Source organism: Brassica napus, unplaced genomic scaffold (genome assembly GCF_020379485.1).
Source record: "Brassica napus cultivar Da-Ae unplaced genomic scaffold, Da-Ae ScsIHWf_1388;HRSCAF=1968, whole genome shotgun sequence".
Taxonomy (NCBI): domain Eukaryota; kingdom Viridiplantae; phylum Streptophyta; class Magnoliopsida; order Brassicales; family Brassicaceae; genus Brassica; species Brassica napus.
In genome coordinates, this window is record NW_026014805.1 from 67,849 (window position 1) to 179,714 (window position 111,866).

Sequence of the window (111,866 nt, forward strand, 5' to 3'; positions counted from 1 at the left end):
GGGCATACAGATTAAAATTCAATAACTTACACTAATTTTCAAATTTTTGTTGGGTTCAGTGGCCCCCATCTTGATGCATGTGGCTCCGCCACTGGATGCTACGGCAAACCTCACTATGTCACGAGGTGGAAGACTAATAAAACTACTTCAAAAATTCCAAGATATAGATTAGAAAACGGTAAAAAGAAGGGATAAACAAGGTCGTCGAGACCGCGGATACTACCATCCATCTTCTTAGTGATTTCATCATTCTCTTGTTTCATTAAGCTTATGTATCATAAATCTTCTTTTTTTGTAAGCTGATGCTTGGTTGATTATGAGGTATGTGTCATCATACTTTTTCAAATTTTATGGTTAAAAAACTATACAATGTATGTTATTTTGTTTTAAATTTGAAAGCTTTTTTACAAAAAAAAAAATACCACGTATAATATTAATAAGAAACGGACCGTTCGTCATGCATGCTGTTTGCCGACGTATATATCATCAAACATGTGACAATTATGGCTTCGACTGGTGACACGTAGTATTAGAGTTGAGTTACAATAAAATATACGATTTGATGTAAATTGCAGTAAAAACTATGTGGTAGAAACTGTAGATTAATGTGGTGAGTTCGCAGTAAAAATATGAGTTATTATTTTATCAATATTATTTGATTGGTAACATTTTTGATGTATAAGTTGCAGTATATATTATTTTAAAATATAAATAATATTTTAATAATAAAATTTGAAAAAACAAAATACATAAATCAAAATTAACTAAGGATGTTGAAATTTTATGTACATTAATTTTTAATTACCAAACAATATTAAAAAAATAAAAATTAATAGAAAAATTTAATTGAATATTTAATTGGAACTTATACAAATATTTTATTTACATAACTTTTTAATCACCAAAGAAAATTAACAACTAAAATTATAGATTTTTTTAACTAATTAAAATGAAAATGTGATTTTAGAAAAGCTTTTTTGGTATAATTTAGAGAAAAACTTTGGCTAACTAGTATATAACCATAATAAATTGTTAAGTATATTGTATTAAATAATATAAACTAAACGTAAAGGCTACGTGGTTATGTATTATAATTTTTTGTTAAATTGTTAATATTCAGAAGGTAGTGGGTAGTTAATTGAAAAACCCAAATTTTTCTTTTAACTCAAATCTTAATACATGAGCTTTTTGTTGATGTAGATTTTAGATTTGAGTTATCATTTTTACAAAGGTTATAACTCAAAATTGTAACTCAATTATAGTCAATTATAACTCAAACACAACTTCAAAATCTTAAAACTAATTCATGATTGGTAACATTTTTGATTTAGATGCTTAACTCAACTTAAATCAAGTGTACTACATGTTACCAATCAAAGCCTATATCTCAACTTGCAAATATCCCTCTTTAAGCTAAATTATATAATATGATTATTGATCGATGCAACTATATCTAAACAATAATTCTTTCATATTTAACATCACATAACGAATGAATAATCAACACCGTTGGAATAGAGTCAAAATAAAATAAATGTTTTAGGATCAAGTGAGTGGGTGCACGCGATATGTTAAAAGAGAAAATGGACGAGAAATTGGGAGAGAAGATTCACGTGTTGATAACGCACTTGCTAGAGGTGTGGGACACATGAGAACTGTGCACCATTTGTGTGTGTGGCCTAAAAGCAACAACCATTTCATTGTGAATCTTTGTCCGTTTAAAAGAAAAACCCCTTTATTTAATTTAATTAATTAAATTTTAATCCGTTTCTTATCGTACCTTTTTTTTTAATCTGATATTTTCAAAGGATACAAAATTTATACCATGCCAGATTAATAATCAAACAATGTTTAAATTAGATGTTATAAAAATAACAAATATTCACTCTGTTTTAAAGCGTATAAAATTAAGTTTTTAATTTTATTAAAAAAAACTGTATAACCAATTATGTTATAAGTTTTTAATAATTAATTTTAATTTATATCTTTAATACTATTTTTTCAAAAATGTACATCTTAAACTTGTGCATTTAATCAAAACATCTTACAATTTGTAACAGAGGAAAAAATATTTAAATTCGTTGTAGTACATGGTCACACACGTGAATGTCACTTTATACATACGGGAACAGCTATCTACTTTTTAATTTATTTTTGTTTTTATTTTCTTGATGATCGATCGGTGCATGATACAAAGCTGGAGAAATAGGGTTGATGGATAACGAGCAAAATGTGTTATAATTTGGCTGTTGTCATTCCAGTAAGAAAACTTGTTTGGCGTAGATAATGAATATGCCAAAATATTCGTCAATTATCGAGATTACACAGACATAATTTATATTTTTCCAATGCAGCAGGAGAGTAACATGTGACATTCTACTCTATAAATTCCAAGAAAAAAAAAAAACTGGATAACTGTTTTTCTTGCTCAAAAAAAAAAAATCATTCCCTAACACCAACCAATTAATAAGATGTTTTCAAATTTATAAAGTCAGAGCAAAACCTTTGAAGACAGTTGTTCAAAAAAAAAAGCAAAGCCTTTGAAGACAAATTATTACATAAGCTAAAATATGCACCATCTTCTAAAGATGATATAATCAAAAAGTGATTTTGACTATGCATTTGAAACCTTACTCGCTGACGAATTAATAAATTCATTATTATTCTTCTTAGTTTTTTTAGTGATCGAATTTCTTATGCGAAGTTATCCATGACCATCTTTTTTTTCTTAGCATTCCAAATTGCACATCGCATTACAAAATATAAGGTTTTCGGGTTAACCTTTATACAGTACTATTGGTTACAAAATAATTTAACTAATGCCAGACTGTGGTTTGTTGAACATAGTTATTTATTAAAATGATAATGTGAAGTGATTACAGATGGGGCCTATACGTGTCGTCTGATTAAGGAGCACTAATTCAAGGAATGGGTCACGCTTCATTCACTACTTTGTCCTAATCTCTCCCATCTTTGAACCCTAACCTACAGACCAACTTCTCCTTTCCCTCATTTCCTTGATTATTTAAAAAAAAAAAAATTAAAGAGTAAAAGTTCATAGTGTATTATATTAAATTATTTCTTATAAATATAAATAAATTCTAACAGAAATTAAACTTATAACATGTTAATAAAAAGACAACACAACGGTTTTAGCTACTATACTTAACTCTTCAGAGGTTAAACTTAATAATTTCCATAATCATTGCTTAAAACTTGTAGGAATGCTAATTTGGATTGGATCATTGAGATTTGATTAGTCAATCAGTGACAAACGGCTCGTAGCATCTGATTGGCCGTCTCGAGCCAGGCTTCTAAGGATCAATTATAGTAACTTTTTTATACCTTTATATACATTGTATATGTTTTAATACTTGTATATGTATATTATCCTTTTCAACTAATTATGAAACTTTTTTGTTAATGACTTTTCTATCTTTCTCGCAGAAAAAGGGTGATAATCACATTTAAAGCTAGACAAAACACACAACACGAACTTTAAAACGGTCCAGCCATATAAAAGCACCTTACCTTACCTACCTTCATCTTTAATCACATCTATTACCGTCTACAGAAAATTGCAATTTGTTTAATTGTTTTGGGGAAAATATAAGGGCTTATTTGCCAAATAAAAAAATAGGAAATTAAATTTTGAGAGATAGAACAGAGAGAAATAGGAAGAGAAAGTAAGAGAGAGAGAGGAGGGGGAGGGGTTTTAGTTAGTTAATTTGTGATCTTTTGTGTACATATGACCTAATTTCCCAAGCTTGGTGTTTTATTGGTAGTGAGATTCAAACCATATATAATATAGCAACAATTTTATAAAGAAGATTTTTGGAATACAATAACAACTCTGAAAAAAAAAGACAAGCAAAACCCATTAACAATTTAATACATGCACATAACGATAGCCGCCCATGTACGTCAATTTCATTTAATATATATCATGGGATCAATTAAAACATTATCTTAAAATTTTCAAATTAATCACATGGCTCCACCATATAAGATAACTTCACCTAACAAGTCAATTAGCGATAACATACTTGATCATCTATAAGTATAATCAGTCAACATTTTTATAAAATATATCAAAACATATGCCAAGTGTAAGCCCTTTCTCAAAAAAAAAAAATGCCAAGTGTCGAGACAGCATTAAAACGTCTGTGCTGAACATTTTGGATCCTATTTGTGTCCCAATACATAATATAGACATTTTCAACGACTAGTTAATATTTTTATTTTCAAAATTCGTCAGCTTAAGAAAAACACTTATAAACTAGCAATTTGATGTATATTAAAATGTTTCTTTTTAGTTATGTTTCAAATTTTCATTTAACCGGGGTTTATCAATTTTCCCATGCATGTCTTATACTTGTCGGCTTATGCTATAAAAAAAATCGTTGCTAGAAATTTGAGTGGCAATTTTTTTTAATTTTTTTTAAATTGTGTATCCTATGGTTTCTTATAACTAGTTATAAACATAAAATCCTACTTACAAATGAAAATGTTTACAAGTTTCAAAAAAAATACGTAAATGTTTACGTGATGTAATTTTTAAAATGAAAAAAATCCTGTAACTGTAAAAGTTTATTAGTATTTCTTTTGGTTAGACAAGGTAAATAATATTTTTGCATAATCTAACTGTTTGCTAACTGAATTTAGAAAATTTCTCTTTCTCGAAGAAGGTATACTATTTCTGTCTAAACATCACTTTAAGAAGATAATTACTTTAATCGTTTTCATTGGCTGCAAAAGAACACCAATTATTGTATTTTAAATTATCAATCAACTCAATGGTTATTAAAACGGAATACACTAGTTTATCAAGCTAACTCTGGTAGATGGGTCATGCATCAACAATAAATTAATTGTATCTAATGACGCTGACTCTGTCTAGTGGTGCTTGATTAAGCGGTTTTCTTTAGTCACTGCTTCCTTGCTTCCAACACAATCATTCAATTTATTTTCTCGTGCGTATAATCAACTTGGAGAAGTGCGACATTAGTAAAAAGCAACATTTAAATAATAATGTATATATCTCTTATAATATGAATTTCCTACTCTGGCCATTATGTTTTATTTCAAACTGGTATTTGGTAATTTGGAACACTGAACTTGAATTCGCATCCAAACTATAGACCATACAACGACTATGATTACTTGTCGACGTTATCATATATTTAAGGATTTAGAACGCAAGATTCCTTGAGAGCGTATCGCTTTATCCACGGTTAATAAACACTACTTTTACTCAATCATCACAAAGTTTACCAATCATAGTTAGTAGGTTGAATGGTTAAAGAGGTTTAACGTGTTATTTGATCCAAGTTTGAGTGAAATAATGCATTTATGATTAAGAATAATTTTGAAAACACTCTGAACCATAAACACTAACATCTAAAGTTGTTAACCGTAGTTTTTTCAAAAAAAAAAAGAAGTTGTTAACCGTAGTTCATTACTTGAAAGAGTTAAATTTTTTTTTTGATTTATACATATTTTTCTAGATGTTTTTAATGAATCTTTGATCATATCAAGGTTACCCGCAATGTCTTTTTACACCTCACGTTGTGTATACCAATATCTTTTTAGCAAAAAATAAATAAATCGTCATGTATTCATGTCACAGTCGCATGTTGTGTTATTTACTAGAACACGTTCTATAATTATAAAAAAAATGATTTATTATTAGTTTATGTTTACCCACACTCGTAGACTTTTCTAATTTTTGTTTGGTTCTCATGTAAAAACAAACCAAGAAAGAAACTTGGTCAAACCATGCATTTCACGCACTACGTATTTGGGTACACATTCATGCACCATTTGAACTTTCCACTCTAGTGGAGGTGGGGATCTTCACCATATCCCTCACATAACCTCCCCATATAATTCAACATCTTGAGACCTACACAATATTATTTAATTCAATGAAATAACATAGCACTCATAAAAAGAATATTTTGAATACTTTCTAAAAAATCGTAAATCACAAAGTTCGGTCTGAGAACATAAAGCTGAACAGAAGAACACACACCAATATGGTGTCTTTGTCTTTCCATTACACCAACAACAAAAACAGATTTAAGAAACCAAAAAGACTATACCAACCAGAGTATAAACAAATCTTTACATGCTTTCTCTACGCTCTTGATGAACGAAAATATGAGTAGGAAACGAACTAAAGGACGCAAAGAGTTCAACAGAGCAACACTCTTCTAGTGCTATACCATTCTGCTTTCTGTGTGATAAGCAATTCAGATGGAAATGAAAATGTTTACAAAGTTCAAAAAATATGTAAATGCTCACGTGATATAATTTTTAAAATGAAAAAGATCCTGTAACTATAAAATTATATTAGTATTTATTTTGGTTAGACAAGGTAAATAATATTTTGCATAATCTAACTGTTTGCTAGCTGAATTTGGAAAAATTCTCTTTCTCGATGAAGGTATACTATTTCTGTCTAAACATTTTTTTTTTAATGTCTAAACATCACTCTAAGAAAATTACTTTAATCGTTTTCTTTGACCGCAAAATACTAATTATTGTAATTTAAATTATCAATCGACTCAGTGGTTATGAAAATGGAATGCACTAGTTTATCAAGTAAACTTTGGTAGATGGGTCATTAACAATAAATTAATGGTATCTAATGATGCTGACTCCGTCTAATATGATTTTAGTGGTGCTTGATTAAGCTGTTTTCTTTAGTCAGTGCTTCCTTGCTTCCAACACAATCATTTCAGTAATATTTTTATCTTATAATATGAATTTCCTACTCTGGCCATTATGTTTTACTTCAAGTTCTATTTGGTAATTGGAACATTGAACTTGAATTCGCATCCAAACTAGACCATACAACGACTATGATTACTTGTCAACGTTATCATATATTTAAATATCTTTGACAAAAAAAAAGATCTAGAACGCAAGTTTCATCGAGAGCGTTTGCTTTATCCACAGTAAATACTAATTTTACCCAATCAACACTTAGTCCCTAATCATAGTTAGTAGTTTGAAACTTTTGAATGATAAAATATGTTGTTTAACGTGTTGTTTGATCCAAGTTTGAGTGAAATAATGCATTCATGATTAACAATAAATTTGAAAACACTCGAAATCACAAAACACACATCTAAAGTTGTTAACCATAGTTCACCAATTAAAAGTTTTTTTTGTATTAAATTTATACATATTTGTCTTGATGTATTTCATGAATATGTTTAGTATAGCACATGACCACATATTGTGTAAATAACTAGAACACGTTCTATAATTATAAAACAAATGAATTATTATTAGTTTATGTTTACCCACACTCGTCGACTTTTGGCTCACACGTAAAAACAAAACAAGAAAGAAACTTGGTCAAACCATGCATTTCACACACTATGTATCTGGGTAAACATTCATGCATCATTTGAAACTTTCCACTCAGTGGAGATCTTCATCATATCTTTCCCATAACCTCTCCATATATATATATCAATTTCTTGAGAGCTACATAATACTATTTAATTCAAAGTCTCTCTATAAATAATAACATAGCACTTCATAAAAGATATACTTTAAATAATTTCTAGAAAAATTCACAAAGTTCGGTCTGAGAACATAAAGCTGAACAGAAGAACACACACAATGGTGTCTTTGTCTTTTCATTACACCAACAACAAAAAGAAAAAAAAAAGATTTGAGAAACCAAAAAAGACCATATGTACACCAGTATTATCAACCTAGCAACCACCAAAACAAATCTTTTCATGCATTCTCTACGCTCTTCATGAACAAAAATATGAGTAATGAAACGAACTAAAAGGCGCAAAGAGTTCAATAGAGCAACACTCTTCTAGTGCTATACCATTTTGCTTTCCGTGTGATAAGCAATTCAAATGGTTATCATCTTTTGGAGTCTGTTAATAAAGCAATTAGTTCACTGTCATTAAGGTCTGTCTCTGAAGCATATTTGACCGGTGTGTTATTGTCTTTATCCACAGCATTTGGATCTCCTCCCCTGTGATCAAACCATTTGCACCAGACTTATAACGTTTGTATAGTTTAATACTAGTAGTAAATGAAATCTCAAGATGGAGTTTTACCTCGTAAGCAGCAACCTTGCAATAGCGTATCTCCTGCTGATGATGCAATGATGAAGTGGAGTCCGACCTTTTGAGTCTGTTGCATTTACTTTTGCACCGTACTGAAGCAACAACTCCACCATACCGATATCCGCAGAGAGACAAGCAAGGTGAAGCAAAGAGCAGTCGTTTGAAGTTTCTTCTCTCACCATACTTTCACTGTCTCTTCTTGAAGTTCCTTCTGGTTTCTCTTGAAACTCCTTGTCAATGCTCTTGAACTTGGCTTCAAGGGTTTCCTCCTTCGCGTCCAGTTGCATCATCTTTGCTAAGGGTAAAGACACGGTGTAGGACGCTTGTCCACGTAGCGCATTCACATCTGCTTCAGAGCAGACAATGTGTTTGTAAACTGATTTCTTGTCGTTGGCTCGGACATTCTCCCAAATCTCTTGGAATACTGCCTGGAAATGCTGACTGTCCGTTGCTTTTCGGACAAATATCCTCTCTGAGTACTGCAATTAGCCATTGATATTAGCAATTGAACCTAAACAAAACGATTTTTTAAACGATTTTTAAGAAAATCAGTCTAGGCGTTAAAAAAATCAGTCTAGGGAGCCTGCCTGATCAATAACACCGTATAAAGCACCTAATTACTGCCTAACGATTTTTTTGAACATTGGACACACATGAGATCTTTAAAAACTCTGCTTAATTAAGTCAGGACTTATTTATAATAGTATAATACCTTTGCGTGGATGAACAACTCTTTCACAGAGATGGGATCACTGAAACCAGGTTTCCTTACAAGAAACTTTCTTGGTCGATCTGCCTTGGGAGTGCTAGTAAATAGAAAAAAGTTTGAATACAGTGTAAGTAGATGTAACAACAAGCTTCCTCTTTGCACAAATACAACTGATTAGAATAGGTAGTCACTTACCCTGAAGACCTACTAGCACTAGAAGATCTACTCTCTGAGTTCAACAACTCCTCCCACACTGAGTTTACATATACGTTACCTAACGACTGGAACAGCGTCAGTACCGATGGTTCCCATACTTTAACATCAAGTGTGAGCGATCTGACCTGCATGACAAGGTTGAATACTTCATACCAAATTTATAGAGCTATTTTTAAAAACGGAAAACTTCAAGACTACCTTCTTGTGAGAAGACCAATGTTCTAAAAATCGGTCCAAGTTAAAGGAACTCAAATCGGTTTACACCGTTTTAAATTGGATAAAATTGGTCAAAATCGATTAAAATTTGTTAATTAAGTAACAACATTAGAGAAAACTGACAATGTCTAGTTTATGTTTTGTATACGTAATTTTCATAATTTATCAAAATAATTTTATAATTAAACCCCAAAACTAAAAATCTAATGTAAATATAAAATATATAAGAATAAATCAATAATTTGTTATAGTCTGGATAATCTGTTTAGTGTGCACAAAAAGAAAAAAGGATAATCCGTTTAGTAACTAGTCATCTATGAAGAGCTGAGAGATTGAAATTTTTAATGGTTTACCTTTGAAATGTGAACACCAAGGTTACGATGTATACCAGAACACTCGATACATATGAGGACACCGAGATTCAAAGAGGCCCAATCAGGCTCAGGAGCACCACAATCTGCACATTTCTCATTCCCCAACACTCTTGTCAACACATCAATTGGCTTTTCAGTCTTCATCATATCATGTTGCTGCAAGCACCCTGAGAACCTCGAACGGTTCCCTCCTGTCATGGGGTTCTCCACTATGGAATCTCTACCTTCCGCCTGCTCGAAATCGTAAGGATCTGCTAAAGAACCGGAATCACTTGCAGAGAAAGTGTCTCCATCCACTGTAGAAAGATGCTGTAATAATGATATTTTTAAGTGAAAACAGATAACGTGTCACACAAGAAAGATCTAACAGTAGTAGCAAATAGAATCTTACCATGATTGCTCTTTCAGGTGTCTGGAAACTTAACAAAGAAGCAATTACTCCAGTTATTTTCTCGATCCAGTCCATCTGATCTTGTGCATTCTCTGCCTATATCAATAACAATGGTAAGCTTCCATAGGTACAGAAACATAAAGGTCATGTTCTCTCTAATATTACCTGCAATGTATAAACTTTTGTCGGCGAAATAATTCGAAAGCAGAATCTTAGATCAGTCTGATCTGCATCAACTTTAATGGTCGAGGTAAGTAGATTCACAGTGTGCCGTGCAACTGGTTTTTCTTCGTGCACGCCGCCGTGATAATGAGAAGACAGCCATCGACTTAGCAGCCCTGGACTGTTCTCTGAAGTCATGTTCCTGTGAACAACAGACCTGCTTCCATTCTGATAAAATAGAGTTTCAAAGATTCAAATAGAACACAATGTCTTAAGATATGTTTTCTTAACGAAGGAACAGAAACAAAATTGTTTTATAAGTTTTGCAACTCACCGAAGACCAATTCCAAGGCTTGCGGTAATAGTATAGCATCCCACGGCTATCAAGGATGAAGAATCTTCTTTTCCAGTCGCCTCTCAAGTTTGAGGAACGTTTAGACAGATACCCTTGTCTTATTGTCTGAACCTGTAGGAAGACAAAACAGTATATAAGGATGAGGTATGAGTAAGTCTTAGTACACAAGGTATTATTCCCTTACTTTTCCTTTTGCAGCAGATTGCATGACAGCCTCTATAACCTTTTGTGAGTTTCTTGAGTTGTGTCTCATGCCATCCCCTGTTGGAGAACCACATGAGTTTCTAGTTTCTCGATCAACTTGCCTTTGGTATTCCTGCATCTTTTCATTGAGTGACGCCATTTCGTAGTTTGCACATTCTTTGGACTGGTGTGCATAAGCCAACACCTGCAATAAGATTTCAAATTAAACACATTCCTGAGATATGTCTTAGATAAGAAAGGTAGGCTACAGAAAAATCTCAGAAATTTTAAAAGACAAAAGAATCATGCTACAAGGAGTCTTGTATTATCAAACCTGGTTAATAAAAGGCTCCATTTGATGCAGTAGCTCATATCCCTGAAAGAAAGAGTCTCTTGTGAGAAAGTGAATCATCAAGTAGTTCATGTCAAGAAACAGGAAAAGAGTAGGCATGGGAGTTTGAACCGAATCGAAATTTCGGTTAGAAGTTCGGTTCAATTCGGTAGGTTTTCTAAAATATTTTTTTTCTTTAAAAAAACAAAATTACACCCAAACCATACCAAAACCTGAACTGAACTAGCCAAATTTATCCAAAATTTTAACAAAATTAAAACGAAATCTAACCAAACTAAAAACTTCAGCAGAATTTTCAAAAACCAAATTAATTAAATATCGAACCAAAATTTACTTCGGGTTAATTCGGTAATATTTATGTTGAACCAAACTAACCGAATAACCAACTAACTGAACCCGCAGGCCTAGAAAAGAGCGTTCCAGCTAACGAAAGTTTTAGTGTTGTTACTTCCTAAAATTATTTTTTAAGAAACATCTTACCTGTTTGAAGAAACGGAGATGAGCGTCCATTGTCCCGCTCACTGCTTCCAAAAACTCAAATCGCTTCTTAGCTTCCGCATTAGAGAGTGCACTAACCTGGCCATATAGAAGTAAACAAACACTATATAAGTTTTATCATAAGAGAATACCTTTGGAAACTCTCTTAGCATTAGAATACAAAAGTGGTTACCAGATGAAACCGGGCTTGCTCGAACGTCGTTCTTGCGCTATGTAGATCCTGAAATGCCTCTCTACCAAAATTAGTCAAACTGAAGGTCGATTTGTGAAATAGTAATAATGCTTTCTACGTTACCTCCTCAATTGTTGCAGCCACATCCAATCGAGTACTCTTTCTTAAAGAAAGATACTTCTCTCGTGCCTGTCCCATTCAGATGCACATAAAATGAAGATGTAATGTTCCAAACAGACTATATTTGTGGTAACAACCATAGATTTCCAGTTAGTTGAAACATATTGAAGTCATTTAACGCACCTGATCGTATATAATGGAAGCTTTATCAAACCGTTTACGTGCTTCCTGTGTGAGAGAATTAAAGACTTGCGCAATTCAGAGAAAATGTTGAACACAGAATGCAAGAATCTGAAAGGATTATCAGAGTAATACCTTAACTTCTTGGACGTCAACATTCACGAACTGAAGCAACCGGTCATTCAGCATATGTTCTACCTGAAAAAGTGTTGAAAAGACATCATAGTTCAGTTACGCATCTCTTCAATATACATCGAAGGACGAACAAAAATAAACTTCTCTATACAACCCCCCAAGAAAGAACCTACATTCAAGGAGATAAGTTCAACCAAGTACATAGATACTTGAAGGCCATCCCCTTTTGAAGACTGCATTGGGTTTTAGTAGTACCTGAGAACGAAGAACTTCCTTGTATGTCCCGATTTCTCGTAGAGCAATAGTGAATTTCGTCATTACAGGACCTGAGATAAAATAACATATTGCCTTTAAGATAAGTGTGCACCAAAGAACAAAAGAGAAACAAGGGAGAGGTAGGTACCTCCAAAAGCAACACATAGAGGATCATTATGGCCGCCTCCAAAAGACTCAAGTGCATTTGCGAAGCCAATATCTGAATCATACCCTTCTCCAAGTCCCTCCCTAATAATAATAATAAGCGAAAGAACGAAATATCAGAATTTATAAAATTTTCATATAACAAATTTTGAGAAATGTCATAATAAAAAAAACGTACGTGTATTTTCTGCATCCTTTGTAGAACCTTAAGCATCGCATTCGCAGCAGCTCTGCACTCTCTTCCATAGATTGCATCTTGTTTACACAACAACAAAAACTTTAGTTGCAGATTCAACACAATGCCTCATGAGGGCTTACAATTACAAACATTTTTTTTTTTGTAAAAACAGTCTAAACACTCGTCTAAACGTTAATCCCCTATAAAACAACGACTAATTACCGCCTAGCTATTTACTGAATATTAGATTAAACAATAATTTGCAAATTCCTGATACATTGCTTCTTCATCCATGTTTCCACAATGTATTCAGATTTTTTTTTTAAAAATTGTTTGTTTGATCATAGAATGGCACGAGAGATTTTACATTGAATCTATCCCTAACTCTCTATCTATCTGTTGAGCAATGGAATCATATGCATAGACGATCGAAACGGATCACAGAATTAAAAAAAGAAAATTAACAAACCTGTTGACGGAACATAGGCGAATCATCGAGCTTAGCGAAATGCATTTTTCTTCACCGGGGTATACAGAACGATCCACCACCTCCTCTTCCTCCGTCGTCGTCTTCCTCCACGCGGACAGAGCTAATACCGGTGTTTTTTTTTTCTTCCCACACAAAAACCAAATGAAAAGTGTTTTGTCTTTTTTGGAAAATCGAAAAGCTTATTTTGGGATTGAGAAGTGGAGAATATGGGCGGAAAATAAGGGAAAGATCGTGCGATGGACAAAAACAAAACACAAATACAAAATACTCTTTTGATGTTGTGGTGATCGTGTTCAAACAAAACCTCTGAAACCTTCCATGGCTGTCATTTATATTTATATATAAATATAAAAACCACATCAATATAAATAATTATTACTACTATTTCTTTATTCAACAGAACTCCATAAAAATAATGTGATTATGCGTTATGAATTATGATAAAACAAAATTTAAGAAATGATGAAACACTTAAAAGACTAGTGATTGCAATAACATTAGATTGTGTGGTAACCTATTAATTAAATGAAGGAGAATGACTATTGGTAGGGATGATGATGATTAAATTAGGCAAGAGACGGAATGGTCCCAAAGAGTTGACTTCCTAGAGAGAACTTTCTAAACGTGTGAGAAACTAAAAATCTGGATCCGTATTTAACCAATCGTAATCAACCTTATAAAATTAAATTATAGAGCTATTATCCAAGTTAAATTAAGTAATACGTAGCACACACACACAAATCCTTCAAGCCTAATTTTTGTTAGACTACAAGTACAGCGTTGATAATACACTGTTTAACCGGTTAAGGGATTTAACCGAAACAGGCCAATGCTCCAGTGACGTTTTCATTATACAGCAAAGAAAACAACAAATGTCTAATATATTTCCAAAATTTTAAAGTGTCAAGGAAGAGCAAAATATAATACTCAGTCTAATTAACTGTGATAGTCTAAAAAAAATAAATAAAAAATCTGATGCATCTGGCTGTTTTTTTTTTTCGAAAGCTAAAAGAGCAAAAACAAGTAGTTTCAGGGAGTGTGGTGAAAACAAAAGGGACACTAAAAATCAGAGATTTTTTTTTTAACCTGATCTGAAAAACCGGCTCATGAAACCTCCCCGGCCTTTCTTCATCCTCTCTTCAAGAACCGGGAACTCTATGCAATTGTAGGCGAGGTCTAGCACAATTGGATTACGAGGTATCGATTGGAATGCTGGTGGGAACCGTTCAATCTTTGGGGCCATCTTTGTGTTTGCATCTCCAACCGCTGATTCATACACATCCAGTTTGTCTAACAAGTATTTCTCCGCCTGAGGTTTAACATAAGAAGGTTTAACATTATCATGAGACATTGCAAGACAAGAAAAATTACTAGTCTCACGAACACAAACCGCGGGAGTGGAAACAGGAGGTAGATAGCGAGAGGGATTGTACCTTAGTGGCTGTCTCGTTTAGTGATATAGCTGAGATTTTCTTTGACAGATTCTCTGGCGCCTTCTCTTCCTCCATTATCCCCGTCGCATGTTCTATGCAACTACTAGCTCTGCATTCTCTGCTCAGTGTCTTCAATTCCTGGATTGTTCCCTGATTATTATTATAAAACAAAAATTAGTGGATATATATAATATCTATGAGATGAATATTTCAGGCATGTAATGTGCCTATACTTGCACCATAAACATATTATCTCTATCCGGGTATAGTAATGCTATTAAGTGACCTTGTATGAGGTAATAAATAAAATGATAAGTGGATACCTCGTCTTTGTTTCCTATGTTCTGAAACTTGTTCAGGGCATCTTCAGCAAGAGACCGGGCACGGCAAAACAAGGCATATGCTTCAACCCTTTTTCCTGCTAGACTATATGACTTTCCCAAGTAGAAGCACCTGAAATGCGATTCCAGAAGATATCAGTAGCTAAATTAATCACGGACGACGAAAATTAAATGCATCATCAGTCAGTATATGAAACTAACTCTACTTATTAAGTTCTCTCAACTGGAAAGAACTGTGTGAATATCTCGAGACAGGGACTAAAGAAACTAATAAGTGGTTATAATATGTATCAAAGAGTAGTTGAAGACAATGGGTGACCACTGACCAGGAATCAGATTCCTAATTTAGTGAATAAATTTTACTAATGGAGGAGGGTCAACTCTAACCAAAGATGCTAAAATCAAGTGAAACGTAAAGGTGAAGAACTAAACCTTTCAGCACGAAAGGCTAAGTTTTTGCGTTCACACTCTTCTTCGAAGGCAATCTCTTCGGGTTTCCTGTCTCGTCCAGAGCTAACGAGATCAGAAAGATCAGCGACATTCTGAGAAAAATAAATGCAGGTGAGATGTCGACGGTTTGACGAACAAAATCCGATTTTGAAGAAAAAAAAAAACAGGTGGAACGGTGGTTAACCTGTAATAGAAGGTCATACAATCGAACAAGCTCCTCAGGCTTAGTAACCTTTTCATTCTTATCATCACGCTTCCTGTTCAGTTTACTCTTTGCTATTTTAACCAACAACTGGTTCCTTTCAATGGTTCTCTGTCCTAGCACAGCTCCAACAGCTTTGTCCAGACCATTTAGCTCATCTTTAACAGACTCAGCATTTCCTGCACTTACCTGAAATTTGTATGCTCCTTAGTAAAATCAATCAAAGAAACATCAATACACCCCCAAAACAACTCTTTAATAAACTTGTCTACCGTTTTCTAAAAATTTCAAAAGGCTATTCGGTGAACCCAATCAATAAATCAGAGGATCTCTTGTAAATTCACTCACCAAGTCACTGCGTATGGTATTCCTCGCATCATTATATGCAGTGAATAGTTTATCAAATATGGTTAGCTTTTTCTCTGCAGGGAGCGATTCTGCTGTTGGGCCCTGTAGATCCTTCTCAAGTTCCTGGGCTGAACGAACAAGAAACAAAAGAGTAAGAGTCGCAGAAGAGATGCTCAATGTTCTATAAAGGCAGGTTTATTAATAGGGTAACGCACAATAGTAACTAGAAGGTTAAGGTAAGCCTAACTTTTCCTAGATCAGACAGGTAAGCCTAACTTTTCCTAGATCAGACATAATTTTCAGCATATTAAAGTAGTTCAAAAGAGAGTATATGAGAATGTTGAACCTTTTAAAATAGAAACCCGAGATTTTGGGTTGGAAACTGGAAATCTGTAGCCAAGCCAATTGAACTCCGTGAGAGATGCAGCTTGTTGAGATCTGGCTTCTTCCATAGCAGCCTACGTGACAGTGAATAATATGCATTATATTAATCCAAAATATTAAACAGACCTGAGAAATGGTTCACCACTGAACCAGTGCAAGACACTCAAGACTCAAGAGTACCCAAGACTCAAGAGTACCCAAAATCGTATACATGTAATTAGTATTTAGGTGTGTCAAAGGTCAAATCGGACTCCAAGTTTCTAACAACAGATGAAAAAACTAACAAAACAAAAAATTTATGCTTCAGCAATTATGTGGACAAGATTCGATTGCTTTGGTGGTGAGGTGAGGCTGATAGAAACTGAAATGTTACGTACCTCTATCTTTGCTTTGAAAAGATCCAAGGCAGGGCCTTCCATCTCACCAATCTGAAGTAGGTCAGATGTCTGCAAGTTTGCTTTGCCAATTTTGTGTAGGCAGTACTGAACACTAGGCTCAAGCTCCTCAACTCGTTCCCGGCAAAGAACTTGGTTCTCTAGATCACCATATTTCCCTAGTTCCTCATAAACAGCTCTGCAAAGTGGAATAAGTTTCAGAAACAAGACCTACCAAATTACAAAAAGAGGATATTGAACAAATCAAACCTGGCGTTTTTGAAACAGGCCAACGCAGTTTCCCAATTTTGATCTTGCTCAAACAACATAGTGCCTTTCATATAGGAAGCATATGCCTATAAAAGTGTAAGATAAAGTATGAGACTCACGTCGTGCACACAAACAACTAAGCTTAAAGACTACAACAGAGGTATTCTCTTCTTCCATTAAAGGCCTTAGATAAGTTAAATACCTCAGCTTCCAGAGATGTCCTGGAATCTGTCTTAACAGAGCACAAACTTGAGAAAAGCGTAGCCCATTTAACTGCCTTCCTCAGCCTCCCAATTAAATAAATCCGCTGCCGTGCATTAGGCCCATCTGGTAGCTGTCTTTTCTCCATCGCATGGCTCCATGCTCTTTCCGCCATGTAGAAAACCACATGAAGAAACCTATTTCAAACAAAAGACACAACATCAACTCAATTAGAGGTAATGTGAGTGCAACAAAATCACTTTATGGTGGAAGCAACAACTAAGCCTTCACATCAAACCAAACCATGAATGTATGCACGCAAGTAACACATCTCAAACAAATACTTATTCCGCTTCATTTTAATTGTCATTTTAGGTTTATGCAAACAACTTAAGGACATCATTACCTATACACCTAACCATATTTCAACAAAAAGAAAAATAAACAGGATAATATTGTTAATAAATTTTGCACTCAAACTATAAAACGAGACTTAAACGGAAATTTTACTCTACAACGATAATTAAACTGAAACGGAGGGAGTACCTAACATTGGTGACAGTTGATTCAAGAATGGCTCGTCGAGTGTATTTGCCACGGCCATGAGTAAATTTCAAGGACTTGTATAGCCTCCTCAACCGTGCTGAGCAATACCTCCTACACAAACAAGATAAACATTATATAACATTACTTCTTTTTGGCCAATGAGGTTAAATTTTTGATATAAATTACCGATAACGAGCATAGTCACCACGACGCAGACCATGCTGAGCCTGAGAAGTCTTCATCAGCTGCAGAACTGTAAAGCCAAATACAATCTCACACACATTCACAAACTTATTGATATACACTTCACAGTAATGACCTAGTAAACAAAACTAACCGTTCATCGAGAACCTAGGGAGGATCTGATCGGAGCCGTCCAGTTTCGGATCGTCGATCTCCATTGCTGACATCTCGTTCTCCTTCTTCCCCATTTGATTCACCTAAACCCTAGCTAAAACCTCCCTGAACAAATAATACACCAAAACGCAAAACGGATACATCAAAACCAAATCGAAAAAGAATGAAAGACGAATTCAGCTAGTTCCCGTACTTTTGATTTGATGAGGTGATTCCACGGCGGCGAATGTGGAATATTCCGATTGCGAAATTTCAGGCTCTGATCGAATCTTAAGCGAGTGCACGAAGAGATGACGACGATGACTAGTAACGGGTGTTGAATGATAATCTCGTCTGGTGAAGTCTTGTTTATTATGGCTTTATTATGGGCCTTAAGGCGCATAACCATATAATGTCGGCCCCTTGGGCTAGTTCCTCAATTTTATTGCGCCAAATTTAATTTGGTCTATTTTTCCTTTAAATACATTACAAATTCGTAAATTGTTAGCGGTCTAGTACTATAATTTACCCGAATATATATTAACTTTTACCGAATTTGATTATTTTCGAAAAAGCTAATGAGTGATTGGTAAAACTTATATATATTTGATGTTATAACTAAAAAGTTTGTACTAATAATGATATAATATACACAATTATGTGTCATCAATTCTCATTTAAAACAATATTAACAGTGTTTTGGATTTTTTCGTTGTAAATTTGATATATTTTATTATTTGAATTTGGATATGTATTACGAATTACGACTAACAGAAATATTTTAAACCGCAAAAGCTAATATAAAATTGCTGAGAGAAAATAAAATAGCAGGGAATAATAAAATATATTATTATTGAAAATCAATAAAGAATTAATAAAGAGACCGACGGAAATCTATACAGATAACGGGATCTGGATGGAGAAGAGACCGGGTGGACCATATTAACAACCAAATAATTCAAAAATCATTATAATAATAATTAGTTTAACTATCCAATGATATCTTAAAAAGTTTATATGATGTTCCATATGTCCATTGGTTTATTGCTACTGTTTTGCTGTTCTGTCCAATCGTGTTCTTCAAGATTTAGCACGTGAAAGCCTTATATAATTTATTTCGATGGTGTATTAGTTTGATCTTTTGATTTTCAATAGAATAGTTTATCTCTAAACCAATGATCTAGTTCTCAAGTTATGAATATCTTTTGATGTTAACTTCCGTAGGCATGTGACACCTGCTAGTTCTAATCAAATCCCGATTATTAACCAAAAGTTAGAAGCCGGTTCGTTACGGTTTAGCATCTTCTTTATCGTAAGTGTGGCACACGAATTTTTATGTTGGCTTGATGAATCCAACGGCAAGTATTTGCTGGTTTAGCTTTCGATGTGTAAACTAATGAAGAATTGACACGTGGATACGCTGAGAAAGAGCATCTATTCTTAGATGCTTTTCTAATCCTTCACGCAGCGCCCAGCATTTAAAATCACGGACAGTGACCCTCTCCTTCACGCCACTTCTCAGTCTCAAGCCACTAGCTCGACTTGCTCTTATCAGCTCAGCTTAGCTTGCCATGTTGGCCCGCATATTACACTAATATTTTTATTTCGTTCGTTTCCAATAGTATTGGGGAATAGGGAGTATAGTTTAGTGATATAAAATTATAAATGTTGTGTAGATTAATCTAATTTTTTTTGGAGAATTGGTTTTAAATAATATTTTCATTTGTAGTAGAATATTTACAAAAAAAATTCTATAACTTCAAATATAGAGTTTTTCTCTCTCTAAAAAGAAAATTCAAAATTTTAAATTTTATTGTTTTAATTCATATTCGAAGTTCCAATATTTAAAACTCCAAATTTGAAGTTTCATCTTTTTATTTGTATTTTAGTCATTATAATTAATTACACATCATATTTATGTTTCTTAAATATTTTCTCATTTATTATTTTAATCTTTAAACTTTTCTATATCATAAATATTTCAATTTTATTTTTATAAATTAAAATAATACACATAAATTAAATTAAAATTTTAAAGTAAGATTTATAATATTTTTAAACTAGAATTAGACAACAAGAATATTACAAAATAAACTTAATAAAAAAGTTTATAAAGATACATGAAGACATAATTATTGCACAAATTTAAATATTACACCAACATTAATAGTCTAGTAAATTTTCTCCGGAACCTCTAAAATATTGTCTAAACAAAATTTGTGTAACCGAAGATGGAGCATTACGGAAATAATTTTACGGAATAATATGATAATTTACTTGTATTTTGATATTTAATTATGTATTTATATTTATAATTTTATATTTTATCGTAAAAATTTATTAATTTGTATTACTGTAATATTTTATATATGAGGTAGTTATTTATAATTTTTTATGAAATTATATTAATTTTGACAAATATAAACATTATAGTATAAACTACAAATATTTTTGAAGTTAAATTTAAAGTTTTACTTTTAGAGAAATACACTTTAAAACTTTAAATATAGAGTTTTCTAAACTCTAATAGATAGATTTTTTTAGATGCTCTTATTTAGACTTGACCACGTCTGATTTTCTCATTCAGTTCAGGACCTTCTGGTACTTGTTCTTGATCTTATTGGACCAACCGTCGTAAAAAACTAGGCTAGAAAAATCAACTGTAAAAGCCGGCTTGGTATATATATATTCATGTGTATGCATGTAAAAGAATAAAATAACAAATGCTTATTCACAAAATAGTGGACCATTATCTTATAAACACTCTAGTACATCTTGGGGGGGGGGGGGGGGGGGACTCTATTTTGACATTTTTAGAATGGGTATTTTGCACTCAGTGAAACAAAATAATACTGTAATAATGTTGGACGGAGATCCCAATACAAAACACTTGATGAATCTTTAAGCTAAGCAATTGTATATACAATAGAATAATACGTAAATGGAAACATTTATTAGGATATGAGGTTTCAGTATTTGAAAATAATCTCACAGGCAATATATTATCGTAGACGACACTCACCTTCGGCCACGGTTCACGGCCATTGGCTACGTGACTGCATATTAGTTCAATTCATTATTTGTAAGTTTTCAATTTACGTTTTGTAAGATAAAAAAAAAGACAAAGACATTAGTGGATGACTTTTTTCTCAAAAAAAAAAGACATTAGTGGATGACTTATTTGTCTTTTCCATTTGTAAGTTCGAACCTACACATGCTAAATTCGATAACGTGGAGGGATTTGTCCAGCAAACCAATCAAAATTCACTTGAAATCTTCACTCAATGCTGATTACGATTTAGTTTCTTGTTGCTATCCCTTACATTGTACTACGATTTTGTATAATATACTAAAGCGACATTTTACTTGAGGTATGGTGAGGAGAAAACAACAAAGCTAGAAAAATCCAAACGCTAATGATAAAGACCGTGAAACTGATAGTGAAAGAAATGATTCTCTCTTTAGAAGAAAAAAAAGAATAGTTTTTTTTTTTTGCTAAAAGTGAACCAAAATAGTTGTAAGATGTAATACTAGAACCAATCGACCAACCAAACATTATCTCAAAGGATTAAAGATAATGATTTATTGTTGGGCTTACTTAGCAACGTAAGATATATATCGTGAACTTATAACAAAAGTCACGCAAGCCTATGTTTTTAAACATTTTCTTGGTATATATAGTGTAACGATGAAAAAACATTAACTACAGTTTTTTTTTAAAAAAAAAGTTCTCCATCTTTTTCTTTTTGAGAAAGGGCATAAAAAGTTCTCCATCTTCCACAATGAACAAAAGCACAATGAGAAATATAAATGACCGTCTATATTGCCCATTGAATATTGGGTTGCATGTCTTTATAAATCATATATATTGAAACATGTTTCCAGTGCCACACTACTAGATGTTTATGTGCATGTTTTTATGCGTATTTTTTCTTTGTCTTACATAGGTATACATTTATGTACATGTTAACATAAAAAAGATAATATCTTAACAATTGTCTCAGTAATCTAATCATCGCTAAGATGCTGTAAACTCTCATTCTGTCGAATATCATCTAAAACAACTATGTTAAAAAAGAATCATCTAAAACAAGTATTGATAAATGATAATGTGTAGATTCCTAACTTGATGAGTACATATTAATAAATAGTTTGTATTTAGAAAAAAAAAAAAGTAGTTACACATCGAGAAAAAAAGTAATAGCCGGCTCCTTAAGCCGAACTCGCCGTCTGCAGTCAAGACTCTCGTGTAATAAGTCCGTAATATTTTTATTTTCCTCCTTTTTATTAAAAAAAATCAATCATTAATCCAACGGTCCAGATTAAACCGTGTACCACACACCACTAGGTCCACGGTACATACAAAAGTAGCAGAGTCCTTCTCTTCCCACCATACTCTAATTCTTTTTTTGTCCGCTCCTTTTTTTTCTAAACCAACTAACTGAAAAAAAAAAAAAAAAAAGAACAAACTCTCTCCTTCTCTCTACCGGAGATCCCCGTCGGCGGGAAGATTCTCGCCGGAATCATCATAACCACCACCGCCAGTCTCATCGTCGTGAGAGGAGGGGAAATTCTTAAAAAAATAAAAAATTCAAACACCGATTCACTTTTTTTTGTTTTTGGTTATTTTAATTTTGGGGAATTAAATAAATATGCTGACTATGGATGTGATTGGTTAGAAGAAACAAAAAGCAAAGGAGGAAGATTAAAGAGAGAAGCCGAATTATTCCTTCTTCTTCTTCTTCGTTGGATCGTGAAGGTAAAGAGTTTTAGATCCATTCTTCACAATTTATATTCAATTTAATTTTATTTTATCAAACGGAAGCGTAATTGTGTTTGTTTGTAATTAGGTAAGCTCTCTCTTTTTTTTTTTCTCTCCTGAATTTAAATTTTTATTTAGGATTAAGTTAGTTTCCGTGTGGATTAGGTAGGAGTTGGTTTCTCTATTTGAATATAATGAGCTGTACAAGGATCATGAATTAGGCGAATTCTAGTCTGATTTAAGATAGTTTTAATGTTGAGCTTCTTAAAGTTGTTACCTTTGTTTCATTCTTTGGATTTTGGGGTTTGAGTTTCTTGTCCTTGGTGTTATTTGGCTTAATCTTGTAGCTGAGACGTGAGTGATTGCTTTAGTTGAGCAATTTAAGATCATTTTCCTGTTGAGCTTATTGTTATAGTGCTTAAAGTTGCTAACTTTGCTTGCTTCGTACTTCGTACTTTGGATTTGGGGTTTGAATTTCTTCTCCTTTGTGTTATTTGGCTTAATCTTGTAGTTGTACTTGAGTGATTGAGACCTTTCTTTGTTACTCATTTTGTCTGGCAAGATCTTTTTTGCAATGAAAAGTGGATTTTGGTTCTTCTGTATAACACTGTTTTGTTCATTTTTTTTCAGGGGAAGGGCTATGGTCCGTTGAAAAAACTAAAAAGTTAAAAAGAAATTTTGGTTTTATTAGTTTGATTCTGTTGTCATCTGCACAATGCCGTCAGATGTAATGGAACAGGGAGGTGTATCAACACCTTCTCACTTTCGTGAAGATATACGTCTTACTTCAGAGGTATCTCTTATTGTTTCATGGGTTTTTTTTTAACTCTGTTGCACTAGAATTGCTTCTACTGTATTTGTCACCTATGGCATTGTCTGCCGCTGTTGTCTATGATGTCTAAAACTGTTTTCTTTTTGTTCTGCAGAGGCAATTTGGGTTTCTGAAAACAGACACGATGTCTGAAAACCAAGGTGGCCGTCTGCCAAAGAGTTCCTGGACACCTGAAAGTTACCAGCTGAAGCCACAATCTAGCTTGTCTGGGGTGCACTCTTCTCTTAGTCCTAACGCAAAAACCACTACAAGTGATAGCCAGTGGGAAAGCAGTTTGTTTTCCAGCTCACTGTCTGATATATTTACTAGGAAACGTAAGCTTCTGGTTCACTTTCGTGAATTTTGACTTAGTGTGTTCATTTTGTTGTACTTTAACGACTTGAGTGCGTCTCCAAATTGCTGTTTTTGCAGTACGACTGCAGGGAAGTGATATGCTATCACCTATGTCTGGAAACACAGCTGTTGCCCACCGTGAGGAAGAACCTTCTGAGACTTTAGAAGAAATTGAGGCGCAAACTATTGGAAATCTTCTGCCAGACGAAGATGATCTCTTTGCAGAAGTGATGGGTGAGGTTGGGCCTAAATCTCGTGCCAATGGAGATGATCTGGATGATTTTGACCTCTTCAGCAGTGTTGGTGGCATGGAACTAGATGGAGATGTTTTTTCTTCCGTAGGCCACAGGAACGGCGAGAGAGGAAGTAATAACTCTGTTGGCGAACATCGTCGAGGTGAAATTCCATCAAGAACAATTTTGGCCGGAAATATCGGCAGCAATGTCGAAGACTATGAGCTGAAGGTCCTTTTTGAGGTACCTTATTTCATCCGCGTTTATGATTCTTTATTTAGGAGTTACATGGTGTGTATACTTGTACTGAGGATACATTTACTTGTTCAGCAATTTGGAGACATCCAGGCTTTTCTGACAGCTTTCAAGAGTCGTGGCTTTATCATGGTATCGTTCTATGATATAAGGGCTGCTCAGAATGCGGCGAGGGCACTCCACAATAAGCTGTTAAGAGGAACGAAGCTTGACATTCGTTATTCTATCCCTACGGTCTGATAAAATATTCTTCTGGAAGATTTTTTTCTTTGCTATGTGACTTGTATTGGTTTCTTATCTATCTTCCATTTTTCTTGCTATCAGGAAAATCCTTCAGAAAAAGACGCGAGCAAAGGAGCCTTGTTAATTAATAATCTCGATTCTTCTATTTCGAACGAAGAGCTCAACCGAATGGTCAAATCATATGGAGAAATCAAAGAGGTTGATATATTTGGGTTCTTCTTATATTTACTTTTCTAGGTAGATGCTAATGTTGTTGTTTCTGTGATTTGCAGATTCGTAGAACCATGCATGATAACCCACAGATATACATAGAGTTCTTTGACATTCGAGCCGCAGATGCTGCTCTTGGTGGACTAAATGGACTCGAGGTTGCTGGGAAGCAGCTTAAACTTGCGCCAGCTTGTCCAGAGGCTACAAGGTGGTGATTGTTTTTGTCTTCTTCTTCTAACTTTTGTCCTATGAACTTTTGCAAATGTCAAATCAAAGATTTTCTGTTAGGTCTGTGGGATTTGCCTATAATTTTCCTTTTCCTTTTCAGATATATGCAAGATGCTGAAGGGTGTCTACCAAAATTGGCTTTTACTAATACATCATCTGGGAACATGGGTATGCTTCTGCATTAATCATTTGCAATTTTTTCTTTAATGATTTTTCATCTTGGGACTCAAACTCACTATCGTTAAACAACTCTGATTCAGGGAGACATTTCCCGGGATTAATTTCCTCAACCTCCATTGATGGTGGATCTATGCGGGTTAGTCATAGTTCTGTTGGATCACCTGTGAACTCCTTCATTGAACGTCACCGGAGTCTCAGCATTCCTATTGGATTTCAACCTCCGGCAAACGTCGTCTCAGCCAGCAAGCCTGTCGGAGTTCAGGAGCATGGCCATTCTTTTGATAATACAAATATGGGGATCCAGAGCATGCCAAATCTTCATCCTCATTCTTTTTCAGAGTATGTCGACAACTTTGCTAATGGTGGTAGTCCATATAAATCCTCGGCAGCAAATGAAGGCTTTATGTTACATAATGTCCGTGGAGTGGACGGCTTTAATGGAGGGGGTAAGCTCTTTATCTCTAAATTGCTACTGTCTTGATAAATTACTCACTTTTAGTTGTTGTGTTCTTTTGGCTGTAGGCGTAGGATCTCCCATGAATCAAAGCTCTCGCCGCCCTAACCCTAACTTATGGAGCAACTCTAACACTCAGCAGCTTAATCCGTCAAGTGGCATGATGTGGCCTAACTCGCCATCTCACATCAACAGCATTCCAACTCAGCGGCCACCTGTTACTGTATTCTCTAGAGCGCCTCCTATCATGGTGAATATGGCATCTTCTCCTGTGCACCACCACATTGGATCTGCGCCGGTGTTAAACTCGCCTTTCTGGGATAGAAGACAAGCCTATGTAGCTGAATCTCTAGAATCGCCTGGCTTCCACATAGGTTCTCATGGTAGCATGGGGTTTCCTGGCTCTTCACCCTCACGTCCAATGGAGATCGGTTCTCATAAGTCTTTTTCCCATGTTGTTGGGAATCGAATGGATGTAAATTCCCCAAATGCTGTACTGAGATCTCCCCAACAGTTGTCTCATCTCTTCCCCGGGAGGAGCCCAATGGGTTCAATGCCTGGCTCGTATGACTCGCCGAATGAACGATACAGGAATCTCTCTCACCGTAGAAGCGAGTCTAGCTCTAGTAACGCTGACAAGAAACTGTATGAGCTTGATGTTGACCGTATATTACGTGGGGATGATAACAGGACAACGTTGATGGTTAAAAACATTCCGAACAAGTAAGTAAACTCAGTCTTTCTCTTATCTTCCTTGTTTATGTCTTCTGTTAGATGTACTCTGTTTCAACTGTTAACCATTTCTTTTGATGCTATGGTTTAGGTACACTTCTAAGATGCTTCTATCTGCCATTGACGAGCACTGTAAAGGAACATATGATTTTCTCTATTTGCCAATTGACTTCAAGGTAAGTAGGCGTAAAGTCTTATGCAGAAACTGAGCTTTTTTTGTTTGCAATATTGCTTTCCTTTAACGCAATTTCACCTTCTCATATCAGAACAAGTGCAATGTGGGATATGCTTTCATCAACCTTACCGAACCTGAAAAGATTGTCCCGTTTTATAAGGTACATCCATGTGTTGCTGCTTCTTCATATACCTTTTGGCTTTTTTAAGAAGAGCTTTTATTAAAAGTTCTAAAAATACTTGCAGGCGTTTAATGGCAAAAAGTGGGAGAAGTTTAACAGCGAGAAGGTGGCAACACTAACATATGCTCGAATCCAAGGAAAAGTAGCTCTCATTGCCCATTTTCAGAATTCAAGCTTAATGAACGAAGACAAACGTTGCCGGCCTATTCTTTTCCACACCGATGGTCCAAATGCTGGTGATCAGGTGAGTGTTATTAACACATCAGATAACATCATCTTGTTAGGTTTCATCTTTTTGGTTTCTTTTTTTTTATCAATGGCTCATTTGCTCACTTGGTGGCACGTATTGAAATGGGTTCTTGTGATCTTATAGTTTCATACTCAATGTGAGATTGATTTGTTTCACCTTTGTTGTTATTATTTGCAGGAACCGTTTCCAATGGGTACCAACATACGATCAAGACCAGGAAAGCCACGAAGCAGTAGCACTGATAATTACAACAGCTTTAGCATCGCTTCCGCTTCGGAAAACCGAGAAGAACCTCCTAATGGAACAGAGAACTAACCAATGAGCAAAAGATAACAAAAGGTTAAATATATATTATATATCATATCATATATCATCTACACCCCCTAGAGTTCTGTAAATCGAGGGTGTTTTAAATGCAGTGAAGAAATTTTTGTTTGGAGAGATCATGAACTTTGCTGACTACAAACCTTCCCACCTTTGCTTCACCAGTTTTGTTGTATTATTAAAAAAATCCCCAGACAAATCTTCTGGACTTCCTTTTTTTTTTTGTGTGTGTGTTTTGTTTTGGGGTTATATTCAAGGGTTTTTGGGTTCTTGCTATCAATGTAACAAGCCTTGGATTAACACTCATCTTCTTTGCCGGCTATTTGTGGCCATATCATGTTGTTGTAACTCTTTGGGAGATTTTTTGAATGCTTCCTTTATGGATATGAAATATTAAAATTTTCCTTTTTTTCTGCTATGCTATCATTTTCTTCTCTTAGTAAAAATCCTTCAATTTGTTTATGAGATTATCGTTAATGTGGCTACAAAATGGGTTTCATCATTGACCATAATATGAAACAGAAACATAACTCCTCTGCAATTGAAACAGAAACAGAACAACTTCCGCACTTGTTAGGCCATCATGGATCAGACAGCTTCGTAAAGCAGAATCACTGGTCGAACTTTCCTTTCTCCACAGAACGTGACCACATTCTTCCAGTTGTTGCCAACGACCTATGGCATCACCAACTCACAGATATTACCACTGTCTGCTTTCTATCTTATCTAAATTCACAATTATATTCAAGGAAGCCAAATTTCAACTGTTTCTTTCTTACCTCTCCTGCTAAAGACTCACGTCTGAGATTCACCCACTGGTTCTTTTCATAAGCCATGCATATGTGTTCTTCGTCTTCGTCACCATAACCAACCTGCATTCACATCCCATAATATCAGAGACTTTTACAGAGAAACACAGAAGAACAATAGGACAAGTTTTTTTTTTTTTTACCATTGACACAAGACGGTAGTTAGTGTTTGGTTCTAAGCCTTCGTACAGCCTGCTGATATCTATCTCCCACTCCAGAGCTTTTGTTGTTTCAGAAATTTCCTTTTCAGTTTCACTCTTCTCCCATTCTAACACTACAAAACACCAACGTTATTTTATTATAACCATAACCAATGAAACGAGTATATGAGATCATAATCATGGTTCTCAAAAACTTACCGATTATGAAGATAGGCGGGCATCTACTTATAACGTGATGAACAAAGTTTGTCGTTCCACAACCTCCAGTTTTAATGTCACATAACATTTTATATTCCATGCGGGTAACCTTAAGGATATCCACAAACTTTATATCCCCAAAAGCACACTGCATATATGAAAAGCCAAATTAATACCAGTTTCTCTAGGGAAAGACAAGAAGCCAAATTAATGAAAACATACATTCACGTTTCTGATTGAATCTGAAGCCACAACAATGCCGTAAGAACTCTGCTCTGGATAATTTGGCCTCCTTCCGCATTTTCTACAACTCATTCTTTCATTTTCCTCCAACGTGAAAAGCCGATCCACCAAGCTATCTCTTTCTGAATTTTTCCAGCAATGCCAAGACTCAAGGATGGTTACAAGTACCTCAGCAGCACCACTCGACTGAAAAATACATTACCTTTAGTTAAGCTTATTAACCAGAAAAATTTATGATGAATGATTAGAAGCTTATAATATTCACACGAACCATGGAATCAACTTCTTCTAGGGACACGAGTAAGTCTCTCAAGATGAGAGTGTAGGCTCCCTCAGTTTTTATTTCCTCTGACACAACAGAGGTAAATAAACTTTGTAGCGCACATAGAACTTGTTCTCCTAGGTTGTCAGGGACTGGTTGTTTATTGTACTTTACAACTTGTTCTTTAAGAACGTTTACGTTCACGAGGGCCTGCAAATACCACATGTTTTGTGAATTTATATAAGAAGGTAGAGATATGGAATGATCTGAATCAGAAGACGACAGTTTAGGTAACTGTTTTACCTTTAGCGTCATGTCAAGAGCTGAGTTATATCTAGTTGCAGCTCCTCCAAGTGCTGACTCCAAATTTCCAGAGACTGAATCTTCTCCAGGCATGTTTTGCATATCTTAAAGATGGTGGATAAATATAATAAGAAGGATGAATCTTAAAACAAAAAAAAAGTTTAAATTATTAGTCAATTGAGAAGCTTTTTTACCACCACTGTTGACTTTATTAGCTTCCTCTTGAATGTCATTGTTGGATGAAGTTTCCAATGGACCCTTTTCGCTTCCTAGAGTATCTTTTGTTTCCATGGAATCTTCTTCCATCGTTTTTGCTGGTTGAAGATCGACAGAAGGTTTGCTGGACATGTAAGAAAACGTTTTGCTCAGAGTAAAACCCTAAAACTATTCATTAAATACGCAAAAAGGACTTTTGAGGTACCATGTAAGTAAACGTATTTCTCCTTAAATAACAAAACTATTACAGAAATATCGGGATATATATTCCCTTGGATATTGGTAACTAATCTGTTACAAGAATATCGGAATATATTCCCTTGGATAATGAATGATAACTAATCTAACAGAGTGAGAGAATATTATTGGGGTATCGACACTTACAGTTCAACGACACTTATTGTTGAAGTTATCTGTTGCCCATGAAGATCTGCTTCTGCTGCATCTGACTTGGCATTGAATTCCATATTTACAATTTCGTTCTACATGAAAACATAAGAAACCACTCAAATACCAAATCAGACGAAAAATAAAAGCTCTCTGTATATAACCAAAGTTTTTAAACCAACCAGCAAGAAAGGTTTTAGCAATTGAATATTTTCTTTTGGTTACTGCTTTACCTTTAGCGTCATGTCAAGAGCTGAATTGTATCTGGCTGCGGCTCCTTCAAGGGCTGGCTCCAACTGCATATCTTGAAGGTGGCGAATGAAGAAATAAGAATTATGAGCGCGTAACAAAACAAAACAATTGAGAAGCTCTTTTTACCGTCACAGTCAACTGCAGTAGCTTCCACTTGAATGTCAGTGTTGGATGAAGTTTCCAATCCACCTCTTTCCGGTTCCTTAGAATGTTCTTCCGGTTCAAGTTTGACAGAAGATTCACTGGAGATGTAGGAACAAGTTTTGCTCAGAGAAAACCAGGAAACAATTCATCAAACACGCAAAAAGGACTCTTGAGGTACTTACTGTTCAACAGTCTTATCAACAGGAGTAACCACGCTCGTTGAATTTATCTGTTGCGCCATGAAGCTCATTCATTCTTAGAACTGATTAGCCGAAAAGTCAAAGAAGCAAACAGAGAATTTAGAACTTCAAAAACCTTAATGTTTTTATCTTTTCTCGTCTTTTTGGCCTGTGACTTATTCTCCTCTTTGAGTGACTTCTTCCCCTCTTTGAGTAAAAGATCTGCTTCTGCTGCATCTGACTTGACTTTGGACTTCATAATTACAATTTCATTCTACATGAAAATATATAAGAAACATATCAAACACCAAATCAGCCGGCAAATGTATAAATAAAGTTTCAAACTTACCAGCAAGAAAGGTTTCAGAAAATAAAGCATATAAGAGCGGTTGTCATAAGCAGAAAGCCTTGTGAGCTTGTCCAACAATCTAATCCTTGAATTATCAGTCAGCAATATCTTTGCATCGATCCGCAGAACCTACACGTTATGTACATAACTTTAGATGGACAATTTAGTGTTATTCTATTAAGTATATATTCAAATCATGGATGAACCTTTTCGGTAACCATTGATTTCAGAAGTTCTATGGACTTCAACACTTTATCATTACTGAGACTTTTACTACGCTCGCGTATAAGATTCATGCAATCTTCTAAGTCGGCAATATCAAATGTCAGATGCAATCCTCCCTCGAAAACATCTCGTACTGCACACAAGAATAGTTTTGCAGTGAGGGGATTTTCGTGGACTCTATCTTCGAATCTATCGCAGAGAAGAGATGCATAGCTGTTCCACTGATTTTCCTGAACAGTCTTTCTTCTTTCATCACACAAGTTCTCCACGACAAGAAGAGCTGCTTCGTACTCCAAGACATGCTCTTTCTTTGCATATTTGGTTCCCAGTGTTTTACATGTGTACTGAAGAGCTCTCAGAACAGCCACCCAGATTACAAGATTGTGTTCCCTGATAGGTACAGGAAAGCTCTTATCTACTGAAGAGTGGTCACCTAACCAGGATATGATATCATCTCCCTGAGCCTGTGCCTTGGCGTAGTGAACATCGGGATCCTTGATTAGTTTAATTTTCCCTTCATAATCATCATCATCAGATAGAGCATTATTGCTTTTCAACAGTATTTTATCCAGAAGCAGCAATGAAAACTTCTCGTTAAATTCAATACTCTCTTTAATACGAATGCGATCCAAAAGACTGTCCACTGCTCTGCCAACCAGATCTGTACCATCATGCCTTTCACACTTGATCTTCTTTAGAAAACCTCGGATTTGTTTGAGCTCTTCACGTTCCAGAAAACATATGCTCTGTGGTGTTTCCACTATGCGACAATCTTTAAGACTCTCTTCTGAAACTTCGAGTTTTTTAAGATGCTTAACAGGAAAACTCATCACCCAGTCTCGAATGCTGCAGGAGAGAATCTGATGCTCACAGAGTGACACAAGGAGTAACTTGACTTCCTTGAGTAAATCACTCCGCCCTTCATCTGCAGTGGCTAAAGGCCATTGGTCTGACCATCCCTTCTTCCTAGATTTAGTTGTAAACGCTTCCACATCTTCCAGCTGAGTTTTGATCATTTCAACAGCAGCTACTGTATCCACTGGCTCCCATCTCCCATGCTGTATCTTATAAGCCCAGTTTATCCCTATCCTCATGACCACATCCTTTTCCATATTCGCAGCGTGTTTCTCTTCAAGATGAGTCCTGCATTCTTCAGCACTAAAGCACACCTTATCACATTTAGTTCGACACACCCAGACTCTCCATTTCTTGTGTTCCCTGGCAATGGCCATAACGTGTTTCAAAACATCCACTCCCTTGCTTTTATGTACTCCCTTGACAAACCTTCTAACCCTCTCAACGCTCACTTTCATAAAATCTCTCTTGACCTTAACATCTAAACCCATCCAATACGACCTCAGCTCACCACCAACCCTATCCTCACCTTTCTTTGAATCACAAACTTCCGGTGGCGGCGCGTACTTCCTTATAGACCTAATCTGTGACAACCCGTCCCGTGGGAACTATCTGCCCCATGGGCACCAGGCTCACAGCGCTGCAGCGCACCGACCCCAACCCCTCTATTATGAGTTTTCACTAACTCCATAATTAAGTTGTTGGTGAATCTCGAACCCAGGACCTCACCCTTTAACAGCATTCCCACAAGACAAGCTGTCATCAATTGGTGACAGCTTGTTCTGTGGGAAGACTGTTAAAGGGTGAGGTCCTGGGTTCGAGGCTTACCAACAACATGGAGTTAGAGAGAACTCATAATGGAGAGGTTGGGGTCGGTGCGCTGCAGCGCTGTGAGCCAGGGGCCACGGGACAGGTAGTTCCCACGGGGCGGGTTGTCACATAATCTTGGATTCAGCTATCATGAACTCTGCCTCTTTGGTTACATTCTCAAGCGAAAACTCATCACGAACTTTGTTATCATCTGGCTGAGGAACAGATGATAAAGAGAGTTCGTGTTTCGCTCTGCGGAGGGTTTTCTTGTAATACAAGGCTGACCCAAGGCTCCGAGCCAACAAGTGGAATAGACGGGCACAGAACTCTAACAAGGGCGTATACTCAGAAACGCATCCTACAGCACCCAACAAGAAGACGACCTCCATGTCGGTTTTATGGGACGCATGAACACATCTCCTTGCCCGAAATGAAGAAAGGTTTGGTTCTTGTCTTCCCTGTAGACTGAGATCAAATCGTCAAGTAACTCCAAGGCCTTGATGTAGTCTCCTTTCTCGTTGAGAAGTTTAGCCTTTTCGAAGTGTTTCATGACCTCTTCGTCTGTCATGGTGACTGTACTCTCAAGGTTTCTTGCAGCTTTTCTTGGAGAGTTTTTTTTTTTTTTTTTTTTTGCTTCTTGAGAGAAGAAGCGGGAAGATAACAGAATATTAACAGAAATGAACTCACGTGAGTGCCACGTGATGAGAAGAAAAAAAAAACAGCGGAGAACCAATATTGACCCGTTGGGGAATTGTGTCGAACACCTTGTGTGCATTGTATCCATTTGAGATTGGTAGACACACAGCCAAGCTTCGATTCTCGGAATAAACCAAATAAAAGATAACTCGAAACACGTGTGCATCTTCGAGTTTGACTTAAATGCATAATCTTCATCTTGGAGAAATGTTTTTGGACTTGAAAGACGAGAGGACGCAGAAGACTTTAAACACGGGGCAAGCAGCACGTGAGATTAACGTGACTTTTCTTAATGGGCTTTCTTTGTCGCTTCTTGGGCCCAACATAAACCATTAATTATAAGCTTGAGGGTTTAAGCCTGTCGGAAAGTTTAAAATTTTACAAATCTCTGGCTGAATTCGTTCTTCAGCTTATGTTTATGCCTTCGCAACTTTTGTCTTTGCCTCTTTTATATATAGCAATCTGATTTCCTTTCAACCTGAGTAACGCTGCTCTTATATTGGTTTCTAGGAAGCGGACAATGGACATGGTAGAAACAATTGATAAAGATGTTGAAAACAGAAACAATTGATAAAGATGTTGAAAACATGTTAATCAAGTGTTATCGATGGATATGCCATCAAGTTAACAAGCCTTAGATCTTTGAAACTCTTTGGGATATATTTTTTTGGATATGAAACAATGCAACTATGTTGTCTGGTCTACAATTTTCTATCATTTCCTTCTTTTAGTAAATAAAGTCCTACAAAATGGGTTTCATCATTGACCATAACTTCTTCTCAACTGGAACATATCATTATATACATCAATGCTTGGGTTTCACACTTGTTAGACCATCATGGATCAGGCAGTTTCATAAAACAAAATCACTGGCTGAACCTTCCTTTCTCCACAGAATCTGACCACACTCTTCCAGCTGTTGCCAACAACCTATGGCATCAGCACCACCACAGATGTTAACAATGTCTGCCTTCTATCTTATCCAACTTCACAATTCTACTCAAAGGAAACCAAAATCAACTCTCTCTGTCTTACCTCTCCTGCTAAAGACTCACGTCCGAGATTGACCCACCGGTTCTTTTCATAAGCCATGCATATGTGTTCTCTTTCTTCGTCGCCATATCCAACCTGCATTCACATCCCATATATGCTGAGCATGTAACAGAGAGATACATAAGAAAGAAACAGAACAAGCATTTGTGATTCTGTTTCAGTTTTTTTTTTGTTCTTACCATAGACACAAGCCGGTAGTTAGTGTTTGGTTCTAAGCCTTCGTACAGCCTGCTGATATCTATCTCCCACTCTAGAGCCTTAGTCGTTTCAGATATCTCCTTTTCAGTTTCACTCTTCTCCCATTCTAACACTACAAAACACCAAAGTTGTTTTATTATAAGCATAGCAAATGAAACGAGTACATGAGATCACAAACATGGTGCTCAAAACTGACCGATTATGAAGATAGGCGGGCATTTAGTGATAAGGTGATGAACAAAGTTTTCCGTTCCACAGCCTCCACTTTTAATGTCACATAACATTTTGTATTCCATGCGCAACACCTTGAGGATATCCACAAACTTCATTTTCCTAAAAGCACACTGCATATATATAAGCAGATAACATCATTTTTAGAGCACGTACCAGTTTCTCTAGATAAAGACAGAGAACAAGATGAATGAAACATACCTTAAAGTCTCGGATTGAATCTGAAGCCATAACAATTCCATAATAACATTGCTCTGGATAATTTGGCATCCTTCTGCATTTTCTACAGCTCATTCTTTCATTTTCCTCCAACGTAAAAAGCCTATCCACCAAGCTTTCTCTTTCTGAATTTTTCCAGCAATGCCAAGACTCAAGGATGGTTACAAGTACCTCAGCAGCACTACTCGACTGAAACATACAGTACCTTTAGTTAAGCTTAGTAAAAGATAAAAATAGAATGATGCTTAGAAGCTAATATTATTCACACGAACCATGGAATTAACTTGTTCTAGGGACACGAGTAAGTCTCTCAAGATGAGACAGTAGACTCCCTCAGTTTTTATTTCCTCTGACACAACAGCAGTGAATAAACTTTGTAGCGCAGGAAGAACTTGTTCTTCTTCTAGGTTGCCATGAAATGGTTGCTTATTGCGCTTTAGATCTTCTTTAAGAACGTTTATGTTCATAAGTGCCTGCAATGCCATATGTATTTGTGAATTTACATAAGAAGGTAAAGAGATATGGAATGAGAAGACGACAATTTAGGTACTGAATCTTGGTAACTGTTTTACCTTTAGAGTCATGTCAAGAGCTGAATTGTATCTTGTTGCAGCTCCTCCAAGTGCCGACTCCAAATTTCCAGAGACTGAATTTTCTCCAGGCATGTTTTGCATATCTTGAAGATGGGGAATGAATGTCAATAAGAAGGATGAATCTCAAAACAAAAGAAGTATAAATTATTCGTCAATTGAGAAGATTCGTCAAGATGGCAAATGAATATTAATAAGAAGGATGAATCTTAAAACAAAAACAAAAAAGTTCAAATTATTCGTCACTTAAGAATCTCTTTTTACCACCAGTGTTAACTTTAGTAGCTTCCTCTTGAATGTCATTGGTGGATGAAATCTCCAATGGACCCTTTTCAGTTGTAAGAGTATCTTCTGGTTCCATCGTTTTTGGTGATTGAGATGTGCCTCCCGGTTCAAGGTCGACAGAAGGTTTGCTGGACATGTAAGAAAACGTTTTGCTCAGAGTAAAACCCTAAAACTATTCATTAAATACGCAAAAAGGACTTTTGAGGTACCATGTAAGTAAACGCATTTCTCCTTAAATAACAAAACTATTACAGAAATATCGGGATATATATATTCACTTGGATATTGGTAACTAATCTGTTACAAGAATATCGGAATATCTGGTAACTAAACTATTCATCAAACACGCAAATAGGTACTTACTGTTCAAGCTTATCAACGGGAGTGGACATGCTCGTTGAAGTTTTCTTCTTTTTTCCATGTGACTTATTATCTTCTTTGAATAAATGATCTGCTTCTGCTGCATCTGGCTTTGGCATCTGTTACGCCATGAAGACCATTCATTCTTACAACCGATTTGCAGAAAAAGTTAGAGAAGCAAATAGAGAATTTAAAATTTCAAAGGACCTTAGTGCTTTTAGTTTTCGTCTTATTTTTTGTCTGTGACTTCGTCTCCTCTTTGAGTAAAAGATCTGCTTTTAGTTTGCATCCAATGTCACTCTACACGAGAAAAGACATGAAAAATATAAGAAACAATTCAAATACCAGTTCAGATGGCAATTCAAATATATAAATAAAGTTTCAAACTTACCAGCAAGAAAGGTTTCAGAAAATAAAGCATATAAGAGCGGTTGTCAAAAGCAGAGAGGCTTGTGAGGTTGTTTAGCAATCTAATCCTTGAGTTATCAATCAGTAGTATCCTTGCATCGATTAGCAGAACCTGCAAGTCATATAAATCATTTTAGATGGACAACTTTGTGTTATTTTAGATGGACAAATCATGAATGAACCTTTTCGGTGACCGCCGATTTCTGAAGTTTTATGGACTTCAACACTGTATCATTGCTGAGACTTTTACTACGCTCGCGTATAAGATTCAGGCAATCTTCTAAGTCGGGAATATCAAATGTCAGATGCAATCCTCCCTCGAAAACATCTCGTACTGCACACAAGAATAGTTTTGCAGTGAGGGGATTTTCGTGGACTCTATCTTCGAATCTATCGCAGAGAAGAGATGCATAGCTGTTCCTTTCATCCTCACTCATACACAAGTTCTCCACGGCAGTAAGAGCTGCTTCGTAATCCAAGACCTGCTTTTTCTTTGCATATTTGGTTCCCAGTGTTTTACATGTGAACTGAAGTGCTCTCAGAACAGCCACCCAGATTACAAGATTGTGTTTCCTGATAGGTCCAGGAAAGCTCCTATCTACTGAAGAACGGTCACCTAACCAGGATATGATATCATCTCCCTTAACCTGTGCCTCATCGTAGTGACTATCGGGTTTATCAATGAATTTGATTTCCCTATCATCATCAAATGGAGCATTATTGCTTTTCAACAGTCTTTTATCCAGAAGCAGCAATGAAAACTGAGCGTCAACGTCGATGTCAATGTTTTCTTTAATACGAATGCGATCCAAAAGACTGTCCACTGCTCTGCCAACATGATCTGTACCATCATGCCTTTCACACTTGATCTTCTTTAGAAACCCTCGGATTTGTTTGAGCTCATCACGTCCCAGAAAACAGATGCTCTGTGGTGATTCCACTAGGCGACAATCGTTAATACTCTCTTCTGAAACACCAAGTTTCCTAAGATGCTTAACCGGAAAACTCATCACCCAGTCTCGAATACTACATGAAAGAATTTGATGGTTACAGAGCGACACAAGGAGTAACTTGATTTCCATGAGTAAACCACTCCGCTCTTCATCCGCAGCAACAGGCCATTCACTGGACCATCCCTTCTTCCTAGATGTAGACGTAAAACCTTTCACGTATTCGAGCTCAGCTTTGATCATTTCAACCGCAGCTACTGTACGCACAGGTTCCCAAGGCCCAACCTGTATCTTTTTAGCCCAGTTTATCCCTATCCTCATGACCACATCCTCTTCCGAAGAAGGTTTAAAAACCGCAGCATGTTTCTGTTCAAGATGAGTCCTGCATTCTTCAGCACTAGAGCACACCTTATCACATTTAGTCCGGCACACCCAGACTCTCCATTTTTTGTGTTCCCTGGCAACATCGAGAACGTTTTTCAGAACATCTACTCCCACTTTTGTATGTACTCCTTTGACAAAACTCCTAAGCTTCTCAACGCTCACTTTCATAAAATCTCTCTTGATCTTAACATCTAAACCCATCCAATACGATCTCAACTCATCACCAACTCTATCCTCACACCGCGGTTCTTGACTATCCTCTGAATCAGAAAACTTCGGCCAGTAGTGTGCTATAGTCGGACTAGTCTTGGACTCATCGATCATCAACTCAGCCTCTTTGATCAAACGCTCAATCTCTGTCTTATTTTTGGCTTCAGCAGCAGCTAAACCCTGTTTACCACTGCGGATGCATTTCTTGAAATAGAACACCGAGTCAAGAGCCATACCCAATGTTCTGAGTAGACGTGTGCGAAGTAGCGTGACCCTCACGTCTTCCGAAACGCACCCTATAGCACCCAAGAAGTAGGTGATCTCCACGTCCTTGCTCAGGGCTTTGTCCACTAGAAGCAAGAATATGTTAGCTTGTTGTACACGAATATGGAATGAGTTCCTGTGCTCTTCCGGGAACACTGAGATGACATCGTCAAATATCTCAAAGGCTTTGATGTAATCTCCACTAGCTACGAGAGCTATAGCGTTGTCGTAGCGTTTCTTGGCCTTTTCACCTTCCGCGGAAGTGTACTCCATGGAAGACGATTCTCAAAGGTTCTTGCAGCTTTCTTGGGGGGTGCTCTCAAGAGTCTTTTTTGTTTTCGTCTTGAGAGAAGAAGCGGGAAGATAACAGAATATAACAGCAACGGACTCAAGATGCTGGCTTTTATCACGTGATGAGAAAAAATAAACAACGCAGACCCAATGTTGACCCATTGAGGAATTGTGTCGAACATCTTGTGTGCATTTTTTCCCCCGTTTGAGATTTGTACACACAACCCCGCTTCGATTCTCTGAATAAACCAAAATACGAGTGCATCTTCGGGTTTGAGTTAGATGCAGAATCGTCTTCATCGTAGAGAAGTATCTTTGGTCTTGAAAGAGACGACGCACAAGACTTTTACGTAAAATCGTCTTCATGCTGGGTATGAACATGATGATTAGACAAGTGTCAAGTAGCAGGAGATATAACACGTGTCTTTTAACTTTACAAATCTCAAATCTCTGTATGATTTGGAGTACGCCTGGGCATTTCACATATGGCTTGGTTCGGGTATAACGGATTTCGGATAGTTAGGATATAAGGTTTAATCTACTTTCAGTTCAGTTCAGTTCGGTTCGGATAGTTTTTTTGAGTTCGGTTCAGTTTGGATAGTAAAACTAGGAACCGGAAAATATCCGGAAAAAATCAGTTTATTTGGTTCCGGTTCGGATTCGGATAGTTTTGGTAATTCAGATAAAATATCGGTTATTTAAGGTAAAATATCAAATAATTAAGGATGATTAAAATAAGAAGTTTGGATATCTGGATATTTCGATTATTTTGGATATTTGGATATTTCAGATTACTTTGGATATTTCAGATAAAACTATCTGGATAGTTTCAGATATTTTTGGGTAGTTCAGATACTTTATAATAATTTAGATATCTTCAACTATTTTTGGATAGTTTTAACAGATTTTTAAATTATATATATAGTTATGTTATATGTATATATAATTAATATTTTTATTTATTCGGTTATCCGTTCAGTTCTCGGTTCGGTTATTTTGAATATAAAAATCTAAGAATCGTTCGGATATTTGAAGGTTTCAGTCTAGTTCCGGTTTCCGGTATTTCGGTTCGGTTCCTCGGTTCCTGTTTTTCTACCCTGGTCAAATTTCGAGCAATCTGATGGATCCGTTAGTTAAATAGGAGGCCTATATTAATCTATAAAGGCCCATTAGGTCTCGGCCCACTCATCTTCCATAATCACCCACGCGAGCTTCCTTTCTTTCAGTTATTGAACGAAAGTCATCATCTTTCATGAACAAACCTTCTACAGATTCGCACTTATCAGATCCTCGAGCATCCTGATCCCAATTCAATTTCTCCTCCCTAGGGCTTCCCAAATCCCTCATCCCTCTTCCTCCGGTACGTCAATTATCAAGATTCGATCCCACATCAATCTCTCAAATCCCTAAAGTTACACACAAACAATGGCAGAGACTATGGAGGCGGAGATGGACTTCTCAGACGGTGAACAAACCAACAGAGCTTCTCTCGTGGCTCTCTACGGCAACTCATCCGTTGTTGAACAGCACCTCCCTGGCTACATCTTCATGTGTAACGGCAGAACCAAACCGGATTGCTTCCGTTACCGAGTCTTCGGGATCCCGAGAGGTGGGAAAGGAGTTGTCGAGCGGATCAAACCGGGGATGAAGCTGTTTCTGTACGACTTTGAGAAGAGGCTACTCTATGGTGTGTATGAGGCTAGTGTTGGTGGGAAGATGGATATTGAGCCTGATGCTTTTGATAAGATGTATCCTGCTCAGGTGAGGATTTTGAATACAAAAGGTTTTGTTTTGTGTTTTTGAGATTAATCTTTTTTTAATCTTAATCTTGGCAGGTTGGGTTTAGGATTGTTGAGAATTGTTATCCTCTGCCGGAGAGTACTTTTAAGTCTGCTATCTATGAGAATTACAAAGGGGGAAAGTTTAATCAAGAGCTTGCTCCTCACCAAGTTAATACACTACTCTTCCTTGTTATTTTACCAATGTTCAAGAATTAGTTGTATGAGATTATTGATTAGACGGGCGTCTAGACCGATTTTTTTTTTAATCGTTTTGAAAAAATTGTTACATTCTTCCTTGTTATTTACCAATGATCAAGAAATCGCTAGGTGGTGGTTAGGAGCTTTATATGAGATTATTGATTAGCGCGGGAGCCTAGACCGATTTTTTTAGTGTGTTAAAGACTGATTTTTGAAGAATCGTTTTGAAAAAAATTGTTACATTCTTCCTTGTTATTTACCAATGTTCAAGAAATCGCTAGGTGCTGGTTAGGTGCTTTATATGAGATTATTGATTAGCGCGGGAGCCTATACCGATTTTTTTGATGTGTTGGACTGATTTTTTTGAAGAATCGTTCTGAAAGAATTGTTTTGTTTAGGTCTGATTTGCTGACTAGGCGAACCGAACTTATAGAAAATTGATATTTATAACACATCTTTAGAAGTGAGACTTTCGTATTGTATTGGCGTTACAATGTTGCTGAATTTAAAATGATCTTGGATTTGTAGGTGATGTCTTTGTTATCATTGTTTCGTTCATTTGCTGCTCCACAACTGGATGCATTACCTCATAGGTTCGCTTCTGGAGCCTCAGCATCATCCAGGGAGCTATCTTTCGAGGAACGGTTCATTGCCGCTACACAACTTAAGAAAGCTTCGTCAGTTTTAGATCCTTTGTCTGCTCGCTCACATCTGCTTAATCATAGTTACTCCAGACAAGATGGCGGCTACACAACCCCAGGGAGAGAAAGAGGATATCTCTCAAACTTGGATCAGCCTTATTCTCCTGCAGAAAGTCAGCAGCAACGGTTGATAGGAGACCCTTCACGCTCATCTATACAAGACCCTCAGCTCAAATACCTTACCATTTTATCTAATATCCGGAGGTAACTATGGTTGTAGTGGTTTTTGAGTAGTTCTTTAGTCCATAACTTAATGGTTTGTCTTCCTATTTCGTTCTGACTGCTAATTTGGACCTGATCAAACTGAGAACTATACTAGACTCATTTTTAATGCTATTATAAATTATGATAAATATTACGGACGATACAACTCTACTAGTCTTATTAGACTCCTTTATCTTGTTTCTGTTTTCTGGCTTTGTAGTTACCTATATGGGAATGTGTAATCATTAATGCTTTTTTTTTGCTGTGACAGATATGGAAGTGCACCAGAGCCCTTGTCCTCGGAAAATGAATATCATCCGGAAGCACCATCGGAGAAGGATCAATTTGCTGCACCTTATTCTGATAAGAAGTATTACCTTTCGACATTACCTGGGAATGAGCACTTGTCTGCGTCTGCAGCTAACGGGAGTGTTTATAGAAGCGAGCTCTATGCTTCAGCATCACAAAACGAAAGGGAAGCTAGTCAGCAGCATGAGAACCTTGCTGGGACTTATTATCACCCAGAAGCATCTACAGTTCCAAATACCACTGCGTCCATGCAGGCAGTTAATGCTGCAACAGCGGGCTATCCTACACCGGCTCATGGTGAAGTCCCACAAGTAGCAAATGATTACGCATACAAACCTCAAACGGTAACTGGTAACTATACCACCACTCATTCACAGCCTGGGAGTGTGGGAGAAAGTACAGAATCATATGCTGGAGCAGTTAGTTATCCACCACAGCAACATAGTCAACTCTATGCTGGTGGACCTGGATATACTCAACAACCCCATGAAACTGCGTACGCTCATCAACCCTATTCTGCAGCAACTGCGTACGCTCAGCAAAACCATGCTGCTTCAACTGGATACGCTCAGCAACCCCATGGTGCAACAACTGGATACGCTCAGCAACCCCAAGATGCAGCTGCTGGATACGCTCAACAACCCCATGCTGCAACAACTGGATACGCTCAGCAATCCTATGATGCAGCAACTGGATACGCTCAACAACTCCAAGATGTAGCAACTGGATACGGTCAGCAACCCCATGCTGCAGCAACTGGATACGCTCAGCAACCCTATGCTGCAACAACTGGATACGCTCAGCAACCCCAAGATGCAGCAGCTGGGTACGCTCAACAACCGTATGGTCAAGCTGTTGGATACACAACGCAATATGGTGCCCAGGCTGTTGGATACACGCCTCAATACAGTGCTCAAGCTGGTGCATACAGTCAACAAGCTGTGGCGCAAGGTTCTGTGCCAGGGGCTCCCAGGACAACTGATTGGAATGCTGCAAGCCAGGCATATGCTGCAACAGGAGACTGGAATGCGGTGAATCAGTCTTACTACCATCACACAGCGGATACAACCACAACCTATAATCAAACATCTTAAAAACTGTCTTGACAGAGAGGACTCTGTTAGCTCTCTCGTGTACGTACTAAAACATGGTTTCGATTCAGGTGAAAAACAATTTGATGTGGATGATGATGCTGAAAACCTCTTTGCGTTAGCTTTGCAGGATCTGGAAAACTTGTGAGCGTGGTGGAGAAGCATGGATGTGATCTAGTGCACTCACTGGAAAGAATGGAACAAAGACATAAAAGGTAGAGTCTCCAGCTCGTTTCCTCTTATGTTAAAAAAAAGGCTATAACAGATTAAGGTTTTTATTTTCTCTAAATCATCAAAACTTATTCAAATCCCTATTCAGAAGTGCAATTTGAAATGCAATTACGATGGGGATATGAAACGAATAAAACCATATTAGAACTCTTTTTATTACAAGCTGTCCTAAAACATTTATATTCTAGTATGTTTGTGTTTAATACTTGGGATCTGCTATTAAGTATATAACCTACAATGGTCAACTCTAAACACAATATTAAGAATGATTATTAACTCTAAAAGATGAACTGGCATAAGCCATATTGGTAGACAAAAGACTTTACTTTGGTTTTAAGTTTTCTCTGGGGTCGCAAGTCTCCCACTATGTATATGATTGAGCATTTGCATTGCAATTCACATTTTCTTTGGGTTTTATCTGTTTGTCTTCTCCTCTTTTTTAAAAAAAAAAAATTTTAAAGAAGCTTTTTCCTTTCGTCTTTATTTCTCCAATTAAAATAAAAAAACTTCACTCGAGCTCTCTTTCTTCGTCTTTTGTATTTACCTTTGTTAGCTACTGAGTTCGCTTAGGTTCTGGTCCTGCCTTTCTTACTTTTTTTTTTGTGTGGCAATGGTCCTGTCAGTTTACAACAGCTTTGTGGATGGTGGTGGTTGTGTCACGGATCATAATGTTAAATTTTGACAAACAATATTAGAAATTAAATAAAAACTGAAATTTAGTAAAATGGGTAACTCTAAATTATAATTGTAAGAATGGGGTACTTTAAATGCAAATTGGCAAAATGGGCAAATTCATATCCGCCTCTTTAAATTGTCTCGAAATAACGTGACAATTTAAAAAACAATATATCCCCTATATATTATTTGAGAAGCATTGCAACATTTTTTGTAGCCACATGTCATCACTAGAATGATTCTTAGAATCTTTAGAGAAATATGTTGGTCCATCAAAATATATAATAAGCTTTTTATTAAACTACAATAAATACATTATTAATGTGCTTTATTATTTCCTTAAATAAGATTACGAAATTGCCTAATGTGGCTAAAGTATATATGACAATTAATGATTTTGAATAATAAAGATTTGATAAAAATAAGTGTGTATTATAATTATATTTGTTTAATTTTAAGCTATTAAAATAAATTAAACAATCATAGTAACCATATAATAAAAATTAAAAAAATTATTTATATATTATATTTTGAATTCTTAAAAACGAGTATAAATTACTAAAACTGTCAAAAGTTTCACATTCAAATTTTGTGATCTATGATTTAAAACTTTTTGTATGACATGATTCAAATAATTAAAAAATAATATAAGTTGAAAGTCTCATTTAATAAGTATCAAAAATAAAAGATATATAAATATATGTATCATTTTAAATTAAACTATATGCCATATAAAAATACATAAATATCTTAATTTTGAAATTTACTTTGAACATTTTTTTGATAAAAAAAATTGAAAAAATATTGACAACTAAATTTTTTAAAATATTATAAATTACTTAAATCATTAATCCCATAGTGAAAATTTTGTTATCACTAATTTAGACTTTTTGTTATAATAGATACAAATGATAAAAAAAATATGAACAAAAAGCATCATCTAATAAATATTAATATTAAAATATACTATATATATGTTAGTATCATTTAAATTTAATTATATATCATATCAAATAGAAAAAATATTTTTTCGATTTATAAAATTTATTTATATGTTCGCACCAATTTAATTATATAAGTGGTAGATAATGACTTTTTAATTATTCAATATATATTTATTATTTCATAATATATTATAAACATATAATATATAAAATAATTTTTATATATAATGCTCATTCCGCGCAAGGCGCGGGTCTTAACCTAGTATACATATATTCTCATGGAATTGTTTCTTCAAAATTTCTGAATTGAGTATACTTTACGACCGGTAAAATCATACTAAATTATGACGGTCTCTCCAAGATAATAATGAAAATGTGTTAAATATTCTCACGTGAAAGTCCATCACTATTTCCTCATACCTTCACCTTAATGGCAGTTTGTCGTATTTTTCTAAATAGTTACACGCCACTAATAACAGCTTGTGGTCTGAATATTTCTCCAAAGGAACATCTTTACTGTAGTCTGAAATTTTCTCTAATATTTCTGTGATATTGTAATCGCTATATCCAGTTAGTAAAAAGAGAAAAATAAAGAGAAAAATTATAAAAAGTTTTTATCTATAAAATTATTGACCCAAATATTAACAACAATTTTTATTATTATATAACATATTTTAGATGGAAATCAGTTGTTCTGCTTAATATGTTTATTGACCAGCCTATGATAAGTACTCAAAAGTCTTTTACCAAAAAAAAAAGTACTCAGAAGTCATAATTAACAATTGATTCGATTGGTAAAAGACAACAATATGTTTCTTTTTGAAAAAAAAAACGAATGTTTGAAACAATATTGTATTGCCAACAGGTGAGTAAAGAAGCATCGTTATATCAACTACTACTATTTAACTATCATATTATGGAAATCAGATCTTAGCTATCAAAACCTAATAACATGGGCCATGGCATTGGCAGCTTCTAAACTAATCCATTTTAAAACAAAAACTTTACGTTTTAATTAATGTTATAAACACTCTAATAACGTTGACAGAAAAAAAAACACTCTAATAACTATATGCTCTCTCAACAAATGCAGAATTTCCACACCTATTAAATTTTAATTATTAATGATTTTTTTAATTAGCCATTTGAATTTTACGCAATTTTTAACCAATAAAATTTTAATAAAACAATTATGTTTTCTGAAGTTGCCGTTTACTATTAAATGGTGCATTAAAATGTAAAAAAAAAAGTGATTTATTGTAAAATAATTTTTTTATTCTAAATTATTTTAGATTTTTCGGAACGGAGAAAGTATTTTAATTTACCGGCTAAAAGTAGTATTTCCCATCAATATAAATTGACTAAGACGCGTAATAAAAGATTTTCTTAACAAAGAATTTTCTAAGAAAACCGATGAAAGTTTCTTGGATATTTCGTGAATAAAGTCAAAATAAAATTAAATTAAAAAAACTCGGTTTAATTTTTATTTTTTTCAAAACGCCTATAAAAAGGGGTACAGAGCCACCAGTCAATCCAATAGAAAAGTCTAGCTGGACAAGTGGGTCCCATTTATTACCACCCCCTCTGAATCTTCTTCTCCTTCTACTTCTTCCTTTGTCCTAAAAAAAAATCTTCTCTTTTTGTTCGAATCAGGTTAAGTTCTGGATCATCAATCAACACAGCCGTTTCTTTCTCCGGTAATAATTAGACTTTATCTCTCTAAATGGGTAACTGCTTCTCCGAAGATGTCTCCTCGGGACCTGGTGCTACAGCCAGCGTTAGTGGAACTGCTTCCTCCTCCTCCGCTCTCGCCACTACAAACGACGCCGTTGATTACTATCTCAAGTCTCGTGGTTACAACGGTCTCTTCTCTCAGATCGAGGTTCCCTTTTTCATCACTTTATCTCCTTTTTTTTTGTTATCTGAGGGTTTATGTTTTTGTTTGATAATTATTTTTTTTCTGGCAGTTATCTTTTTCTGCTACAAATTTGCGAGACCGTGACGTGCTCTCCAAGGTTTGTTTTCATTTCAAAATCGGATCTTTTGTTTAACTTGAAAACCTACATTCTTCTGAAAGTTGTGACCTTTTTAATTGCAGAGCGATCCAATGGTGGTTGTCTATAAGAAGGAAAAAGATGAGACACTCTCCGAAGTGTTCCGTACTGAAGTTGTTTTGAACTCTTTAGCTCCGAAATGGATTAAGAAGTTTACACTCGCTTATCATTTCGAGACTGTGCAGACATTGTTGTAAGCTTCTGATCTCATATGTAACTGAGGAAAGAGTTATTTTAAATACCTTCTTTACCTGAAAGTATATGAACTTGTTCTTGTTGGTTGTTGTATTACTCAGGTTTCGTCTGTATGATGTTGACACTCAATATCAAAACTCAAGAGAGGAGGTAACCTGCTACTCTTATTCCTATAGTTTCATTTTGATTCCCAAGTACTCTCATATCAAAAGTTAATTTAACTCTAGCATGTGTATATAAGCATGTGTTGTCTCTTTAAATGTGGGCACCAGCACCCACATGCTTGTTTCTCAACATGCACCTACTGAAGATTTTACTTTTTTTTTTCAGATGCTTAAGCTTGATGATCAGCAGTTTCTCGGTGAGGCAACATGTGCATTGTCTGAGGTATCATCAACTGCTTGAATGCAATATATGTGGACTTTGTTTGCTTTTAAGAGAGAGGAGATTAGCTTATATTTACTCTTTCAACCACGCAGATAGTCACAAAATCAACTAGGACTATAACATTAGAGCTAAAGCGTAAAGAAGGCTTTGCTGCACAGTCTCAGCCTCACCATGGAAAGCTTATCATCCATGCTGAGGAGTGCCTTGCTTCTAAGATTACAACAGAGATTGTATTCAGGTGTTCGAGTTTGGAATCTAAAGATCTTTTCTCAAAAAGTGTAAGTTTTGTGTGGATTCATTATCTCTGCTTTTTTTTTACTTTTAAAAACATAAATATAACTCTTTTTATTTCTCTTGTTGCTCATCTTTAGGATCCCTTTTTGGTGGTATCAAAGATTGTGGAGCACGGAACTCCAATCCCAGTGTCAAAAACCGAAGTCCTGAAGAACAATCTTAACCCTATTTGGAAACCACTCTTCCTAAGTGTTCAACAAGTCGGTAGTAAGGTACATGAGTCTGTAATGAACGAACATGAAAGTATGTTTCTCTATCTGAGATGCAAAAAGATGTCTTAAAATGTTCTTTTATAATCATACAGGACAGTCCACTGATAATAGAGTGCTCAGACTTCAATTCCAATGGCAAACACAGTCTGATCGGGTAACCTTAGATCTCAGTCTATCTCATGACTTATTAGAGAAGCTGTTAGCTGACATGGTTACTTGTCTACTTTGTGTGAACAGAAAAGTTCAAAAATCGCTTGCAGACTTGGAGAAACTCCATTTAGCTGGCCAAGGAATCAATTTATCTCTGCCTACAGGTGCTGGACAAAACAAGGTATTGAACTATTAGTACTTGTTATTGCCTTCTCATGTAAGTTATCTGATTTACTTTTCTCTTTACTCTAGGTATTAAAGAGCCAGCTTTTTGTGGAGAAGTTCACAGAGACTGTCCAGCACACATTCCTTGAATACTTGGCTTCCGGGTTTGAACTAAGCTTCATGGTAGCAATCGATTTCACAGGTAGATCTTTTAAAATTTTGAGTGAAATATGTAATGTTGCTGTTAGTTTTGCTAACTAAACTTTTCTATTATCCTTTCAGCTTCAAATGGCAATCCACGCCTCCCTGATTCTCTACACTACGTTGATCCTTCAGGACATTTAAATGCCTACCAGAGAGTGAGGATTCAGTGTTATTCCATTTTACTAATTAAGCAGTGACTGACTAAAAACTGATCATGTCTCTTTTTTTTTTTTTAACTTAGGCTATAGTGGAACTGGGAGAAGTGTTGCAGTTTTATGACTCGGATAAACGCTTCCCTGCCTGGGGATTTGGAGCTCGTCCAATAGATGGTCCAGTTTCACATTGCTTTAACCTCAACGGTAGCAGTTCATACTGTGAGGTAAAACAAACTCAATGTGCGTCTCTTTAGTATCAGAACTAGGCCTGAGATTTTGAACCGAATCGAACCGAACCGAACCAAAATTTCAGTTAGTTTGGTTCAATTTTGTAGTTTTTTTTAAATCGGTTTTTGGTTCGGTTCGGCATTCGGTTACTTCGGTTTTTTCTTTAGAAGAAAAGGTTTATACACCGAACTAACTAAATTTCAAACCAAAATTAACCGAATTTATCCAAAAAGTTAGCAAAATCTAAACTTCGGTAGGATTTTCAAAAACTGAAATAACCAAATATCGAACCAAAATTTATAATTCCGTAAGATTTATGTTGAACCGAACTAACTGAATAATTCAGAACCAACCAAACCCGCTTTGATGTTTTTGGATTCACATATCATTTTTTTTCTTTATCTATGTCTCTCCCAGGTGGATGGGATTCAAGGAATCCTGACTTCATACACAAGTGCGCTCTTCAACGTCTCTTTGGCAGGTCCTACCCTCTTTGGTCCGGTGATAAACTCCGCTGCTATGACAGCTAGCCAGTCTCTAGCTCAAGGCTCACGGAGATACTACGTCTTACTAATCATCACAGTGAGTATACATAATATAAAAAAAAACATCCAATAGCATAAACATAACAAAAATCAAACATTGTTTCAGGATGGTGTTATAACAGATCTTCAAGAAACAAAAGATGCCTTAGTCAGTGCATCTGATTTGCCGTTATCAATCCTCATTGTAGGAGTTGGAGGAGCTGATTTTAAAGAGATGGAGGTACAAAAAGATACTTAAAGATTCTTACAGCTATATATATGATCTTTTTGTGTAAACTTTGTGTTTGTGTGTTTGGTGGGGTGTTTTAGATACTAGATGCTGATAGAGGAGACAGGTTGGAGAGCTCGACAGGGCGATTAGCTTCACGAGATATCGTTCAGTTTGTGGCATTACGAGATGTGCAACGTGAGTTTTTATTTGATTCTTGAAATTTAACCGTGTTAGTTCTTGAAGTGGTTGGTTTTAAATGAGTGTGTTGTGTTGTGTTTTGTTGCAGATGGAGAGATCTCTGTAGTACAAGCGCTTCTTGCAGAACTACCTTCACAGTTTTTGACGTATATGAGAATCCGTAACATGAAGCCAGGTCCTCCGTGAATGATGGATCGTATGTGTAAATGTTTTGCCAAAGAAGTGTACATAGTCATATATACTTACATTGGCTTTTTTTTCTATTTCATGTTTATGTGTTTCTTTTTCTTTTCGGAATATTGGATGTAAAAAGTTTCGGATGAAGCAACTGGTAAAACATCTCATGTGTGCATCTTTCTTTGTAGTAACTAGTAAGCTTTTTCTGGTGTCTAGTTTGATTTTTTTGAATTATATCTTTCGGATTAGCTTTGAAATCATAAATATTGAGAATCAAAACCGCCTGCATGACTTTGGTTATACAGTGAATGGAGGATGAGATCATGAGATATGTAGGTTTAAGTTACTGTATATATATGTTCAGATGCTTTGTAGTGCATCGGGTTTCGGATATATCCGATCGGGTTTTTGTATCCAAATTTGTTGAATACAAAACCCGATCAAGTATTTTGTTAATTCGGTTTCCGTTTTTGGTCAGGCTCGAATTTGGGTTTAGAGTAAAATGGTCAGGTGTCTTAGTACACTGCTTTACGTTTTCACACATACGAAGACTATTGTCTAAAAGGTCATCCCTTATATATTAATTGAGGAACATTTGAAAAGATGTAACTTCAATTTTGTATTAATTAAAAGAGGCCCCAATGCATAGGTGGCAATCAATTAGGTAGTCAATTACATTCAATTGAAAAATAAGTAGGTCCACATTCGATTTTTATATGTTGTTAGATACATAAGTTGGTCAAACTATATGATATAATGATATGATATGATATTTTCTTTCCTTAAATAAAACCTACGGAATTACCATAAATGACTAATATATATATGACAATTAATGAGTTTAATAATAAGGATTTGATAACAATGTATATCTCCTCCATCATTTTTTTTTAATTTTATATTATTAAAATAAATTAAACAATCAAATTAGCTATAAAAATAAAATTTAGATTTTTTCGTATATGTTATATTTTGAATTTTTAAAAACGACAATAAATGACTAAAACTATTAAAATTATTATGTTAAAAGTTAATGATCAATGGTTTAACATTTTTATTATAAGAAGATACACATGATTTTAAAACCATATGAGTAAAAAATATCATTTAATAATAAAATAAATATATATATATATATATATATTAAACACTATATACCATAAGATTACATAAATATTTTAATATTAAAACTTTCAATGAATTTTCAAGAACATTTATAAATTATAAACTTATTAAAGATTTCAGATTGAAAATTTTGTTATCGATGATTTAAATATTTTGTTATAAAACGATATGAACGATCATAGAACCGTATGATTATAAATTCTTATTTAATAAATAACTATACAAAATATACTATTCCTAGAAAAATATGTTGGTCCATCTTAACTTATATTACACTTTTTATTAAACTAACTATCGAATTGATAAATAACGTACCAAAAAATGTTTTGCACTTTCCTTAAATAAAAGCTACGAAATTACCTAATATGATTAACGTATATCTGAAAATTAACTATAATGAATAATAAATATTTGATAACAATTTTTGTATCTTAGTTCTTTTTTAATTTTATATTATTAAAATATATTTAAAAATCACATTAAATATATAATAAAAACATTTATAATTTTTCTTATATGTTATATTTTGAATTTTTCAAAACGTCTATATATTATTAGAAATTTGAAAATCCCCACTCTGAAAATTTTGTGATCAATAGATTATTTTTTTTGTCATAATAAGTTACAAATGATCATAAAATTGTATTAATATGAACTTTTATTTAATATTATAAGAAGATACACATTATTTTAAAACCATATGAGTAAAAAATATCATTTAATAATAAAACATATATATTTATATATATATAGATTATATTATATACCATAAGATTACATAAATATTTTAATATTAAAACTTTCAATGAATTTTCAAAAACATTTTTAAATTATAAACTTATTAAAGATTTCACATTAAAAATTTTGTTATCGATGATTTAAATATTCAGTTATAAAATGATATTAATGATCATAGAACTGTATGATTATAAATTCTCATTTAATAAATGACTATATAAAATATACTATTCTTAGAAAAATAGGTTGGTCCATCTTGACTTACATTATATTTTTTATTAAACTAACTATCGAATTGATAAATAATCTACCAAAAAAATTTTTGCACTTTCCTTAATTAGAAGCTACGAAATGACATAATATGATTAACGTATATATGAAAATTAATTATTATGAATAATAAATATTTGATAACAATTTTGGTATCATTAGTTCTTTTTTTTTATTTTATATTATTGAAAGATATTAAAAAATCACATTAAATATATAATAAAAACATTTATATTTTTTCTTATATGTTATATTTGAATTTTTCAAAACGTCTATATATTATTAGAAATTTGAATATTCTCACTCTGAAAATTTTGTGATCAATAGATTATTTTTTGTTATAATAAGTTACAAATGATCATAAAATATAACGCATATAAATTTTTATTTAATAAATATTCAAACTAAATAATATATATATATATAAACACTAATGATTTAAAGCAACAAAATTGGCTGATCAATTTAGTCGTCCAGTTGAAATCTTTCAAAAGTATGTGAAAGACTAAAGTCAAAGTAAATATGGATTTAGAATAGTAGTTATATTTTACTAACCAAATACTGAAAAAATCGTACCGAACCGAAACCAACCCGATATCCGGATTGAACACCCATAATCCAAATGAAGCCAAACTATTGTTTCATTTTCCAAAATATAATAAAAATAATAACTTAATCCCGCGCAAGGCGCGGGTCTTATCCTAGTAAGTTTATTAATGGAGGTACAGTGAGACTTTGATTAAAGATATTCAACAGTAAAATGCTTTAATTGTTATAAATTTGATCATAAACATTACATTAACCGTCAGTTAGGGAAGTGGTAGTTGAACCTAACACCTACACACAGACACAATGCTCAAAGACACATCTTTGCGAGTCAAAGTGGCTGGATTGCATTTACAAGTCTTACACTATTATCCCACGTGACGCATTGCTCTTTTTACCTGTCAACTTACTTAGCTGTTGACCTTTTTTGTCAATAGTTATTCAAATATGGAACTTTTTTATACAACAATATATAGAGATAGGCAGTCTCATAACATATACAAAAATTTCCATTCGAAAGCTGAAACGTGTACACAAACCCCCACACACCATCAACTAAAAGAATGATACAATGTAACAGTGTAGCTTTTTGTTCATCATACAGCTTATTTAGAATTAAGATTTATTCGGAAATATCCTCTTATTTACGTGGTAATTTAAATATGATTAAGTATGAAAGCCTGATTTTACGATTTTTAATTACGGTTTATAGGACAAAAACTTCAGACCGGCTTGCGATTTTCTTGATTGATTTTAACGTTGTTTTCATTGTTTACTAGCAAACCATTTTAGATATTAACATATCAGGAGGGTATGACTGGTTTCCCCGCTACCATCCGCAAACGCAAATTTTGTGGTTAGTAGCGGTTGTTAACATTTTGCAACAATCACTTAAACCGCTCTAAACCGCTTCAAAACGTTCTAAACCTCAAAAATTCAAAAATTGTTCCAGCTAGAGTTTGTGGTTGCGGGATGATACATTTTTTTTTAAACAATATAAATACAAAAATAAAAATATTTAATAAAATTTTAAATATGAATTATAAAAATACTAAAATACATCTATTATATATTAATTAATATTATAAAATTTTAAAATAAAAATACTTTTTATAATTTTTAAAAATTTAAAACTATAACTTTCTAAATATAATTTTTATATTTATTATAATATTATGATTTTTGATATTTTTATAATTATATAAAATGTAAATATTGTTAATATATTATTTAGCCGTTGCAGCATTTGGTAGTTAACCAGTCATAAGTATTCTGTAAACGCACCAATTTTTAACTGCCGAACCAGTCATACAAATCTCTTAAACCCCGCTAGAAACTGCAATCATCCGCATCCGCAAACTCCCACAACCGCAGCCGCTGCGTTTGAACCAGTCATGTCTTGATATGAATTGAGAAATTTCCTAGCATAGTCTTTTTTAGTTTATCTTCACAAAAATAGCCATCAATGAAGAAAACGACCAAAATAATTTTTATTAAAAAGTAAAAATACATTTTTATCGTAGGGTTAATTAGTCTAGACTTAAGATTTAAAGTTAAGGGGTAAGGTTTTCGGGATAGGGTTTCAAATTTTAAAAGATAAAAATAAATATTAAAAATTTAAAAAAAATTAAAAAAAAACTATTTTGGTTATTTTCTTACTTGAATGTTATTTTTATGACAAAAACTTTTAAAAAACCTATTTGAGAGAATTACCCATATGAATTTGTCATAGCATTGTTTCTAAAAACATTTTAGATAGGATGGATACCAATTCATTTATCACCAATTAGTTTTAGGTTAATAATTAATTAAATTAACAATATATATTATTTTTTTGCTAAGAAAATTAACAATATATATATAAATTAATACAAGATCTTGTCAAAATGTTATTTTTTCACTAAAAAATCTGCACTGCTGCCAAACTTAAAGGTGCCATTTTGTGTATGTCGATAGGAGTGTGTACACATTTATTGGATTCGGAGTTTTTAAAACTTCTTTTGTGTTGCAAACTTATAGTCAAACCCCTAATTAAAAATTAGATTCACTTCACACGTACGCAAACTCATATTGCCATTTTTTTTGTCTTATCGCGTTCCATCCACAAAAGAAACATATAAACCTAAAAAAAACATCTTCATCTTTTTAGAGAATGTATGTCGATATTTGGCGAAAAATAAATTGTCGGTTAACATTAAACTTTCAACTATATCCTTGCGAGCACGAGTTCTTTTTTATTTTTATAGTAATATTAAAAAAATAATAATATATCTTTTCCTCAAGTCCATGAGTGTGTTAAAGCACCCCTATTGAGGGTTTATGGGGAGAGTTCACACAGAAATCAAAAAAAAAAATAATAAAATAACTCAATCACATGAACCCTTCTCTCCTAAGACCATCTCCAATGGTTCACTCTATTTTTTACTCTAAAATAGAGTAACTCTATAATAGAGTTGTGATATACTCCAATGGTACTCTATTTTAGAGTGGAAAATAGAGTGATGAACAAACAAAAAACAACTTACTCTATATATAGAGTAAACCCATTTTTTACTCTATTATAGAGTGGAAAATAGAGTATCATTGGAGCATTTTTACTCTAAACTCTATTTTAGAGTGAAAAATAGAGTGGGGTTGGAGATGCCCTAAAGCTCTATCGCCACCTATCCTATTTAAAAAAAAAAAATTAGACTAATTGTAAGTCACCACGATACATAGGATCTGCGCTACAGTGATGAACTTTAGGAGAGAAGATGAACTCAAAGAAGAATTTCATTGATGCAGATGTTCTTAACACTTTTACAAAGATAAAATAATCATACAAAACGTGAACATGCATGCATCTTCCCCTCTTCTTTATTTTATTCTCCATCTCGTGTAGTATTATCCCTTTCGTCTGATATTTAAAATACATATGCACTTTCCGTATTAGGAAATGTTTAACAAACATTCTCATATTATACATTTCGTCATTTCGAGGCCCCAATATATTGATCCGTACTAATCGTACATGCAAATGAAACATGTTTTCTATTACTAGCTATACAATAATAACACTAAGTACATTAAACATATATAATTAAAGACAAAAGAGAAAGCCAAACTTAAACGTATATTGCTGAAGGTCATATGTTCACACGTAGACAACCTTCCTCTATAAAAAAAAACTCAGAATATTGCACACTCCAAAAAGCCTTTACTCTCTCTTGATTCACTTCAACCTAATTTCTTCTCCTCATCGCCTTCTTGTTCTTGATGTCCAAAGAACAACCCTAAACTCTGAATCCTCTATCGGACTTTAAATCAAATCTAGCAAAATGGATCCTCGATACAATGGGAATATGCCCTTTGGAGGCGAGGAAAATGACGGAACCGAGGAAGATGAGAACTTATTCCCTGTCTACTCGGCTCGATCTAAACACGACATGCGTGTTATGGTCTCCGCTTTGTCTCAAGTAATCGGTCAAGGCAGCTCTCACGATAGTCCTTCTGTGTATAATCCACAAGACCCTAGTCAAACAGTTGCTCCTACTCATCAAGATCAAGGTAGATATATAGATCTCATGTCTATGTTAAATTATTTGGAATTTTTGTGAAAATTTCATAGCTAGCAGCTGTAAATCTCAAACTTTTATAGGAGAGAAAGCTTGTAACTAAAATTATGGTATTATCAAATGTAATTTGACTAATTTGGATATAGTTTGTTGGAGATGCAGTTATAGCATGACCATATTAGTAAATGTTTCAATTAGTCAGCACCAATAGGTGATTGTATACATCTAAACACATACACTATGCATATATATTTACTATGCAATATTAATATTTGTGATTGATATTAAGGGAACTTGAGGACGAGACATTATAGAGGGGTAAGGCAAAGGCCATGGGGAAAATGGGCAGCTGAGATTCGAGATCCGCAAAAGGCAGCACGTGTGTGGCTAGGGACATTTGAAACAGCTGAGTCCGCAGCCTTAGCTTATGATGAAGCAGCTCTTAAGTTCAAAGGAAGCAAAGCCAAACTCAACTTCCCTGAAAGGGTTCAGCTAGGAAGCAATATTATAAACAATCAACTATCAAACTCTACTTGTTACTCCTCAAATCAAAGTGAGACGCAAAATATACCATACTATAACCAGTATTATCAAGATGGGAGTAATAGGGATATGCTAAGTTTTAATTTGGGTGGTGGTTATGGTAGCGGTAACGGTAACGGTGTTTCAATGTCTCATGATCATAGTTTATCAACTATTACTACTGCTGCAACGACTTCTTCGTCTTCTGGTGGCTCTTCTAGGCAACAAGAAGAGCAAGATTATGCTAGATTTTGGCGGTTTGGAGATTCTTCTTCCTCTCCACATTCGGGTTATTGAAATGATATATAAGAGGTTAAGTTGTGTTACTTGCCATGAAGAGATGTTATGATTCTTAAATGTTTTTCATGTTTTGCACTCTTATTTTTGTTGGTTAAAGATTCTTGAAAGTGTAACTTTTATTTCATAGAATATAACTAGTTCCCTTATCTACAACACTTTTGGTCCTGACAGAACACCAGATCGGCAGTTCAATCTCAACGCATAATAAATTGCATATTACATGAAACGCATACCAAATCTAGTTCATTTTATCGTCCTACAAATGCAAACACAAGCTACTGAGCTCATGAGGTGGTATAAAATCTCATCTGATCTGCTAAATTTTTTCTTACATAAATTATATATGTCTGTTCCATAGTTCCATTTAACGTATGTACAACCAAGCTTAAACCTCGTTTTAGTTATCTGTTATTATTACCATAAAATAACAAAGTTAAGTGCAAAAAATACCATTATGACGAGTTGACATGAAATAGTTTTTCAAAATCAACGACTAATCTGTCGTGTGAATTACAAGATTCGGCACCCAACAATACATGCATGTGAACTTCAACATCATGCAAACTCCAAACTACTAAAAAGAATTGTCTTTTATTTTTTTCGGTTGTATTAGTTTTCACGATCGATGATCGGCTTAAGACGCGTGATAGGCACCGTCACAACTTTGCTGGACGGTCTCGTCCCTCAACGAAATATCTGATGATGAAATCCACTTGAGCTGGACTTCGAAGTCTTACACCACTTGATTCACTAGTGGAACTCTATCAAATTGACTATCCATATAAAGTTAAAAAATATACAGTGACATGTGTTTGAATCTTTTAACCAAAATAGAAGTAATGAAATAAAAATATTAAATAAAATACGGCTCCAGTATAAAATCAATTGGTAATAAATAAATTAATTTATCTATTTAATATATTATTTTAGTTTTCAGAATATTTGGACATAAATCGACGATCGGTTAAATTGCACTGATATGTCTCTGGTACCATAGTAAGTTAAGTGAGTTTTTAACCTAAAAACAATTAGTAATATGTGGATTTATTAATCTTTTATATATATTTTTTTGTTTAAATTAAGTATCATTGTAAAATAATTTTTTCATTATAAAATAAGTGTTAATTTATGAATTTAATTCAATTTTTATTAGTTTTATCACTTTTACTTCTAATTAAACTTTTTAAAAATAATAAATGTTATGAAATTTTAACAGTAAATAAGAATGAAATCAAACGTTAAACTTGTTTTTAATTTGTATGAAAAATAATATCTAATTTGAAACTGATAGAATATCAATTAAAATATTTTTCAATTTCTGATGTGATACTTTGTACCAAGTACTTTGAATTGTCTACTTTATCACAAGTTGTCTAATGAATAATACAAAAGAATTAACAAGACAAAACACCAAATGTCTTATCTGCGTCCGATTTTGGTTGGTAATAAATGAAATAGACACTTTGAAAATCTCAAGTCGACAGACTAGAATTCAACGAGCATACCTAAGAAGTGGGAAAAGTCAATATAATAAAAATAAAAATTGGTTAAGACTTTTTAACAAGGGGCGGGTGAGTCGGTGCCGGTGCGAACCGCCGGCCTCACCAACCTTGTTACTGATTTCAATCTTTGCGGCCGTACAACATCTCTCCATTCAATTTTTAAAAACTTCTAGGCCCAAAACTGGTTTAGAGACATCACGACACTTGACACATATTTGTTTACTACATTGTTATAGTTTGTTCAAGCGCTGGTTGTGATTCCTTCCGGTTTCTTGTGGTAAGCAGCCTCTAAGCATTATTTAGCTCTAATAAGAACCTTTGACCGGAGATAAAAGCTTCCTCTTTTGCATTGCGTTCGAATAAGTTGTCGTACCTCTGCAACATAGCATACATATAATGTTATTTTTTTTAAGCAAACAAAAAGGGATAAACCTAGCAAATATATTTAAAAATTTTTATTACGAAAATAGTACTTAAAAAAATCTTCAAAATAACATTTATAAATCAGTAAACTCAATACTTAATTACCTTATACATATTAAACTCTAAATTTAATTTCACCCTTTAAATACTAAACCATAAATTTAAGAGAAATTCTCTTAAAAAGCATTTTTAATTTATTTTCATAAAAGTAGACTCCCTAAAAAGAAAATGACCAAAAGAAATTTTATTGAAGGGTAAATATATATTTATATTCTTAGGTTTAACTAATCTAAGACTTAGGATTTAGAGTTTAGAGGTTGGGTTTTGGGATGTGCTCAAATATTTAAAAATAAAAACTAAATATTAAAAATTTTAAAATAAAATAGCTATTTTGGTCATTTTAATTTTTTTGAAAGCTATTTTGGTGACAAAAACTTAAAAAGAGCTATTTGAGAGAATTGTCTTAAATTTAAATATATAAATATTTATCTTTTTTACATTTTATTAAAAGTTATTTTAGGAATTTTTCTCCATTTGTGGTAATTTTTGAAAATAAAAGCTATTAAATGATAAATACTATTAAATCAGGATCATGACCAATTGATTGAAGTTTAGTCCAACAATAACTATCTTATACATATTTTATAACCACTTCTTTGATTCCAAATTAATAGGAACCCACTTCTTTCTATCATACTAAAAAACTCTAGACAACCTTTTAATATTAGAATCAACTTTTGGATTTTACTCAACTTTCTAACAACTATAGCTGAACAATCATATTATATTCACTATTGATATTATATATTTATAAATATTAATTCCAATTTAAATAACAAGATCAAATTATATAAGTAAATTTAACAAACTGTATCAAAACATTTTAAAGCATAAAAATGATTTTAATACCAAATGAGTTATAAGATAAATATTTTATTTTAATCTATTATATTAAAAAAGCATCAAGATCTATTGATATAAGTGTGGTACAATTATTTTAATATAATTATTAAAACCTCTTATTAGTCATATAAGAAACATATTATACAAAGAAAAACAAAAATATTAATAAAACACACAATTATAAAAAATTAAATTTCTAAAAAAATATAAAATAAAAAATATATCCATCAAAATCTAGTATTTCTTAAAACAACATACAACGTGTCATGTCGATAACAAAATGCAACAATGATGTCAAGAGAGAGAGTAACAAACCTTTAAGAAACGTCGGAATTTAAATTGGGCCCCCATGATTTTAATCTTAGCCCACTACTTTAATGTGGTTATTCGGGTGTAGTCCCCAACGTTTCAAATAATTATTTTTGCCCCCAGTATCTTTCAAATATATAGATTAGTACATATCATCTATAAACAAATCCTTATTTGAAAATTTCTTTGATCGAATCTCTTGTGTTTTCGTTTTCAATGGCTGAAACATTTTCTACGAATCTTTTCATGCTAAATTCGAAGATTTCACACAAGTTTCGTATTTATTTATATAATTGTTTATTCCAAACGGGAAACGCACACGAGGTGTTCGACAAAATTCCCCCTTCTGGTGTATGTTTTTTTTTTTAAATATCCCAACACAAAACAATGTCACGTGGCGCTCACGTGATAAAAGCCAGCCTCTTGACCACGTTTGCTGTTACTACATTCCTTTTTCATTTCCCGCCGTTTCTCTCTCTCTGAAGAAATAAGATAACTTGAGAGTCAAGAAAGCCCGCAAGAATCTTGTAGAAATGGAATTGGATGATGTCGAGGTAAAGAAGCTCTGCCGAAAGGTTATACGCTACGCTGACGGCGATCACACCAAGTGAGACACTGCGAGCTGAGAGTTTGGGAGTCAAAGAAAAGTCTAGACCCGTGTGAGGATAGGGTTAGAGGATTGAAGTCGTTTTGGGTTGGTTTGGATGTTAAGATCAAAAGGGATTTTATGAAGGTGAGCATTGCAAAGCTTATGAAGGTGAACAAGAGCATGCTGCTGATTTTAAACCTCATTCGGAAAAGGATATGGTCAAGAGGATAGGGAAGACCTGGGCTTATAAGATACTGGTTGGGGTGTGGGAACCAGTGGATGCAGTTGCTGCTGTTGGAATGATCAAAACTCAGCTCGCGTACGTGAAGGCTTTTACATCTAAGTCTAGGAAGAAGGGGTGGTCCAACGAATGGCCTTTAGCTGCGGTTGAAGAGCGGAGTAAGTTACTCAAGGAAATCAAGTTACTCAAGCAATGATATAGTATTGAAGTCCATAAAACTTCTGAAATCAGTGATTACCCAAAAGGTTCGTTCATGAGTATAGTATTCATTAACAGCAGAATAATATAATACTGTTCATCTAAAATTATCTTCATGCCTTGCAGGTTCTGCTAATTGATAATTCAAGGATTAGATTGTTAGACAAACTCATACGGCTTTCTGTTTTTGACAACCGCTCTTACACGCTTCAGCTGCTGAAACCTTTCTTGCTGGTTGGTTGGTTTGAAACTTTGGTTTCATTTTCCGTCTGATTTGGTATTTGAACTGTTTCTTATATCCTTTCATGTCTTTTCTCATGTAGAATGAAATTGTAAGTATGGAATCAAAAGTCAAGTTAGATGCAGTAGAAGCTGATATTTTAGTGAACGAGGAGAAGAAGCCACTCAAAGAGGAGAAGTCACAGAGAAAAAAGACGAAAAAAACTAAAAGCATTAAGGTCTTTGAAGTTTTAAATTCACTATTTGCTTCCCTTACTTTTCAGTAAATGGTTTGTAAGAATGAATGGTCTTCATGGCGTAACAGAGAACTTCAACGAGCATGTCTAGTCCCGTTGATAAGAATGTTGAACGGTAAGCACCTCATGAGTCTTTATTGCGTGTTTGATGAATTGTTTCCGGGTTTCCTCTGAGCAAAACGTGTTCGTACATGTCCAGCACACCTTCTGTCAACCTTTAAGATACTATTGCAAGTGAAAAGGGACGATTGGAAATTTCATCCAACGCTGACATTCAGGTGGTAAAAGAGCTTCTCAATTGACGAATATAATTTGAATGTGTTGTATTGGGATGCATAATTCTTATTTCTTTCATTTGCGCATGCCTGGAAAAGATTCAGTGTCAGGAAACTTGGAGTCAGCACTTGGAGAAGGTGCAGCTAGATATAATTCAGCTCTTGACATGACGGTAAAGGTAAAGCAGTTACCAAACAAAAAAGACCATGTTCGTTCCATATGTAAAGACCTTCTTATTCTCTTTGATAAATTGAAATTGCAGGCCCTCATGAACATAAACGTTCTTAAAGAAGATATAAAGTACAATAAGCAACCATTTCACGGCAACCTGGAAGAACAAGTTCCTTGTGAGCTACAAAATTTATTTAGTGCTGTTGTGTCAGGGGAAATAAAAACTGAGGGAGTCTACAGTTTCATCTTGAGAGACTTACTTGCTTCCCTAGAAGAAGCTAAGTCCATGGTTCGTGTGAATAATATAAGCTTCTAAGCATCATATTGTTTTTTTATGCTTAACTAAAAGTAATGTATTTTTCAGTCAAGTGGTGCTGCTGAGGTACTTGTAACCATCCTTGAGTCTTGGCATCGCTGGACAAATTTAGAAAGAGAAAGCTTGGTGACACGCCTTTTTACATTGGAGGAAAATGAAAGAATGCATTGTAGAAAATGCAGAAGGATGCCAAATTATCCAGAGCAAAGTTCTTATGGAATTGTTATGGCTGCAGATTCAATCCGAGACTTGAAGGTATGTTTCATTTATTTCGTATATCTTTCCTAGATAAACTGTTACGTGCCGTAAAATGATGTTATATGCTTATCTATATGCAGTGTACTTTTCGGAATATGAAGTTTGTGGATATTCTTAAGGTGATGCGCATGGAATACAAAATGTTATGCGACATTAAATCTGGAGGCTGTGGAACGACAAACTTTGTTCATCATGTTATAAGTAGATGCCCATCTATCTTCATAATCGGTAAGTTTTGAGAACCATGAATGTGATCTTATGCGTCCGTTTCATTTACTATGCTTATGATTAAATAACGTTGGTGTTATGTGGGGTTTGCAACATTAGTATTAGAATGGGAGAAGAGTGAAACAGAAAAGGAAAATTTTGAAACAACAAAGGCTCTAGAGTGGGAGATAGATATCAGCAGGCTGTACAAAGGCTTAGAACAAAACACTAACTACCGGCTTGTGTCTATGGTAAGAATTCAAAAAAAAAAAAAACTGAAACAGAGTCACAAATGCTTGTTCTATTTCTTTCTTATGTATCTCTCTGTTACATGCTCAGTATATATATGGGATGTGAATGCAGGTTGGATATGGTGAAGAAGAAAGAGAACACATATGCATGGCTTATGAAAAGAGCCGGTGGGTCAATCTCAGACGTGAGTCTTTAGCAGGAGAGGTAAGATAATTTTCGCTTCCTTGAGTAGAATTGTGAAGTTAGATACAGACGTTGTAAACATCTGTAATTGCATAGGTTGTTGGCAACAACTGGAAGAATGTGGTCAGATTCTGTGGAGAAAGGAAGGTTCGGCCAGAGATTTTGTTTTATGAAGAGCTGCCTGATCCATGATGGCCTAACAAGTGTATAGATATGGGATATGTTGATGCAACCTAATTAGAAGTATAATCTAGAATCAAGTTGTTAGCCATGGGCAACTTGATTTTCTCAAGAAACACCAAACTCCTTAACCTGCAACTAATGACATAATAAAATAATATAACCAACAATGTAGCTGGTTTAAGATAATACTTGTAAAGTCTATGGATAAAATAGGCTAAAAATCAGTAATATTCTAGTTTGTGGTATATAATGAAAGGTTAATAAAACTTTTAAACATTATTTTTTGGTCCCCAAATGTTTCAAAATATTATTTCTTTGCCCCGTATCTTTCAATTTTTGAAGATTAGGCTTTTCTCCACCACCTTTAATAGACTCACGCTGCTTGATTTAGTGTTTGCGTATACACACTTTGTTCATCACAGTCATGAAGACGAACATTGTCCGAAACTTCACACTAGTTTTGGTCTATTTATCCCACAAAGTGTTCGATACAATTCCCCAATTGGCAACGCTCAAAATGTTCTTCCTCCCCCCCCCGCCTTGTCACGTGCCTCTCACGTGATAGAAGCATGACGATCGTTCGAAGCTTCACACTAGTTTCGAATTATTTATCCCAAACGGGTAAATGCACACAAAGTGTTCGATACAATTCCCCCAATGGCAACGCTCAAAATGTTGTTCTTCCCCCCACCCCCCCCCCCCCCCCCGCCTTGTCACGTGCCTCTCACGTGATAGAAGCTTGACCATTGTTTCAACGCTTCACACTAGTTTTGATCTATTCATCTCAAATGGTTAATGCGCACAAGGTGTTCCATACAATTCCCCAATGCCAACGCTCAAAATGTTGTTTTTTCCCCCCACGCCTTGTCACGTGGCTCTCACGTGATAGAAGCCACCGTCTTCTCTTCCTTGCTGTTACGTTCGTTGATTTTCCCGCCTTTCTCTCTCTGAAAAAGCAAAAAAAAAAACAAAACTTGGAGAGCAAGAAACCGAAAGAAAGCCTCTTGAGAATCGTTGACTAATGGAGTCTTCTCTCTTTAGAGACGACGAAGAAGGCGCAGAGCTCTTCCGCGACGCCAAAGAGCTAATCGCTAAAGGAGACCACACCAAGGCCCTGGAGATACTCGAAGATCTGTTACTATTCTACGCACAAGAAGAAGGCTCATCGCTTCTACACAACGAACAAGCTACAATCTTCTCGAAGCTATCACGAGAAGCAACGAAAAACCCTAACTTGGCGTTCACGTACCTTTTGGCTTCAGTGTCATGCCTTGCCGAACAAGCAAACCTCTCGCGGCTCTGCGCAGAAAGGCTCCACCAACTAGGTCAACACCTTGGATCGGTGATGTACTACAAGGAGTGTGTTCGCATAGGGAAACAGAGTTTATATGTTTCTCGAGGCCTAGAAGAGGAAAGGAGGAAAAAACTGGAGTTTATGATCAAAGATGCAGAGTTGAGGATCCTTGAGTGCAAGACTGAGACTATTAGAACCGATGAGGCGAAGTTTGTTGAGACAAAGAGAAGTCCAGAGCCTGTTAACAAAGGACTGAGGTTGTTTTGGATTGGTTTGGATGTTAAGATCAAGAGGGAGTTGATGAAAGTAAGCATTGAGAAGCTTAGAGGCTTTGTACATAGCAGCGAGGGGTCACTAAAGGCTTTGGAGAAAGTTCTCGCTTATGCTAAGGAACACAAGAGATGGACGACATGGGTGTGTCGAACTATATGTTTAGCGGATTTCTCTAAAGCTGAAGAGTGTAAGGCTCATTTTGAGCAACAACATGGTGCAGATTTTAAGCCTGAGTTGGAGAAGGATGTGGTCGTGAGGATAGGGAAAAACTGGGGTCATAAGATTAAGGGTGGAGGTTGGGATGCGGTGGATACATTAGCTGCTGTTGAGATGATCAAAACTCAGCTTGAAGATGTGAAAGCGTTTACAACGGAAGCTAGGAAGAAGGGGTGGTCAAACCAATGGCCTTTGGTCGAGGATGAAAACCGGAGTGGTTTGCTCAAGGAAGTTAAACTACTCCTTGTGTCGCTCTATGAGCATCAGATTCTCTCCTGCAGTATTAGAGACTGGGTGATGCGTTTTCCGGTTAAGCATCTTAGGAAACTCGAGGTTTCGGAAGAGAGTATTAACGATTGTCACATAGTGGAAACACCACAGAGCGTATGTTTTCTTGGACGTTATGAGCTCAGTCAGATCCTAGCCTTTCTAGGAACTATCAAGTGTGAAAGGCATGATGGTACAGAACAAGTTTGCAGAGCAGTGGACAGTGTGTTGGATCGTATTCGAATTAAAGAAAGTGTCGAACTCGACGAGCAGTTTTCATTGATGCTCCTGGATAAAAGACTGTTGAAAAGCAATAGTGCTGCTCCATTTGATGGTTGTGTTGATGATGGGAAAATCAAATTCATTAAAGATCCTGATGTTCACTACGCCAAGGCACAAGCTCAGGGAGGTGATATGATATCCTGGTTAGGTGACTCCTCTTCAGTGGATAAAAGCTTTCCAAAACCTATCAGGGAACACAATCTTGAAACCTGGGTGGCTGTTCTGAGAGCTGTTCAGTACACATGTAAAGCATTGAGAACCAAGTATGTAATGAAAGAGCACGTCTTGGAGTATGAAGCAGCTCTTACTTTCGTGGAGAACTTGTGTATGCTTGAAGATAAAAGAAGAGAGAATGCTCAGGACGATCGAAGGAAGAAGAGCTATGCATCTCTTCTCTGTGATAGATGTGAAGAGAGAGTCCCAAAAGAAAAAAATTCCCTCACTGCAAGATTGTTCTTGTGTGCAGTAAGAGATGTTTTCGAGGGAGGATGGGATCCGACATTTGATTTAGAAGATTGCATGAGTCGTGTACGTGAGGGTAAAGGTCTCAGAGATGACATAGTGTTGAAGTACATAGAACTTCTAAAATCGGCTGTCACAGAAAAGGTTCATCCATGATTTGAATATATTTTCATAATAACATAAAAGTGTCCATCTGAAAGTATCTATATAACTTGCAGGTTCTGCGGATCGATGCAAAGATATTGCTGATTGATAATTCAAGGATTAGATTGTTAGACAAGCTCACAAGTCTTTCTGCTTTTGACAACCGCTCTTATATGCTTCAACTGCTAAAACCTTTCTTGCTGGTTGGTTTTAAACTTTGATTATATACAGATAGCTCTCATTTTCTATCTTATATGACATTTGAGATGTTTCTTATATGATTTTCATGTAGAGTGAGATTTTAAATATGGAATCAAAAGCCAAGTCAGAAGCAGCAGAAGCATATCTTTTACTCGAAGAGGAGAGGAAGTCACTCAAAGAGGAGAAGAAGTCACAGGCGAAAAAAAAGAAGACAAGTAAAAGCACTAAGGTCTTTAAACTCTTAAATTCTCTGTTTGCTTCTCTGACTATTCCGTTCATCTGTTCTAAGAATGAATGGGCTTCATTGTGCAACAGATAACTTCAACGAGCATGGCTAGTCCCGTTGAACAGTAAGTGTTAGATTAATTACCAATATCTTGTGACAGCTTTGCTATTTAAACACAAGTAAATACAAAGAAACATTCGAGGGGAAATACGTTTACTTACATGGTACCTCAAGAGTCTTTTTTTTTCGTGTTTGATGAATTGTTCTTACATGTGCAGAAAACCTTCAATCGACCATGAACCGGGAGGTACATCTCAATCACCAAAAACGATGGAAGAAGATTCCATCACAATGGAACCAGAAGATACTCTTGGAACTGAAAAGGGTCCATTGGAAATTTCATCCACCAATGACATTCAAGAGGGAGCTACTAAAGTTAACACTGATGGTAAAAAGAGCTTCTCAAGTGACGATTAATCTGAACTTTTTTTTTTTTTTAAGATTCATCCTTCTTATTAATATTGATGTTTCAAGATATGCAAAACATGCCTGAAGAAGGTTCACTGTCCGGACATTTGGAGTCATCACTTGACATGACGCTTAAGGTAAAGCAGTGACCAAACAAAAAAGTAACAAGATTCAGTACCTAAACTGTCATCTTCTGATTTATCTCATTCCATATCCCTTTACCTTCTTATATAAATTCACACTGAAACCTTTCTTGCTGGTTGGTTTGAAACTTTATTTATACACAGAGAGCTTTCATTTTTCCGGCTGATTTGGTATTTGAATTGTTTTCTTATATGTTTTCATGTAGAATGAAATTGTGATTATGGAACCCAAAGTCAAGTCAGATGCAGCAGAAGGGAAGAAGAAGTCACAGGCCAAAAAGACGAAAAAAGATAAAAGCATTAATGTATTTGTAGTTCTAAATTTCTCTATTTGCTTCTCTGACTTTTCGGTTAATAAGCTCTAAGAATGAATGGGCTTCGTGGCGCAGCCGATAACTTCAACGAGCATGGCTAGTCCTGTTGATAAGACTATTGAACAGTAAGTACCTCAACAATCCTTTTTTGCGTGTTTGATGAATTGTTTTCTTGTTTTCTCTGAGCCATACTTGTTCTTACATATCCAGTGAATCTTCTGTCAAACTTGAACCGGAAGAAGATTCTATGGAACCGGAAAGAGGTCGAGTGGAAGCTACTACAGTTGACCGTGATGGTAAAAAGATCTTTCTCAATTGACGAATAATTTGAATTTGTTTTGTTTTGTTATGCGCTCATAATTCTTATTTCTTTATTCACCACCTTCAAGATATGAAAAACATGGCTGGAGAAGATTCACTGTCGAAAATTTTGGAGCCAGTCCTTGAAGGAGCTACAGCGAGATACAATTCAGCTCTTGACACGACGCTAAAGGTAAACCAGTATACGTTAACTGTGGTCTTCTGATTCAGCTCATTCCATATTTTCTTTGATAAGTTCAAAAAAAGTGTTGGTATTGCAGGCCCTTCTGAGCATAAACGTTCTTAAAAAACAAGTTCTAAATTACAATAAGCAACCAGTTCATGACAACCTAGAAGAACAAGTTCTATGTGCGCTACAAATTTTATTCACTGCGGCTGTGTCAGAGGAAATAAAAACTGAGGGAGTCTACAGTCTCATCTTGAGAGACTTACTCGTGTCCTTAGAAGCAGTTAATTGCATGGTTCGTGTGAATAATATTAGCTTCGAAGCATCATATTCTATTTTTATATTTTAATAAGCTTAACTAAAGGTAATGTATATTTTCAGTCGAGTGGTGCTGCTGAGGTACTTGTAACCATCCTTGAGTCTTGGCATTGCTGGAAAAATTCAGAAAGAGAAAGCTTGGTGACTCGCCTTTTCACGTTGGAGGAAAATGAAAGAATGAGTTGTAGAAAATGCGGAAGGAAGCCAAATTATCCAGAGCAGAGTTCTTACGGCATTGTTGTAGCTTCAGATTCAATCAGAAACGTTAAGGTATGTTTTCATTAATTTGGCTTCTTGCCTTTCCTTAGAGAAACTGGTACTTCCCCTTTATAAAGCTGTTATGTGCTTTTCATATATGCAGTGTGCTTTTGGGGATATAAAGTTTGTGGATGTCCTCAAGGTGACCCGCATGAATTATAAAATGTTATGTGACATTAAAACTGGAGGCTGTGGAACGTCAAATTGTGTTCATCACGTTATAAGTAGATGCCCACCTATCTTCATAATCGGTAAGTTTTTGAAAACCATGATTATGATCTCATATACTTATTTCATTGGCTATGGTTATAATAAAATAACGTTGGTGTTTTGTAGTGTTAGAATGGGAGAAGAGTGAAACTGAAAAGGAAATTTCTGAAACAACAAAAGCTCTGGAGTGGGAGATAGATATCAGCAGGCTGTACGAAGGCTTAGAACCAAACACTAACTACCGTCTTGTGTCTATGGTTAAAAAAAAAAAAAACTTGTCCTATTGTTCTTCTGTGTTTCTCTGTAATAGTCTCTGATATAAGGGATGTGAATGCAGGTTGGTTATGGTGAAGAAGACGAAGAACACATCTGCATGGTTTATGAAAAGAACAGGTGGGTCAATCTCAGACGTGAGTCTTTAGCAGGAGAGGTACGACATAAACGGTTGATTTTGTCTTCCTTGTGTTGAATTGTTGGAATATATGTGTGGGAATGGCGTAGGTTGTTGGTAGCTGGAAGAGTGTGGTTAGATTCTGTGGAGAAAGGAAGATTCGGCCAGAGATTCTGTTCTATGAAGCTGTCCTATATGTGAGGACCTAACAAGTGTATCAACATGGTGAAAACCATCATCGATGTATAAAACATTGAGAATTTGGCTCTGACATTATGTACTTAGACTCATATCTTGAATCAAGTTTGATAGTCATGTTAAACTTGATCTTTTCAAGAGACACCAATGTGCAAAGAGTACATGTACAGTTTTTAAGCTGATTGTTTTTGCTGGGCATAGTAAAGATATTTACAGGTGCAGACTTGTACTTGCGCTTACTTTACTTGCCTCCAGGTTACTGTTCTAGCAGAAGGTACCACAGCAAGTGGAAGCAAAGCATCAGGACCCGCCATTTGGGAACTTAACTTTGTTTGGTTCCTAGTCATTCGTCGACTATGCACCAATGGCTTCTTCTGCTTCTTGTCTCGCAAGTCAGAAGAAGCAAGCACAACATTTTATTGACAAACAGGAACTCAATTCCAGATTCTACTTCATTTAAGTGTGTCCAGTGCACCATTCTCTCCTTTTCCAGCAGATTCTACTTCCATTTATTATTTAGATTTTAATTTTATAAGTTAGTGTAATGATTCATTCTTATCTCGACTGATTTTGCGTTTCATTGTAACTTTTTTATAATAATTCGGAAAAAAAAACGAACAAGCCCAGCCAAAACGAGTAAAAACTAGAGGCTAATAATTAACTAAGTAAAAACTAGAGGCTAATAATTAACTAAGAAAACGAACAAGTAACTAAACCAAACAATAACCCAACTAATTAAACCCCAAACCGCCGGACGCAGACGATCCAGTGCAGCTAATACCGTTCCCAACCAAAGCTGAAGCCGCAGCAACCGCATTGCTCCGCTCCAAATGGCAGAGCTGACGCAGCTTAGTGGGGACATACCAAATGGAGAGGCGAGGATGAGCGTTGAAAACAGCGTCTATGTCCCAGCCATGACGACAAGCTATGTTCACAAGCGGCTTGTAACATGCCTGACGCCACGACCCAACGTTCTCGCCGCGTTCTTTAAACGCTCTTCGTAGAGCGTTTGAAGCTTCTTCGTCTAGGCAGTGGAGTGCGTAGCAATGAACGTAGTGTCGCATCTTCGGCTTGTTTATGTAACTCGCTCCGGACTTCTTGGCGTATCTGAATACTTGGTTCGTCACCTATTTACATATTTTTCCAAAACATTAAAATCAGTATTTAATAGCTCCAAACAGAAAGTACCAATATTTATGTTGTAAAAAGATTATCATAAAAACAATGGAACTAAAAATTTGAGAAAGAACAAAAAAAAAAGGAGTTTTATTCGCTTAAATTTTCTGTACTTTAAAAAAAAATAACGTGCGTCTGTACAAGCAATGGCACAGAGCTCATGGATTATGTACTATCGTCACTCAAAGAAAGGAGACACTATTACCCGCTGAGCAATATCATGTATCCAAATATCATTTCTAAATATATACACACAAAAAAATATCCTTATTAATTGGCAAAAAGTATAATATCTATGTTTATTTACGCACATGCATGCAGAAATTGATCGAATCTAAATGCATAAGGACATCGTATCTTAGTACTTGCTATCTCATGTCGTTTTTAGACTAAAACAAAACAACGACTGTGTTTTTATCCTAACTCGACACGTTGTCGTACGCTGACTCTGTCAAAACTTTAAATTGAAATCTAACTATATTCGTTAACAAAATGAAAATGTAAATCAGAACCTATATAAATCTATGCCACACATAGCAAAAACTAAAAAGAAAATAAAAAAATAATACTGGAAAACAAAACACTGACCTAGTGACTTGTCAAACTTACTTTAAAACAGCTGTCGATGATAATGGCTATGGTATCCCTACCATACCTCATAAATTCCGACAGAACTAATATATAAATATATTTTTCTTTTTTTTTGCGCAACATAAATATATTTTTCTAAAAATAATAATAATGTAAAAGTAAACGTACGGCTAGGATTAAGTCTTGGAAGATACCTTGGTGGGGCATTTTTCGCCACGGTCTTTAGCAATGGTCTGAACCTGAATAAGAAACTCGCGACACTGTTCGTACAAGTGGAAAAGATAATCCAAACCGTTCTTTTTGCCACGTGCCACTTCCCCTGGCTCCGTTACGATGAACGGATGCTCTCTCTGTCTCTCAATCCCCAACACACCACCACCTCCTCCTCCGTTACCGTCATCGTCATCATCACCTTCGTTCATGTCATCATCGGTTTCCACTGACGTCACCATCTGTTTCTTTCTGCGTCTTTGCTGTGGCTTCTTCATCTTTGCCTGCCCTGCGTCCCAATAGCCTCCTCCTCCGCCGTTGTTCCCCGCCGCATCGGTATGTTCTAGCTGATGCACTGGCTCCTCTGATAACCCTGTCCAATCATCTATATATACTTTTTGTCACAATCACATAATTTCTATACACTATAACTAATCCTCGTACTTCTTGCAATAGGTCTAATATATAACAACCTGACTGCACTGCATAGTGTATAAACTGTATACACAATAGCACGTTAAGGGGTGGTTTTAGTGACAAATAGATAAAATATTCGTTTACACCCCAAATATTAAAAAATATTATACATATATTAAATATCACTCAAATCATCAATCAAGATTATTAAAATTTAAAGTAAAAAATGTATATAATCCCTTAAATTTTAGATGAGGCTCCTATAAACGCATATTTACTATTTTCACAACTTTATTATACACAAATAAACGTGGAACGTGAGAAATACATGTATATATTCAATGATATTGGTACTTTCTTTTTGCTGAATTGTAAACATCATTAATATGATGAAATGACCTGCAAATATCATTATTATGTTGTTATTGTACCTTCTTGAGAGAGTGCATCAAGAGCGTGATGAGTGCCGGAATCACCTGCGGCGGAGAGTATCAAATGACGGCGTCTAGAAGACCCCTCCTCCTCCTCTTCTAGCAACCGTCTCCGTTCAGCTCTCACGGCGGCTTTGACACCGTACCGTTCACCGACGAGAAGCTCCCAACGAAAGATATGAGAGAGGCTATTCATCATATCCTCAAGCTCCTCGTCCTTCATGCCCACAAGCGTGCTCGCCGTGAAACCTAGCTCGGCTATCTTCGCCGCCGTGTAAAAACGTACACCGTAAGGACCGAACAAACCCTCCAACCCACCTAGTCTCATTCCAAACGCTGCCGTCTGCGGTGTTGCGGGGGGTTGTTGCTGCGGTGGAGGAGGAACCGGAGGTGGTGGTTGTTGAACCATTGCTCTCGTTGGGTTCCATCGGAATAAGCCACTCGTGAAACCTTCAGGATCCATATTCTCTTTCTTTACTCTTTTTTTGAGGAGGTTGCTTTATTGTTAAAATGACCAGTCGAGCAGCTTCTATATATACAACAGTAAAGAATCTAGAAAATAAATTAAAACTTTTTGAATATTCTTATTTTATATATCTGTTTATTGCAATAAAGTACGTATGTATATGTAATATTATATAAAGAAGATATGTGTCTTGCTGGAAAATTGACAGTTGTGACTAAACAAGTCAAGCTTTTTTATCTTTCATCGACATTCTTTTTTCTCTATATACTGATTATGACCCTTTGTCATTTGACACGTTAAGTTATAAAATGATTAGGGTTTTTATTGTGTTCTCTTCTTTTTATTAATACATTTTTATTTTTAAATTTATCTCTTACGTTTTTAATAGTTTTTTACTTCTGCAATTGTCTCTTTGAATCGTGCAATATTGTGTATACCGTTATAATTTGTACGAAACTCTTTGCAGCAACCGGAGAAATGTATATATTTCTCTGTAGTGTCCTTTACATAACTCAAACGAATAAGTTATCCACATAGGCTACTGAGTACGTCTTTTTAAGTTATGGTATAAGTTCTGATAAATTTATAATGAAAATAATTTTGTGTGATAAGAAATATCAGCATTGTCTGAACGCGAATCTCGTGGACATTAAATGAGATTGTTAATTTATAGCAAAAATAGGAATTTAATTTTTTTTTCTGCAGTGCAATAATAAATTTTGAGTATTTATAGATTTACAGGGAATTGATTTGCATTTAGAGAACAAAGATTAATAAATGCAAAGTGAAAACCTCAAAAGAAGGAGTCAGGAGTGTTTCAGTCTATCTAATCCCATGAACTTTGGGGTCTAATCTCTTCTACGATCATTACGTGTTGTCATCACCCTGATCTATTATTACACCTGTCCTGAACATAAATTTTCGTTTCTATTTTTTTTTGTCAATCTTTTCTAGGTAAAAAAGCAAAACTATCTTATAAAAAAAAATTCTCAAACCGATAAAATACATTGATGTTATAGAAACAAACATCTAACTTGTTGTTTAATTGCTTTACTACTAATTTTTTGGGTGAGGTATTCTTTTGGCATCATCAGTATGAAGACTAACTTCATTTTTTTTTTTTGCTAAACTGTAAATATTATAGATGAAAGAAAGATAATACAAAGTAGAATCTTATGTTTGTGTCATCTTGGCAAAAAGAAATAAAAACAAGATGGGACACAAGTTTGAACAACAAAAGATCTGACTTATCTCAACCACAAGATCATTAGTGTGTCGAAGTGCTTTCTGTGTCTCCTTGCCGAGATGATGTTACGAATTTCTTTGTCAATAGCATGGAAGACAGTTGCAGCAGGGACTGATGACTGGTTATGGATCAGATTATTTCTCTGTTTCCATAAGTGATAGATAGTGGATTGAGTCGCCAGTTTCCTAAGAAGAATGAGCTTTGGTGGCGCACCTCTAATCCAAGATAGCAGCTCTGCCCAGTCGGTAAACGTATTTGATGGTGGATGGCATCTTGCGAACACCCCTCCCCACACTTCTTTGCTGAACTCGCATCGTAGAAGCAGATGATCTCGTGATTCTTCATAATTTGAGCAAAAAGGGCAGAGAGGCGAGATCGCCATTCCCCACGCTGCCAGTCTTGCCCTCGTCGGTAGTCTATCATAATTTGCAATCCACATGGTAAAGCTCAGCTTCGGTATGGCTCCTTTGAACCAAACCACGTCCACCCATGGTTTTATCGCTTGTCTCGGCCTAAGCACTTCCCATGTTGAGGAGGACCTGAAAACACGTAAGGGGGAGTCACCAGCAATCCATTCATATATGTCATCAATATCAGCAGATAAGGGGAGATTTATAGTAGAGAGATAGGCATGTATGTTCACTTCCCTCTGCGATCTAGGATGAGGAAGAGTCCAAACCGATCCAGCAGTTGCATCAACGACAGCAGCGTTCATTCTGACTCTTAGTGCTCTTGGACCAGACTGTCCGATATATGTAATTAACTGACCAAGAGGCGTCCATGGGTCGAACCAGAAGCTGGTAGAATTTCCATTTCCTAGCTTAGTTCGACAGAACTGGATCGCCAACGGCCGCAAGTCTAGCAATTTCCTCCAGGCCCACGAGTCAGTTGTTGATGGGTTTATTGACCAAAAAGATTGCCCGTTCAGGTGTATGTTCCAGTGCCAGTCCACCCAGAGCGAAGGAGCCTTTGACAGAAGTAACCAAATGAATTTCAAGCACAACACCCTGTTCCAGGACGAGAAGCTCCGTAACCCGAGACCCCCTTCATTTTTTGGTAGGCAGACCGTAGTCCAAGCTACCTTAGCTATACCTCTCCGCTCATTGCTACCAGACCACAAGAAGCGAGAACAGATAGATTCTATGTTCATTATACAGGTCTTTGGTAGGATGAATGCTGAAGTCCAAAAATTGACTGTGCCAAAGATAACCGTCTTCAATAGCTGCAGTCTACCTGCGAAAGATAGCATCTTCGCTGACCATGAGTGGAGGCTCGAATTGATCTTATTCATTAAAGGTGCATACTCAGAGACCTTCAACCTTCTGCTCATCAATGGAAGCCCGAGATACCTGATGGGGAGGTGACCAGAAGGAAAACCATAGCTAGTAATAGCAGCGGTTTCACTTTGGTCCAGTCCCGAGGTGAATAACTCTGTTTTAGTGGTGTTCATATGGAGGCCCGACCAGGAGGCAAAGTCGTCAAGGCATTCAGAGATCCCATGTAGGCTGTTGCTAGTCCCGTCGAAGAACACCATAACATCATCGGCGAACATGAGATGGGAGAGTTTTATCTCCTCCGTTCTTGGGTGATAGCCGATACAGCCAGATTCGTAGCGAGATAGTAGCAGACGTGAGAGACACTCCATAGCCAGCACAAACAAATAAGGGGATAATGGATCCCCCTGACGAATCCCCTTTGTACTCTTAAAAAACCCTCCTGAAACTCCATTTACTGATACAGAGAAGGTAGCTGTCGAAAGACATTCCTTAATAAAACCAATGTACCTGTCCGGAATCGCCAGCGCACGAAGGGATGATAGAATGAAATCCCATCGGACACAATCAAATGCTTTCCTTAGATCTACCTTCAGCATGCCCCTTGGAGAAAGAGATTGTGAGTTGTAGCCGTTCACGAGATCAGTTGCCAGGAGTACATTTTCTGCTAGGAGCCGGCCAGGCAGGAATGCCGATTGAGCTTTAGAAATCATGAGAGGTAGTATCTCTTTAAGCCGCGAGGCCAGTAGCCTTGAGATGACTTTGTACACAGTGTTGAGGCACGAAATAGGTCTAAAGTCAGATGGCAGGGAAGCATTCGTCTTTTTAGGTATTAAAACCAGGTTCGCCGAGTTCCATTGTTTGAGCAGCTTCCCCGTCCTAAAGAATTCCATAATGGCAGCGGTTACTTCGAAACCAATAACCGACCACGTTGCCGTGTAAAACTCAGCTGAGTAGCCATCCGGTCCCCCTGATTTGTTTTTGGGCAAGGAGAAGAAAGCTTCTTTTATTTCCTCCGGCGAGAAGTTCTTTTCAAATCCCGCAGCCTGAGTCTCAGAGCATTTAAAATCGAAGAGGAGGTCCAAATCACTCTGAACAAACATAGGCTGAGAAACCGGACTACCGAATAGCTCCGAGAAGTAATCAATACACAGCTGTTGGATTCCTGCTTGCGAGTCTATGCGATCTCCAGACTCAGAGAATAGGAAATGAATGTGGTTCCAAGCTTGTCTTGATGCTGCATATCTGTGGAAAAGTGTGGTGTTACCATCCCCTAAGGCAAGCCAATTAATGTTGGATCTTTGAAAGAAGAACGCTGCCTCAGCTGTGGATAATTCTTCCCAGTCGTGCATCGCTACAAGTTCAGCGGCGGCATTTATGGTTGTTGGGGAAGACAGCATCACAGTTTGTGTCTGAATCAGTTTTTCAAGGGCCTGTGCAGTTTTCTTCTCAATGCCAGAGTAGTTCTGCTTGCTGAACTCCCTGATCACATTCTTTAGCAGCTTGAGCTTCTTAGAAACTATGAACATCGCAGAGCCTGCAACATTAAAAGAGAACCAGTTAACGCAAACAGTGGCAATGAAGTCCGAGTTCTGCAATATGAAATTGTAGAATTTAAAGGGTTTCTTAGATCTTATCTTGGTAGGCTCGAGTGTGACAATGATGGGAGCGTGATCAGAGAATTCAGGACTGCCAAAGAAAGCCACCGAGGAAGGGAACGTGTTGTACCATTCCTCATTAGCTAGACACCTATCCAGTTTCTTGGCCAAGGGAGAGAGCTTACGTTTGTTCCACCATGTGAACGTAGTTCCTCTATAATTCAGATCCTCCAAGCTCGCAACAGAAAGGCATTGGTTAAATTCTCTAATCCTCTTGTCCATGTTTAACGAAGGGGGTAAGGAGTGCTCAGATGGGTCTCGAATTTGATTGAAATCACCAACTACCAGCCATGGTTTAGAGTTGAGATCATGAGCTGAGGCCAGAGTTACGAGTTCGGACCAAAGCATGGTCCTGTCTGACGGATCGTTTGATGCGTAGATTACCGAGATGAACAGCGTGGACTGTGGGTCAGAGGGCCAGATAACTTCGACGCAGATCATCTGGACCGATTTAGAGATCACAGTGACCAAAAGAGATGGGTGCCAGACGACCCAAATTTTTCCTAAGGGGGAAAACCCGTAGTTCTCTACTGAAGACCATCCCGGAAATAGCTGAGAGACGAACTTATTCATCTTAGCCTGCTTGACGTGTGTCTCAAGTAGACCACCAAAAAGAGGATAGTTTTTCCTAAACCATTTTCTTAATCCGCTGCGGTGACTGTACTTATTTAAACCGCGTATGTTCCAGCAAAAAATGTCGGTCGACATAAATATTAATTTTTGTTGGGGCCCCTGCCCCTATTACCTTTCAGACCTGAGAATTTCTTCTTATTACGCACTAACTGGTAACCCGAATCATCCTGACTGAACTCCCCTTCTTCCAGCTCCGAATCAGACGACTCAACATCCGAGGAATCCGGTTGCGCATCAGACTGAGAGGATCTGGTAGTGGCTGATCTACTACGAGGGCGAGGAAATCTAAGGTAACTCGGCGTGTTGCTTGATTCTCCTTGCACCTTGTCCTTTTCAGTCCCTAGTTTCGAACCTTGAGGCATAACAGTTTGGACCAACTGCGTTTTGATCAACGCGCTTTGCACAGGAGAGGGTTTAGTAGTAGCAATGTTGATGACCTCGGTGGTTGTCTCTACAACTTTCCATACCTGCTTGTCTTTAGATCTGCTTCTTCTTGTCTTTCTTCCAACTGATTCCTGCTTTTGCTTCTGAGGACAATTTGCTGACGCATGAGAATTGGAGTTGCAATGATCACAGACTCTAGCGGCCGTCGGACAGCGCTTAGTAGAGTGACCTATTTCTTTGCATAATTCACATACCGGTGGCATCCACGGGCTAGACACCAGCACCCTGCATATTTCACCCGAGTCGAATTGAACGTTTACAGCCTCCGGAAGGGGCTGTCTAGGGTCTATGATAGTGAACACTTTCGCCACCTCTAGATTCGTTTTATTTTTTGTCATCGGATGTAGGTACTTCGGGTGACCCACCAGACCCGCAATACGTTCCAAACCGTCTTCATTAAAGAACTGAAACGGCACTTTTCTGAGTTCCAACCAAATGGGAGCAGAAGTAAGCTCGGGTTTAACTGGCACTACTCCTGGTTCCCATTTATCAACAAACATTGTTTGTCCCTCAATCTGCCACAACCGCTGATTAACGACACGATGCCTGGTTGATGCATTAGGAATCCGAAAGAGGAACGCAAAGCCTTCCATTTTCGAGACTGCTATATCACGGTATTGCTTGCTCCATATACCATTTACTATGTTGTGCAGAGTCCCTTGGGAAGGAGGGTCCGAGTAGAACTGACCCAAGACAAAAGGTTCCCACGACTTTCTGTGTTTCTCAATTACTGAGTTGGGGATTTTGATACAAGCTTCTCCTGAGGGAAGGGTAAAGGGTTCGCCTTTCTTCGACAGACGGTTTCCTAGACCCTTTGCGTGAGCACACCAAGTGTCGGACGGGTCCTTTGGTGGTTGGTTAACTTCGTTGGTGAGCTTCGCTTCAACCGGTGGGAGCGAGGTCTTAGCCAGTTTATCAGATTCCAACAGCTGATGAGTCTGATTATTGTCTGCCGGAACATGCTGAGCATCCGCTGCGTCAAAGCATTCCATTTCATCTGTGGCTTGAGTTTTATTTGTAGCTAACTGTGAGCTCAAAGAAATCATCTTGGCATCCACAGTAACTAATGCAACTTTGTCTGTAACTGAGGTTCTCGGTGGGGAGACCACAGAGATCAACTCTAAATTCATAGACGGGTTGTTGATGTTGGTAGAAGATGGATCCGACGACCTGTCGTCGATCACTGTCTTGCTAAGTGGCGGTATTGAAGGGGCAAGGGGCAGATCTGGAGCACCCACAGCTTGTTGAGCAACCGCATCGGCTCGAGAGCTGAATTGGGCATCAGAAACAATCTTTGGGGCTTCCCTGGAGCTGGTGAGGTCGGAATCGATCGGATCTGCCGGAGCGGAAGAGACCAGAGGCGACTTAGGAGAGGTCATTGATGGAGGAGAATTCGATGGGGATATTGATGGAGGTTTCGGCGGGGAAATCTTGGGCTTTTTCTTCTTCATTGAGGACGGCGGCGAGGTGGCGGAACCCTGGCTGAGGATCCGACGTCTGAGAAGACGCCGCTGAGATGCAGACGGAGGCACTGTAGCTGGATGTCGCCAAACGATCGCTTTTGCAGAGAGAGAAAAGTAGCCGTTTTAAGACTAACTTCATTTGATGATGGATAGCTCACGTTCCAAACGTATAACTGTTCTACATTTGAAGACTAACTTGTTCCCATAAAATTCAGACTCAGTAAATAGCATATATATGTTAGACTAGTTGAATATACCGTTAATTAAAATTCCCATCAAATTTAGTTGAAGACACCCCCAAGCAAAATGTATGCGACCCTACAAAAACTAAAACTATTACAAACGAAAATTATTACTATTATAATAAATAAGTAACCCCAATTTCATTTCGGATATAAAACCAAAAAAAGACTAATATATAGGTTGTGTCTAATTATACTTAATATTGAACTTTTTGAAGAAAAACCTTTCAAAAACAGATTCATAAAAAAATTAGAACAAAAATATATAATATCATAGTAAGCGAAACATATCTTGCTCTTGTTAGAACATCTGACCCAAAAAAGCTTCGTGGTCGTCACAAAAAACGTTAAATTACATTAAAACCGGAACTTTTTTTTATTGAAGTGAACAATCCTAGTTAAGTAAGCCTTGTCAATAAACAGTGATCGCAAGAAACAAAGCCGTTTGAGCCGATAAGAAAATTTAACGTGGAAAGGTAGCCAATGAGGAAACGACAGGTCAAGTCGGAGTTCTGAGAATCTGCCATCTTAAAAGCTCAGTCTGTTTTATTTGACTGTCTCTCTCACAGCCCTAGCATCCTCCTCTCTCCTTCTCATCAGTCCCTCAGTTTCCTCTTTACCTTTTCTTTGTCTTTTCTCTCATTTTCAAATTATTTTAAGTTAATTTGCAGCATTAGTACGACATTACATGTGTACTGTTATTATAATTATGATATATTATCATGATCATCATTGCGACTTGCGACTCTAATACTGTTTTTACTCTGTTAGTTAACTGTTGGAGTTTTAGAATCCTGAAAATATTGAACAGTGTGTTCTAAAGCCCCCTATTACAACCCTATTTTCCAATATTGTACTCGCCTTAATTTAAAAAAAAAATGAAAAACGACTTAATATGTGATTTGAAATTTTAATTTTCCTAGACTTACATAATAAATTAATAATAAAGATGTTAATATACTCATCTTCTTTATTTGTTTATCTGCAGCATTAGTACATTATTTTATATGTATTTGTTATTATTATTAATTATATGGCATCATGTTCATCATTTCGACTTGCGACTCTAATACTGTTCTTACCACTGTTATTTAACTGTTGGGAGTTTTAGAATGAGCGAATCATCAAAAGGTTAATAGTGTGTTTTAAACCCCCTATTACTACCCTATTTTCCAATATTATATCATTCTTAAATAAAATTTTGAAAATGATTTAATATCCCCTATCACTACAAGAAAACGTAAGTTTAACGAGGATAATTAACGAGGAAAAATAATCCTCGTAAAAGCACGTTGATTTTGCGAGGAAAGTACGTGGAAAAAGAGAATCATCGTTATTTCGTCGTAAGGTAACGACAAAACAATTTCGTCGTAAAGACGATGTAAATTGACGTGGCTTTTACGAGGAAACACTATTTCCTCGTAAATACCACGTAAACTTCGCGAGTTCTTTACGACGAAATACTTTACGTGTACTTAACGAGGAAATTTTGAATCCACCAACTTGGTAGGTAGCTCACTTTTTTTTTGGCCATCCAATTAATTTTCGTCGTAATTTCACACGAGGCTATACTTTTCACACATATGAGTATGGTAGACAGCGGGCGACCAGTAACTATGGAATATGTGTGAAAGGGGAAATAGATTTCTACGGGATCTTGACGGAGATTATTGAAGTCGAATTTCCAGGGATATTGAAGCTCAAATGCGTCCTCTTCAAATGTGAATGGTTCGATCCCGTCGTCAACAGAGGTGTTCGGTCTAACAAGTTCGGTGTAGTTGATGTCAACGGTGGACGAAGGTATAACAAATTCGAGTCTTTCATCTTAGCTTCACAAGCAGACCAAGTTTCTCCTTCCATACCCTCGAATGAGAGATTCGGGTATAAATTGGTTAGCTGTGATCAAAGTTACACCTCGAGGACGAATTATCAGTGGAGAAGAACCACCATTGCAAGAAGAACAGATAAATGAAGTCGAGGAACCTGAACAAGAAATTGATGACATCCTTATCATTGATCCGCATAATCACGAGTACGAAGATCTTACCGACGATGCCACAGACGAAGCTGTTGAAGACGAGTTTAATGAAAATGATGATGTTTCTAGTGATGACGAGAATGTTGATGTATCCGATTGATGTATTTGATTTTATGTAGTTTGTTTTATGAATAAGATAATGTGTTAGTTTGATTTATGAATAAGGTAATGTGAAAGTTTATTTTAATTATGAATAAGGACTTGTGGTTTAGGGTTTGGAATATATTATAAATAAGGTTTGAGGTGAAAGAATAGATTGAGGTTCAAGGGTAGATGGGTTTGGAGTTTGGAATATATGAAGTAGAAGATAAGGAAGATGGGGTTTGGGGTTTCGGATTTTAGAGATTTAAACGTAATACTCGTTAATTCCTCGTAAGCCAAAATCGTCGTAAGGTTGTCGTAAGGCCACGAGGAGTTTACGACAAAATTAAAAAAAAAAATAAAGAAAGCGGGGCACGCTAATTCCACGCAAGCCAAAATCGTCGTAAGGTTGTCGTAAGGCCACGAGGAGTTTACGACGAAATTAAAAAAAATAAAGAAAGCGGGGTACGCTAATTCCACGTAAGACTCTCTGAGTGAATGAAAATAAGGAATTGTGGTTTGGAATGAAAATAAAGATAGGGTTTGGAATATATGAAGTAGAAGATAAGGAATATGGGGTTTGGGGTTTGGGATTTCGGATTTTAGGGATTTAAACGGAATACTCGTTAATTCCTCGTATGTTAACATCGAACCTACGACGAATTCCTCGTAAATACCACGTAGGACAGATTCGTCGTAAATACCACGTAGGAGAGTTTCGTCGTAAATACCACGTAAAGTAAATGATGAACGCGGCCCACTTTAATTCCACGTAGGACGGAATCGTCGTAAACACCTCGTAACCAAAATCGTCGTAAACACCTCGTACCGTAAAAACTAGAAAAAAAAAGAAATATACTGGATTTACATGTGGCAAGACATCCAGCAATTATATTACTTAAGTCTCACCAACATAAATTCCAATATCTTCTTCTCTTCCTTTTTTCTCAAATTTTTATAATTTGAATAGGATTGGATTTGAGAGTATGAAGTGAAATAGGGTGTGATTTGGGAGTTTGGGTGTGGGTTGAGAAGGAGAGTTACGGGTATATTTATAGGGAAGCTTTCCTCGGTAATTCCACGTAAGAAAAATCGTCGTAACGTCCTCGTACCTAAAAAACACGGGCCTTTGTAATTCCTCGTAACTTCCTCGTATAATAAAACGCGGGCCTTTGTAATCTCTCGCTGTTTCGTCGTTAAAAAAAACACGGGCCTTTGTAATTCGTCGTAAAATTACGAGGAATTTGCGACGGAATGTAATCTTATATATACACCCCGAGCGCTCACTCTTTCTTTCCTCTCTACTTCCTCTCCACTTCCTCCCTGTTTCGTTGCAATGGTAAGCCTCTCTAATTCCTCTCTAATTTGGTTAGTTTAGGTAGATTAGGTGGTTAGTATAGGAAATTTAGATAAGTTTACGGATCTTATGTTATTTAGTGTTGATTAGGTGGATAATGTTGGAAAATATACTGTTGACGGAAATTTAAAAAATTAATTTTTTTTTCAAGTTCGAAAAGGTAGACTTACTGCCCATTACAAAGAGATGTTCGGTGAGCCGGGTAGTCACCAACCGACGACTCACATGCCGAGGCGGATGTAACGGCGAGGAGTGATGAATTCTACCGGGCGATTAACGACCCTTAGTTCTTTTTAATTCTGGTTCTTGTATTATGAATTCAAAACTTATTTATATATAAAATATTTTGGTTTTGATTTTTTTTGAATTTTAATTTTATTAATAATTTAAATAATTTAAATTATTCTTTTAATTATAATTTTTTTTATTTCTGTAAAATAACGAAACGGAGTAAATTCGTAGCTATTTTGCGACTTCTTTACGTGGAAGCTTAACGAGGTTTTTACGAAGAAATGTTTACAAGGAAATGACGTGGAAAATTCACGTGGTCTTTACAAGGAAAGCTATCAAGGTATTTACGTTTACTTTACGAGTATTTACTTTCGAGTTATTTACGTGGCTTTAACGAGGAATGGCTTTCGAGGTATTTACGAGGAAATTTAGCGACGTCCTTACGTGGAAGCTTTACGTGGTCTTTACGACGAAATATTCTTCTTCGCTTTTACGACGAAATTATTTCCTCGCTACGTTACGACGAATTAGCGAGGATATATGCGTTACGACAAACGTATAACGACGAAACGGGTTTCCTCGCTAATTCCTCGTAACACTGCTTTTACGACGAAGTCACGAGGAAAACTGCCCTCGTAAAACTTGTGTTTTCTTGTAGTGTATATATTAAAAGAGAAGCATTACAGCATATTTTTGTAGCCACATGTCATCACCACAATCATTCTTAGAATCCTTAGAAAAATATGTTGGTCCATATAAATATATAATAAGCTTTTTATTAAACTAACCATAAATTAATCATAAATGTTCTTCATTGTTTCCTTAAATAAAAATCACGGAATTACCTAATGTGGCTAAAGTATATATGATAATTAATGATTTTGAATAATAAAGATTTGATAAAACTTAGTATATTATCTATCATTTTTAAAAAATTTAACTTATTAAAATAAATTAAACAACCACATTAACTATATAATAAAAATTTAGATTTTTTCCTATATGTTATATTTTGAATTTTTAAAAACGAATATAAATGACTAAAGTTGTTAAAAATCTCACATTGAAATTTTTCTGATCCATGGTTTAAAATTTATGTTATAACAAGATACACATGATTACGAAATACATAAGTAGGAAATCTCATTTAATAAATATTATATATGTATATTAATATTTTTTTTTAAATAAATTATATACCATATAAAATAAATAAGTATTTTAATTTTGAATTTGCTTTGAATTTTTTTGATAAACATTTTGAACAGTTATTAACAACTTAATATTTAGATTTAAACTTTGCATTGAATGTTTATAAAATTATAAATTACTAAAACTATTAAACATCCCACAAATATTTTATTGTTATCATTGATTTAAAATTTTTGTTATAAATAAATACAAATGATCAAAAATAATATGAGTATAAAATATTTTTTAACAGATGTCAATATTAAAAATGTACTATATATATATATATATATATATATATGTTAATATCATTTAAACTTAATTCTATACCATATAAAATAGAAAAAAAGTGTTTGTCTGGATTAATAAAATTTATTTAAGTATTTGTACCAATTTAATTATATACGTAATAGTTACTAAACTTTTAATTATTCAACTAGATTTTGACCCGCGCTTGGAAAGCGCGGATTTGTTTTTGTAATTAAATATATTGTAAATGAATTTCTATATAAGATAGTGTATAAGTTTGAGCACATTTATTCAAAACTACGGACCAAACCGTACCAAGCTGAAAAACCAAAATTGAATTGAATTGCATAAATAATATAGCAAATCATAAATCTATGACCGAAAAATTAAAACCGAACCGAGAACCAAATGAGTACCTGAATTTTTAAATAATAATTATATATTTAAAAATATTAATTACATTCAATTTTTAAATAACCACATATCCTAAAAATACTATTTATAAACCGGATAACACGAAAACTTGAATTACTCGAATATTTTTATTTGGTTGATAAATAATTTAGTTAACCAAAAGTATAATTTATGTATATAATTATTTATTTCAAATATATATAACTATGTTTAATATAACACATAGTATCAAAACTATTTTCAAAATAATATTATGTTTTAAAATAAGTAGATTTTGTTCTAAAACACAATTCTACTGCTAACATGTTTTAAAGTATTGATATAGTGTTAATAAATAACAAAGTATTTTCAAAGTTTTAGAAGTTATCACTAACCGGTTTATAATTGGTTAGACTAAATATCTAACAGAACCGAAGATAAATAGTCATTTTCTGAAAATATAGCAGATGGAAAGATTGAACCGGTTTTATGTAGACCATAATCATATCTATGGATTTTTATAGGAACTGATTTGGTATTAAAATAATACAACCAACTTGGAATATTAAGTTGTGACAAAGATCGTTTAGTTTGTGAATGATAATGTTGAAGTGTTCATATATATAACATGGTTAATGAAATCAGTTTAGTTAATAAGGTTAGTATAAAATAATAGTTCATCTCTGTAAAAAAATGTATTTTTTGTAATAGATATTATATTTTGTTTATAGTCTTCGAAGGTATTATCTATTAAATAAATCACAAGTAACCATATACTATATAAATATAGGGTGAACATTATTTAATATTAGCTCAAAATATTTATGATGGAATAATGCATATATAGTAAATGTATAAGTAGATAATTAGGTTAGTACCATTTTTATGACTAAAATTTGCTTTTAATGAAGAATAATTAAGTTAGTAGTATGAGAAATAATAGGAATTCTAGTTAAATGAAATGGTCCAACTATGACTTGTTTTAAGTAGATTTTTTAGGACTTCTTCCCTTTTAATAGTATTGATATATATTTATTATTTCATAATATGTAAAAAATATATATAATACTTAAAAATAATTTATATATAATATTCATTCCGCGCATGGCGCGGATCTTAACCTAGTACAGCTAATATTTGAAGTACTTTGAACCTTACCTAAACTACAAAAAAGGAAAAGAAAAAGCAATTAAATTATAAATTAATTGACCTCACAAGAATGAAGTTAACTTACGACGCATGTATACACTGGGCCTTAGTGGGTTTGGAGTTTCACAATTCTTCACGGGCCGACTCATACATTTCCCGATCAAGGTACGATTAGATGACGTTAGTGCTCAAAAGCACGTCATAATCTTCTAGAGACGAATGGATGGTTAGGTCTGTGACCGATGTGTATGTTGGTGTGGTCGTGATCAGTGTAAGCGTCTTGGAAGTATGCAACAAAAGACGTCGTTGTATGGAAACTTCATTTCTTATCCAACTGCAGCTTCTAATCTTTATTAAAGTCGGTCACTTAAACCGATAGATAGTGTGTGTGGATGGAATCAAATTCAATTTGTACTGAACTACATCAACTAATCAGTGGGAAAAATATCAAAGAGAACTTTCCTTATTTATACAAAATTCCAAATCGCTGTTTTTTTCCTTGATTAGAATAAAAGCATATGGAAGATAGAAATGACCTGCTTCATTTAACTTAACGTAACTACTAACAACAGAAAAGTTGAAGAGTGAAAGACATTTGAAAGAAATAAAAGTTTTCTTTTTCTAGTAAAGACGTGTCCCTTGTGGTTTGTTTACATGACAGCTTCTGAATAGAACATTCAACTTTCAGTATGATTTTATTTTACAAAACCATCGGTCATCTCAGAAAATAGTTAATTAATATATTTTTTTTGACGAGAGCGATGATGTCATTGGCTACACATCGGAAGCTAGTGTCCTACGTCTCTTCGGGTTATATGAGAGCACCGCATTTCCCATAAAAAATAGTATATCTCTCGAAATGTTCCTCGTGGGACACTTCATTACAGTAACATCCAAGACAAAAGACTTTAGTTTTCTTCAACACACCGAATCGAAGAAAGTTGGTTCTGAGAATTTTCCGTTCGAGCACACGTAAATCTCTCACTCCCTAGCTTTCTGTCTTTTGTAATGGTGTTTTTTTGTTGATAGGGAAGACAGTTACGTAGTACTAGATATGTTCGAATCAGGAACTTATCTAACATCTCTGCGTCCATTTATGTATGAGCTTCAGATTAAGAATAACCGTGTGAAACATTAGTTTTGGCCTCCAAAATTTATGCAGGTTTTTATATAGTGATAAGCTCCAAAATTGCAATTTTTAATTAAAGTTTTAGAAAAAATATTTATATCTCCTTAAATTTCAGATCCGGTCTTGGATCAACCTCGATGAAACATTTGCTTCAAACCTCCAATTTTTTTTTGAAAATATATATATATATATATATATATATAGGCTTTCAAATTTGTAAAAAAAAAATGTATAGGTTCAAAATATGGAAATTCTTCTTAAACCGTGTATAACTCTCTCCTTCTCAATATCTCAAGGTTGACCCGTCCCCAACGAACTTAAAAAAAGATTATGTTAGATTATTCGTTTTTGTAACTTGACATCTTGTAGTTAAATCAGGTTTCAAACTTTCAAGTGGGTTTGTTGTGTTCACAGTTTTATTTCAAACAAAACTAGGTTAAGAGTTTGAGATGTTAATTTCATGATTACGTATTTTATCAGTTTTACTTCATTTATTACCTCTCTATAACGATATCGAAACAGGACAAAATGGCTCGTTGTTACCTGATCATCTCGTCCTTACTTCTTCTTCTGGTCGCGTTAAGCATATCGCCTAGCCACAGCATTAACATCAAGTCCGCAAGTTTCCTATCACCAAAACAAGTCATGACTCCAGGATCAGTCGCAGACCCTTACCTTTTCGACATCGATTTCCCTAGAGGCCACATCGGCCTCAAAGGTTTCGACGCCGAAGTAGTCGACCAAGACGGTAACCCCGTCCCGTTACACGAGACATATCTCCACCACTGGGTTGTGCACCCTTACTACGTGCGTAAAGGTCTCAACCTTTCGCACCTAGACACGCCTAGGAACCTTGGTTCGAGCCCTGATTATATTCTCGTTAGTAACGGAGGGTTGTGTAGGAACAGAGTTAGACAATACTTTGGGTTAGGATCAGAAACACGCAAGACTTCGACGTATGTTCCTGATCCTTACGCGATCGAGATCGGTAACCCGGAGAAAGTACCTGATGGGTATGAGTTCAAATGGCTTCTAAATATTCACGCTATTGACACTAGAGGGGTTGTGGATAAACAAGGATGCACCGAGTGTCGGTGTGGTCTTTATAATGTAACGGTTGATGAGTACGGTCGAGCTTTAGAACCTGGATACAAAGGAGGTCAAGACTGCTGCTACGATAAGACTCAATGTCGGTTAAGAAACGGATTCGACAGTGGAAACAAAACAAGAACTGTGTATCTTAAGTATACTGTGAGATGGGTTGATTGGGACAGCTCGGTTTTGTTGCCGGCTAAGGTTTATATTCTCGATGTAACGGATTCTTGGGAACGGTCAGAAGGATCAACAGGAGATAACCAAGAACATTTTTGTCATGTCAGTAAAGACTTTTCACATCTCTGCTTATTAATGCTTTTAACGTTAGCTAAGGTGTATTAATTGTTTTCTTTTCAGGTGGAATATGACGTGAAACCGTGCAAAACTAAGGGTGATGGGTGTGTCGATGTTAAGAAAAAGAGCTTAATGATGCCGTTTAACGGGTATATTGTCTATGGAGTAGCTCACCAGCACGCAGGTGGTATCGGTGCAGCTCTGTACCGAGAGGTTAGTTTTTAACAGGCCCGGACGTTTGGTGTCTTGTTAGGGGTTTGTTTTGGATTTTCGGTATCATGCACAATGGTCTTATTCATATTTTACTAGTTTTTGGATCGGGTTTGATTCGATTTCGTATGTGTTTGATTCAAATCAAATTATAACCATTGTCTAAAAATCGTACTTAAATCTGGAAATAAAATTAATGAAATTGACAAAAACATATTTAAAATATACAAAAAAAAAAATCAAAAATCTGATTAAAAACTTGTCAAGCTACCTAAACTGATTAAAAGTATTCCAAAATAACGATTCGCAATTCCTATAAAAACTACAAAAAATCTAATTTTTTTTAAAAATTTCTAAATATTTATCTTAACGTAACATATGTAGAAAAAAACATTAATAGATTAACTTATGTGGATTTTTCGGATTTTAGTACGGATTTTAGTTTGGTTTGGATTGAACCCGAGTCCGAAAGTATTCTTATACTCTATTTGGGTATTTTTTATGATGGTTTAGATAGGATCTTGGTTTGGTCTCAGTTCGAATTTCAGGTCTGGTTATAAACACCCAACCTAAGGTTTTAAGCTAATGCAAAAACTTTTTACTCAAAAACTGAGACTCTAGTGTTATGGATTGATCAGGACGGTGAGGTAATATGCTCCTCGATGCCGAAGTATGGCAATGGAGATGAGCCTGGAAGCGAAGCTGGTTACATCGTTGGAATGTCGTCTTGTTATCCTGAACCGGTGAAAGTGACTAATGGAGAGACACTGTCTTTGGAGTTCAATTACAGTAATGTCATTGGTCATACAGGAGTCATGGGACTCTTTTACATCCTCGTTGCTCAGCAGCTGCCTGGACCGGAGAGCTTCTTGCAGGTAAACTGCCGGTAACAGATCTCGGTTTAGGTCAAACCGGTTATTACCATGTGTGTTACTTTACTTAACGTCAGTATTCATTATTTCTTTGCAGGCACATTCGAGTAGTTTGGGCTTTTTAGCCTTTCTTGCAGTGACGGTGGCGGTTGTGGTTCTAATAGTCGCCGTGGTATACCGGAGAAAGAACCGGGAAGATGGTTACCAATCACTTAGTACCTAAACAGTAAAACTATAGATATTCTTCTTCAACATTTTATAGTTTTCCACTTTTTCTAATACCAAATATTAAAATAACAAAGTATCTTGTACTCTTCCACTAGTGTGTGATATTTCTGTAATGGTTGTTACGACTTACGTGTGTAAAAAGTTTTCTTTTGTCAATGGTATGTGGAAGACTCTTGCTCAGCTAGAGACTTTCAAATTGATTAGTAGGCCCAGCTCAATAGAGACTCTCACAAGACTCTTGCTCCTCCGCTAGATTCGGTTCCGGTTTGATTCTTTCTCTTCAGTTTTAGATGTGTAGGATTCACTTTGGTTCTGATTCGGTTATTTCATTTTTCAGTTTAGTTTAGATAACAAAGTTAAAAACCGAATAATATTCGAGGTCATTTTTGGATCATATTCGTTAGCGGTTCGATTTTAGTTTTTTTGGTTAATTTTTGTTAAAAGTAAGAAAATTCAGTTTTTTTACTAAATGTTAGATTTTATCCAATAATTTAGATAAAATTTTGATAATTCAAATAATTTAAAATGTATTTGGAGATTCAGTTTTTGAAAATAGTATTTCAAATTATTTTATTATTTTGAAACTAAATGTAGTTAATATTTATAAGTGTATATAATTATATTATAGAAATTTGGGTATCCATTCGGGTTTTTGTTTGCTCCAGTTCGGTTTTAGTTTTTCGGTTCAAGTTATAGGATCCGTTTTTGTATTATATGATCTAAATCCGAACCAAACCTCATTTTTTAGTTTAGTTTGATTTGGTTCTTTGTTCCTGATAAATGTGTTACTTTTGCTTCTAGAAGACTCTTACTCTACCAGAGACTTTTAAATTGATTACAGGCCCAGCCCAATACTGACGTTAGACTATATCTGTAATAAACATGCACATTACGTAGCAATACAAATTGCGCACGTAGGATACCTCTCTTTCGCATGACGTGGCTTCCATCTATTGGCTCTCACCACGTGGCGAGCGATCTCATTGGTGGAAACAACAAAAATCGACACAATCGACCGAGTCTACGGGATTTAGATATATAAATCACTCAGAGAAACTAAAATCTTCAGGAAAAAAAAAAAATAGATTCAACTCTCTCTCTCTCTCTTCTCCCTCCGATCTACTCGAACCGTTCCGATGATGAGAGACCGGCAGCTATTCTCCGGCCTTATGCTTATCCTAGCTCTCCTCTCGCTCCAGAACCTTTGCCACTGCGACGATAATACGGTAGATTTCGATTTTTCTCGGGAAAATGTTTCCGAATGTTATCGTAGATCTGAAGATTTTTTAGATCTGAGCTCGTTGGATTTGTGTTCAGGTGTTGTATGAATCGTTCGATGAGGCGTTTGATGGTCGCTGGATCGTTTCGAAGAATGGTGATTACGAAGGTATTGTATATCGCTAAACTCTCTGAAACGCGTTTGTGGTTAGTATATGGTTCTGATCTGATTGGATTATGATGATTTAGAGTGGAGTTATTGAAGTGTTCTTGATTCAAAGAAGAATGTTGATTTATTCATTAATGATCTTAAAGTTTGTTACAAATCTTGTATAATAGTGTTAACAAACTAAGGCTTCGAATGTTACGAACCGCCCTGCCCCGCAGTTAACAGAATCTCTACATATACCATATATCTATACGTTTTTATAACTGTTAAAACCACACCGAAGTTAAACCGCTTGTCCCGCACCGTTCAAACTGCGGTTACCATTCGGAGCCTAAACCAGATGTAACCAAATGGTTTACATCATTATTATAATATAATTAATAAACCAGGCATTCCTGAGTCAATTAAGAAACTATTATGTGCTAATAGAATCAAATCGAGTGTGTTGATGGATGTTTGAATCAAATAAGATTATAAGACTTCGTCACCTTCATGTCACGATGTTGTTGAATGGTTGGCTTTATATGCACGTATATGAATAGTAGTAGTATAGATCCAGATGGTTTATATACTAATTAAGATAATAAACCGGACATTCCAGAGTCTTGACCATTATATGCGAGTATATGATTGTCCACATGCTAATAGAATCAAATTGAAAATGTTGTGGTAGTATAGATGAGTTGTTGGTTTTATGATGTGGTAGAAGCTTCTTTGTTAAGACCGCTTTATCTGTTTCAGGTGTGTGGAAGCATGCGAAGAGTGAGGGACACGATGATTATGGACTTCTCGTAAGCGAGAAGGCTCGCAAGTACGGTATAGTGAAGGAGCTTGACGAGCCTCTAAACCTCAAGGACGGAACCATTGTTCTTCAGTACGAGGTTCGTTTCCAGGAAGGGCTTGAGTGTGGCGGTGCTTACTTGAAGTACCTCCGTCCTCAGGAAGCTGGATGGACACCTGAAGGGTTTGACAGTGAATCTCCTTACTCTATCATGTTTGGGCCTGACAAGTGTGGAGCCACAAACAAAGTTCATTTCATCTTGAAACACAAGAACCCAAAGAGCGGCGAGTACGTTGAGCACCATCTCAAGTTCCCTCCCTCTGTTCCTTACGACAAGCTTTCCCATGTCTACACCGCTATCTTGAAGCCAGACAACGAGGTTAGGATTCTGGTTGATGGAGAGGAGAAGAAGAAGGCTAATTTACTCTCTGGGGAGGACTTTGAGCCAGCGTTGATCCCTGCCAAGACCATCCCTGACCCTGAAGACAAGAAACCAGAAGACTGGGATGAGAGAGCCAAGATCCCTGATCCTAACGCCGTGAAGCCTGACGACTGGGACGAGGAGGCGCCCATGGAGATCGAAGACGAGGAAGCTGAGAAACCCGAAGGATGGTTAGATGACGAGCCTGAGGAGGTGGACGACCCAGAGGCGACCAAGCCTGAAGACTGGGATGATGAGGAAGATGGTATGTGGGAGGCTCCAAAGATTGACAACCCCAAGTGTGAAGCAGCACCAGGCTGTGGTGAATGGAAGAGACCCATGAAGAAGAATCCTGCTTACAAGGGCAAATGGAGTGCGCCTATGATAGACAACCCTGCTTACAAGGGAATCTGGAAGCCCAGAGACATCCCTAACCCTGACTACTTTGAGCTGGACAGACCTGACTTCGAACCCATTGCGGCAATCGGTATTGAGATCTGGACGATGCAAGACGGTATCTTGTTTGACAACATGTTGATAGCGAAAGACGAGAAGGTCGCTGAGAGTTACAGACAGACGACATGGAAGCCGAAGTTCGATGTTGAGAAAGAGAAACAAAAGGCGGAAGAGGAGGCTGCTAGCTCTGCTGATGGTCTCAAGAGCTACCAGGTAAAGAAACTAAACCTTTTTTTATAACATATAGCTTCTCGTTATGATTCTTACAGTTATATCTGTGCATGATGTTTGCAGAAGGTTGTGTTCGACCTCTTGAACAAGGTTGCAGACATTTCTTTCCTAAGTGCCTACAAGTCTAAGATCACAGTAAGTTTCTGCTCCCTCGTTTAAAATTTGTTTCATGTTATGATGATGATGAATCGACCTAAAGTGAATTTTGAATATGGTGTTGTTTTTGTAGGAACTGATTGAGAAAGCTGAGGAACAACCAAACTTAACCATTGGTGTCCTCGTCTCCATTGTCGTAGTATTCTTCTCGCTCTTCATCAAGCTTATCTTCGGTGGCAAAAAGGTAATATTCCCTCTGTCATTTTAATATGGAAGTAAGTGAAAAAAAGATAAAGAAATTAAAATGGTTTGCTTGCAGGCGGCGCCGGCAGCAACTGTGGAGAAGAAGAAGAAACCAGAAGTAGGAGAGAGCTCAAAGAGTGAAGATGAGACAGAGAAGAAGGAAGAAACCGCTGCTGCTCCTCGCAAAAGGCAACCGAGGCGTGACAATTAGAAAAGTGGTGTTTTAGAATGACAGAAGAAAAGGGAATGTTTTCGAGATGTTGAAATTATTATTTTTGATTTTTACTTGTGTCGAATTTGTCTTTTCTGCTGTAGAGCCTTTTTTGAGGTGTAAAACCAAGTTGGGATTAGAGCTAAATTGTAGTTTCTGTTACTTTGTTTTTTTACTCTCATAAAAGCAAAACTGGTTACTCCAAAGTCCAAAAAGATTCTAGTGTCTTTATTCGAGTTGAGAGTCGGCTATTCACTGATCTCAATTGTTCTTATGTTGCTTAGTTGCAGTTTTTGTAACTATTGTCGTTGGACGTCTTCATTAAACATAATCTCATGTCATGGCCTTGGCAATGACACAAAATCATATTATTACTTGGGGCCATGACTTGGACCTTGCTGAGCAACATTGATGCAACTCGAATTATAATAACGATTATAAGAATCCAACGACATTAATAAGCTCAGTTTATAATAACGCTTATTAAATTTAACTATCTGAAGAAGATGAACTTTGGAGGAAAATACAAAAGAGGATGAAGCTCAAAGTTTAATTAAAACATTAGCGAAGCAAATGAAAGTCCCCTTAAGTTAATACATCACCTTACCTTATTATGAGATTCTTTTGTCAAACAAAAATAAATAACAAGAACATCGTCACTTTATGATCTATAAACCCCAAAAAAGTATATGAAAAAAAAGAGAATTTCTAAACGTTACAAAAAGTTTGATGCTTTGTAAGCAACAATCTTGAACAAGGTTGATCCCCTCTTTGGAACCAACCATTGATCATAAAAGTTGGAAAAACACTTACCCGCGACCAGGTTTCCTGACCGGAACACTCTCCTCATCATCAGACTGAATGTCTCCGTACTGCCATATTCCTGTCCTAGATTTGCGAGCTTCTTCTTGGTACTTCTCAAGAGCATCAAGAGCTGCTTTCTTGTCTTTATGCTCCCATCTCTTCCGTTTCTCCATCCTCGCTATTCCTTCCTGTTCTCATACCACAACACACATTACACTCTCAGGTTTGTATACTGAGAAAGAGGCGAGGTGTAGTCGCTAATAAATCATTAATTTAATTTTTATATATATTACATTTATGTTATATATTTTACTTTTTAGGTTTATCTATAAAATTATTTTGATGAATTATGAAAATTAGACAAATTAGTGATTTGGAGTTTGATTTAAATCGGTTTAAATGGATTCTAACAGTTTTAACCAATTTGAATCACATAAATCGAATTTCAAGGTGGCCGCCTAAACCTATTTTTAGAACACTGGATTTATATAATGAAAATACTCTTCATAAGATTGAGACACTGACCTGGAGCATTGCGGCATTGACAGAGATCTCATCATCGACAGCGATGAGAGTAACAGCGAGCTCTGTTCCAGTTCCTTGGCCTTTCACTTTGCCTCCTGATGTATCTCTTTCCTCCACCACTGCCTTGAACTCTTTACCACTCCCCAGCGTCACCGAATGTAGATACTCTCCCGCTTCAGGACCAAAGTCCTCTTCCAGGCTTGGAACTTTTAAATAGGCAAGTCTGCAGAGCTGCGCGAGTCCTGGTGCTGAGGACACTGAAGCCTCTACAGGGCGAATTGCGCTGTACGGAACTGTTTCTTGGTTCCCATAATCGATGTAGAACACTTCGAGTTTGTCCTCTGGAGATTGAACTGCTCCTCGTGGTGCATTAACAATCTGAATTCAAAGTAAACATACAATAAGAAGAACTAAAGGATGGGATATTAGAGGTTTGATGAGTTACCATTGCACGGTTCCAGGAGTTATCGAGGCTAAACTGTGCAAGGACGATGTCACCCTTCTTAGGGTTAAACGATCCAACAATGGGAGCGTCTTTAAGACTCAGAGATGCAAGCTGGTTTTGAATAGAAGCTACTTTCTGATCGCCAACCGTCTGAACATAGAACTTACCGCCACCAAGCACTTCCGTGACAACAACCTGTAGCCAAAGGGAAATTAAGAGTGAGTTAATGTTTTGCTTTTAGTATTAAAACTCTTGACTCGTTGGTTAAAATTCACCTTTAGTGTTTCCTTCTGTCTTGTTTCTACTTTAGAACCACCACCATTCACAACCTCCTCTCCTTCAACATAGTTTTCCCAGATCTGTGGAATAAAACAGTTCAGCAATGCTTTTCTTTTGGAAAAAAAAAAGAGATATATTAATATCTATTGGTAGTTACCTTCAGTTTCTGATTCTTAGCAGATCGTTCTGCCAATTCAAGAAGATGAGCTTCTGGAATCCTGTCTGCACCAAAGCCAGTCTGCATTTTTGCCACCCCAGCTTCAAGAAGAAACGTTGCTGCGTTGGTCTTCCCCTCCCACATTGATCCCAAGAAAGTGCCGGTTCTATCCACAGTTTCAATTTCGATCTGTTGATTATAAAAAGACGATATAAGACTCATATATAGAAAAAAAGGGAATAAAGAAAATGAGATGTCGTATTACCTCGACATCTCTCTGCATGATCTTGCGTCTCATTAAAGCAATAGCTTCTTCTGAATAGGGTTCTCCACGGCCAGGACATCTGACACCAGAGAATGCAAAGGCGATACTGCATGTTTCTTTGGGAATGTATAGCTTGAACCGATGTCCGCTCAAGACGTATTCCACAACAGCAGATATTCTCCTACTTCTGTGCAAGGATGGCAAGAAGTCTTTGGCTTTCTTGGCCGAGGCCACAGTCAGGTCTGTGACGTGCATTGCTGGAGAGTCCTTTGTCGATTGGATTCCTTTCTTCCCAGCAATAGCGCGAGCTTCTGCAGCTAGTAGAGCCTCGTAATGGTTTGACCTCTCTTCAAAGTCGCGATGTCTAACCACAGTCCCTAAGCCACGGGCGATTATGAGTTCAGCTATATTGACTCCGGGAGCTGATTCAGCAGCATCACCCTTGGTAGCAGATGGTAGGAACACTGAACCAAAATCCATAACCCTGGAATCGCCAGCTCCAGAAGTAGTAGCACCATCTGCTGGGCTGATCTTCCTTTGGTATTCCATTTGCACATTAACCTGCACCGGAAAAAAGAAGAAGTCAGGGGTCTTGCTCCTGTGGATAGTTTAAGTAAGAAGACACGAAGCAACTAATACCTGTTTTCCAATAAGCTTCTGTCTCAGAAACTCCTTGGCTTCCCGAGCATAAGGGGCAGGTTTCTCCTCTCTGCGTGGGTTACCGATTTTAGGAGACCTAATGCTCGAAAGACAGACTCGGCGCTCTGCCATGGGACTCCCGAATGGTACAGAGTCATCAGCTACTACTAAGCAGTCCCCACTCACAACTTCCACTACCTGAAGAGAGTAAAAACTATTAAGAACTAAGGACTAGTGAAATGGGGACATAGTGTGCAACGTGTGCAAGCAAGCAAGCAATTACCTTCCCAGTAAAGTTCTGGTCATGAATTGCCTTAGAGTTGCTAGCTGGAGGGACATAGTTTGACCACATTTTCACCCGGTTCTTCTTGCATTGAAGCTCTGCAGCTTTCAGCTTCTTTTTGGCTTCTTCCTCCATCATGTTGGCACTCCACTCAACATACTTAGCAAGACCCTGAGCAAAAAGAATAGCAACAAACGTCATAACTTTTATTCAGCACCATCAATATATTATATTGCCAGTGACTTCTTAAGTAAGTACATTGTTGTGGCAAAGTGAAAAATTTTTTGGCCAATTAGTTCATTATGTAATCATGTTGAAAAGAAAATAACTGTTTAAGTTAGACCACATACATTTTCAACCAGCTCCAGACCCAAGTCTTTAACTGTTTCCCCAACAGAGTAGTAAACTGACCCAATCAGATTGTTGAATTTGTCAACACCTTCAAGAACAATGCGAACCTGAAAAATCCAGCTCAGACTTAGATCATTCAAATTTTAGATACAGATACATGCGAATTAATTTGTTGCAATTAGTCCTTACATCTCTATTAAGAACACGAAGCTCAGTAAAATACTTGGCTTCCAATGCAAACGGATCAGAGGAAACCTCAACGGACGATACTGCTGAAGCAGCGAGTCTCTGGGCGGATGTTAGAGGACCACGGGGCTCAGCAGAAGCATCTTCATTTGGAGCTGATGTAACATCTGGCTCAACAACAGTTTCTTGTGTGGATCTCCTTCCCATTGATGGAGCCTACATAGGATATATCATGAAATTAATGTAAACTCCTCACACATCAAAAAAAGAAGAAGAAACAAGATTACACACCTGGAGTCCAGCAACAAACACTTGCACAAACTGAAATTCAGGAAGAAGATAGACACGGATGGTACTGCCATCGCGGACTTGCTCAACAATAGCTTCCATGGGCTTGCCTTTACTTGCGGCTAAAAGACCCATGGCGTCAAAATTACCAGAGTCCCCAACGGCAGAAGGAGGAAGGTTCCTGACAGATGCCTCGGCAGCACCAGGAACCTGGATCAAGTAAAATTCCATCAACAAACCAAGAAAGAGTACATGAGACTAACTTTCATAAGTCAAAACCAGAGAAACAGTAAAAGAGAGCACCAACCTTGCTCCAACGGCCAAGCCCTTCCTGCTTAGCCATCTCTTCAAGCTGTAACAGCTCCGCAACGTAAGGACTAACTTTATCCTGATTCTGCTGACCTGGCTCTCTGACCTATCCACAGTAAAGGCATTTCTCAACCATATCAGAAAGCTGACACAAGCATCATACACCATAAACAAGCCCCTATCTAGTGAAGTTTTTTAAAACGGTTGATCACCTTAGCCCAGCCATTTTGAACAACAAGCTTAGCAAGATTTTCACTGCCAAGGTAAACAGAGCCAAATTCTCTGCCAATAGCTTCCACTTTGTAGTCCACTTTGAAAGTGATCTCCTGCGCAACAAGAAAAAAGCTATCAATATAAAGAATATTGTCAATTACTAGCATAAATGATTAAGTGTTTGGACATAGCACCTTCCCAATGCAAAGCTTCCTCAGAAACTCCCTGCTCTCCCACGCAAAAGGCTCGTCTATACCTCCCCTACGAGCCTGAAACCAAGGAACAAACCAAACAATGAGAGAAAAAGCCTAGACTCTAACAAAAATCATGTAAGCTAACGTTCTACACATATGATTTATTCCAATGCTGTGTAAGAAAGTGATTTACTTTTTCCAATTTCCGTACATATGAAAAGTTATTATAAGTCATGTTCGTTTGGTTGCCGCAGTTTTCGGCGTCAGCGTCAATGAAAATAATTGTTGTTCGTTTCGTAGACGTCGTCACAGACGCAGATTTTTTCGACAATTTGACGCGAGGACGCATCGTTTAGACGCAGTACCAGCGTTAATGAAACGAACAAGAATTTATTAAAAAAATTGACGACGCAGCTGCAGGTAGCTGCTTCAACTAAACGAACAGCACTTATATAGCTTTTGAAACTTTTGTTGTTAAAAAAAAAAAGAAGTTTTTGAAACTTTCTGTTGGTAGAGTATTCATTTCATCCACTTAAAACATGATTAATGGGATTCTTATCGTGAAGTTCTAAGCAAAATATAAGAAACAGTTTCTTAGCTTAACTTAAAAAAAAAAAAAAGAAGCGCCTATAAGAGAAAAAAGATTAATAGAGTCACCAGTTTAGGAGCCATGAGAGAAGACAAAGTGATGGTCTTTTCAGGAGGTGGGCCGGGCCTGCTTTGGGCCAAAGCCGTGATGACCAAGCAGTCTCCGGAGGTAACAGCCTTCACTCTCCCTTTAAACCACTGCTCCTCACTTGCCATCTTGGCTAAGATCCTGCATTGGCTCGAATCAATCAATTAACACGAAATTCATCTCTCAGATCGGTTATGCAAAAAAATCACAATTGAATTCACGAAGCTCTATGCATTCGTCTCGATCCACAAGAAACGGATTGGGTTACATCGATTTGGATCTAACGAATGATGATTCCGATGAACGAACCTGGATTGTTCCGTGATTGGGGGAGGGAGCTAGATCTGGAGAAGAAGTGAACGAAACTCTATCTTAATCTCTATGATTGAATCTGAGGAAGAAACAAGGAGCTGAAGAGAATGAGAAGAAGAAGAAGAAGAAGAAGAAGAAGATTGTGCAGAGGAGGTGGAATGAAAGATATATAACACACGAGCACATCATGCGGAATTAAAAAAAAAAGCGAGTGTTAGACGTTTTTGCCCCCGTGCTTTCAAATGTATTACCACTCAGTGCCACTATGAGAATGTTTTATGTTTTTAAATTAATTTGGAATTAATCATATTTTCCCCTTTTATTCAAAAATAAATGTATTGAACAAGTGCAATAAAAACATGTTTTTTTTTTCAAAATAAATTAACGAAAAAATGTTAAAAGTAAAGGTGACTTTATTTAACTTGGATAAAATGAGATGATCATTCTATTAATTCCACAAAAATTAACAAAATATCAAAAAAAATCAAATCTTGACAAGAAATTAATAAAATGAATCTATTTAACTTTTTCTTATATTTCATTCATATGATCTCATTGATTTTTATTTCATCAGTCGCCTCTTATGTTTAACATTTACAGCTTTTGTTTGACTTGTTTCTTCATTCTTTTTGAGCAAGACATCATTTCTTAAAAAGCTCTAAGACCATTTTAATTCTACTCTGAATCTTTTCAGCTCATTAAAAAAGTATAATTGGTTTGTTCAGATTCTCTCCATTATAAGAAAATTAGATATGTTGTTTTAGAGAACTTTGCTTTTGTTCCAAACAGTTCACTGTCAGTTCAAAAAAAACTTAACTTCAAGTAGAGAGATTAGTGATAGGGACCACTCACTAGCTTTTGTCCTTTTTAGTGTAAACACGATCACTAACATAAAATGGTATTAAGATTCTTTTAATTCAAAGGACAAAAAGACAAAACTTATATTGATCTTTGGCAGTTTCAATATAAATGTGACATCTTCTTCTTCTATATATCTTTGTAATGAAAGATTGTTCTTGGACTTATATATGCTCCACAACAAAACATTCCCTGTCTTAATGTGAATCTGCTCAACATATTCGTCAACTAAAGGAAGTAATTAAATCATTGAAGGAATATACACATATTATGTCGGCAATGAAATTCCATTGTAGGAATAATCAAATGTGAATTTCAAGATTGACATTAACTATAGTTTTGTTTGTATATATACGACTTTACATTATAAGAAAATAAATTAAAATCAGATCAATAAGAGAATTATACTGATCATGTAATTAATTGAAGTGAAAGCTACTTGAGAAAATATCCTTTAAAAAATCAATAATCTCTAAAAAGTTTGTCACCTCCTTTCTTGGTTCTTTATCAATAATTTACATCAAACCAAAACAAGAAATCACAAGATTTCTTGGAAACATTTTGGACCTTTGATGCATATCTTCATGTCATCTGTTCCACAGATTTGGATCTTGATCGTATACTCATCTTCTCTACCTTTCTTCTGATCCTCATCGTTCTTGAGGCAGCTTTGGTAAAAGAGGAAGCTGACTATAGTGTCAAGAACCAAGAAGAGAGCGTATAAGTAAGCTATTAACATTCCTTCTACAGCTATCGAGGTGATAACTCTGTCCTCTTTGTAATAAGACCTCACTACTCTGTACTGAAACAAGGCTTCCACTCCTGCTAAGCCGAGATTAGTAGGCAGAGCAAGTGCCAATGCTGTTGAAGCTCTTCCACGAAGGAGAAGACACGCCTTGAGAATTGTTGTTGTGTATCCTCCTGAGGAGGGAGAGAATGTTGATGAAACCAAGGCTAGGTTGGTGATGACATATGCGTTTGCGATGATGATTGAGTAGATAATGGCTGAGACTAAGGAGAATAGAGTGTAGACGTTTCTTGAAGAGAGTCCAAAGGATGCTATGAAGAAGCACAGAGCAAAAGCAGAGGCGTTTGCTGAGAGGAGGAAGAGAGAGTTGCAAACGTAAGTTCTGAGAAGAGGAAGGTAATAATAAAAAGAGTCGTGGTTGTTTGAAAGGAGTTTGATGACGTAAGCTTTGGATAAGAGGAGGAAAGTGAGGGAGAAAAGGAGAGTGAGCAAAGAGGAAGAAAGTGTTTGTGAGAGTTTAAGGCTTAACATGTTGAAGAAGTCAAGTGAAGAAGTGAAACCCGCTCCGTGGAAGAGAGTGTTTAACCTCAAGTGCAATGAGGAGGAGGAGGAGGAAGAGGAGGAGAAGAAGGCTTGAGAGAGGAGGAGAGCGGCAGAGAAAGGGAGGGCAATGGCGGCTGCGGTGGTGGCATGGTGGTAGTTTTGGAGGAAAGTGTGGATTGATCTTCTCATGATCTTGCTTGAATCTTCCATTGTCTTCTTCATTCTAGTTTTTTGCAATCTTTTTCTTTGAAGATGTGTTCTTGAGTGATCCACCAAATCTTGAATGAGTTTTCTCAAATAAGGTCCTTATATAAAATATCATATAATAATAATTATCATTATATTTTTGAATTAATTGTGGGTTGAATGGATGTTAAAGAACGGAATAAAGAGAGGCCAAGGGATTTTTCCTGGTGATAAGGAGTTGTTTAGAGGAATTAATAAAGAGAAAAAGATTAGGATAGCACCAAACCAAGTTTTTGTTCCCAAAGTAGCACTCAAGGCTCAAAGTCACAAAAATAGGTTTCATTAAAGAGGTAAATATACACTTATACCCCTTGGGTTAATTAATCCAAACCTTAGGGTTTAGAGTTAAGGGAGGTGGGGTTTTGGAATTAGGGTTTAAAATTTTATAAAAAATAAATACTAATAAAAAATAAAAATTTATAAAACAGTTTCAAAAATTATTTTTAAACTATAAAAGAAAATTTGAAAAAAAAATAAAAAAAAAATTCAAAATTTTTTTTAAAAAAAAAGTTATAAAAATTTCGAATCTGAAAACATATAATCTGAAACTATAAAAAAAATTATTTTTTTTTATTTTTTTTATTTTTTTATTTATTTTTGTTTGTTTATTTAATTTAAACCAAGGATATTAGGGATATTTTACCCTTTAATGAATGTCATTTTTGTGACTTTCTCCTTCTAGTGCTCTTTTTGAAACATAAACTTCAAAAGGTGCTATTATTGACAATTGCCCATTAATAAAATAAGATTTTATTTTTCTTCTAAAGCCACAAAAAAGCAATGGAAATGATATTTTCTTGTGAGTAGAATACAAATCATGAATTATACATAACGTTTCCTTGTCAAGTTTAATTGGGAATAATGTATATTTGTTTCTTAGGTAATGTTGTTATGATATATATATATGAATCTAATATTTTGATACAATAACTAGAAAAGTCTTTTGCTTGTGTGATATGCTTAGTGATGCAATTGGATTTGGATGCTTACAATACCCCCATTGCATATATTATAACCACATATTGAATTGTGGGAGAATGATTCTATGTATTAGTATTCAACTGAAAGCATAATAATTATAGGTTTGAGGAATTTGGAAAGCTTAGCTTTCAAGAAATTGAATGATGATCAGAGCTTAAAAGAGTAAGCTAATTTCTATATTGAAAAAATGGTGCTAGTCTTATGCCTTTATCATAACTAGGTGGGCTATAAATATATATATATGTATACAATATCATAAATTTTGAATAATATTAAATATATATATATATATATATATATATATATATTTTAACTTCAAATAGTTTGGAAATCAGTCGTAAAGTTTCCATAAATTTGATATAAAATAATTGGTGAATATTTAATAATAACAAATGCTGGTGGAATTATAAATATGTAATTATCACATTAACTTCTCCAACATATATTATGCACCTTTTTCGGCCTCTTATTATTTTTCTCGTAATTATTTCGTTCTTCTTATTAAATTTTTGCTAATGTTTTCCTAATTTTTTAAAATTTTTGCCAAATATTTATTTTCTCTCTTTAAATAGTAATACAAACCATACAATCAATGAACCAAAAAGCGTCATTTTCCATTTGATAATTGATATACTATTAATAAAAATTTAACTAGAAACCGAGTTCATATAACAATGCAAAATAGTGACGTTTTTATTACCAAAATTTAACACAGTAACTTTCCATACAAAAAAAAAACAAATTTCCCCAGTGAGACGAAAAGAAGACACTAAGGCGGCAGCAGCCTCTTTGTAACACAGAAGAAGACGAGTAGAACTACGATCACGAGGAGTGGTCCGATCACGGTGAGGATCAATCCGACACGAACGCCACTACCACCGTCGCCAATTTCTTTGAATTCACAAAAAGGCGAGCTAGGGTACTCCTGGATGATGAGTTCTGTTCCATGGAAGTAGCAACTGGCTTCTGTTTTTCTGAATAGTCGGAAGTAGAGGTTCATGGCAAAGGATGCTCTTTGGTTCATTGATTGTATAGTTTGTATTATTATTTAGAGAGAGAAATAAATATTTGACAAAAAATATAAAAAATAGAAAAACATTAGCAAAAATTTAATAAAAAAAACAAAATGATAACGAAAAAATAAAAAGAGGCCGAAGAAGATGTCTAATATTGGCCGGAGAAGTTAATGTGATAATTACATATACAATTCCACAAACATTGTTATTACTACATATTCATAAGTTATATTTACACCAAATTTATGGAAACTTGACGACTGATAATTAATTTGCACCAAAATTAAGTTTATTGTGAGCCGGTTTCTAAACATTTTATGACTTAAATTAATATATTTTTGATGACTTAAATTAATATTGTTGAATTATCACTAAATTCATGCTATTACAAATAGTTTTTAGATTTTATATTTTCAAACTATTTGAAGTTAAAAATTATATTTTTAATGTTTTAAATTGTTATTTAAAGTTTATGACATTGTATACATAATATATATTTTTATACAATAACATGAAATACAGTAAAAACTCTATAAATTAATAATGTCGGGACTTTGATAATTTATTATTTTATAGAGTTATTAATTTATAGAAAATTTCTTTTTTAATATTTATATATTTTGAATTATGTTTTATGTAAAATAAAAAAAAAAAACTTAATTTTACGGTATTTGTATTGATTAAAATTTACATATACAAATTTTATGTTATTCTTATTCGAATTTTTGGTGTATAAAAAATATGTGCTGTCAATGTAAATGAATATTTTTAGATTTAAAATGACAAAATACATCAATATATTTAGAAAAAATAAAGATAGAATTTAATGTGAATAAATAAATTGTACAATATTTTTTATATTTATAATTTTTGTATACAATTAATCATTAATTTATTATCTTATCAGATTATCTTATCAAGTTGTGTCATATTTTACACCGAAAAACTTGCGACTGCTAAAAATTATTTATTTATCATGTTGATTAGTTTATTAGGATTAATTTATGAAGTTTCTACTGTATATTATGCTTTTGATGCAATTGTGGCATGCATTTGGTTTGCAGAGTTAATGACTTGACTTGGTGGCTAGAGAGTTTTTCATTAAATTGTGTGAGTTTTGTTTTGTTTCTTGTTTATGATTCTCTATTTCTATCGTTTCTTGTTATCTACTATCCATTTTTTTAATTAATGGCAGATACAAAATAATCCAGGCGTGATCCATCAATTGTTGAGTTCCATTAGAAAAACTAACTAATGTTATGATCATGTTCTTACAGAAGAGCAAGCTAAGTGATCAGAGTTATGTGTACAAGTGACCATGCTTTATTTCCCAAAAACAAAAATACATAATGCACCAATTTATTAACTATTACAGTGTTTCATTGCACAATGTATGGAATCTGCAGATCCCCAATCTACAAGACAATGGTACACAAGTAGTATATGAACTATTTTGAAACTGTAGAGTAACTCTGTTGAATGGCAAAAACATCAACATCTGGACCCTTTTAGTTTATCCTGAAACAAGAGTTACTGCAGTTCAGATCAAACATGTGCATCGCAAGCCAAGTCTTAAGATACTAACATAGACATTCAGTTAAGGCAAAACCAACCAACCTAAGATTATAACAGAGTATTTTTTAGCTAGTTGCTTCAACATTACACAGCCACAGCTTCTGGTTTCTTGCTGGTCTTGATTCCTTTTATAGCTGTAGATTTTTTCAAAACAAACAAAAAGATTATTCTCCCATAAACTGAGCAAGTTTATATAAAACTTTCCAAAGTCTATACCTTCTGCATAGTCTTTAGCTCCAAATACAGCTGATCCAGCTACTAGAGCATTTGCTCCAACTTCAAAACCTAGTACACAACTCACAAAAAAGATTCAAAATCAAGAGATTCCCTGCAGTAAAATGCGAGAGTTGGAGGAGTTTAGAGGTTCACCTTGTATGCATTCTTTGGAGTGACACCACCATCCAATATATATTCTATTGCATTCAATGGGGTTTCAGGGTTTAGTACAACTCCAGCATTAGCACCTAAGCTCTTTATCTAAACATAACCACAAAGGTAAGCTTAACTGTAAGAATAATATTCCACCAGAAACAAAGCAAAGGAAGCTAGAAGATATCAGTGATTGACAGTGCGATGCAAATGGATGGTTGATGACTGCTCACAATGTACACTGACTATATCTGCACCGGCTTTGATAAAGTCTGGCACCCTCTGATCCGGCTCCACTATCATCTGGTTAGAGAGAAAAAAAGTGTGACTTGAAACATCAAGAAACCATATATATAGAGATAAAGAATAAGGAGAGAGTGCTTTTACAAGATGAACATCCAAGGGAAGATCAGTCACATGGCGCTAAACATCAACCACAAGAGGTCCGATTGTGATGTTTGGAACAAAACGACCGTCCATCACATCAACGTGGATCCAATCACAACCTGCCAACTCTACTGCTTTTACCTGCAAAAAAAAAAAAACAAACAAATGAGTGAAACTGAGAAGATAAAAAAGACAAGAAGTCATTGAAACAAAACCTGCTCTCCTAGTTTGGCGAAATTGGCAGAGAGAATCGAAGGAGAGACAATGATATCACTTTTGGAAAACTTATCAACACGAGCTGATGCCTTCACAACGCCATGAGCTCTCCTTCTGAACAAAACGTTTAGATTACCAAAGTGTGTGACTTTGAGGATAACAGTTAATGCAAGAAAGACTGATTCTTTTCAAATGATAACGTTTACTCTCCCAATCATATCCACAAACTCATGAAAGGCATTCACTTTTAAGTACCTGGAGAAAGAAAAGGAAGTGGGTGTTGGTAAAGGAGCGACCTTTGAGGCCTGAGACCGAACCCATTGACTTGTTGGGTTGATGAACAACACAACGACATGTCTTCTTTTCTTTCAGACAGAAACCCAAAAGAGTTTGTTGGTGGGTTTTAACTTTTAAGGTTAGTACTGAAGAGAAACCTCCCACCAAATCGTTCTATCTCTCTTTTGACTCTTCCTCCTCCAAGAAAGTTGTTGTTGTTTTTTTTTTACGGCAAAATCTTGCAATTTTCTACTGTTTCGCCACGTGTGATTACGGTCTCGTGGACAACGCCTTCTTCATCTTCTGATCCAGTGCAGGGTTATCACAAACGGTTGGCTATGTACTGCTGACTTGTATATTCATCTGAACGTACAAAACAAATGTGGGCCTATTGGGCTTAGCCCAGTAATAAATGATTTATAAACGTACAAAATAAATGTGGGCCTATTAGAGCCCATTAAAATGATTCATTCAAACATGATGGTTGAATATATATAATATAATTTTTGGATGGTTCTCCATCATTCAAATTAGAAAATTAATAAAAAGAACTGCAAAAATGTGTTGGTAAACGAAAATAAAAAATCCGAAAATAAAAAACAAAATAGTATTTAGGTAAAATAAATAATCCGAAAATGAAACATACAGCTAGCTAGACAGTGCCGATCCGAACTTACGTGGCGCCTAAAGCAGACAAAAAACTTATGCCCTTAAATATATACTAAATTTTAAACTGCATTTTTAGGTATGTAATCAAAATAATGCAATATACTATTAAATCCTAATTTGTTAACAAAATAAAAGAAAATTCAAAGAGCTTTAAATCATAGTATTCATGAAAATAATGTTTGTATTCATGAACTTTGAATAACTAAATATTTAATCCAGGTTGGTTACTAATCTTATTTTTGTAACATTTTCTGTAAATAAAAATAAAAGTTATATAATATAGCAACATATAATAAAATTACATTAACATCAACATCAATTTTCTTTTGTTAAGAAAGTGTAGAAGTTAACAACTGGTTAATTTAAATCGCTTGTTATAATAAATGTCTTGTACGTAACTATTTATCAAAAATAAAATAGAAAACAAATGATTACTTTGATCATTAATAAATTACTAGATTTTGACCCGCGCAGGCGCGCGGGTGTATATTTTGAAAAATATGTTGATATTTGTTTTTCATGTAATTATTAGGATTTAGAAAAATGAATCCGAGGAACATAACCGATACCGATTCAAAGATATAGTACCAAACCCAAACATAAATTGATTAAATATTCTAATTATTCAAAATTTTGTTATTTAGAGAACCGAATCTGATCCGAACCGAAGTATTTGGATATCCGAATTTATCTAAAAATAGATTTATATACTTATATATATTAATTATTTTTAGATTTAACGTATATAAAACATAAAAAATGATACTTTTAATTGGTTTAAATACTTGAAAAATTATATAGATAGTCAAAAGTAAATATCTGAAATAGTTAAAGTATACTCAAATCACCAAAATACTTAAAATAATTATTGATTTCGTATCCAAAATTTTAAATCAAGCCAATTGATATGTTAAGCTTAAGTATTATGACATATGTTATTCAAATTTATACGTAATATATTATTTTATTTATACATTTTGAGAATTTAAAATATATAATGATTTAAGACTTTAAAAATAATTTAAATTAGTTATCCAAACCCAAACCAAACCCGCAAAGATCCAAATCGAACTCAAACCAAAATTTAGAAACATTCTAATAAGACTGAAATCTTTGACCCGAAAACCCAAATACAAACCGATCAGAACAAACCCGTATGGGTATCCAAAAGCCCATCCCTAGTCATTATTATATATCGTATTTTATCATCATATAATTAATCGTATTTTATATGTACCATCATATAAGTAATCATATAATTAATAGTATTTTATACATACCATCATATAAATAATTACATATATTATATTTTTAAAACTTAATATGAAATATGAAAACCATAATTTGAGTTGGTATTTCAAATTGGGCTTTGTATTATATTTTTCTTATATATATTGACAATATTTTTTTATAATGGTTATTGAAAAATAGTTTAGTAAAAATCCATTTTTGAATATATGTATATTTTTGAATCAATTTTTGATATAAATCAAATTTGAATTATTATTTTGATTTGAAATATGTATATAAAGTTTAAATTTTGTTTTATGGTTAGTTTAGAAAAAAAAATTTTAGGGAATTAGATTGACCCATTTTGGTATATTTTAAAGTGGCCTAGATAACTTTCAATTTTTTAAAAAAACATAAGCCCATTACTTTTTTCTTAATACTACTATCCTTGTTTTCAAACAAAAATATTTTTTTTTAAAAGACTGCAATCCATGTTTCCAAACACTCCAAATTTTTAAAAGTCCTATTCAAGTCTCCAAACACTCCAATTTTGTACTTGAGTTTTAATAAGATAGATTCTCCGAAGAAAAAGAACTGAAACAAAATAGGAAGAAGAACGTCTACTTTGAAATATAACTAAGGTTTGCTTAATTAAATGATTTATTTAATGTATGTGATAGAGAGACTAACTTTGTTAGAAAAAGTAAGAAACTAAAGAAAAGTAGTACTAAAAGAGAGAGTGAATCAAATACATCAACTGTAGGACTTGATGAGAAGGAAATAAACCATTAGATTAAGGTAATAAATTGTTCAGATTTGGTGCTCCTAAATTATCTAGAAGGTTTGGAGCCTAATTTGGTTTTACGGGTTTTAGTCCAGGAGCGGCCTTGCAGTTAAGTCCAACGCGGGTGGATCTACATGAGTTAGATTTTTAATTGAGTTAGTTTGAGGGTGGAAAGAGGAAAGAAGTGCGCAAAAAAAACTTAGATGCGATGAATAAATGTGATAAAGTAGCAACAAATGTTTTTTTAGAAAACCAAACTAACCGAAAATCACCAAAAATTTTGGTTAGACAAGTTGGTTCAGTTAAAAATCTTAGCCCTATTATTTATGATTCACATGTGAAGAGAGAGCTTATTTATTTGGAGTTGAAAATATTTCAGATTACATAAGAACTACAACAACATATTTTATAACAGTTCACACATTTTAAAAATTTAGAGATGATGAAAACACCTGTTTAGACCAAAGTTAACTAAACTGAACACCAAGAGCAAAACCTCAAACTAATTAACTAATGCTAGCAACTCAAAGCCATATCCAAAACAGATAAACAAAACCGATCATTTCACATTGTTTGTTTGTTTAAAATTTTCCCTAAGTTTTTTTTTTTTTTTGACTTTTATGTAGGCTAAAAAAGGTTCCAAATATTATGAAAATATTCATGCAAACTTTAGCAGTATAATTGTCGTATCTTGTAACCGATTATACTTAAATTAAATACTCTTTAAGAAAAAATAACAAAACCGGCCAAGAAACTACTAAAATAGGCTTAAAATGGTTGGAATTGCAACAAGTTATTAAATTAAATTATTAGTAATGCATTCTAAATATAACTGATAATTAAGTATGTCACCATGCATAGTTGTATTGCTTTCATTCGTGTGTTACTATATTTATTCTCAATATTTCGATAAATAAGGTCTTTGTACAAGAAAAATGACAAAGAAGGTACGTAAAGGTTATGGTGACATATAAAATTGGATAGGAAATTCATAAATAAAATAATCTAACTAATACAAAAGTTGTTTATAATTTACAGTAACGAATATTCATGGACGAGGGTGAGATTATCATATCAAGAGGAGTGGGATAAACTCATAAAGAAAAAAAAAGTAGAGACAATTGAAAGAGGCGATCGTCGACGCAAGCAACACTTCGGACGAATGATCGAGTGCGTGATGGATGACATTGGTCGTGTAAATTGCGTAGTTCCGTGTCACTTTGTTTAGATCCTACTGCATTTTTATAATCACTATAAAAATCACTGAGGGCCGGGGGGGCATTTACGAAAGGAGAGTAAGACTTCACTAAATGATTTGTGTTTCTAAGGGTTAAGGTATTTTATGTAAGTTTTCTTTTTGTGATGTTTTCGCAAAAAAGA

General features: G+C 35.4%; 15 protein-coding genes, 1 long non-coding RNA gene and 2 pseudogenes across 23 annotated transcripts; 8 read left to right on the top strand and 10 right to left on the bottom strand.

Annotated features, from left to right (window-relative positions):
* Positions 1 to 7,551: 7,551 nt before the first annotated feature.
* On the bottom strand, positions 7,552 to 13,378 carry LOC106382762 (ADP-ribosylation factor GTPase-activating protein AGD1). Its single transcript, XM_013822822.3, has 19 exons — positions 13,236 to 13,378; positions 12,767 to 12,843; positions 12,572 to 12,672; positions 12,424 to 12,494; positions 12,169 to 12,231; positions 12,037 to 12,081; positions 11,857 to 11,922; positions 11,734 to 11,781; positions 11,544 to 11,639; positions 11,046 to 11,087; positions 10,713 to 10,916; positions 10,508 to 10,639; positions 10,177 to 10,401; positions 10,012 to 10,107; positions 9,600 to 9,929; positions 9,010 to 9,155; positions 8,818 to 8,911; positions 8,097 to 8,584; positions 7,552 to 8,011 (listed from the first exon to the last, which is right to left on the bottom strand). Exons 1-19 carry the CDS (start codon positions 13,278 to 13,280, stop codon positions 7,897 to 7,899), a joined length of 2,484 nt encoding a protein of 827 aa, XP_013678276.2. The 5' UTR covers positions 13,281 to 13,378; the 3' UTR covers positions 7,552 to 7,896.
* On the bottom strand, positions 13,236 to 18,515 carry LOC106382763 (signal recognition particle subunit SRP68). 2 transcript variants are annotated; one of them, XM_048771990.1, is made up of 15 exons: positions 18,356 to 18,515; positions 18,143 to 18,267; positions 17,992 to 18,058; positions 17,806 to 17,916; positions 17,261 to 17,456; positions 17,059 to 17,144; positions 16,792 to 16,987; positions 16,377 to 16,488; positions 16,031 to 16,158; positions 15,665 to 15,871; positions 15,463 to 15,572; positions 15,013 to 15,142; positions 14,690 to 14,839; positions 14,343 to 14,565; positions 13,236 to 13,378 (listed from the first exon to the last, which is right to left on the bottom strand). In XM_048771990.1, exons 2-15 carry the CDS (start codon positions 18,234 to 18,236, stop codon positions 13,287 to 13,289), a joined length of 1,902 nt encoding a protein of 633 aa, XP_048627947.1. In that variant the 5' UTR covers positions 18,237 to 18,267; positions 18,356 to 18,515; the 3' UTR covers positions 13,236 to 13,286. The 2 variants fall into 2 exon arrangements, with proteins under 2 accessions (XP_048627947.1, XP_048627948.1); XM_048771991.1 differs by having other exon boundaries at positions 13,336 to 13,578.
* Positions 18,516 to 22,601: 4,086 nt separating this feature from the next.
* On the top strand, positions 22,602 to 27,951 carry LOC106382761 (protein MEI2-like 1). Of its 2 annotated transcripts, XM_048771995.1 has the most exons (15): positions 22,603 to 22,900; positions 23,534 to 23,696; positions 23,830 to 24,049; positions 24,147 to 24,544; positions 24,632 to 24,790; positions 24,881 to 24,997; positions 25,072 to 25,217; positions 25,338 to 25,405; positions 25,498 to 25,863; positions 25,940 to 26,594; positions 26,695 to 26,779; positions 26,870 to 26,938; positions 27,024 to 27,203; positions 27,387 to 27,548; positions 27,629 to 27,951. In XM_048771995.1, the coding sequence occupies exons 2-14, from the start codon at positions 23,619 to 23,621 to the stop codon at positions 27,522 to 27,524; spliced, it is 2,679 nt and encodes an 892-aa protein (XP_048627952.1). In that variant the 5' UTR covers positions 22,603 to 22,900; positions 23,534 to 23,618; the 3' UTR covers positions 27,525 to 27,548; positions 27,629 to 27,951. The 2 variants fall into 2 exon arrangements, with proteins under 2 accessions (XP_048627951.1, XP_048627952.1); XM_048771994.1 differs by having other exon boundaries at positions 22,602 to 22,900; positions 27,387 to 27,951.
* An 11-nt stretch (positions 27,952 to 27,962) lies between these two features.
* On the bottom strand, positions 27,963 to 32,759 carry LOC106379009. Its single transcript, XM_048771993.1, has 15 exons — positions 31,243 to 32,759; positions 31,037 to 31,165; positions 30,824 to 30,961; positions 30,691 to 30,737; positions 30,491 to 30,606; positions 30,346 to 30,416; positions 30,110 to 30,207; positions 29,704 to 29,849; positions 29,510 to 29,613; positions 29,216 to 29,416; positions 28,924 to 29,130; positions 28,702 to 28,849; positions 28,486 to 28,616; positions 28,313 to 28,405; positions 27,963 to 28,208 (listed from the first exon to the last, which is right to left on the bottom strand). The coding sequence occupies exons 1-15, from the start codon at positions 32,605 to 32,607 to the stop codon at positions 28,122 to 28,124; spliced, it is 3,081 nt and encodes a 1,026-aa protein (XP_048627950.1). The 5' UTR covers positions 32,608 to 32,759; the 3' UTR covers positions 27,963 to 28,121.
* Positions 32,760 to 33,042: 283 nt separating this feature from the next.
* LOC125597222 lies at positions 33,043 to 33,842 on the bottom strand (annotated as a pseudogene).
* Positions 33,843 to 34,322: 480 nt separating this feature from the next.
* On the bottom strand, positions 34,323 to 39,558 carry LOC106379008. The gene is made up of 12 exons (XM_048771992.1): positions 37,149 to 39,558; positions 36,950 to 37,078; positions 36,766 to 36,858; positions 36,562 to 36,677; positions 36,178 to 36,326; positions 35,896 to 35,999; positions 35,596 to 35,796; positions 35,306 to 35,512; positions 35,070 to 35,217; positions 34,855 to 34,985; positions 34,658 to 34,750; positions 34,323 to 34,552 (listed from the first exon to the last, which is right to left on the bottom strand). The coding sequence occupies exons 1-12, from the start codon at positions 39,045 to 39,047 to the stop codon at positions 34,466 to 34,468; spliced, it is 3,357 nt and encodes a 1,118-aa protein (XP_048627949.1). The 5' UTR covers positions 39,048 to 39,558; the 3' UTR covers positions 34,323 to 34,465.
* A 711-nt stretch (positions 39,559 to 40,269) lies between these two features.
* On the top strand, positions 40,270 to 47,039 carry LOC106382756 (paternally-expressed gene 3 protein). Of its 5 annotated transcripts, none has more exons than XM_013822814.3 (6): positions 40,270 to 40,425; positions 40,498 to 40,826; positions 40,901 to 41,014; positions 41,573 to 41,949; positions 42,221 to 43,391; positions 43,480 to 43,785. In XM_013822814.3, exons 2-5 carry the CDS (start codon positions 40,503 to 40,505, stop codon positions 43,350 to 43,352), a joined length of 1,947 nt encoding a protein of 648 aa, XP_013678268.2. In that variant the 5' UTR covers positions 40,270 to 40,425; positions 40,498 to 40,502; the 3' UTR covers positions 43,353 to 43,391; positions 43,480 to 43,785. The 5 variants fall into 5 exon arrangements, 3 of the variants coding, with proteins under 3 accessions (XP_013678268.2, XP_013678267.2, XP_013678266.2); XR_007331571.1 differs by adding an exon at positions 46,853 to 47,039 and having other exon boundaries at positions 40,277 to 40,826; positions 43,472 to 43,564; XR_007331570.1 differs by adding an exon at positions 46,853 to 47,039 and having other exon boundaries at positions 40,277 to 40,826; positions 43,480 to 43,564.
* LOC125575601 (protein BONZAI 1-like) lies at positions 46,853 to 50,589 on the top strand. Its single transcript, XM_048771996.1, has 16 exons — positions 46,853 to 47,081; positions 47,167 to 47,214; positions 47,298 to 47,446; positions 47,550 to 47,598; positions 47,779 to 47,835; positions 47,928 to 48,113; positions 48,207 to 48,341; positions 48,434 to 48,495; positions 48,579 to 48,672; positions 48,744 to 48,858; positions 48,939 to 49,015; positions 49,102 to 49,239; positions 49,661 to 49,825; positions 49,895 to 50,008; positions 50,098 to 50,194; positions 50,286 to 50,589. Exons 1-16 carry the CDS (start codon positions 46,923 to 46,925, stop codon positions 50,381 to 50,383), a joined length of 1,743 nt encoding a protein of 580 aa, XP_048627953.1. The 5' UTR covers positions 46,853 to 46,922; the 3' UTR covers positions 50,384 to 50,589.
* Positions 50,590 to 56,092: 5,503 nt separating this feature from the next.
* Positions 56,093 to 57,577, top strand: LOC125597216 (ethylene-responsive transcription factor ERF114-like). Its single transcript, XM_048771983.1, has 2 exons — positions 56,093 to 56,599; positions 56,897 to 57,577. The coding sequence occupies exons 1-2, from the start codon at positions 56,371 to 56,373 to the stop codon at positions 57,424 to 57,426; spliced, it is 759 nt and encodes a 252-aa protein (XP_048627940.1). The 5' UTR covers positions 56,093 to 56,370; the 3' UTR covers positions 57,427 to 57,577.
* A 3,581-nt stretch (positions 57,578 to 61,158) lies between these two features.
* On the top strand, positions 61,159 to 64,195 carry LOC106382755 (annotated as a pseudogene).
* Positions 64,196 to 64,841: 646 nt separating this feature from the next.
* On the top strand, positions 64,842 to 70,210 carry LOC106382754. Of its 2 annotated transcripts, none has more exons than XM_048771998.1 (16): positions 64,842 to 66,854; positions 66,929 to 67,057; positions 67,147 to 67,284; positions 67,371 to 67,405; positions 67,560 to 67,729; positions 67,816 to 67,886; positions 68,099 to 68,197; positions 68,282 to 68,331; positions 68,417 to 68,502; positions 68,596 to 68,699; positions 68,788 to 68,988; positions 69,075 to 69,281; positions 69,373 to 69,520; positions 69,606 to 69,736; positions 69,817 to 69,909; positions 69,981 to 70,210. In XM_048771998.1, exons 1-16 carry the CDS (start codon positions 64,938 to 64,940, stop codon positions 70,077 to 70,079), a joined length of 3,678 nt encoding a protein of 1,225 aa, XP_048627955.1. In that variant the 5' UTR covers positions 64,842 to 64,937; the 3' UTR covers positions 70,080 to 70,210. The 2 variants fall into 2 exon arrangements, with proteins under 2 accessions (XP_048627955.1, XP_048627954.1); XM_048771997.1 differs by having other exon boundaries at positions 64,923 to 66,854; positions 69,817 to 69,872.
* A 234-nt stretch (positions 70,211 to 70,444) lies between these two features.
* LOC106380118 (protein LEAFY) lies at positions 70,445 to 73,412 on the bottom strand. Its single transcript, XM_013819933.3, has 3 exons — positions 72,894 to 73,412; positions 72,030 to 72,430; positions 70,445 to 71,195 (listed from the first exon to the last, which is right to left on the bottom strand). Exons 1-3 carry the CDS (start codon positions 73,354 to 73,356, stop codon positions 70,800 to 70,802), a joined length of 1,260 nt encoding a protein of 419 aa, XP_013675387.2. The 5' UTR covers positions 73,357 to 73,412; the 3' UTR covers positions 70,445 to 70,799.
* Positions 73,413 to 87,823: 14,411 nt separating this feature from the next.
* On the top strand, positions 87,824 to 91,036 carry LOC106382751. The gene is made up of 5 exons (XM_013822807.3): positions 87,824 to 87,980; positions 88,660 to 89,511; positions 89,590 to 89,739; positions 90,375 to 90,611; positions 90,706 to 91,036. Exons 2-5 carry the CDS (start codon positions 88,666 to 88,668, stop codon positions 90,829 to 90,831), a joined length of 1,359 nt encoding a protein of 452 aa, XP_013678261.2. The 5' UTR covers positions 87,824 to 87,980; positions 88,660 to 88,665; the 3' UTR covers positions 90,832 to 91,036.
* Positions 91,037 to 91,850: 814 nt separating this feature from the next.
* LOC125597214 (calnexin homolog 1-like) lies at positions 91,851 to 94,868 on the top strand. The gene is made up of 6 exons (XM_048771978.1): positions 91,851 to 92,062; positions 92,154 to 92,223; positions 92,965 to 94,094; positions 94,176 to 94,247; positions 94,342 to 94,452; positions 94,528 to 94,868. The coding sequence occupies exons 1-6, from the start codon at positions 91,973 to 91,975 to the stop codon at positions 94,660 to 94,662; spliced, it is 1,608 nt and encodes a 535-aa protein (XP_048627935.1). The 5' UTR covers positions 91,851 to 91,972; the 3' UTR covers positions 94,663 to 94,868.
* A 330-nt stretch (positions 94,869 to 95,198) lies between these two features.
* On the bottom strand, positions 95,199 to 100,605 carry LOC106382749 (ribonuclease TUDOR 2). The gene is made up of 16 exons (XM_013822805.3): positions 100,586 to 100,605; positions 100,258 to 100,417; positions 99,601 to 99,675; positions 99,406 to 99,519; positions 99,192 to 99,299; positions 98,888 to 99,094; positions 98,600 to 98,812; positions 98,410 to 98,517; positions 98,060 to 98,230; positions 97,777 to 97,974; positions 97,138 to 97,698; positions 96,873 to 97,061; positions 96,712 to 96,795; positions 96,437 to 96,631; positions 95,992 to 96,369; positions 95,199 to 95,654 (listed from the first exon to the last, which is right to left on the bottom strand). Exons 2-16 carry the CDS (start codon positions 100,402 to 100,404, stop codon positions 95,472 to 95,474), a joined length of 2,931 nt encoding a protein of 976 aa, XP_013678259.2. The 5' UTR covers positions 100,405 to 100,417; positions 100,586 to 100,605; the 3' UTR covers positions 95,199 to 95,471.
* Positions 100,606 to 101,894: 1,289 nt separating this feature from the next.
* Positions 101,895 to 103,082, bottom strand: LOC125597223. Its single transcript, XM_048771999.1, has one exon. The coding sequence runs from the start codon at positions 102,957 to 102,959 to the stop codon at positions 101,985 to 101,987; it is 975 nt and encodes a 324-aa protein (XP_048627956.1). The 5' UTR covers positions 102,960 to 103,082; the 3' UTR covers positions 101,895 to 101,984.
* A 3,241-nt stretch (positions 103,083 to 106,323) lies between these two features.
* On the bottom strand, positions 106,324 to 106,881 carry LOC125597217. The gene is made up of 3 exons (XR_007331568.1): positions 106,772 to 106,881; positions 106,598 to 106,689; positions 106,324 to 106,498 (listed from the first exon to the last, which is right to left on the bottom strand). It is a non-coding gene; the product is annotated as an uncharacterized LOC125597217 (long non-coding RNA).
* A 229-nt stretch (positions 106,882 to 107,110) lies between these two features.
* LOC106380117 (ribulose-5-phosphate-3-epimerase, chloroplastic) lies at positions 107,111 to 107,882 on the bottom strand. Its single transcript, XM_048771982.1, is given in 4 exon segments — positions 107,111 to 107,227; positions 107,312 to 107,452; positions 107,527 to 107,711; positions 107,783 to 107,882. Coding segments are annotated over 4 exon segments (543 nt in total).
* Positions 107,883 to 111,866: the final 3,984 nt, after the last annotated feature.

Coding starts and splice junctions, on each gene's coding strand:
- LOC106382762 (XM_013822822.3), bottom strand. CDS start 13,280: ATGCATTTCGCTAAGCTCGATGATTCGCCTATGTTCCGTCAACAG. Junction 12,844..13,235: donor CGCCTATGTTCCGTCAACAG/GTTTGTTAATTT, acceptor TGTGTAAACAAG/ATGCAATCTATGGAAGAGAG. Junction 10,917..11,045: donor TGGAGCCTTTTATTAACCAG/GTTTGATAATAC, acceptor ATCTTATTGCAG/GTGTTGGCTTATGCACACCA.
- LOC106382763 (XM_048771990.1), bottom strand. CDS start 18,236: ATGGGGAAGAAGGAGAACGAGATGTCAGCAATGGAGATCGACGATCCG. Junction 17,457..17,805: donor TCAACTGTCACCAATGTTAG/GTACTCCCTCCG, acceptor TGTTTGAAATAG/GTTTCTTCATGTGGTTTTCT. Junction 16,159..16,376: donor TCGGGTTTCTATTTTAAAAG/GTTCAACATTCT, acceptor TTGTTCGTTCAG/CCCAGGAACTTGAGAAGGAT.
- LOC106382761 (XM_048771994.1), top strand. CDS start 23,619: ATGCCGTCAGATGTAATGGAACAGGGAGGTGTATCAACACCTTCTCAC. Junction 24,791..24,880: donor TTCGTTATTCTATCCCTACG/GTCTGATAAAAT, acceptor TCTTGCTATCAG/GAAAATCCTTCAGAAAAAGA. Junction 25,864..25,939: donor GGACGGCTTTAATGGAGGGG/GTAAGCTCTTTA, acceptor TTTTGGCTGTAG/GCGTAGGATCTCCCATGAAT.
- LOC106379009 (XM_048771993.1), bottom strand. CDS start 32,607: ATGGGTTTAGATGTTAAGGTCAAGAGAGATTTTATGAAAGTGAGCGTT. Junction 29,850..30,109: donor ACAATAAGTGTCGTTGAACT/GTAAGTGTCGAT, acceptor TTACATGTCCAG/CAAACCTTCTGTCGATCTTC. Junction 28,850..28,923: donor ATTCAATCAGAAACGTGAAT/GTATGTTTTCAT, acceptor TCATATATGCAG/TGTGCTTTTGGGGATATAAA.
- LOC106379008 (XM_048771992.1), bottom strand. CDS start 39,047: ATGGAGTACACTTCCGCGGAAGGTGAAAAGGCCAAGAAACGCTACGAC. Junction 36,678..36,765: donor CGAAAACTAAAAGCACTAAG/GTCCTTTGAAAT, acceptor ATGGCGTAACAG/ATGCCAAAGCCAGATGCAGC. Junction 34,553..34,657: donor GTGAGTCTTTAGCAGGAGAG/GTAAGACAGAGA, acceptor CTGATGCCATAG/GTTGTTGGCAACAGCTGGAA.
- LOC106382756 (XM_013822813.3), top strand. CDS start 40,491: ATGGCAGAGACTATGGAGGCGGAGATGGACTTCTCAGACGGTGAACAA. Junction 40,827..40,900: donor ATAAGATGTATCCTGCTCAG/GTGAGGATTTTG, acceptor TAATCTTGGCAG/GTTGGGTTTAGGATTGTTGA. Junction 41,950..42,220: donor ATTTTATCTAATATCCGGAG/GTAACTATGGTT, acceptor TTGCTGTGACAG/ATATGGAAGTGCACCAGAGC.
- LOC125575601 (XM_048771996.1), top strand. CDS start 46,923: ATGGGTAACTGCTTCTCCGAAGATGTCTCCTCGGGACCTGGTGCTACA. Junction 47,082..47,166: donor GTCTCTTCTCTCAGATCGAG/GTTCCCTTTTTC, acceptor TTTTTCTGGCAG/TTATCTTTTTCTGCTACAAA. Junction 50,009..50,097: donor CTGATTTTAAAGAGATGGAG/GTACAAAAAGAT, acceptor GGGGTGTTTTAG/ATACTAGATGCTGATAGAGG.
- LOC125597216 (XM_048771983.1), top strand. CDS start 56,371: ATGGATCCTCGATACAATGGGAATATGCCCTTTGGAGGCGAGGAAAAT. Junction 56,600..56,896: donor TCCTACTCATCAAGATCAAG/GTAGATATATAG, acceptor ATTGATATTAAG/GGAACTTGAGGACGAGACAT.
- LOC106382754 (XM_048771998.1), top strand. CDS start 64,938: ATGGAGTCTTCTCTCTTTAGAGACGACGAAGAAGGCGCAGAGCTCTTC. Junction 67,058..67,146: donor TGCTAAAACCTTTCTTGCTG/GTTGGTTTTAAA, acceptor ATTTTCATGTAG/AGTGAGATTTTAAATATGGA. Junction 69,282..69,372: donor ATTCAATCAGAAACGTTAAG/GTATGTTTTCAT, acceptor TCATATATGCAG/TGTGCTTTTGGGGATATAAA.
- LOC106380118 (XM_013819933.3), bottom strand. CDS start 73,356: ATGGATCCTGAAGGTTTCACGAGTGGCTTATTCCGATGGAACCCAACG. Junction 72,431..72,893: donor TGATGCACTCTCTCAAGAAG/GTACAATAACAA, acceptor AAGTATATATAG/ATGATTGGACAGGGTTATCA. Junction 71,196..72,029: donor GCGAAAAATGCCCCACCAAG/GTATCTTCCAAG, acceptor ATATGTAAATAG/GTGACGAACCAAGTATTCAG.
- LOC106382751 (XM_013822807.3), top strand. CDS start 88,666: ATGGCTCGTTGTTACCTGATCATCTCGTCCTTACTTCTTCTTCTGGTC. Junction 89,740..90,374: donor GTGCAGCTCTGTACCGAGAG/GTTAGTTTTTAA, acceptor TGGATTGATCAG/GACGGTGAGGTAATATGCTC. Junction 90,612..90,705: donor GACCGGAGAGCTTCTTGCAG/GTAAACTGCCGG, acceptor ATTTCTTTGCAG/GCACATTCGAGTAGTTTGGG.
- LOC125597214 (XM_048771978.1), top strand. CDS start 91,973: ATGATGAGAGACCGGCAGCTATTCTCCGGCCTTATGCTTATCCTAGCT. Junction 92,063..92,153: donor GCCACTGCGACGATAATACG/GTAGATTTCGAT, acceptor ATTTGTGTTCAG/GTGTTGTATGAATCGTTCGA. Junction 92,224..92,964: donor GAAGAATGGTGATTACGAAG/GTATTGTATATC, acceptor TATCTGTTTCAG/GTGTGTGGAAGCATGCGAAG.
- LOC106382749 (XM_013822805.3), bottom strand. CDS start 100,404: ATGGCAAGTGAGGAGCAGTGGTTTAAAGGGAGAGTGAAGGCTGTTACC. Junction 98,231..98,409: donor GTCTGGAGCTGGTTGAAAAT/GTATGTGGTCTA, acceptor CTTTTTGCTCAG/GGTCTTGCTAAGTATGTTGA. Junction 95,655..95,991: donor TCAATGCCGCAATGCTCCAG/GTCAGTGTCTCA, acceptor GTATGAGAACAG/GAAGGAATAGCGAGGATGGA.
- LOC125597223 (XM_048771999.1), bottom strand. CDS start 102,959: ATGAAGAAGACAATGGAAGATTCAAGCAAGATCATGAGAAGATCAATC.